We start from the raw sequence: 103,688 nt of genomic DNA on the forward strand, positions 1-103,688 counted from the left end.
TGAACGGTGATATGCTCTCATCCAGAAAACATGGTCAGATTTCTACTGCATTTGCAAAGTCAGAAGATTCTCTCATGCCTAACTTGCAGGGTGAAGATACTGAATCTTGTTATGTAATATAGGCAAAGATGCACCCAAGCGTCTATGAAGAACGTCTCTGTGTTTCTGTTAATATCTCTCACACTAACACTCTGCCGTGATAGCCATTGAAAGAGATGGCCACTCAGCTCGTACATATTACATTAGTGAGCAGTTGCCTCTGGAGGCCTGTCCAGTTATTCTGGGTGAGCTCTTCTGGCGCCATGTGATGCTGATTGGAAATGAAGAGGGCGTCGCTGGCTACTAGGCAACTGCGACGCAGCGCAAGTCAGCAACAAGCCAAGATAAGATCTCAATCTCACCTAATATCAATCAGTCTTGTCTTTGTTATGCAAATATGGAAATTGCATTTGCACGTAATAATCAGTGAGCCTTCTCCGTCTCGCTGAAGGATGGTTTCTTGAATCAGACATCAAAGCAGATTGGTGCATTCAGCTGCCAAAGAAAATGAATTTTTCTTCTTTTATCAGTCACTCAATCTTTTCAACACGATGACTTGGGAAAACACTCAAACTCCTAATGGCCACACACTGACTCACGCCGAATCTGAGTGAGACAACAATGACAACAACACAAAGCAATGGAGGAAAACAAAAGATGTTCCAGCGCAGTTTTATCGAGAAGGTGGTGGCGGTGGTAGTTGGTGGGAGTAGGAGGGGTATCTCTCAGTGTGAGGATGTGACTGAGAGGCGGAGAGTGTGGGCATTTTTTTTTCTCACGTTTTTTTCCCACCACAGGCCCAGAAGTGACAGCTGAGACAAGACACGGTGTCTCTCCTTCCCCCACTGTGTGCACGCACAGGCACAGCGATGGGCAAATGTCAGTCAACGACATCAGCCTTTTGTTTTTAGCTTAAAGAGAAACATCTGTATCTTCAGCATCTCTCTTTTGTCTTTTAATCAGTGTAATCTCCTCTCTGTCCCTTGCTTTGTATCAAATATTCATTAAATAGTTTTTTGTTCTCAGTTACTCCTCTATCTTTGTCTCGGCTGTTTCTATTTCTCACTTATAACTTGACAGCATTCACTAACAAGACCTGTAAGTACTTTCAGACTCTATTTTTACAGCACCCTGCAGTTAGGGTGACGGTAAATGGTTTCACAGAGAGAGGGGGATTGTTAACTCTGTGTAGTTTGTTGACATGCTGCAGGTGGTGGCCTGTTGAATGTCCAGCTGAGCCGGGAATGTGGAGGCCCTTTGGGCGCAAGGCAGCCAGAGTCAACTGTGCAGCCGGCAAGGAGAGGGGTCGCCTATAGCGCTAATACCAGGAGTATTGGCTTATTAAAAGTATGACAAAATTTCCAGGTCAGTTGTTTAAATCATTAAAGAACTGTAACAGATTTCAGAGCATCCAAGCGCAAAGCAAAAGACTGTATAGGTCTGTAGGTGAGGGTGCTCATGATGGGATGGGGTGGGTTGGGTTTGGAGTTCAGTGACAGGCTGAAGATCAGTGAAATGGCAGCAAGCTAAGCTGCACCATCTGACGAGCCTTTCTTGTCGGGCCCTGGGGGTCTCCTCTAGTGATTTACTGCTGTCCCTCTGACTGCCTGTGTCTATCTTTAGCTGCGCTGACTTTTATGAGCGCGCTGAAGTGAAGACGTGGTGTTGTCAGAGCTGGCTCCAAATGTTTAGGCCGACTTTACATTATGTCCCTCCTCAGGTTGTGTAAAGCTGGTTTAGTGTGCCGGGAACCCTGCAGAGATAGGCATGTGCCCGAGGAATTCGGGGGCGCAATAGTTTTTTTTTCTCCTTTGGACTTCTGCAGTGTGCTACTGTCTATCAGCCCCCAGACGCAACTTCACACTGACTCAGTTGTTTCACTTTAGTACAAAGAGCTTGTACTTTACTTGAGTCACACCTTAGTTCTCTTCTCCTTTGTGAACCAGAAGAACATACTTTGTACTCCTCTGCTCTATTTATTTGATAGGTAATGTAGTGTATGAAATATGATGCATCGTCATATATGAAACTATATTGACAGCACATAAAAATTCAATTCTTAGATTAGTTCAAAGTAATGATATTGATAAGTGTTTTTTCGTTTACATAAAGAATCTTAAACCTGTCACGGTCCACAAATTGAGTTGTTGCTGCTTTTTCAAATCTGTAATTCCAGTTAAGATGTGGGTTATTGTTAATAATAATCTAATGATACAACATATAACAGCGTGACACCCACAGGAGACATTTGTATGCGTGTTCCTTTGTTTGATACTTTGATTTTTTTTTTCTGATATTACATATTTGAGTGTCTTTTTTTTTGCAGTGTGGTAATATCTTTTAAACCACCACACCTTTGCTACCTATATATGCTACACACACTACTCTAAACTTAATGCAGGGAGTTATTTAGAGCTAATGATGCAATGTCCTGGTAATAAGAGGCCATGTCTGCTTTTAAGTTCAGGTCAGGCCAGGTCGGGCTTGGATTAATAAATATTCTGAAAATACACCCGGTCTGCTCATAGAGCTTTGAAGTGATTCAGGAACGTCTTTGGAGCAGGGTGGAGCTATAGGAGCAGACAAAACCTTTTATCTCACTCAGGAGGCATGGTATTTCTCAAATGCTGCCATTGGTCACAAAGCGTGCACGCCTCCCGTTCACTCATAACTCACACACACACACTGATTTGGGACAGTTTAAACTTTGAGTGTTCAGTTGTGATTTACCTATAGTTCTTAGTTTTAAAGCTGTTTTGAAAGCTTCATCTTGTAATGATGCTGCTCTGCAGTCCTCTCCAGCTCACACACACACACACTGCCTTTGTCTGCACGGATGAGGTAATATTATTAAGCAATGTGGGAGATTTTAACCATTTGACCTGTTTTGACAATCTTTTATAAACTGGACTGTTTGACGTGTTGTGATGAAGCTCCTTTGGTCTGAAGATTCACAAACTCTAAGAACCTCCCAGAAGAAATTCAACCAGCAAATACAAAGACTTCAATGCAGAAACATAATAAAATTGAAATTTCCCCTGTGGTCAGATGTTTTAAGGTTTCTTTATATGGTTTACTGTATGATCTTATTAGTTCATATTTGTTTTGTTTGAATGTACTCTGTGTTTATTTCTAGTCTCTGAAGCCCTTTTCAATTTTCAGTTAAATGAAGTTTGTTATGTCTATTATTCAGCCGATTGACAAGGAAACTGGATAAGATCAACACTAAACCTCCTGACACTCAGCTTTTAGTGAACATTTGTCCTGCCTCGGCCTCTTGTAGCTATTTTCTCCTCTTCTTAAGAAACCTCCTAAGTTACATAAAACTTTAATCTAAAGTACATAAAACATCTCTCCCATTTCATGACAGTTATTCACCTGAGGCAAAGTAAGGAGTAAGGTGCCTTGTAAAAACTTCACAAGAATCTCATTTTTAAGAGGAATTTCTAACACAGAAAAAAAAAAATCAATGCAAATTATTGTTCAGAAATTCCAAGGTACTTTGAGCACCAATAAATAACTTTTGCTTTTGAATTGACCAGTTTATTGATCATGAACCTCTGCCAATCTGTCAATTTAAAAGGTGACATTTTACAATCGGCAGTAACAGCTCAAGAGTACACTGTACAAATTACATAACCACAAAAAACTAAAACTATATAAAACAAAACAAAAAAGATATTATCTACAGTTCAATTTTTGTTGAAGCAGACCAGATTTATTCATGTGTGATGGTTAAAGAACTCAACAGTTAATCTGAGTAATGAACCATCTTTGTGTGGTTTTTTACAAGCAATAATAAATAATATAAATCTACTTTAACTGTATTCCTTATTACTTCAATTTAGATATTGTGTGTCCTTTACGGACAAGCTACAACTAGTGATTAACCAATATGATGAGCACTGTCCTGTTTTTACCTAATCAGGGACAGGGTTTTTAATAAGAATGTCTAAACAAACAAAAAAATAAATAAATAAATCTGCAAATACGCACTAAAATAATGTTTGATATATCAAGATGTCATCAGACTTATAAGGTTTAATTTACATTCTGTGTAATAAGCCCAGTAAAACTTAACTAAATCAAAATCTTGAATAGTGTGTGTAGTTAATCCACCTACCACAAACCGGCCACAAACTACGAATGACTTTGTTTCCATTGACAGAGGTCTTAGTTTGGAAACTGCTGTGCTTTTTTTTCAGCCAAGCATATTTCATCTCAGTGAAGTACAACACATTTATCAGTGAGATGACAGTTCAAAATGTACTTGACCGAAAAGCTGAGAAGCATTAGATAGCCGAGAAAACATGTTGAGGCTTTTACCAGGAGAATCAGCTCACTGTATATGTGAAAGATTTCTCCCCTGACCCATACAGAAGAAAATAGCCCAAAGCCTGACATATAGCCTCCATATGGTATGGTTTACACTGGGGGAGGAACGTGCTCTCTCCAACTAGCCTCCATTAAATGCATTCCTTGCAAACAGCCACGATGACGGCACGCTAGTAAGGCCCAGCTCTCCAGTTATGTGACTCATTACTCAGGTGTGTTTACAGCTTATTACGCAAGAAGAAGACGAAGAAGAAGAAGAGGCTCCCCTGGAGAAAAGATACCAACGCTTTGTAAGAGATTTGGAGCTCCCGAAGAAAAAGAAGAGTCCCAGCAACTCATAGCGGTTATTCACTGCATATGTGTCGCAGGTGATGACCTTTTCAAACAGACGCACTTAGACTTACACAAACATGAGATGGAGCGAGGGGTAGAGACAGTGTCATGACGCCTGAGGTAAGCTGGAGTTGTCAGCAGGGTCATTTCACTTTGCACAGAACCATCAATTACATCCCACCTCTCTACCACTGTATTAGTTTGTTGCTTTAGTGCGGCGGCTGCACGGTCAGCTGGAGGGGGAAAATGGCTATTTGTTGTCATACAGCTGGAGAGGTGAGAGGGATTCTCCACAGCTTATGTAACGTGTCTCTTTTTCGTTCAATACAGGCAGGCCTTTGTCTATCCCTACAGATGACTATCCATGATGTGATGAGTGCTGCAGGTTTATTTTTTTGTATAAATGCAGCACCAGAATCTGAATCTACTAGATAAACAAGCTCCGATGACCCAGAGGACCTGACTAAATACTGAATATCTATGTGTACACCACAAATTACAGAGTTTGTCAGTAAGATGGATAAACAAAGCCAGATAACAATGGTACTTTACTTGCGTTGTGGAGGTTAACCCACCACATGAACACAACTACATGCATATCTGACCTCCGGACCATCACATGCCACAGCGTGGTTCACATAAACACACGCAGGAAACAAAAAAGTAAGCAGTCAATTCTTCTGTGATGACAACATCCCAGTCGTTTTGTTGCTGTTAAATGAGAGTACAGAGTCAGACAGGCGGGAAGAGGCTCGAAAAGAGACACCTCCGTTACACCTTCGAATTACTGGAGGAGCAGAAGATAATGTATTTTCTACTGAGTGAGCACAGAGAGCCACAGACTCCATTTCTCCACAAAAATGAGCTCATATCTGTGTCCTGTCTTTGCCTGTTACCACATGTCCACTCCATTTCTCCTCAATGCAAACGCTTTCAGAGCTATTTACTTATCATGATTAGAAAGAGATAAACAGACGGATACAAAGCCAAGGTTTTTCTTTTCCACTTTTGCTCATGTCACTTCATTTTAAATCACTAAAAACAAAAGATGTTGAGTCGTTTCGCTTGCTTAAATAGACATGAAATATCTATTGTGTGTGAGAAATGAATGTTTCATTTCACAAATTGTTATTCTCAGTTGACATTTTGCGGATAAAAGATGCAGCTCTGAGACAAAGCTCCTCTGCCACAAGGTTAATGACCGACTTAGTGGCCCTGAACGTTCAATGCAAACAACTAAGAAAACATGAGTAAACAAAGAAAATGTCTTTTTTTTCTGCCCGCAAACATTACAGAGAAAAAACCATTAGAGAAGAGTGCAATAAGTACGGACATGAGAAAACAGCAGAAGATAAAGGATACAGGCTAGTTTACACTCATAAATGGATTACATGGACCAACCAGGCACAGAGGTCAGTCCCCAAGGGCCCAAGAGTCACAAACTAACAACAAAGACACACAAAACAGTTAGAGATGGAAAATTACAACAAGAAGGCACCAAATAACCCTAAAGAGATATAAAATGGCAAGCTGGAGACACAAAACTACAGTAAATCAAGACTTTGTTGTTTTGTGTCTCTTTCAGTCTGAGGGGGTCTCGCCCCTTTGAAATTCAATGATTTCAAAAAAATATTGTTGTGTCACCTACAATAAAATCGGACTAATGCTGTGACAGAAACTAAAATAACCTTAAAATAGTAATTGTATTCATTTACAGCATGTTTTTGTAACATGCCACTTCCTGTAATGTCAAATTGAGGATGATGTTTACTTCCTTTGCTTGTGGTGGGGCAGTGTTTTGAGCCCTGGGAGCCACCGTACGTGTTACCGTCATTAACCATGTGACTAACCCGGCACACCTGGAAGATGACAGGAATGTGGACTTCCATTCAGTGACCCCTGACCTTCTGTTAACCTTAGAGACACATTTCTTTCAGCTCGAACACCAGACCCAGCACTTACTCTCACACTCCCTGCCATGTCCTGTTAGGATCACATGAGCCGGGTTCTTGTTAAAAAGCAGCGCTTAGAGATGAAACAATCAGGCATTTGATTGATAAAGCCATGGAGTGGATGGTTTTATTCATTGATTGACTATTTAAATCATTTATCAAGCAAAGAAAAAACCCAAATTGCCTCATTTGAGCTACTCAAATGTGAGGATTTGATGGATCCTTTTTTATATTTTATATCTTTACTAGACCAGAAAATCATCGGGTCTTGGGCTGTTGCTCTTACAAAGCAAACAATTTAAATAAGTCAGCTTGAACTCAGGGACATTTTTCAGACTTAAATAGATTAAATGATTCAACATCTCATTACCTTGCTGAGAATTAAGCGAAAAGTTGTTTTTTTTTACCGCATGGATCAGTGGAAACAAACTGTAAATGCAATAGACTTGGAGTTTTAGCGCCTTTCAAGACGATTTAGTTAACTTCTCCTCAGGAAAATATCCACCTCTACCAAATACTTCACTATGTTCATGTCGCTCACTTCATCTGTCTGTCTGCAGGTACAGTAGTATGCAGCTGGCCCATTCGGCTGTAAATTGCCTGGCGGGGCTGGAAACAACTCTTGATGACAGTCATGAGAGTGAGCCAGAAAACAGGAAAGTTGTATAAACGAAACAGTAAATTTAGAGATAAAACGCTTCTCAGAGCTGAGGAGTAAACACAGAGTCGGTGATAATTCCCTGTGGATTTGTTACTGTGAGTGTCCACTTTCTCATTCAATAATAGCATTTAAGACATTTGTAAACGCTCTTATTACCGCTAACCTACCGCAAGTCCAGCTGCCTGAGCATCTTTACAGATGGATTAATTGATAGTAATCAATGATAAAAATGATCATTATTTGCAGACCTTGCGACATTAACAAAAAAAAGGCGAAATACACTTTATCCTTACCTATCTGATTTTGACGGTGCTAATGCAGGAAGGCAGGAAGGAAGTATCATTATTGCGTTTGCTAAGTCAATTTCCTGAGCACTGGTTCTATCCATCTCCAGTGTGAGTCGAGTGATCAATCTGCAGCTCTGGACGTGATATCATGTTACAATGTGAGACTACATCGATGAGATATGAAGTCGGCGTATGATGTTGCTGCTTAAGTGCATATTTGCTGAAGTTTTTTTAAATTTTTTTATGGGACCAGAGAGGCACAGAAATAGATTGCTCTGGGTTGGAGCATCTCTCCTGTCCTCCTTCAGTGATGTCTCTCTCCTTCTTTCACCTTCTCCCAGTGCTCATCGCACCTCTCCTGGGACTGCAGGCCCATGCAGGCAGGCGGCCAGCTGGTGGTGTCTCACAGGGACTGGCAGCAGAGACACCGAGAGCACAGTCAGATGTAGTATCAAAGACGTCCGGGGCTTTAGGGAGACGGTTCTCTTGGGACACAGCAACATATCCTTCCTACCAATGCACTTACAGTAATCCCCCTCTTAGGTTTCCATACAGGCTGCTGGCATGACCATGTTTGTGTCTGCAGGGATTTTAGCTTTGTGGATGGTTACATAAATCTTTGTATGCAAGAGTGTGCGTGGGTGATAATGATGTGCAAGCATATGTCTGGGTATACCCAAGATACCTCTCTCTATTTCTTGTGCGCGTGTATGTGTGTGTATGTGTGTGTGTGTGAGTGTATTACAGGAAAACAGTGACTAATGTCTGCCCTCTTCTCTTCCGTAAGCCGATCTGTCCCCGAGGCAAATAAGAGGGCACCGGCTTTTCTGTGCCCAGAGACGTTTAAAAAACACTGCAAAGGCAAAAAGCACATGGAGCCTTTATTACAGCGCAACCAGATTCAGCAATCACAAACTCAGTGACGCCCATGAACAGCCACTCTTGTGTGCAGTCAGAGCATCTATCTCTGGGTGCCGGAAGGTTAACTTGCTGTCCATTACCTAACCCACAACATCCAAGGGAGATGACCCATGCAGCGCTCAGACAACACGAGCTCAAACTGGTAGTGCAGCATAACTCGCTCTGTGTAAACATGGAAATAGTCGAGTGTGGAGGCAAAGCAGATACACATTTTAAGCAAATGATGCTGATATAGCCATGGCGATAATGACGTAACGGTGTGTGTAGGTACAGGCGCTGATAGTGGATATTGATTTTGGCAAGAGCACAAGATCAAAGACACCTTATTGATGATATTCTGCTGCTTTTTTGTATAAACACATGAATGCCCTTTTCTTGAATGGGATATATCTGTAGTGCTTTTCCACTGCAGCCATATTCTCCGTGGATATGGATAGGGTCACAGAAGGTGACACTTAATTGACCACTGTTATAATGGGCACAGTGTCTGCTGCATACATAATTAATCAATCACTGTTTTCCAACGCTGATAACAGCACAAATCACCCTTGTCTTTGAATGCTGGTTGCACTCACTGCACAGAGAGTTGGCAGCAAGCAGCTAACAGGAAGATCATATGTGTGATCCATGACGAGAGCCGTCGCAACCTACACCTGATGGCGCTCGGTGTAATTATCAAACCATGCAGGTGACGGGGGTTATCACAAGCCACACATGGGTGACGAAGGTTTAAGAGCAGGTCCAAGATGCACTTGGAGAGCTGCGGATTTAAAAAAAGAAAAGAGAAAAAAGAAAGACAGACAGAAATGGAAATAATTTCAGCATTCATCTCCCGCCCCAACAAGGAGAGGTTGGATAATAAGAATTAAGGCGAGTATTAGACAAGGGTGAGATATGTTGAACTACACCAGCAAAGGGAAGATCTGTTCACTCTATTTTTAACCCAGAATGTTAATGAAACATCCCCCCAGCGCCCATGAGCTCCGCTTTTTCTCTCAATGAATTCATTGAGTTGAAACAGATTTAGGCAGCAGAATGAAAAATGGTGCATAGAGATGACTGGCTGGGTTTGCAGATTAATATTGCAGCGAGAGAAGTGATGATCTATTGCTGAAAGTCTCTTCAGGCTGCACAAGCGCACTGAGGATGAAAGTGATGAGCAATGTTGCCAGAGTATGTAATTACTGATTACTCTAATCAGTAAGAGATAACAGCCTGGATCTGTTGAGTAATTGACTTTAATTTTACCTCAGCGTTGGATGCATAATATCAGGCTCTGTTTATGATTTGGTTCATTCACTTTTTGCACTTTCACTTCAATTTTTGATTTAAGCTTAGATTTAGCATTTTTAATTTCATTGTAAGACCTATTTTGCCCAATAAAAAGTGCCTGAATTTGATTTCTCACATCATTTTTGCTGTGTGTGTGTGTGTGTTTTTGTAAATTAACTTTGCTTAAATGTGTGAGTTTGTATAAGTTTGCATCACATTAGAATAAATCACCATAGTGAAAACCTTCAAGGACATTTTTCCTTACAGGATGGTCACTTCACTTTCATTTCACTATGATCTGTGCTTACAACATATAACGTGACTATTGCCAACAAGCTAGCGCCCTGTCCTGTTCTGTGAAGCAGGGAAAATTGATTTTTTTTTTTTTTTTTTTTTGCAGTAGCTTCGGTCGGGGAGGTGATCTGGGTGTTTAACGTTGCACTTTTGTCGCTCCAAGAGGGGCCAAGAGGGCTGCGCAGATAGACGGTAAACAAATATTTGACAGCAGCAGCAGCAGGACTGGGTTTCCTCTGTGGTGTGTCTGCAGGGTGAGAGGCGGTGAACTGCAGGAGTTGTCTCGGCTCTTTAGTGCCCAGTTTGACGGCCTGCCTGCGTCCTCGGAGAGGAAGAGCTGCTGTAATTGGTTTCTCAATGAAGGATCATCAGCAGCTCCCCGGAGGCTTGGTGGACTGTAGCGTAGCGCCGCTCCATCAATCGTCTGCTGCCCGGCTTTAAACACCGCTTTGCTCTTTTCTTCTGAAATAAACAAGTGGACAGTGAAAGGGGGGGTTCTCGGAGCATCATCATCACCATCCTGTGCGCGTATTTAGAAGGGGCTTGCCGGTATTTGTGATCGTTTTCGCAACCTGTGCGAGTGCTGCTGGGAGTTACTAATCGCTTTTTGTCCACATCGCGCAGGGGGAATCGCGGCAAAGTTTAACGCAGATTTCGACATGAGTGACCTGGAGGACGACTTTGCCAAGATCCTGCTGCTAAAGGAGGAGCGGATACGGGACTTGGAGAGGCGGCTGGCGGACAGAGAGGACGAGATTCAAGAACTGAAGAGAAAATTACACAAATGTCAGTCTGTTCTGCCCAGCGCTCAACTTATTGGACCGAGGACCCGCAGGGCGCAGGGCATCTCCGCGGAGCCTCAGACGCAGGACCTGTCAAGGCAGCCGTTTCGAAGATATGCCAAGTCCGACTGGTAAGACTGTTTGTTGCTTTACTGTGGGAGCTTTGTGTCCCATCTTTAAAATGTCTGTCGTGAGTGTTTTCCTCTTCACTAACATGAATCAAAAAATGTTTGCAATGAAAGATACGGATCGATATGTCCCACACAACTCTCTGCACTTATGGCTGAAAATAAATGTGCAAGTGCTGATTGCCCACTACCTGCTACTTACAATCACACTTCTTGTACTAGTTTTGTGTCCTCTCTCCACACAGCTTTCTGTCTGTTTTCTACCTTTTCTCTTCCCTCTTTTTTTTTCTAAATGAAAGATGGAGATGTTTGCCATGAATGGACGAGCACTTTCATTCTTGGGGGGCGATGACGCAGCTCAAAGGCGAGCTTCAGAAAAGAGCTCCTAATTGATCAGATCCATCATGGCAGTCCCTGAGGACACAGACAGGAGGAAGTGCGATGCATTATTGGCTTTTAGTAGCTGGACGCTGAGGACCCGAAGTGCATGTCTGACGATATTTAATACTCCATTAGAAAACGCTTTGTTTGACCATATGCTTCCCTCATCACCTTTGGGTGCCCGTTTTAGTTCACAGTAGCCCCTGGCTGAGCTGATTTGGAGGGTTTCACGTGAGGCCTGTGCTTGATTGGTTATCAGCTGTGAGTTTCACTTTGCGTCAGTCCAGTCAGCTTGATTTAGCTGTGAGCAAAAACAATGTCTCCATCTTTTTAATTTATTTTCTTCTCCATTTCTATTAACATAATCTCATCAGCATAAATTACTTGTTATATTGACACACACACACGCACACACACACACAGAAACACAACACACACACACTTCATTTGCATTAATAAATTGCAGACAGGACAGGTCCTTATTTGCACTCATTAACCGATGCTCAATGTGCCTTCAAACAAACACACTGAAGTCCACGGAGTCGTGAGCCAAGAAGAATGAAATGGAAAGACTTGAGGAGATAATGAGATGGAGGTGACCCATGTTCACAGAGAACGGATGACCAACAAGAAAGCCTACATTCAAGGCTAAAATAATCAAGTAGTCTATACCAATTGTCTATCATCTGACCTTACCATAGGCCCAGGGTGCGTTCTGGAAAGCATGGTCGAATTATGTTCAGCCTTTACTCAGCTGATGAGGCACAAAAAGTGCTTGAATAGCCCTTCAGTGGACACATAGGCTGATTGCATGTGGCCATACACTCTGCACAGTGAAATGGAAGTAAAGCTGTATGTGCTTGCAAAAACAACAACAACAACGAAAGCACCGGTGATGACAGGATTTCTACCAGGTGTCTGGAGGAGACCTGCGCCGCCGTGCCCGCTGCTGCTGCTGCTGCTGCTGCGCCTCAGCGCCGGGGTCGGAGACGCTGTGACCCCCTCCTCCCCATTAGAGTCAGGACGTGGCACCAGCCGGCGGCCCAGCCCCGCTCATCGGATTACCGCAGCATGGAGCAACGGATCCTGTTTCTATTGATCTGCATAGGAAAAGGGCTGAACTGGATGGTTGGAGAGGTGAAATTTAAAGCTCAGAGGTGCTTTGAAGGACAGTGGGAGGGCCTTTTGATGATGGGAGGATGTGGATGCAACAATGGACTGTGGAGAGAGTCTGACATCTCCAGGCACCTGCAGTTTCATGAAGGAAAGTTGCTGCAAAAACTCTGTGCCCTTCACCCTCCCCTTGAAGAAGATGCTAAAAAGTGACTTCTAATTAGAGGCTGCCCTGCTTTCACTTGGTGTTTGAATTCACACAGTAGCAGTGGAAAAGTGTTTCTTTTTTATGTTAATGACTGGTGTGTTGAACAGGTGTTCCACACAACTGTTACATCCCCATAAAGTCTCACAGTATGAGCAGTATGCTGCAGTTTGTGCAAAGCTGTGCAAATCAGTCATTGCAAATCCTACAACTCACTGTTAATTAAACAAGCCATTTCCTTAACACACACACACACACACGGACACACACTGATGGATATTACACAACAGTATGGGTCGTGTTAGACATGTTTTTGGCCTAAGGCAGAGATATGCCACCTTCTCGTTATTTGCCTGAGTTGATCCTACAATCCACCACAAGAGGGCAGCTGTGATCTTTTCTTAGCCCAAGTGTCTCACTCTGGGATTGTTCACGTGGGTTTGTGTGTAAGTAGAAAAGATGCTTCTTCTTCTTTCTTTCTTTTTTTTATTTTATTTTTACTGCCACACCAAAAACACCAATCTGTCAGGTGTAGAAATCTTCCTGACCTTGCCTGTGATCCACCGCCCCATGCTCTCCAACACCACCGCCCCCTCTCCCCAGCACAGTCATTTGCTGTTTTAGCCTCAGTAACTCCTCAACCTATTAGATTGGCAGTTTATCCCCCTCTGAATTTGTGCAGAGCTCATGAGGCCAAATGCTGCTCGCTGAGCTTCAAATGACTCAATAATGTGGACAGCCACCAAAATTAGATGAGGAGAGTGGAGTGGAGGTGCTGTGGAGACTGCAGAGCCTCAGGAGCTTTGGCATTTAACCCCCTCTGCTGCCTCTGTTTGACAATCTGGAAGATCATCGTTTGTTTGCCTTTGGCACCTTTACTTGCTGTTTTTTTTTTTTTTTGTCAAAATGAATAGTTTCTGCACAGGGGTTTGGTAACCTGGCCACACTTTGGCAAGTACTGTATGCTAGTTCAAATATAGCAATGAAGCACATTTGCACTTTTGTCCATGTTGACAAAAATACACAAGAAGTCAAACGCAACAGGAGCAGCAGAAGCCTCATTTCCTTCCAGATAACAAACCTGGCGTTTGTTTATTTTTGCATCGTGGTTCATTAAGCTTCCGTCACCTTCCACTTCCATTAAGGCACCGGTGCTCATCCATTCGTAACCCAGTAGCCCCAGGACGAGTTACAGAGGAATGACGAGCAGTGACTCTCTCGCTGAGTCCATTATTCATGTGAGACGAGCGTGTAGCACTCACTGGTGGTGGCAGGCAGGCTGCACCGTGCCACAAATTCCTGTAGGCGCCCTTCTCGCCATGCGCTCTCGCCGGGTCGCAGCCTGACGCACTCGGGGAGGACGGTCCTCCGCTGTCACACAGGCGAGGGAGGGAGAGAGGGAGGGAGAGAGGGAGAGAGAGAGAGAGAGAGAGAGAGAGAGAGAGAGAGAGGGCAAACTTTGCGTGATTGTGGCTGAGGCGCTTTAAGGGCTCACCTTGGAAATCGCGGAAACCACCGAACATACCTTCGCTCAAATTCCCAACATCCGCTGGCGACGGAGAGCGGCGTGGAGTTCCCCCCCCCCCTCAGTGGAGATAGGGGCTGCATCCTCTGAAGCTGTTCATGCCGGATAAAGTTTATGAGCAGCGTGGCAGAGGAAGAGAGGACACAGACGCGACTGCATACCTTTCGGTAAACTTATCGGGAAGTCGCCCCGTCGCCACACGTTTTGAAATGGGCACCTTGCGCGACCTCCAGTACGCGCTGCAGGAGAAGATCGAGGAGCTGAGGCAGAGGGACGCGCTCATCGACGAGCTGGAACTGGAGCTCGACCAGAAAGACGAGCTGATACAGAGACTGCAGACCGAGCTGGACAAATACCGCTCCGTTATCAAACCGGCGACCCAGCAGGTCCACAAGCAGAACGAGCTGAACGAGCAGCAGAGGACGAAGAGGCAGGCGATCTCCGCCGAGCCCACCGCCTTCGACATCCAAGACCTCAGCCATGTCACCCTACCTTTCTACCCCAAAAGCCCACAGTAGGTGTCCAAATGATGACCTCGCCATATTCACTTTCCATAACGATGATGTAATTTTTTTTTCATTAACTGTTGCACTCCAGTAACAAGTTCATTCACCTTTTGTCACCTTTTCTGATTCCTGTGCGTAATTTTACGTGTGGCGCAGCAGGTAGAGGACCTGTAGCACATAAGGATGCGATGCTGCTCCTCTAAACACACGCACACAGCTACGCACACAACTACACACCCACACACCCACACATGCTGGGGAAGGTGATATGCTGCCTTCAACCTGGGAAAGACTGAATATCAATAAGCTTGATGATCAGGCTGACTGACATGAGAGAGAAATCAAAATTCATCCAGTGAAGGGGAATTATAGGTTTAGAGAGCTGGTGGCTGCAGCTCTGTGTAATGTACCAGTGCCTGTTTTATACAAGCTGTGATTCTGCGACAGGCAGTCTCATAGGCTCTCTGTGTGTGTTTACCTTATGATTTTTCAAGAGCTGCCCCCTCTCTTCCTCTCTCTCTCTCTCCCTCTCTCTTCAAAGTCTCAAACAAACACCGTTCTCCTGCTCAACTTGCTCTCCAACATGAGGTCTGCTTCTCACGATGAAACTGGCACTGAACTCGCTCTCCTTTCTGAAACAACCCAGCTGTCTGTTGGGTTTGAACTCAAAGGTTGTGATATTATGAATCAATACACTTACCCCCCAGCTGGTGGACAGAGAGAATTTATCTGTCCTTCATTTCATCAATACATTTTCAAAACTAAATCTGAAATGAGAAGCAGTGCCCCTGAAATTACTTATCATCGGCAGAACCAGTGTATTTAACTTAAAATTGCTGATGCGTTATCTACCTTTAAAATCCATTAGAGTATTAATTGTACCATCGCTTTTCTCAAGGCAGTGCTCAATGCTCGAGGGGGGGAAGCACCCATCAGTCTTTACTGATCAGATGTGTCAGATATGAAAGTCATTACTCTGCTGACATGCAAAACAAACAAAGCTCCAAGGATTTCATCAAAGAAGAGTCAAAACTGAAGAGGGTTTTATTTATCTGAGCAGGAGCAGGTCATTACTCTTTGTTATACCTGTCAGCTCTGTGTGCTGGAATAAAACACAGAAAAGCAGACTCTTTCCTTGTGCGCTTTTTTTTTTTTTTTCCGGTTTCAGTTGTAAATAAATGTGAAATCTCGTTTTTCGCTGGCTTGGAATTGCAGATGAGGAAAACACAACCGAGCAACCGTTAAATTATGATAATCATCCTCATTCTAAACCTTTCACTGTATACGTGTTCTTTTCCATTAGGAGATTTCCCATAGAGGCTTTTTACCTTGACGAGGGAAATGTAAATTATTCTTCTTCAAAAAAGAAAAACTGGTGGGTTCTGCATTTTGTCATGTAGTTTGACATTTTATCCAACCAAGCATCTGATTTATCCGCCACTGAAGAGTCTCAGTGTGATCTTTAGTCAGTTATGAGGGGAAATGGGTAGTTTGAGATTTGACAGTGGTTTTCAATGGCTGCATGACTTCTGGCGATAATCCCCACTGGGGAATGAAAGGAAATTTCACGATGGAACTAAAAAATATACTTTTTTTCACACCGAGAGGTCGTTTAAACTACTTTTAAAGCCTCTCAACTCGAGCTTTAATGTTCCCGCGGAGCGTCTGCCACACCGGTTCACACTCTCCATCTGAGAGAATGACATTTTGTTCAGTGCTTCTATTTTAATGAGCTCATGTGCATAGAAAACATTATGATGGAAAAGCAAACAGACATTTGGATGCAAATGACTTGAGCGTGTTTGGACACTGTTCTCTTATTAGTTCAACATAATTATCATTATTCAATTTGTTTGGACATGAAAACAAAGTTATTTTTGATTTAGTGAGACCTTTACTGACTTAGTATTTATAATTTGTCACTCCGGAGAGAATAGAGAGGTTTACTTTTTTATAAAATACGTAAGTGCTCTCGTTGGATAAAAACTGGTCCATTACATTTTCATTTTGTTTTGCTTATTGAAGTGTGGAGATAATGCCTCTTGGGTTTGGCTAAATGTTTATATTTTCTTCTCGTTCTCCCCCCACTTTATCTTCTTTACAAGGCCCATATAGCGTTCCTTACTCATTCCCCATCCATCCCTCTCCCTCTGGCTGCCTCGTTTTTTTTTTCTGTTAGCCTCTCCCACTTTTCTGCCACCCCTTTCTTTTTTCCTCCTAAACGAGCATATTTTCTCCTTTTAAGGAAGACTGGACTTGCTCAGCCCCAAACATCACTGGTGGATGAAGGCAAATATATCATCCTCACAAAAGGGAGGAAGGCAGATGTTTTTATAGCGGTCTGGTTAGAAGACGTTGCTCAATGTTGCCATCTGAGGCTCGAGTCGGGGGGTCCCGGGCGAGGGTTGAAAAGGCCAGAAATCTCCCGGGTGTAAATGTAACAGAAACAGGGTCAATGAGGCACATTTCCACAGGAAGGGTCAGCTTTGGGAACATAATGGATTTTCAGCTTGTTCCTGTTTGTTTACGACGGATGTTTATTTACATCATTTAGTCACTTAGAGACAAAACCAAAAAGAAAAGACACACAACAAAAAGGAGTCTGCCAGATCTGCGTAAAGAAAATGAAACATTATTTTGAAGTATTGCTAATTAACCAATGATCATGACGATCATCACGCACACACGCGCACATATACTCAAACTGACTCTAATTATAGTAGTTAAGATGAAATCCAAATGATTTCCTCCTGCTGAAACAGGGAGAGGGGTTTGGGAAACACAGAGCTCATCTGAACATAGATGAAAGGGTGGGAATTTAAAAAGAGGCACAACACTTAAATCTTCCCCTTCTCAAGAAAATATATGATCTGGATCAAATCCAACTTAAAGTCCTTTATCTGTTAGTTACCCTTCTGTGTTGCTTGTGTTTTCTCATATCTGTAAATAGTCGAACAAAGGAAAAGCTCTCTTAAATACGTTCTTCTAAGGCAAGTCCACAAATGACAGGGGGGTCTGGAACAATGACCCTACCTTATGAAATCAATCTAAGTGGGCTTATTCATGGCCTTTCCTGTCAGAAAATGTAATAAAGTGGGATCTCACTTGAGAATTGTAAGAGAGACGGTTGAGACAATACAATATTTTGTTCTACTTGACTGCACATTGTCTATTAGCTATGCTAAGTAATCAGTGTTTTTAAACAGATAGTGATGTTGATAGTTGATGTTCAAGTATTTTATGTTCTCATTTATATCCACCAGTGTCGCTGCCGTCAGATATGCACAGGCCTTGAAGCCCCTAATTGAAAATTCGTCAGACTCTGGAATGCAACACACACATTATGAGAACCACGTTATTGAGATCTTAACATACTATTTGAAACTCGAGGCAAAACTAATCATTCAGTAAAATTGACATGGTTGAAATCTGTAGATGCTGGCCGGTGGTTAAAATTTGTGTTTATGTGCCACACAGTGATAGCTGCTATTCAGGGGAGATTGGCATTTTTTCACAGTTGTGGTAGTTTTTCATCTGAAGGAGCAACAAAGTTTTTTTTTTTGTGATATTAAAGTGATGAAGTGTGTCAATATTTAACAGAGAGACATTCATGTGTCCATAGAAGATTGCAGTGAAGCCTTGAAGAGCATAAAACATTACCTCACACACACACACACTCACACACACACACACACACACACACACACACACACACACACACACACACACACACACACACATGAATGTTCAGAGGAGTTTGTAGAGCTTGGAGTAAAAAGACATCCAGAGGGCTCAGTGCGTAAATTAAAAAAAAACAAAACAAAACAAAACATTATCACTGCTGGTGCTGTCGTCATAGGAGACATTTGTGTCAGACTTTCCTGCGGGTTGGGAGCAGGACTGAAACGCCTGTGTGTGTAGTGGGAGCACTGGTTCATGAAATGCCATTGTGGTTATTTGCCCTTTTAGCTATAAGCTCCTCAGGTGATCAGCGTCAACAATGCTCCTAGAAATCGGCCTCTGAAAAGGGCAGCAAGCGCAAAAAGGCAAGAAGCAGTTTACCAGTGCCTTTGAGTCCTGCTAGCACAGAACAGAGAGCGAGTACTTCCTGTGTCTACTTCCTTTTTTATGAATAAGGGTATAAAAGCTTCCCTTCTCAGCAGGAGGGGACTCCTTGTTGGATTAACCCTGATCCATATTATTAACCTCATTCATCCAACTGACACTCTGTCTCAAAATCAGCCACACAACACTCAGCACAGCAATTCAAGACTCTGGTGATGACATGCTTCAATGAATGAGTGATCTTGACTCACTGCACACACAGGATCCGGTCTGCCTCAAGATTTCTCCCCCATCTCCTGACACAGCATTGTGTCAGAGCATCAGCCTGACGCGCGCGTTGACAGTCTCAGACTTCATTGCTTCTGGCCCGCGTTCACCTGTTGTCAAAACATGGACAACTTACATGAACAAACGTCTCTCCTCCATCTGTGGTACATCATACAACACTGTTGCATGTGTACTTGTTGTTTTTCATGATCATTTTAAACACAATGTGCACTTCCATAATGTCTGTTATATGTTTTTATTTGCCATAGCTGCTTTTCTTTGTAGCCCACCTGCGCGCAGAGCTGCAGCTTGATATCTGCACATTCGTTTTTCAGCTAATTAAATTCACTCCCTGGCGTAAATAGTCATTGCAGGAAATACTTACCTGCAGAACGTCCTAATGACTCGACTCTGAAGGCCAGTTAGGCTTTCAGAGGTGCATCCCCGAATGGAAATCATCTGTTTCCGTTAGACATAGACTTCGTCTTTTATTGACTTGTTCTAGCATTGGGAGTAAAAATAAAATTCTTCACCTTGATGTATTTGAAATAAGGATAGATATGTTTTTTTGAAAAGCTGCTTTGCGCTTCTTTGAATAAGACTTTTATTGCCATAGAAATAAGCAACATCTCTGAAGGTGAACTGGTCAAAATCCTTCACTAGATATTACAGTTAACGCTGGCTCTAATGTCTAATGTTCTTCTCCCTCATTATGTTTTTTCTGCATCAAAGCAACACCAATGGCACACAAGTTTGTTAAAACAATGCTCTCATTTTATATCACCTCATCTCCAGGTCCAAGGATCTGATCAAGGAAGCCATCTTGGACAATGACTTCATGAAGAACCTGGAGCTGTCGCAGATCCAAGAGATTGTGGACTGCATGTACCCTGTGGAGTATGGAAAGGATAGCTGCATCATTAAGGAGGGCGATGTGGGCTCCCTGGTCTATGTCATGGAAGGTAACATCACACATGCACAGAGGTTAAATATTTATCCAGCAAAAGCCCAAATCAATTCAAATGAAAACCTTGGGCAGTGAAAGTGGGCAAGAAATAGTCGAAAAAGAAGTAAATAATGACTCTTTTTAAAAGATTTAACTGAATCTGCAGGGCTGTGTCTGGAGACCTTTAAAACCTTGTCATAACAATGATGAAAAAGAAATGAAAGTGCATTACTGTTGTTGTTGAGTTTCTGCAGGGCAAAGAACTTAAAGTCAAAACTGCAACAATTTGTGATGTTTTAACGTTTACTTCTTCCCACTGATTTTATTATGTCTAAGCCTGCGTGCCGCCTGCGCCCTTCATGTGTCATTGTGTTTAGCAGTGTGGTTCCAGCATTTGTGTGAGAGCGTATAAAGTGTGAGAGCTCCGTTGAAAGCAGCAACAGCACAACGTCCACTCTGGTGCTGATGGGATTTGCGAAAAAGGCATATTTACAACATGGTTTGTGACAAGTGATAGTGGAGTGAAATGTCCAGGGGGCCATCATCCCTGACACAGAGACACATAGATCTGACTTAGAGCAAAATGGTCTCACACAGTGCCAGCACAGTATAATTGATCATTATATAGAGGTGAATATGACCATCCACAGACATTAATGTGGATTAAAACGCAGAATTTTAGAATGTATAAATTACGATTATGTTTTGCTTTTTCTCTACAACTGATATAATTTGCCTTTAAAAATGTTTTAAAACCATAACAACAAAACAATACAGAGACTGAGAGGCAATATTCTTTAAATCTATTGGTTGGTATATACTACACTGATAGTGGCATTTCAAAGGATAATATTTTAAAAGGAAGATTAATGATATTGTTAGTCCTATTGTTTCACTGTGGCCGCCTACTTTGATTACTGGCAAGACATTTCCTTGATGTCTCATTCAGCCAATATTATTGAGAACAGATCTGTGGCAGAGTGCATTTAAAACAACAAAGCAGCAATATTATCAAACTAAGTGACACTTTTTTTTTAGTTTAATTGAATCACAAATCTCCCCTGTGTTCGGCGTTCTTGAAGCAGGTAGGATTTGTCACATCTGAGAGGACTCTGGGGACAGGCTGTGTGTCTTTTGGGATGCCAACAGAATCTGATCTTCATTGAGTCACCAGGTCTGAAATCAAAAACATTTCATAGCCCGCCTGAGAATCGTGACTTCAAAGGTTACTGTATCAGGGAAATGACTCAGTGTAATCATATAAAGTATGATATAAACAAAAGAATGGCTGTATTGCTTGATCAATAAAAATGTTGTTGGGCTGAACTTTAAAGCTGCGGTAGCTACACGGCTCTAGGGATGACAATGCCAGGTCCATAAATTTGTGTACAGAGCCCTAATGGTGCCCACAGGTATAATATAACTTTAGGATGAAATACCCGCTGAACTAATTCCCATTGGGCTCAGTTTTACCAATTAGTAAAGGTTGGCATGCTAATATACAAAGCTGATATGCTGCTTGGCTGTAGACTCTTCTCATATGTGTGAATCCCCCACAGTTATTACCCCGATCCAACGGTGAAATGCTACTCGGTTGTATAATAATACAGCAGTCACAGGGCCATTTCTCTGCAGATGTAAGCAGATTTTGCCGGTAATACCTCTGTTCCTTTTTTTATATATATACCCAAGTGGGATTTCAGTGAAGCACTTTCACCTGTGATGGATTTTACAGCTTGGTGTTAGTACTTTTATTTAAGTAAGGGATCTTACTCCTTCTGTCGACACTATTCACATCCCTATTGCAAGAAGGACATCACTTGTCACTCTTATCTGCACAGTGCAGAGAGAAGTCTGATATGCAAAGAGGCTTACATGTAACTGGCATAATGCAAATGAAATGCAAAATGCAACCGTGGATGGTACAACAGTGACCTGAGGTGAAATTTGGAAATTTGGAAAGGTGTTGCAATGCCGTGACAGAACCAGGGATGTATTTGTTTATTGTGTGAATGTAAGGCCTTTGGATGAAAAAAGAAAAAAAGGAACAGCTGAGGCAATGGACTCGAATTTTTTGGTCTTTTACTGTCAACCTGTACTTTAGGTAGTGAGTAGATTTGAACCTCCCCCTGCGACAAAGGCTGTGAGAAGATGATTGTCCCAGAGGTGACTCGTCATGCCAGGTCACAAATGAGCAGGCATCACAATGACATGATGAATAGGTTCCTCTTGACTGCAATAAAAGAAAGGAAACGAAAGATACAAATCTGTAAGAGAAATAATTGTTGAGGGGCTTTGTGATTTCCTCTCTGACAGTGATAGAGGAAGGAATTGCAGTGCAACTGGAAACGTGGCTTCAATTTAGCAGTGGTCATATGTCACTAATATCAAATCTTTTGTTAATTATTCGCCATTTTCCAATCCTTAGGGTAGGATTAATATATTTATCTTCAATTAAAATCATCAAAAGCTTTTCTATTTCACGCTCTGTTTCTCTCTCATGTCCCAGCTTGTTCCTTGGCCCGTAATTTTCACCCTAACCGTCCCTGGCCTTGACTTGTTTTGCATAAAAAACAAATTTCAAAACCTTTGGTCCAAGGGGCAGTGACCATGTGCCAAGGTCTGTGGAAACGCATCACAGTTCACCTTTTTTTTTTAACCGCTCTGACAGGCGCTCTGACTTTACTGTGGCATGTGAAAACACGCGGCCTCATTAGCTCAACATTGTACATCATTTTCCTAGCAAATGACATGTTCACAGCTCGGGCACTAGTGTCATTTTTTATTGATGCGCTGCTGGCTAACCATTAACATGTTGCCATGGGGCTGAAATCCTTTGTCATGCAACATGTAAAGCACAAGTATAAACTGCAGCAATAATATTAGTAACAATAATAATGGGGATGATAATAATAATAACAGTGGCAACATAATGGTGCATTACATTATTGCTCTCGCTTCAAACGTTTTTGGGTTTTTTTTGATGATGAGAGCATAGTCCGATATCGCAGAGAATATCAGCCTCCCCCTTTTTTTTTTAACAACCTCAGCGTAGTTAGCCTTTGTTGCTGATGCACCTGATAATTAAAGATCAGACAAAACAGGAGCAGTAGAGAAGAGAATGGATCCTGGCACTGGCTCGCTGCTCTGATGAGGCCGCCTGCTTGGCCGTAGCTACCATAATGAGTGTTTGTTGTGTTTTGGTCGCACCAGGCTGTAACTGACATCGGGCCTCTTTTAAATATTGATTGCAGCTGAGACAAAAGCTCTCATCTCCATGGAGATGAGATTGATTTTGATTGGCTGCGTCCGTACGCGAGATCCGCACAGGTGGTTAATGATGATAATAGCTAGTGTAATCATCACATCCAGTTATTATGAAGTATTTCACTGACACGACAAAAAAAAACCTCTCAAATTCTTCCACAGTCATCGTTCGTAAAAGTGTGTATGCTAAGACAGGCTATATTATAAGTGTAAACAATGTCAGAAGTAAACTTGTTAAAGGTATCACACGCACATTCTCTAATCCTCTGCTTTGAGAACAGTGTTTAGATAAGTTCGGATGGCATAAACACACAGAGTACTGGGCTGAGGCCTGTGAAGAACACACTGGTTTAATCCAGTTTGGCAATGGAAATGGTGATCATTGCACCTGTCAGCTGGGGAATTTGAAAATTACTCACAGTAAATGCTTTTGTGTTGTTGACCAGAGTAAACCTGTATTTGTTCTTTTCTATAACAAACAGACCACAGTGAGACTGAGACAGAGACAGAGGGGACGATATGCAGCAAAGGGCCACAGGTCGGACTTGATTAGGCCTTAAGCCTTATTAATGGTACCTGCTCTGTGAGCCACCTGAGCGCCTGAGATTTGAAGTTTAACTTAATCTCACAAATGCATCATGGGAAGTGACTGAGCTGCCTAATCTGGATAGCTTTATGTCTGGTTTTCAAAATATTTATGTACATGCAATGCAGGCGACATTTTCATGATTGATTAATCTGCCTCTTCTATCCTCAATTAATGAATCATTTAGTCTAGAAATGCCCTTCACAGTTTCCTATAGTGATTTTTTCCCCCTATTTTTTGACATTTAGTTTTAGTAAAACAAATTGCCTCTTGGATTAAGTTCAATGATTTTGTGTTGTTAATTTGTACTTGTATTTTCTACTTCTGACTACAATTTGGACAAAGGCAATAAGCGTATCTGAGCAGGTTTCTTCAGTTTGATGAATTCATCAAGGCAACAGGCTGTATTAAGTCTCTGCTGCTCCCAACTCCGCATTTATATTTGATATTATATTCACTTAGATTCCCACTTTGTTTTGTATCTTTCACCTTGTATGAGAGAGAAATGTATTCAAAGGAAAAAAGAAAAACCTGGAAGGTGCCGGAAGACGTGACTCTGATTTTGAAATATCTATTGTTTTTCCTTTTATTATGTTTTAGGGAGATCTAGCCGTCTGGCTTCGCTGTATATTTTATTAGTTTTACAGTCACCGTTATAGAATTTTTTTTTATATGTCCTCACTTTACACAAGTGCACAGCGAGGACATAAAAAAGGGGAGAGGAAAGTGAGGAGACACTGGCAATGTTACAGTTTGAGTATGAGTTACAGTAAAACCTCAGAACCAGCACATTGATGGCTTCTTTGACAGGCTACCCTTCGACGCAACCATTGATGCATTGTAGACCAGCTTATTCAGGTGGAAGTGTTCAGGGGATTTGAGAATACACACAGGATTTGACGTTTTCTCTTCATAAATTGGATAGAGTTCCAATTATTTTATTTGACCTGCTGTAAAGCAACGGCAAACATAATATTCTGACAGATTTCTCCACAAAGACTTGTGTTTAAGTTTGGCTTAAATGGTATCCGTCAATGTCTGAATATGACAGAAATAAACAAAATAGTGTTTTGAGGCTTATGCTGAACCACTTCCTGACAGTTATTCTCCTTTTCTCGCTGTTTCACTGAGATATACCTCTGAATAACAATGAATACCAATGTTAACCCACTGTGGCTCAATACTCGCTTCTTTCTTTCTTTAATCTGATGGTTTTTGACTCTTCATGATCCTACACAAGATGCTCGGTAGAAATAATTGCATGTGTAAGAATCAGACACTGATTTGTTTTCCCTTATCTCTAATCAAATATAAACAGCATTGGGAAATGAGAGGTACGGGGTTCTATTTACATTTCATTTCACTGCATATTTTACGTTGTGATAATCCCCTTAAGTCTCTACTAGCATCTTATCACCACTCTGTCACCTTGTAGTCTACTTTACAGGCTACGTCATCAACACCTGACATAAAAATATATCCTCAGAGCTTTACAGCATTCTCTTTCTTTGTTGTAATACTTTTTGGATAACTGTCATCCATCTGTGTATGAAATGAATCAGCTCTTCAAACTAACAATCATTGTAACTAACACTCACTGTCGCTACTTGTCAAGTGGCTACTTCATGTCAGGTTTTAATAACTCCGACTATCAGCTGGCCATTCCTTGAGCTGCCTAATTATCTCTAGAAGACCAAATAAATGAATATCTCTCTTTGACACTCTGACAGCTGTTACGGTTTGTAGGACTCATCCTCTCACTGTGGTATAGGCGTATTCTGCAGGGAGCTGCTCTCTGTGCTCAATGACCAATGAGGCAGAGTGAAAGAATATGGGCTCCTCTCTCATCCTGAGCAGAGCTTAGAGATGGAATCAACAGGGGAAACTGAGTGTGACTCGGTGTCCTGTAGAAGAGTAACAAAAACCACAAGAAAAATCAGTGGAGAAACAGGACTGTGCTGCCATTCATAGGGCACAAAGAGTCACTAACTGGTTTTTAGGAATATGAAGATGAAGAAAATCACATGCTCTGATCTCTGTTCAAAACACCCAATGAAGGAGTATTTGTTCATAGCTGTTCATCTCTCCATTAGCTGTTCTGGCAGCACATGGATTTCTGGCCCAACACCTTCCTGAAACACTTCATGTTGGATTTTTTATTTAATATTTCACTGGTGTGTAGGTGTGAATGTGAGGACATAATTGGGTAAAGCAAATACGATGCACTATCTTGTGTTGCCATTGATTCTACGATTACTTCTCCTTCCTAGTTAATCACTGCACCTACTGCAGCTATAGTTGTTAAACTATTGGGTGATTGTTGTAATTATTGTGATATATTTGCATATTAATAAGGTGATATGAAAATAAGGACTGAATTGGGCTGCAGAAACATGAGCATACAAACCCACTGGACTGCATTGTTGCCTGGCAACTTAACTAATGCAGACCTAAAGCTGTTGCTGCTGTTGCTGTCAAAGTAGCATCTTGTTGGAGGGGGGGGTAGGAGACTCAGCAAAGTAAAAATGTTGACAATCACAAATTTAGGTTTGATGGGCGTAGGAGGCTAGAGCATGTAGCAGACATCCGACACAATAACCGCAGCTCATTATATCGTGACAGCACCGTAGCAGATAGTTGTAGGTTAATAATGGACCCTAACCCGCTCTCCTCGTCTGCTGAAAAGACATCTCTGAGAACTCAATTTCAACTACTTGCACTTAAATCAAATTAAATATCAACTCTGAGTGTGTGAACGTGTGTCTGTGTGTATCACTTATGTGACATGGCATACATTATTATTACCACTACACTGACTCCCATATAGCTGTCCCTCCTCAAGGCCGTCTCCTATGATGATTCTAATGAGGCTCTCAGTGGAGGATTATTAAGGTGTCATGTGAAGAAAAACTGAGGGCAGTGTAATTGAAATGACATTTAAATACCCGCAGTAGTTATCTCACACATGTCAAAAGAACGTGTTGGGCTGAGGTGGCAGCCCCTGTATCTGTCCAACTTACATGTGGTCACCATGAGTGACAAAGTTGCACGTTATTAAATGAAATATGTGTATAATGTCATTCTTCTTTGCTGAAAGGTCAAAGAGAGAGAGAGATATCAATTAACTTTAACCTTTGGAAATCCATATACCTCCACTGAGCTCAGTTCTTTACATTCACTTGACTGACGACATTGTTGATGTGGTATTCAGACATGGGAAATCAATTATTGTGAAAGAGCGCAGGCATAAAAATATGTTCAACTTCCTGGCATCGCGCTCTTTGATTTCTAATTTAAAGCTGAGACTGTAACAATGAATTAACCAGATGCAAATCTTTAATAGATCAGCGCTACATGAAGAATGATGTTTTTTATTTATTTAGAAGAGGCGGTGAAAAGAGAGGAAAATATGGGCAAAGTAAAAGCAGGAAATAGTTTTCCAGGCGCTATAGGTGGGTAGCCTATTGATTCTCAAGATGGTGGTGTGGGTAAACATCCAGCTGCATTTGCTAACACACAATAGCTTAATAATCTGAAATACATCTATCAGGAAGAATATAACTTCAGCTAATGTGCCATTTATGTGCAAATGGTTTGTACGCGTGTGCTGCAGTCTAATAATCCCACCTATACTGAGCAGTGCAGCGTCTGCTCTGAACTCCAATTGGAAATACTCTTCTCTGGCAAGTGTCTTTTCTCATTTGCCCCTGCTACCTCCAAGTTGTTCCCTTTGTCACTGTCTCTCCTTTTCATTCTCCCACTCTCACACCCACACCAGTGCAAGTTATCAATTCAAAGTGCCCAAATATGAGAACAGAGCCACGCACCTTTTTCCTCCATCACTCACTCACTCGCATTTTTTGACTTTGACCCCAATATCTCCTCTTGTCACCATCTTTCTTCACCTGTCCATCATCTCTTGTCTGTCTCTTCTGTCTCAAGCCACTTTCTTAGTTTTCACTTATCTCCCCTCCTTTTCATTTTGTTTCTCTTTATGTCCGCTGCCTTTCTTTCCTTTCCCTGTCTTTTCCCTCTCTGTGATAAATGTGAGCTGGCCCTTTTGTTTTTTTTTCTCCCCCCCCCCAATGATATCTAGAATAAGAACTGAGCCCTTTCACTCCACAGAGACCCGTGAAGACACCTCAGAGTAAGAATTAATGAGTAATTTGTGAGTGATCCCTGAGCCTTAATCTCCTCTGTGGTTAACTCTGCTTTTGAGAGTTCCTCATCTGGAAAGCTGTGTGTGTGTGTAAGGAGGAGGGGGTGGTAGAGACAGACAAAATAAGCACTCACATGCATCCTATAAGCTGAATATTATGCTAATGTTTGAAATTCTATTCTTTGCTTTGACTCGCGTATGAATCGCACAGTTATATATGCTTACTGCTGTGCAATTGTCTGTGAATTTGTGTGTGCGTGGGTGTGTGAAGGGAGGTGAGGAGGTGATGGTCACAGACTTGGAGTAATGCTGAGAGGCTGCTGTGACTGGATAAGCTCTGTGTTTGCCGAGGTTCAGACTGAGGATACAAGATAGGGCATGGGTAATCTGCTCTGCTACAGTAACGGACAAATCCCTTCACCTCTAGGCACAGCACTGTAGACACACACACAGACAGACACACACACACACACACACACACATGCAGTGTAAGTACATGCGGAATTGCTGAAAAAATAATGAAAACTTTGCACACACCAGCTCTAACCAACACTGATACCTGGGGACAGTGTGACCATGTCCAGCTCTGACCCTTGATCATTGGTCTCGGCTTTTATGGTTAATTGACAGACTTTTAACAAACGTGAATATGCTACACTGGAAAGGTCCGTTTCATCAGCCATTGTCACTGGAGTCAAGTCAAGGTTTACAGGACTTTTGAGATAAGGGTTTCTTTGAAATGATTCTTCTCTCACTGAGGAGTTTTTTTCTTTCATTGACTCTCCTGAGTTAAAATTCATCTCTTTGATCTCTTTTTGAACTTTGATTGGCTCTGAAATATCAGAGCATAGGAATTCTCATATTTCGTTTGCGCAATGTACAAGTCACGAATCACTACTATTAAATGACTTTGTGTGTGTAAAGACAAACTGCCTTGTTTTAAACTTGATAACAAAGCTCTTTGGACATTATCCGAATGATTTCTAAGACGTTTCAATGAGACCCGACAGTTAAACAATTCTCGGCACATCAAGCAGCACATAATCCTTAAGCAATATGGAAAGTTGGACATGTGAGATTTTTATCACACTGAAAGTACAGAAAATGGCTCTGTGGGTCTATCAACCCGCCATTTTGGTCCAGATGGAAATATCTCAACAATGACTGACTGGATATATTGCTGTGTGAAGTATGGCACAGGTCTCCCTGGAAACCTAATGTGATCCCGTAACGTTTCATCTAGTACCACAAGCACGTCTTAGACTGCACAGAGGTCCTGATTGATATTCATAATGGCCTGAGGATGTAACCTAATGACTTTGGTGTTCCCCAAAATTTTTCCTCTAGCATCGTGGACAATTGGATGGATGACCATGAAATTTGTTAGTGACATTCAGAATGAATAGTCAAAAACTTTGGTGATATTAGCACGCTGGGATTTAGTTCATTATACCCACAGTGCAGAGTACAGCCTCGCAGAGCTGCTGGCATGACTGCACATTCACTTACATGTATATGTTTGGGTAATTATCTGTGTCCCTTACACTTTTAAGGGAGACAGAGTGAATCCAAATCTCCATCCTGTCTGTGGCGACTGACATTACAGTAGAAGCTGTGGAAATGAGACAGGCCCATTATTGTGGTACTTAAGATGCCATATTAATCTATATTCTGATGTTGAAACTGTCTAATTAAGTCTGGTCGGTATGAAAGGAAAGCTACAGTATGTGCGCATAACATGGACGTTAGCTCCTAATTACAATGGAGTGATTTGTTCTGTGAATACAAAATGATAATTTTCACTGCCCCCTGCCCGGGCTATCGATCACCTTGTCAACACAGGAGCCATAATCGGAGTTTGATGACTGGGAGAGTAGCAGAGACTAAAGTTCTATTATAATGTTTTAATGAAAGCAGAGATAGGAGAGTGGGGGCTCCAGACGTGGGAATTTAACTGTCCCATCTCACCTCACATGTCCTTTTTACTCCCACTGAAAGAAAGTAGCCTTCACTGAGGGGCTGTCTCCAAGGTATAATGATGTAAAAAGGATGAAACCGGCTGGTGTCCTTATCCCATTGACGACACAATGATTAACGTCTTTAGGTCGCACAATCCACTTGCAACTGCAGTGTAATTCTTCCCCTGTGCTTGATGACAGGAATACCTAAGCAAGGTACAGGTGCCTTGGTTAAAGATGGTTAAGTGCTCTCATCGCTAATCATATGATGTTCTACATTTCTCCCTATAGCATCAGGTGTCCTTCCTCATCTCCCTGCATCTTTCTCCCCTGCTGTCTCTCCACTCCTCTCTTCAGCTCTGCCTTCCTCCATATCGTACTCTATTCCTTTCCCTCTGCCTGATTTGTTTCTTCTTCCTATCATATCCCTGTGGTAGAAATGGAAAACATTTAAGAAGACAGTTTGACGGCAACTTGTTTGCACTCGGATTCAACCCACAGAGCAGTGCATATATACAAAACTGACATTTCCTGTCAATTTCAAGGGGACGGCAGCAATGTTTCTGACAGGACACAAAATATTAAAGTGAACTTATAACTATTGAAATTTGTGCCCCACTTGTGGATCAGCAGATTTTTTTGACTCAACCTTCAATCTACTTCTGCGCACCACCTCGCATGGCAAAGATCTGTATCAGATGTTGAAGGGTTTTTACAACTTCTTACAGCATCAACATTCGTGGATTTCAGCTCCACATTACATGAACAGCGCACTCTGTATTCAATCTTCAGCTGTGAGAATCCCGAAGCTGCAGACTGCAGTTTGTCCACAGAAAGCCGATCACTGTCAAAAAGCATAGTTTGTGGTGATGCTGTGGCGTCTGTGGAGCAGGGCTATTGAAGAAAGTGCCTTTGTGTTTGGCTCTCTATCGTCTGCTTTGAATCCTCACTAACCTGTGCGATAACAAAAAGCACTTTCACACAGCCTCTGGTAGTGTTTATCAAGAGTTTTCACGATTAGTAAGCAGTTGATAAGAACGGCTTAATGATCAGCTTTGATCTTATGTAGGTTCAAAACCATTTTAGGCAAAGCTCTGCACAGGTATTACTACTCCATGAGGTTTTGTTGTCAAGTAACAAGAATAGTACTTCTGGTGGGTTGAAATGTTATCAAGTGAACCTCATTTACTGCGGTGGCAATACAATTTGTCTTATGCTAAAGAAAGCCCATGTGAAATATTTTCCCAGAAATTGGATTTTTGCAGTCTGGCTGTTAGTCGCTGCCAGCTGAGCTGAATTTGTTTGAACGTTTTTGAACTTTCCTCTGCAGCATCTCACAATCACACCTAACAGAACAATGTAGAATAAAAAAAATTGTGTTATATATAACTTTTCTGTGCCACAAGCTTTGAACAAATACATCAAATAAATCCAATTAATACAACATTACTTGTGGTATATTGGTGCTTACGATAGTCTATTCTAAGCCACATGCTTATTTTCTTTTAGCAAGGAGATGACGTGAGTAGCACGTCGGTAGCAGCAGCCTGTGGAGAATGGTAAAGGTTGATCTTATGAAGCTGTTAGCTGTTACAGCGGGGAGGCACCCTGCTGTTGCCCATTCAACATTCAGAGGACCAACACTGCTGAGTGACAGACACAGCAGTAACCGTTCGCCGTCTGAAAATGTATTAACATTTATATTCCACAAGTTAACACTTCTTTCGAACCCCACTGCTGATGCGCTCTGTCCCTGTTTCTGCAGTCAGCACAGCAGCCATGATCATCCTGCTGCTTGCATTCTTTCAGCCAGCTGTTGAGACGAACAGGGATTCCCTGAGACAACAACACCGTCGTGTATGTTATTTGCCAGGGTGCCAGGGTGAACTTAACACAAGTCTTTACTGAGCCACCCTCTCTGATTAATGACACAACAGTGCTTTTGCTCTCTCTCTCTCTCTCTCTCTCTCTCTCTCTGCCTCACTTTGTGTTTGTTCTTGCTGCTGGCTTCAGCTCACATCCTTATTTTCTTTAACTCTGAGGTTTATTTTGTTTTTAACCGGAGAGAAAAAAATGTATTACTGGAGCTTATACACCGCTGCAGAGCAACCGGTCCTCATTATTGAACATAGTCACAATTGTGTGATTTAGAGGAATTAGCAATTCTTAATAACTTTGATTATTTTAATTAGGGTCCACTTTTAATCAGCCTCAGACCCAAACACTGACTTGTTGCCATTTTTGAATTTATAATAACTACATGTGGAGAGGAGTGCAGCCTTAATCTTGAGATCTATTGGATTTATTTTTCATTTTGTTGTTGTTTGCTCACTGTGTTGATGCATGTGTCTCAATATTCATAACTGGACAGCTATGAATTCTTTTTTCCCTACTGAAAGTGTCTGGGTTTTTTAGATTCACACAGTGTGCTTTTGAAAACACAGTAAAAACGCTGCTTGGAGCTGATGTATTATCAAAGGCTACCATTTCCAGCCTATTGCAATCAAACGTGAATGAAATACAATTGCAGATATCGCTCAAACCACATCTTTAAAAATAACAAAGAGCGAGTGGGGATTTTTAAATTCAGGAATTTCAGGCCCTGTTGAATAGATGCCGCACTCAAAAGAGCTCTTAGCATCAGTCTTGTTTTCCCCTTGGATTTTTCTCCAAATAACCATTCAAACTATTACAAGGACTTTTATTTTCCTCACACACAAATAGTTGGCAAACCATAAGTCTCAAATGTCAGCCTGAGCCCGTAACACCTATTTTATTTTATTTTTTGGCCGGTGGGAGCAGTATGAAACGTCCTTCTTGATCTAGTATCAGTGTTTCTCCATCGCTCGAATGGATTGAGACAGCATTGGGAAATCTGACCCCTGAGCTGTGGCGGAAGAACAAGGCCGATCATGATGGGATAGCTGGTTGGTTGTTATCCTCTATGGGACTGGAACTCCCCCGCATCCTGTTTCTTGATGTCCACTGTGTTGCAGCTTGAAAAACATAAAAAGTATCAATGGGGGAGAGGCACACGGAAGAGTTAGACTGTGCCTGACCCCCTGAAATTCAGCTTTATTTATAGAAACAGTCTAATGACTTCAGTGTGAAAGACCTTGGGTGGAAGTTAACAGATGTCCTTGTAATAAAAAGCCTTGTGTTACATGTTGTTTGCAGTGGCACAAACAAGTCTGGTTTCAGATAGATTTCTTAATAGAAAAAATATAGTTTTGACAGATATCTTTCTAGATCACAGAGGATCATTTATATTCATTATTAGAGGGTTAGCATTCACATAACCACTTATCTGCAAAGTCCACAGCTCCAGTGTGAGATAAAGTCAAAGACAGCAGCTTTTTTTGTGGCATGCAGCCAGAGTCACATCTGATCTTGAACAAGAGCGATGTCTGCTCACTCAGAGGTCTGTACCGACGCCCTGCTATATGGAGCACACAACCGTGTACATTCAAATGATCAGCCATTAACACAGCTACACTGCCTCAAGCAGAGAAGACATGCTGTGATACATCACCAGTGCAAACCCTAATGGCAGTTAACATTATGCAAGCACTATTTTGGGCATTTTGAATTTTTCATTTCTTCTTCTTATCACAGTTTTTAATTTGCTTTTAGACAACAGTACACAGCTGTTGTTATGGCCCCCGTGAGATGTAAATGTGCTGCACTTGGATATCAGATCATCTGAGCAATGAGAGCGCGTGTATGCGCCTGTTGTGTTGTTATTTGAATGAGATTTGCATAGCACTTACATGTGAGAGGTGTATTCCAATTGAAATTAGAGCTGCTTTAATAAAGGACTGTGATGCAGCAGGACACAAAACAGGAAATGAGCTGGACCGTGTGTTGCATGCGTGTGTGTGTGTGTGTGTGTATGAATAACTGTGAACTTCTTAAGAAAGTTTCTAAAAAGTGGAATCCTAATAACTGAATGATGGATTAGTTCATTTCCAAGCAATTCCCTCACAGCTCGCCAACAGTGACTTGTCCAAAACAAGGACTATGTGCTACTACTCATCTTCTTCAGACTCAGAATATTAATGGACTGGCTGCTCACAGAAAAACTATTAGCATCGTTCACAGTCAAGCAAGTGTGGTCTGCTTTTATTTATGAGTTCTGCTGGCATTGCATCACAGGCTGCCCTTCTTTGCACGTAATCAAGGTTTGTGTCCTGAATCCTTTTGAATAACGCAGGAAGTGTCTGTATAGACACTGATAATAAAAAGTGTCAATCAAACTTTGCGCACTTTGGCTTTACTTGACTGGTACTGTTTGCTTATTTTGATCCATACATCACTGCACAGACTTGCTTTGTTTGCAGTGTCTCTCTCCTGAAACTAGTCATTATTAATTTCATCTGTGACACCAAGGTTTAATAGTTCATAATAACAGCTCAGGAGTTTGAGAGGTTGTGAGTCACATCATCATCAACAACATTTCACACTGTTTCCTGATTACCATAGTCTGGCACATATTCTTTGGCCTCTATTCTCAATGGCTATCTGGACTTTAGTCTTGCAGTAAATTGAACTCACAAATTATAGTTTTTATATACAGACTCTATGGGGCTTGACTGGCACTACAGGAATGTTTTCAGCTGCACTCAGCAAATGAAACATTTTAGAGCAGGGAAAAATCCTGAGGTATACAGAAACATATTCAAAGGTTCTGAAAAGCATTAAAAGGAAAATAAAAGCATGTTTGGTTCCAGTAAAAGAAAGAAAAGAAACACAAATTATAATAAGAGTGCCATAACAGCACTGTTTCATGTTTAAGTTTACATTAAAGTTTCAAATTAAAATCAAATTGTATCACACAGTTGGCTTTGTATGAAGTATTGTACATATTGGATTTTAATGAGACACCTGAAATAGATATTTACTGTAACAGATTTATTGTGCTTTTGTTGTTTAAGCAATCTGAGAACCATCTTATGAAGGCAGATAATATGAAAGAAGCACAGACACATAAAAGGCACCTCTCAAACATCTAAAAGCCACCTTTAGTATTTGTTTTTTGTTTTGTTTTGTTTTGTTTTAAATCTCCAGTTGTTTCTCCAGAAACAGGATGTTTCTGACATGAGAGAAAGGCTGTTGAACAGGAGTAATGAAAACAGCAGAAGAAGACTGCAAGATGGTGGCGTACTTAAAGAGATGAGAATTTTTTTTCCTGTGTACAATTTCATGGTGGGTGTTAATGGATGATGTGTTGTTTAAAGACGTTGCATCGTAGTTCGTGAAGGGTGGGAAAAAAACTGAAGTGGAGAGGAGACAATCCTGTCTTGTGAGGGTTTTTATTTATCAAAGAGGTGTTACTACCCTCTCTAACAAGATAAAAATATGTCCAACTGTTTCTTCCGTGGATGACGCCCTTATTATCTTGTGATATTTCAGTTGCCTGAGCTGACTTAAACAGCTTTCTTGAGGTCTGCTCTCTGTGAATCACAGTTTTCCACTTCTCACTGGATCCCCGGGTTTCCAGGAATGCATACATCCTTCAAAAATGAATATAGAGTAACTTGCCTAGAAATGCAATCACGCTTGTCTGAGCTGCACTTAAACAAAAGCACACAGGTGTCATTAAAACACACTCATGTATGGATCTTTTGTCCTTGTACAGATGGTGGTAATATCGTTGTAACTGACAGACATACTAGGAAACAGTGTCCTTCCACGTTATGATATAGATTAAAACAGAAAACAAACATCAATTTAATCTCAGTGTCAGTGTTAATAATAGATTACATTTGTGAGAATAATGCGAAAGCAATTTGGATTTATCAATGTGGCGGAGATATTGAGTGTCTTGAAGAGAGATTTAGTTTCCTGTGCTGTGCTCAAAGATCACAGTATTATGATGAAATGTGTGCTCAAGCTCTGTCTGACAAAATAAAAAAAAACTTCTTGACAGGATTTCAGACCAACAAAAAGGTGGGAACCATTTAAAGCAGCATGTTTCCTGCTTTACGGGGATTTTTTGGGCTCTTGTTTTTTGGGTAAAAGGGCCCTGTTATTAGGTTAAAAGAAGATACTTTTTCCTCAATGCCAAGATTGATATCTACTTTGGAAACGGATCTGGCCACACATCCTGTAAAAACAATACTGAAGAACACTCTTTGTGGATACCTGGTGACAGCCACATGTTTTCAAATACAGCAGATTGATTTCATAGTCCTATTTTTCAGGCATACCATACAGTGTCTGTAAGTTACAGAGTGATAAGCTTTAAGCCTATTTTTCTCATGTCGGTGCTGTGACATTGCCTTGGTAGGGCGCCAGTAGCCCTTCGAAAATCCACATTACACCATAATCTTATTTTTTTCTGGCCCAGTGAGTCAAGAGCAGTCCAGCAGGGCGCCTCCAAAAATAAAGCACAAGCCTTAAGACACCTATCACTGACTCCATTTCATCACTGAAACTTTGTATGCTACACATATTCAACAGTGCAGAAGAGTCGCACTTGAGTGATCAGGCAGGGAAATGAATGTGTAATTTGTATGGCATGATGCCTAACAGCGCACCTGTGTTTCTGTCCACGTTGCAGACGGGAAGGTGGAGGTGACGAAGGAGAGCCTGAAACTCTGCACCATGGGGCCGGGGAAGGTGTTTGGAGAGCTGGCTATTCTCTACAACTGCACCAGGACTGCCACTGTCAAGAGTGAGTTTCCACAGACACTTGGAGAGAAAAAAAAACAAAAAGTGCACGCATGAGACTGTGTTGAATGTCCACATGTTCCACCAGGTGACAGATGTCACCTGTTCACTATCACGCACACAAACAGTAAGTTATCTTTCCTACATTGACACATGGAGGGATCACACCGTCACTGTATGAATGGGTGCGTGGAGCACAGAGATAGCATTGTTACTCAGTCGCGATGAAACACTGCCTATCATCGGCCTGCGTTTTCACAACACTCAGAGTTAAGTGTGTTGCGAGACCCCTACTGAGCTGAATGTCAAGGTTTACTGCCTTTGCCTTTTCATGTGTCAAAGCTCCGGCAATGAGTGATGCACAGTGGGCGAGTAGGTGGTCTCTCAGACTGGCAATCTGAATAGTCAGCCTAATAGACGGAGGGGGGAGGAGGCTGAGGAGGGACAGGACAGATGGTGGGCCGTGCACATTTGAGAAAACTAGTGTGCTGTAAGAGCTTGTCTGGATGAAGAATATGTGTTTATGTCAGGCAGGAACTGGGAAATAGAAATGTGTGTTTGGGTGGAATAATAAATAGACAAAAGGTGGGATGAGATAAGGTCTGGTGTCTGAAGGAGCGCACATAAATGCAGTTCATTATAAAGTAAATCAATGTAGGTCGGCGTTGCAGTTGGCACTAAGGAGGAACATACTTTCATAATTCAGTGTAATCACCGCTGACCTGGTAAATAATTCTACACTGTGTGAGCTTTTTCAGCTTTTTCCGCTTGTGGTGGAAATCTGTGACCCAGGGTGTGAATGAATGAATGAATGAATGAATGAATGCATGAAGGGCAGCGGGACTGCAGGGCCTGAAGTCGAGGGCAAGAAGGTGTGAGCTGGAAGTGTGGGGGGAAACAGGGTGGACTGTGGTCGCGGGGAGGTTGCACGGCCCTTGCTGACCCCTTTCATGTCCCATGATACCCCCACCACCGAGGAGCCAACCTGACAGAACTCCCAGCTCCCGTTGCTATGGCAACAAGTGCTCACAGGGAGATGAGCCAACTCTTTTCCCCTTCCCACTGGCGACAGAGTGTCTGTCTCTTTCTTTTGTATATTCTTTTGCCTGCCACCGGCCCCATACTTCCCGCCACAGTTTTTTTTATTACTATTAGTCAATGCTTCGCTGGTGATGTGGCTGCTCTATAAAAACTCCGCATGGAACAAATGATGTAATTGTCTACATGGACAGAAGTATGTTTGCAGACTAACGGGGTCACTGGCACTGTTTCTCCACTTGTCTTTGTTTTAACGTGCTCTACACAAGAATGTCCCGGGAAATTCAGCGGGCGCGTTGGCTCCAATGGTGTGCATGAGCCTTCAGCTTCCAATAAGCCACTTTAATTTGATCTGTGCATGGAACCTTTCTCCTTAGTGTAATTTCAATTTACATTGCTTCGTCTCCTAAGTTACATGCATGAGTAATTACATCCTGGCAGAATTTAGATGATGAGCCCGGTAATGCAAACTCATCCGTAAAACGGTGCACAACATCAGCCACTACCCTTAGTCTGCAAAGCTACCTCAAGAATATAATGACATTATTGCTAACAATGATAATGAAGAGATTATTGGAGTCTGTCACCTATTAAGAAAACTCACAGAAACAATTAGGAGCCAATTATGTGCAACAACTCATTTAGAGAAAACGTGTGCAGTTATGATTATAATGATTATGAACACAGTCAAACCAATCAGGAGTAACTGGTGGCTTTGTTGTTAGCAAGCCAATACCATTGTTTCTGTTTCTAGAACTGTGGAGTCGCATGCAATATTTAGTTACACTGCAGTCAAACAAGAGAAATGTTTCAAATTTAACTTTAAGTCGGGGTGAAATAAACAAAAAATAATTAGTTGCAGTGAGAGTAAAATTAACTTGAAATCTTTCAGTTCCTAAACCACATCGATTCATTTGGTACCAACTAGACCTGCATGATATCAGCGAAATGTCCAATATGTGATAACAATGTTCAATATCACGACAACGATATGACTTAAGCAAATATTCAAGTGTGCATATTAACCATACAGTTCCTGTGTCTTTCTGAAAATGACCCAATACGCTGTAGTACATACACCAGGCCTGTAGTGGCGCTGTAACACTGCCACACAAATACACCAAAAACAGAGAAGACGAGTGGAAGCTTGCATTTGAAGTCGTGTCAATACAAATATGCCGATCGATGTCACGTGGACACGTTTCAGGCGCTGTATCCAAGGGACTCGACGAAGTCCGCCATTGTTGTTGTTACGTTACATTACGTGTAGCGGTGTAGCTCAGGTTATAGGTATGAGGTGTATGAGTGTGAAGGCATGGCGCCTGTAAATAAAATGTACACATTGCGTTTAAGGCAACCTTTTGCGATGTGTTAATCGTGCATCGCGATGACGATGAGAATAAGATGAATCGATCAGCCCTGGTGCCAACCATCCCCAATGCATTCCACAGAGTTTTAGGTTTTTCAGTGCCTCTCCTTTCTTTCAGCCATCAGGCATTTAGTCTCTCTCCATGTCAAAGCACAATGAAAATCACAGGCTTACAACTGGCTTGATTTTGGCAATAAATCAAAAGGAGAACATGACTGTGCCAACAATGAAAGGCATAGTGGCAGTGGCAGACATAATGTTCACAATGATATATTATCTATCACACACACAAGTTGTCTGAATTGAAAGCAGTGGCTGTCTGGAAAGAAGGAAAGACACGATTTGGAAAGTGGTTTGCAGTAATGGAATGAAGTTGTATCTGTGATTTATAGTGAAAAGTCTAAAATAGGCAAAAATCACTGCTTCACTGCGGCCGGTTCAGTTAAAGCTACAGCTGGCCATTTGACGAAAGTGAAAGTAAAGTCTGTGACTTTGTCGGAAATTTCAAGAGGATACACCATCAGGTCCATCTATGAACCTCTTCCAAGCCCCCCCCCCCCCAACACACATACACCACACACCACCACCACACACACGAAGTAGCCAAAGCACACACTCAAGAGCCGTACCATATCCATAGCAACCGGTGACTCCAAAACGATCTCACGTCTCTCAGCATGAAACACACAGTGAAGTGAGCTCACTGTAACAACAACAGTCTTCTTATTACTTGTTTCTGCTGTGTAAACGCTCGATGTCCACGGTGGCACCGACAGTTTCACATTTTTTGGCTGCTCCAGCATTGCAATAGCGACGCTCGGGGGTGGGGGTGGGGGGGGGTCATGATTGGCTGCTCCTCCAGCTCCTTCTACCTGACAGGAGGAAAATCTTCGGTCCCGGTGGATTTGGGCAAATACGATTAAGTAGTTGGATTTGGTCCTAAATGACCCATTTCATGTCCTACTATCGGAATATAGTGACAGTTCCAGCAAATATGACTGAATATTGGTACCAACTGAAGCTTCAACATGACAATTTGCCAAGGAAGGCCCACTGAAACAAATAAATAACACGCTAAATCAATAAATCAGGCTACATTCTACATTTATAATAATAAAGTCAACTCCATCGGGCCACTTCATACAGAAAGTTGTTTTGAATGGGCATTGGGCATGTTCAATAGTTTGTCTAATTACACACTTTTTATAGCTGTACTGCAGGGATTAGACAAAATTTCAAGATCTCCCTTATAATACAAGGATTAGTTGAATTAATTCCTGTGTTTGCATAATTACAAATTCCTCGAGGAACTGACGAGGTTCTTCGTTTTCTATCATCCCACCCTTCTTTTCATTCTGTGTGATTGCATGTGTTAACACTTGCACTCTACCAAAAGAAAAAGATCCCTCTGAACTATCTATTTGCTCTCCTGCCCAAACATAAGCTTTGCCAGAAGCACTTACTCCAAGGCTCTGTAGTACCCACAACCAGCTCCACCAGTCAATATGCTATATTAAGTTTAAGGATAAAGACACTTAAGTGTAGATTTATTGCTTCAATTTGTTGAGGTTTGGCTCCTCCAGTCTTGGCAAATGGGGTGGGATTTTGCATGGAGTATGAAAAAAAAAGTATTTGCCATGAAATCCAGATCACAACACTTTCACACAACAACAATTGAGAAGATGCTGGCTGAAAAAAAGGAGAGACACAAAAGAGAGAGGTGATAAATACAGGACAGCAGTGACAGCGAAATGAGGGAACCACCTCGAGGGAAGCACAATAAAATTGTTTTTTTTTGTTTTTTTGTCTGCAGACAGACAAGAGAGAGGGACTGCTAAAAATATTATTTTATAGATTCAGGACCCAATTGAGCACAGTGTGGCATACAGGCTGCAGCACTGGACAATAGCGAGCATCACTGCACTATATTACAACAGCAGGAGAGAGATTGTTTGAAACAATACTGCCGTTGTGGCTTGGTCCAATTCTGGAAATGCCCACAAGCAATGGAATCCCAGTAAATAAATGAAAACTTCAAATAATGGTGAATGTTCATTCACAAACAAGGTTCAAACTAACACTTTCGTGATCAATTAATCTGTCAATTCATTTAATCATTTGGTATATAAATGTTGGAAACAAACAACAAAACTAAACTAAAAAGCAGCAAATCCTTACTCGGAGAAGTGATGACTCAGCACAAACTAGCATTTTGGTGTGAAGAAAGTCTTAAGCAATTAACTGGTAATCAAAATAGTTACTAGTTATTTTGCTGTCAATGGATTCAAGATCAATACCAATGTTCTTTACTCTGTAGGCTTAAAGGCTATTCTCAACAGTCAGGCTACATTTACACGGAAACGTGTTGCATTCTCACTTTTTATTTCACATTTAGACAAGCGTTTTTGAGGTGGAAATCTGGGTGCATACGGTGACACAAAAGTCTGTGGAATTCAATGTATGCACGCCAGGCGCCTAGGTGGCAGTGTGCCACACCACCACCAAGTCCGCAGACCTGTGTACAACCCAGACTTTTGCGTTTTCACCCTTTACATGGGGACGCAACGGCGGAGTGTTTTAAGATTTCCACTCTGGAGGGTGGTTTCACTTTTTTGCGTTTTCAAGCTCCCAAAACGCTGTCGCCGTCTAAACGAAAGGCACATCCGTTTAAATATTTTGCCGTTTTCATCCGCGAGCTTTGTCATGTAAACAGGGCCTCAGATGACATTTACAAATTAAGTAATGAACATATTGATCCCCTTTGAAAAAGAATCTTAACTCGAGATCCAGTTCTGAGCGTTCATAGACAAGTATCTCAGTCATTCAAAGGCCAACAGATGTGAAAAAAGAGAAGCCTGAGTTAAGATTTTTTTTATTTGTTAAACTCATTAAGCAATGACCTTTCATATTCAAATATAGATGTTTTTTTCTTATTAGCAAAATTAAATTAAACTTTAGAAAATAAAGTTTAATAAACATGATACGCACACACAAAAGCATGTTGTTAAACAAGCATCGGGAATCCTGACATTGTTTTGGACCACTCATCTCTTGTGAGGTCACTGCCAGTCACTACTAACATAATCAGTGGACTGATTATCTGTAAGCTCCATCTTAATGATAGCGGTGGAAAAGCAGTCTCAGACGTCATCGCAGGAGCTCAGCTGCTCTTAGTGCGGCTCATATCTAATGCACACAAATGCTTTGGCATATTACTAGATCATAATACTTTTCGAATAATAGCAATGTCATAAATCATTTTGAGAAGTACCAGGTCACACAGAGCATTCAGAGGGAGATCCAGGTGAGGAGCCGGGCAGAGTGCATTTGAAAGGAAATCCCATTTAGTTCCTATTTTAGTTGTAACAATCAAGCATATTATCAGCTGTTGGGCAGCAGCAAATACACAGGCACACACAAACACACACACATTTCATACAGTATCTGAGTGAGTCTATGTAACTTGCTCTCTCACATACAGATTGATTTTTGTATTGTGCTGTCAGATTGAACAGGCATTTATTTCCATCACGATCAATGTCCAATTGTCCATACGTACATGGGATCACCATTTTTTTAAAACTAGCCTGTGTTCCTTTTTACTCTTCTCTGCACATTTTAGATGTTGATTTCAGCTGTTTAATGACAATGAGTGTGCAGGCATTGGGAACAACAACCATGGCTAAGACATGGTAGCATTAAATTGACTGGAAACTAAATGACAGGGGATTAAAAACTAAAGAGCTGTTGCCTGGAAAGTGAAAGAAGAATTGGTTTTCCATATCTTGTAGAGAGCTAAAAGCTTCATTTAATGCTGGCAGGGGTCATTCTGTGACAGCACAAATGGGCTGAAGATGATACATTTGAAATTGGCAGTAATTAACCACTGGAATTTAAAATGGCAATAGAAGAATGTGTGTTTCATTATACTGTACTGGTACCTGTGTTTTTAAAATATAATGCAGTTTTCCTCATCCAATTGTGTATCCCAGCAGATCTTTGGAAGATTGTGGAGTTGATTAATTTGTAATGTTAATATGATATCCATATACAGTATTTATATTCAGAACAGGATAGACATGAAAATCATAGTTGCAGAGAAGTCAAAGATAAAAAGCTACCGGAAAAGTAACAAAATCCACATAAATAATATTAAGATATTTTTAAATAATCTTAAATATGTTTAAAATCCATTCTATTCTATTCTAGTATAACATACTGTGTCTGTGAAGGAGTATTTTCATCTGTCAAGGTTCTGGAGCTACATCTGCCTAAAAACATGGCCATCTAATGCATAAATGCATTAGATGCATATTGATTGAGTCTATACATTTACATTACATATTGCACATCAGTTATCCATCTCTGAGTGACACTTCCTTTCTCTAATGATCTCATTATTTGATATTTATACATAATCTCTCTCAGCAAACGGGGACTTGACATACAAAGGAGAACAGAAGTTTCAATTAAATTGATAGAGGGTTTTTCATTTCCCATTGATGGCAGCCATCCAAGCCATGACTGAATCATGCTTTGAGATTACTGCCGTTTTGGGTGACCCAATAGTTGAGAGAAGCAACACACAAGCATTGAGCAGCAAATGACTGGTTTGATTCCAGGATGGAGCATTTAGTGCATGTGATTCCCCTATCCTCTTTTCCCAAGTCTCCTGTCTGACTTCGCGCTGCCTACCAAAAAAAAGCCTAAAAATGATTTAAAAAAGGTTAATGACTTATGGCCTAGCACCATGCACCAATGAGTCATGAATTTAGAGCTCTGAACACATTACTGTCAGGATTTTAGGGTCTGCTTACTTCTCTATGGCAATTGTTTTTCCATGACATATGGCTGAATTCAGTTCTCGGTTAAAATAATGAATGAACTTTCTGAATAGGTCAGCACAGGCTTTCATAAGTCTTACTATAATGATATGCTCTAACCGGCATTTTGACAGGTGCAATTTATGAGGAACTATCTTTTGTGTGCTGCTGCTTTGTTGTTATTTATTTTGTATAATAGTTGTATGATGTTTGTATTTGTTATGTATCTGTGAAGCACTTTGTGAGTCTTCTCTGTGAGAAGTGCTATATAAATACAATTTAACTTTACTTACTTTTACTTCAACATGTTCTATAGGTGAATGATGACATCTAGCAGAGTAGCAGAACACACACACCATTAAAACAGCACTTGATGTCATGGTACCACAGAGAAAAGAAAGAAAAAAGCCAAAGCAGCAGCGTTGTTCTGGAGACTTCTAAGAATGGCCCCTTTGTAACAGAGTAATAGCTCAACTGTATGAAAAAAACCTTCCTTCCGCTTCGAGTGAACAAACACTTGTCTTTCTAATCAGTCTGAGCGAGAAAAATGTGCATGTGATTGTGTGTAAATGTGTGAGTGTGAGTGTGTAGTCCACCACATCTGCTCAGTGTCAGGAATCACCCTATTCCCAGTGAGCGAATCTTGTTTAGGCAGTAAGAGATAAGTTACAGGTTCAGCTCCTTGGAGAACCAGGTACCAAGTTAAACATCACGACCAGTGCAGAAGACAGAGAATTGTGGCTTTAGGTTGTGTTTAAATAATAAAACATGTTGCTTGTAAGACTGTCACTGTGCCCTCTAAGTCTCTTACTCTTGGGTCCACTTTGTGTGTGGGTGTGTGAGAGAGAGTAAATGTCTCAGATCTCTTCCATAATTACTTCCCTGACTGTTTCCCTGACATATCTGCTTCAACTTTTGCGTCACGAAGAAAAGCCCCTACAAAACATTAACATTTTTTAACATCACGTCTATGATAATAGAAAGTGAGATCACCTCTAGCTGATTCTAAGACATCAGTACTTTGTCTTGACCTCTACCCACTCAAGTGAACTGCTCTCATGTGGGATCTGCTGTTGAATACCACACATCAGCTATTTGCCGTGAGAGCAGAGAAAAACAGAAGTATGTTTTATGTTTTTATAGCGAATACAGACCATCAGAGCAGCCTGACACCCTGAAAGTCGTCATTAGTGCATTAAGGGTACTTTCATTGCATTTTAAATGTCAGTTTCCTAAGACAAACAGCTATGCATCCTACACTAGGCTAAAATTTGCATGTTAATGTAGGAAATGTGATGAAGTGAGCAAGTAACACGTAAACAGTTATGTTAGCCACATTTTGCAAACTGCATTATCTTGCTGATGATATAATATAAGCATAAGCATTTGTCTGCAGTGACGTTTAACAGCTGTTTGCGCCTCTCCTGCTCTGGTCCCCCGAAGAGGATTTATAAGCTGGATATAGCGCTACTTTGTTCTCTTTAGTCAGCTAAACAGGTTTTCTAGAATGAGCCATTAATGCAGTCACATGCTGCTATTGTTCCTGCTGCCTGGGGCACAGCACCATTATCTACTATCTGTATCTATCATCTCAAATTTCAAGATAAAATTAAGGTTAAAAACATCTGTGGTGGCACAGGCAGAGTGAGTAAGTATTTCTGAGAGCAAACATGTTGGTGACAATCTATGCCTCACATGCTGTCAAAAATTTTAGACTTGAGTCACAGACATCAGCCGGCCTCAAAATAAATGTCTAATTTTGAAGAAGAAAAAAAAGTAGAGCACTTACAACCTTTGTATCAGGTTCGATAGAACTGTCGTTTTAGCTCAACCACCATTTGTTTATACTGACTACTATAACACGTTTGTAATAGTTGATGCTTTTCCATTGCTTATTTACGTTAAATCAATAGATTGAACTCAATGAGATATTTCTTTAGGATACCTTCAGGAACTCTGCCTGTATCTACAGTATAGAGTTATGGCTGTATATGCTGTACATTGAGTATAGAATATGGAATTTTAAGTATGGTAGTGGCAGACCGTCTTAATATTAAGACTCTGTATTTGAGGTGTGAAAGAAGAGCCCGATTTCTTAATGAATTGTTGCGTGAATGGACTGATGACTTCAGAAATGTACACTGTGACTGAGTATTACAAGTCTATGATGTATTGTAGAGATTTTATTTTAGAGAAACAATTAATATGATTCATTCAGGGTGGTTGCATATGGACCTGAGCACCACCATTACGCAACTCTGTGAGGAACTGGATATAAGGGCTCTTAGAATCAGAGACAGTATTGAGTGCACTCTTAAAAAAGGAAAACAGAGCCACAATGTATCATAGTGCTGCGTTTTTCCATTCTTCAGATACCCACAATAATTGTGATGCAACCAAGTGCTGGGAAATGAAAAACTGACGAGGCAGACATACAAATGAATGGAAGGAAGAATGTACGAATCCGCGAAATGCTTAATGTACTATACGGTTTATGTAGGCATGCCACATTGGAATGCACAGCCACAATTCGACAAGCAGTGAAACCGAGATAACACAAATATCTAAAATTGTGCTGCACAAAACTAAAATTGTGCTGCACAAAACTACCCAAAATTACAAATGATGTTCACAAAGAAGGAGCTAGAAAAAAAAAGGCATCTCGTTTGTCGTGACTGACGGGGGATGAGATGCAAATGAGACATCATTGTGAACATGAATTTTCATGTCCGTAATGATGACTAGATATTCTGTTGTAAAAGTTAAGGCACCATTAATCTCCCTTCAACACAGCATGCTGCCGTGTTCAACAGTTCAAGGGAACTACATTTCCCCTGGATGAAGGAATTCATCCGATAACCAAAGAAAATGCAGACAGAGAGATAGAAAGAAGACTTGCTTTGGCAGACAGAATTCCAGTGGGACTGAGTGGAGGGAAATCTTCTCTGTTTCCAAGGCTGCCATGGTAACACTGTTGCCAGAGTGCAGCAAGAAAACGTGATGGTAAAATGGTGATGGTGGCAGGGTAGTCCTCAGCCAGCTGTTTTCTGTCACGGTTGTTGTGTTCATCACTGCATCCCGATTCCGGTGTCTTCAACTTGACAGAGGGGTTTATTTTAGTTGGATAAAGGCATTTGACTTACTATTGGCTTTTGTGTGTTTGTGCAGTTGTTAATGGTTGTCCCAGAGAGTGTATGTGCGTATGTGTACTGTCTGTGTGTATATGTTTGGGCTGAGGGCCCCTGCTGCTGCTGCTGTCCTGATTCTCAGTTGGAGCGCAGGTGTGAGCCTGGAGGAAAAGGCTCTTCTGGGGCTCTACAAGGCTGGAAAGGTTAAAACACCCAGAGAGAGGCAACCTCAGTCAGTAGCAATACACAGGCAGTCAGTAAGAAAACAGCCCCGCAGGTGCAGCTATTATCAAGTGCTTTTCTTGGACATTTTTTCGTGCTAGTATGTATGAACATAACCGAGGCAAATCCTGCACAGAAGGATTATATTTGTACCTTTCCACCTGTTTTGCATTATTAAGTGTAGATTTGCATTGGTTGCCTTCTGTGACACAATGCCAGGGACACATTTGCTTTACAAAAATGTTATTTGCTTGTTGTACAAGAGTATCCGTGGGAGGAAAATAGCTCACGAGATTTGGAAGTGCTGCTTTTCTTAGCTGCATTTTCTCATGGTCTAGTTACACTTAGTTTGTGCAATTTAGGCAGATTGAAAAAAAAAAAAGGTAATGAAAAAATGCTTCCAAAAAGTATTCAGGATAGATTAAAAGTTCACTTGCTCAAATCCCCACCAATATGCACTCTAGTCACATGTTCAGCTGGTATGAATATAACAGTTTGTTCAAGTGTAACAATGTCAGTATCTATCTGTGAGGCTGATGTCTCTACAAGCTCTTCCCGTGATAATGACAGTTAAGTCGAATTGAATTGAACTTTCCAATAAAAGATGCACTGAAATGTCTGACGTGCTGTTGTAGCTTAACCGGATCTCTAGCTACTAAAGTGCAGAAGTTATTCATCCCTTTGGCAATTTTGGCAGTCACGAAACCACTTCAGGTGCATTACTACCACCCTCTAAAATGGAGAAGGGCCAAGCCGGATTTGCGTTCAGCCTTGGAAAAATGGATCGCAATCAGATTTGTTATATGTGGAAAGTGACTTAAATCTCATCTGGCTTTTATCTGGATATGAGACGACTGAAAAGGACAGACATAATAGGCACAGAAAATACATCATATAATACTACTAAGAATAGAAAAGATAATTTCAAGTGGCTTGAGAGGGATATAAACGGAAACCGAAAAACTCAAACCTGTAGTAAGATTGTGGACTGGTATTATGAACTTGAGAAGAAGTTTCTCACACAGAGAATGTAGCTGCAAGAATCAATGCTGATAAATATGAAACACACTTGTTAAAGATTTAAATATGGAATACAGTTTGACTCTCCCAGAGCAAAGATCAGATACGTGTGGTCCAGCCATGTAGCCATTTGCAGCCAGACTGCTGGATTCACTGATGTTGAAACAATCTGAGAGACAAGGTGGGACTGACCTTTCATCCAAGAGCGACTGATCGTTGTTTCTTAGCTGGATAGTGAAAACACATCCTTGCATTAAATGCAAAGGAAATGGTTAGAACAGACAATACATTTTATGTCCCTATATAATTAGATCATTTTACATTTGTGGAAGATAATATAACCAAGCGCCTACTCAAACAGCTTATACTTAAATTCTTGCCTACAATATTTCTGGTCTGCCTGACTTTTTCAACATTGTCCTGCCGACTGCTGCTGACCGTAGAGGCAGTGCTTTGGTGGCCTTGATGTATGCTACCATAGAAATATAAAGAAAGCAACTGACTGAGAGGCAGTGAAATGTCTATTGAATTTCTATTTGCTGACTCTCACCCCTTAAAAACCACTGAAAGCTTGATGTCATACCCCATTGAAGTTGGTGATAATGAATAAACTATGATATTTTCCATCATTTATAATGTATATTTTAAAGACTCTGCTCTGTGTACAATTAAGTTGAAGAGAGAGGACAGTCTTTTAAGTTTTAAAAATTATATAACATAAACTACTTTCTTAACCTCAATTTACGCTTATACAGTAAACTTAGGGTTAGGGTAATGAGTTTAACACATGGAAACTGTAAATTCACAGAAGTCTGTCATCGGTCTAATTAGTTTTGTTTCTCATGCCAGGAGGGCGCTTAACATGCTACCAATGTTGTTTAGCCAATATAGAGGAACATTTTTTTTTTTTTTTTAATGTTTTTAAGACTTGTGGAAATTAAATACATTTAATCTCAGGGAAGCTTGCTGGTTTGATTAATGTTTGTGTGGTTATTCTACTCCGGCTATAATGAACAGCTTCTCCAAGGCTTTCACAGAAAGTGAGCTGAATCTAGGTCTCCTGCAGAGTTAAGAGGCCTCTTGTCAGAATAATGGCTGTTTCTTTAGGAAAAAGGAAAAGAAAAAGAATGGCATACACACATAACGCATTGATGACTAGGTGCACACATGCTGGCGTCACTCACACACAGAAACAGGTATTCATCACATTCTGGCAAAGCAGAAAAGGGAATTATCACCCTGGCTTCACTCTGTATTTTTTGGTGCAGAGATGTGATGTTTCCTCTCTGTGGGTTACAGAACATCACCGTTGACTGACAGAGGGACTCATGAAATCCAACAATGACACAACAAGTCATTTCCTCTTTTTGTCAAGAGTGGAAAACAGAAAACACTCTTGTTGGTGGGTAATTCATCCGGTGCGATATCATCTTAAGATATTAAATGACAAAAACTGACTGACAATGTGTCACACACAGTTCCACATTGTTCTCAGGATACTCAGCATCCTGCCTCATCAATTAATTGATATTTCAAAGTGGGGTTTGACAAGTCCACAGAACAGTTATATAGAGAAATGTTCGACATGATACGACCTGGACCGAGGCCTAAAAATAACCCACTTGTTGATGAACAGCAAACACACCTCATTTCCTCCATTTGATTTTCTACAGCCGGGCAGCCTGAAATTTATCAGGTTATTCAAACTGATTTCCTCTGTGGCAAATAGTTTCTGGTTGATTGTCCATAATGACGAGGACAACAAACAATTAAAATTTATCTCACAAACCGGTGAGAATACAATTTATGCTGAAAAGGTAATTTTTTTTATTGGTGTTGTTCAGATGCAGCAGGCACTGAAAGGCAGAGATGTTTTCCTTATCCCCTTTTCAGAGGAGCAGTAATCCTTAACATTGACGTCATCACCTGAGGTAGCAGCACTTGCATCATGACACCATGAAATGTAATTTGTGCAGAAAAAAAGAGATGACTTCTTTTAAATGAATAATGTTCTCAACTGAAGCCTGGTAAAATTGATAATGATGATTAAAGACTTTAAAAAGAAAAACATTTTCAACAAGATTTGCTCTTTTCTTGTTCTTGTTCCATTCATTAACTCCTTCTCAGAGGGATCTTTAACTTTGCTTCCCTGTTTCAGGTGAAACATGTATCACTAGAGACATCACGTTTTATGAAATGGTTTCATTAAAATTCAACACTATGAATCTGACTGGAATTATTGCAGCGGCAGTCTACCCTCTTTACTCCATGCATCAACATAAGGAGGACTAGAAAGACTGATGAGTGAAATAAAAATATTTCACAATGTAGATATTACCATTATAGCCATTTTATGAATTTATACCCACAATTAAATTACCATCCCAGCAATATATAATAATTGCTCTTTCTCACATACATTGGAACATTAAGATTACTCTCTATTCACCCATAGAACAAAGGTGCTTAAGATTAGATGGCTCTCATATACCACTATTGTACGGTACCGGCCTGTGACTATATTCTGTCCTTTATTCACTGGCCTGAAAATGTGGAGTTCAGTCAAAATAAAGGTATTTATGAGGAGGTATTACAATCCCCCTCTGATCTTGTGTTTTATGTATTCATTTATTGGTGCCAGAAGCATGGCTCAGGGGTGGCAGTGTCAGTCTGTGCAACACTTTGGTCAATGCAGGTTTTCTGAGGATGGATTCTAGCTGATCCACTGACACTTACTCTTGCACAACCAGGAGCTTGACATTTGTGGGTCAATGTGAAATGGATAACCCTAAATTATGCTACAGAGGATTCATACTAATGACACAGTGATCATCTGGCTTTCTTTATAGTTCAGGTTTCACTTACTATGTGAAGTATGAAGCATGATGTGAGATTTATGTTCTAACAGAGCTGTTCATCAGCCATTAGACTTGTTTCTTCGGTGGATTTTAAGTTTTTTAAATAGTTTCTAGTACTGTAATGGGAAATGGTGTTTTTTGTGACAATTGAACCCATGGGGACTGTCCAGTACATCCTGTCATGAGAAGCTATCACTTGAAGGATGAATAATGTCATTAGATAGTGCGATGAGGTCCACTGAATTTTACTTTTCAACAGTTAAGATTGGTATCTATAAAATGACAGGGTCCTGCTTAAGGTGTCAACGTCTTCCAGCTGGAAATAGTCAATGTTTACCATTTTACTTGAGATAGAATAGCAGAACCAACTCTGCAACCACAGAGTTAATTTCACATGAACCACTCTCCTTCAGGATAATGAATACTAAAGAGACTTTAGTCTTCTTAAGGCTTACATGGTTATGATGACCTTCCAAACAAGATCAGCTGAATAAAAGGTTTGGAGTTAGGTTTGTAAATGTTGCATACAGGGATGAGTTGTAAATTGCATTTTTTTCTTGGGACTCAGAGACAGAAAAAGCTAAAAGCACGCTTTTAGAAATATTCATAGTCGGCCTCTGAGAGGAAATTTCTGATCAAAATGTAACCAGAGTAATCCGTCTGTGTTAAATTTATGCATTCAAATATTGACTGCCACATGTCTGTTTGTCTTTTCTTAGGACAGACAAAGATAGTTCTCAAATAAAACTATTTTTTACCACCCAGTAACACCAATTAAATATGTTCTTCTCTAAATACGGGTTATTATGGGTTAGCTTGGGTGAGCATGGTGAGTGGATGGCAGGTGGGATGACGTTCAGTTCAATATTTTTCAAGCAGCTGCTACCACAAGTCCACGGACGCTTGTCTCTTTCATGGTGTGACTATTGGCAGAACTGGCATGTGGAGATTCCATCTGATTAAGTCAGCTAGTGCTGCCATGGGATTCATTGAAATGTGAGAGCTGTCATAGGAGTACATACTATTACTTTAAATAGACATATTTCACTGCCAAGCATGATCCAGCATAACTGCTTTCCTACACTGTGTTATGTTAATTTGAACTTTAGATAATAATAATTATCATTATTTAGCACATAATTATAAAAGAGAATTCAAATGTTTTCCTTTTTCTCTAGGCTGTGTGACACTACTCTGCTGTAAATGACCTGTCCTGGTTTCTCACACTCTAAAGAGCTCATCCAGACGTAATCAGTCTTGGCTGATGTTATTAATGACTTAGGGGGAAACGAGATTACGCTCTTCTACCCCGCAGCCCTGACGACATTGCTCTTTTACCGTTTTCCAAAATAAGACTTGTAGGAAACCCTCAAAGGAGTAGAGTTTACGTGATTATGTGATTTTAAGTGTGCGTATGTGACCGTGTGTCTCAGAGTCAGTGAGTAGGGAATAGTTGATTTTCTCATTTTCTTACACATTACAGGGCGGGAAAGAGCTGAGGCGAAAATGTTAATGGCACAAATTAAGTTGCAGGGGAAGGCGACACAGAGGTTTGGCAGGGGAAACTTTTCTGTAACAATGAAATGCCCAATACCAATTCAAATGCCCTCAAACCCAAACATCCAAACATTACAACAATATTTCACTGGGGAAATTCTTAAGGTTGGTGTTCAGGCTAATTAGGTTGGAGTTGCCACTCCTTCTCTCAGAGCTGTATAACCCCAGGATAATCATCTACGAGTGCTAAAATGATAATTCGCAATTGATTTGATTAATATTTCCAAGGTTTTCTCACTTTTTTTCCTGCTTTCAATGATCTGATTACCAGCATGCTAACACAGAAGTGGGAAGGGGAGGCTTTGCCGTGAATAATGCACAGTATTGTGTCAGAATACATATCATCATCTGTCATGATCTTATTATGACAGGGTTTTCTTCCTCCAGAGAATGTACCTTCTGGCACAGCAGTGGGCAGATAATAAATGCAGATCACCCTGCATCTTTATATAGATGAATGTGGAGAGAGAGATGGGCAGAGCTTATTTTATAATGCATCTTCTGTGAAATACCGAGAAGTACATTAAACCATGTTAATACAATGTAACCAACAAAATATATTTCTTGACATCAAGTTTCCTTGCCCACTTCATTGCTCAGGACTCTGGTGTAATCTTTAAGTACCACTTTCATGTGGCCCAGTGGTGCCATTGGAAAGGAATGTGGATTTTCCACTAGGCAAATGGCAGATGCTTTATAGTTCAGCTGAATTATCATGGGCCATGCATAGGCTGTTCCCAGTCGTTTCAAACCCCCAGTGTTTCCTCTACATTCATTTGGAGTGGCAGGCCGCCATTCCTAAATCCTAGCTGCCACTCCTTCAAAATTATTTTCTTTTCTTTTTATTGTCGCAAATAGACCACCGCCGCATGTCTCCACCTTCCTGCACTGGGTCGGGTACTTGCGAGTACTAAGCTAAACTACAGATAACTATCTTGCTTACTTTTTGGGGGGTGGGGGTTAATATGATGTTAATTACTCGCGAGAGCATGGCCTTGAAAGTGACATCATGTCAAGCACTCAGGCACGAGGTCAGAGATTCAGAGGAGTGTCGTCTTGGAAAATAGGGCAGCGACTTACTGGAGAAAAGGTAGACTTATTAGCTTAAGATAACTCTTTTTTTTAGATGTTAAAACGATGCAAAGCAGGGTTTCCACTACCAGTTACCATTACACCCCTTTCCACTACACAAGTTACAGCTCTACTTGACTGGGTTTAGGTCCTTTTCCATCACAGCTGAGTCCTTCACAGTTCATCCTTAGCGGGGGCGGGGTCAACATATCATGGCGTCTACAACTGCATCGTCGCCCTCTCTTTTTTTCTCTCCTCTCATCAGCTCCAAGCTCACTTGCAACTTGTTAACTCAAAGAATAACAACAGTCTCAGTACATATCAGTGAGTGCTACTGCTGTGTTTTTAAACTTAGCGGGTTTGATTCTTGTCGGACGCTCAAGTGCTAGTGGAGCAAAAAAAAAAAAAAAAAAAACCCCAAGTAGAACTGTGTCGAGCCATGTCACGCTAGTGGTAAAGGACCATAAAGTGTCTCAATCCGCTCTGTTTATGATCAAGATTGCTGTCATGGTGAGACAAGTTTTGATGTTTCCAAATCCCACACTCATTGTTTGTAAGCTGTCATGACCAGATGTACAGAGAAAAGAAATGTTTCCCATCTCATCATATATTTATATAATTTAATGAGAAAAACATTAGATTACAAGAACAAACATACATGGAGCATTTACATAATGCCCCAGGCTGAAATTCAGTTAGAGTTGAATTATGACTGATCCAAATGAATGAGTGGTTCCTTCCACTGTGCTGCACCCTGCATCTTGTTGGCGACACACATCTCTATATCTGTTACCGTTTTCCTCGGGCTTAAACACAGAACCTCTGTTTTGGGATCTAGCATCCCAAGGCAGCTGGTTGGCCAGTTCTGCCAGTATTGACAATCAACACTATTGATCTGTTGTTGCATATAATTGGGATAAAAGGAAGGGGGAGGGATTGCAATCACTGCATCAAGGAGAGGGACTGAGAGAAGGACCTCGATCAAATAATGATGATAATGTGCTTGGCTGTGGGCAGCTTGGCTTTATAGCCATTCTTTACTCTGAGGTGGGACTACATTCAATTTATAGACAAGATTTCAGGGACGAAGAAAAGCTGCATGTTAAACAGCAGTCGGCAGGGTGCATATTAAGCATGATTTTAATTTGCAGAGTAAAAATAGAAATATAAAGTGTCATTGTAGGCACTTAACATGCACATGAACAGCAATTGTGAAATGAACTATCAATGTGACATTTGAGAACAATAAATAAATATTTATTGCAAGATTTGATGGTCACATTTCCAACATCTATAAAAGAAGCTGTTTAATCACATTTACTCCCCAAATCAACACATTCTAGTGAATCCTGTTTTGTGCTAATGCTAAACTTATGTGTTGCACTAAAGCCAATCTTCAAGATCTTCATGCAAAAGTAACACTGAAATAATTAAGTGCTTTTGCCATGTACTGCACACAGTATGGCGTGCGTTACATGTAGTGGGCATGATAGCAGCTGTTAAAATATGATACAATAATAAGATACAGTCTGAAGCAACTGGCCTTCATATGCTCAATACCAATTTTCCCAGAGGTAGGACTTACTGTTGGGCTTGTGTTATAACATTTCATTGCACAAGTGTTCATTTATTTTCTACCTCCCATATATTCAGTATACATGTTTCATAGTTCCTTGGGGCTTGCTGAAGCCCCAATGGTCATCCCACTGTAACAACAAACTGCCCAATCCCTCAAAACCTATTACAGGCTTCATCCTCCAGCACTGCCTGAGGTGTTACGTGCATCCACACAGCTGTGAACCTCATAGATGGCAACCCATGAGCATTAACTTAAGACATTAATCAGTGACCTCACTACAGGATAACTAGCTCCCCGGGTCTCACTGCAATTTAGTCAAGCCTCCAAATAATACGTTTACCTACTGCAATGTGCTGCGGGCTCCCTCCATATCTTATTTCCCAATGCCCCATACTCCCACTTTCTGCCAATACACTCCATTGCACCCTGCACGGTGGGCAATGACATCTAACCTCCCACTCTTGGTGCCTCAGGGTCAAATTAGACGGCTGCTCTAATAGTTTCTCTCTGGAACCATCTCCCTCCATATTCAATGTTTCTTGGATGAACAAAATGTGTAATATTGTGAGTTTGGACGCCAGCATCAACTGTGTGAACAGTTTTAGTTTTATATTTTTACTTAGCTGTCGGATGACTGCTTAATGTTTATCTGTGGTACACACAGCATGACAGGATGTCTGTTTATATCCAAGAAGACATACACTTGTGTATACATATGTGCAATCTGTATGCATATCTGTGTATATCTAATATCTGTGCATGTACATCTGTGTATCTAGATGTCTGTATATGTACATTTATATGTTACGTAGTGTGCTTCAGGGTTCCTGCTCCAACTTAGTGTCTAATCGTAAAAACAGTGTCAGGCTGTGTAATGAGGGCATTCCCCCTGTGGTTTGGCCCTATTTTAAACTGCTGCCAAACTCTTGGTCTGCACAAGGAAGGATTTGTGGTGTCTACAGGGAGTGTGTTCAGTGTTCACTCACTCGTGTGTGCATATGCAAAAGTACACACCTAAGAGTACACAAGCACATGTGTGAGTGTATGTATGTTCAAGCAGCCATATTTAAAGCAATAGTATGTACCAGATTATCACTAACAACATTTCAAATCCAGCAAAAGCTAGTCACTATCCCAAATCTCTCTTTAAAACTATTGAACGTGTACAGCCCAGACTCACATCCATTTGCAAAAATATCCTGACTCATACAAAATGGAAGTCTATTTACACGTGAGTTTAGAAACAAAAGTTTGTGTGCTATGAGTATCAGACATTGGGCATCACTTTTATTTATCTGACATACACTTCTAAGGGATGTGTATTAAACTGCAGACTCAGGACAGTCATCCTCCTGAAGTGACATACAAATTCCTTCAACTCCCAGGGGTGCTATTACATAGTTGAACCTCCACGAAACCCGACTTTAGAGGTATCAACAGTGAGAAAAAGTAATTGCTCTGCGATCAACACCACACCACACATGTAACAGAAAAACTTGATATCGAAGTGCTTCACTACAGGAAAGAAAAAGAATGACAAGCCCTAGCAACAGACAGAGGTACTCAGACAAAATACCAAGACTCTTATCTGATTTTTTCTTCTTCTAATATTACAGCATATCCCTGTGGCCACGGGGCTCCTGAGATATCTCCAGATTTGTTTTGGGGTCAGACATAGATTTTCTCTGTCTTCTCTCTTATTACTCCTCACAGTCTACTGTGGATCTGCACAATTGAAGCACTGTAGATAATGATACGGCATTTGGGAGAAATGACTGATATATTACGAAGCAATTATCATACACTGCTATGACCAAAGTGAAGCACAGAAGTCTAAGTAATTTTAAAATGTGGCTCAGATAGACTGAATATGTAGTTTTAATATGTTTTTAAAGTGTGTGCCACAACAAACTCATGTCTTCTGTGATGTGGGTTTGAATGGGAAAATACAAAAACATTGGGGGTGGGGGGTTATAGGTCTATTGTTCTAATAAAAATTCCACATGGCCAGGCCTCCAACAGAGTCAGCTCTTCACAACAAAAGTGACTACAGAGGACCTCAAAAATGCCCTGCCGATGCTTCAAACACAGAAAATGACAAGACCCAGGCCTCCATCAATCAACATCAGGGCATATAAATGAAAAAAATGAAAGCATTTTTACACCATTTCTCCTCTTTGAAGGGCGGGGTACAAAAACTTCTGCAAGAGAATTGTACATTATTCAACAGCTGTCAAGGAAGTGTAGCATCAGAACAATGCATACTAGGCATCTCTTCCACTCACTAAATAGCGTGTCATCGATCTACAATAAGGAAATCCCCAACAAAGTGTTTGCCTAGAGAAATATACTACAGGGGACACTGCTGTTCTCAAAAGACAAAGTATGGCCTGTCTTATACCCGTCCATGAGCACTTAGATGCTTTGACAAAATAAACATTTAAACAAAAAACTCTGCCCAGCGACGTTTTAAACTCCATCCACCACATGTGCAGTCAGTATTTCTGTTTGGAGTTAGTGCCTCAGGGAGAGCACATTGCAATCACTGGACGTGCAATTAATTTCAAATTGTTCTGGGAAATTGTACAGAAAATCACCAGGGGAACTGGTTTTGATTTTAACATAATTTCCATCACACAGTTTGATCATTGCTCTTAACATAAAGCAATCAGTAACTAAAGGGGTTTTAAATACTAAGAAAGACATTGGCCTAATCAAGTCTTTACTGTGACCTTAAACCAATTAAAATGCGGCAGCATGACTTGAAGCAAGCCATCCATGCACTGCTGAGTCAAGAGAAAATTGGCCAAAATACCAACTCCCTCTCAGGCCTGATCAGCAGCTAAAAACATTTGGATGCCAGTTATTGCTGCTAAACAAATAACCAAAGCTAAAGGTTCACAGATTTCTCCATGCATAAACAGAGATTTAATTTTCTTAAATTCACTTGCACATGACATGATTCTTCTCGCCTTTTAAATTGAATAGTAGATTCTTTTAAGTGCACGATATTCATATTGTGCATACACAAAGCATAAAGCTGTTGGCGGGCAGGCATGTGCTGTTTTATTAATTTGATTGTCTTTCATGACACCGCTTATGTGTCTTCTTCGTTCCAGCTCTAACGAATGTGAAGCTGTGGGCCATTGACCGGCAATGTTTTCAGACGATCATGATGAGGACGGGTCTCATCAAGCACACGGAGTACATGGAATTTCTGAAAAGGTGAGAAACCAGGCTCAAGTGTCTCAGGATGACTCAAAAGTGATATGAATAGGACTTTGATCAGAAATGCAATGAATTTATTAACTAAATGAATTCAGGAGAATGTGTCTGAGCTGTTTCTCAGAAGGTTCCTTTAATTTTTTGCCAATAAATTACATAACTCAAAATGAATTTCTCATGCCTCAACTGTTCATCCTGCTAGAAAAGTATTGTACACCTTCGTCATATGGCCATTTGTCTTCAACATCCCTCTCTGTTTCAGAGAGACAGTAGGCCTTTACATTTTCTCTGTAAAGAAAGAAACCTATTATCAGATTCTTTTGTGGGCTTATACTGTATGTTGTATAGGATAAAAGACAGGCAGCAGAAGACACGGGGAGAGCACAGATGCAATTACAGTATAAATACATTCCTTTTTCCAAACCATTTTGTCTGCATCAAGATGTTCATCACCTGTAACAACGGCGCTGCAAAAAAAAAAACCCGCGATCACGATGTGCTCTCCAGTCGGTTCACCTGCAGCTCCACAGACGAGCTGTCAGAGAAGCCTGCTGTTCCTCTCTCTTCAGCCTGGTGTTTGCCTGCACTTTACACTAGACGATCTAACCGCCATCTGAGCGTGATCAGCTGAGGCAGAGCACAATGGATGTGGCGCTGATCAGCTGTTGCAGCAAGTGTGTGTGTGTTTTATAACGGCAAACAAAAACAAAAACCTTGTTGATCGCTCCCGCAACCGTTTTTCAATCTTATCGGTCAACGGTTAATAATAATCAGTTAACAAGCGTCAGTTATCGGTCAGAAACAAAATTCGAAACGTGCATCCCTAATATCAAATGATTTGATATAAAATTTAAAAAAAAAAAAAAAAAACTTTCCTAACCACTTTTTCTTGACTTCAGTAGAAAATGCCATGAGGACAAGATCATTAAAATAATTTTGGGTAATTTATCATCATTAATCAGGGCTGCCATATGGATACTTTCAAGTCATTTCACTCAGTTAGGAACCTTATCAAAAAAGACTCTTCAACTTCAGCCCTCAAATGCCACTCCATTATCGCTTGAGTTTGGAAGATATAATAGGGAGGGCTCCTATCTTCTCACTTACTTACACACATGCACTCTACAGTTTTTCTGTGTGTGCTTAAATTTCCCAGATCATGAAAGCACACTGTGCCTATGTTTATTTCTGGTGAACAAAACTCCAGAAATCACTGACCGTGATCAGGCTCTGTTACCATTTGACTAATGGTAGCTTAAAGGCAGGGGGTGGATACAGTACACAGGAAACCAGGTTTTCACTTGACATTTCCAACAAAAGTTCATACAAAGTAGGTGAAATGTCAGGACTATCCAAAACGACCTATTTCTCTCTTTGAGTGGTTCCTGATGCGCAACATTTACAGTGAAGGTATTGTATGAATGCATTTGGGAACGACCTAGTAAAGGTTAGTTAAAGCAGAAGTAAGCGATCCGGTCGTTTTGGCTAATGCTGCGTTCCAGGTAGGCTTTTGAAACTGTAAATTACAGCTTCATGTCACAACTTACGATTTTGTAGCGTTCCAGGCAACCCACTCGTGTTTTTCCGACCTGTTTTACCTGTGAAAGTGCACTATAACGGCCACTCGTAACTTCCGACCCGTGAACTCGTACCAGATCGAACTGGTACGAGTCGGAAAAACACGAGTTACGGGCTGCCTTGAACGCACCATAACAGTCTTCGTCCCTACGTCACCACATTCACGCGCATCCCTTGGCTGCACACACAGCCCTGCATGCCGTTCTCTCTCCTCATTGGATAAAAACTGTAGGATACGAGAAAAGTTTTCTCCTCGGCTTAGAGCAGAGCAGAGGGACTGACAGACCCGTGTTTCGGTCCAAACACTCTATGTAAGTGATTGCTGTTGGAAGATATAACTATTTAAGACTTATATTAACACAAATATATTGCTTACTTCTGCTTTAAATATCACCAAAATGGTGACAACCCATCATCTACTTCCCAGATAGTTGCTTTCAGCACTTCCTCTGGATTGAAGTCTTATTGCAGCGGTACAGTATAACCTGTAAACTCTCTGTAGAGAGAGTGAGCTGTAAAGCAGTAAAGCAGCAGTGTGTGAACAGAACACACATTCTTCTCTGCAGCAGCACAGTGACGTCTACCGCCACGCTCATGCAACACAAGAATTTTGTTCCCAGTGTTATAAGATAAAGTCACTACCTGATCTGAGCAGCACGTGAACAACGGCTGAATTAGTGAAAGTTGCTAAAAGGAGCAGGGGGCTATATGAGACATGAGAGTTGACTGCACCGTATCCCCATGCCAACGGCCTCAGTACTGTTACGGTCAAGACATTTTACTCAGGATAGTCAAATGTCTATGTGAAATTATTCTACAGAAGACAAATTGGAGTTGACTGCTCAACAAAAGTGCAAAGAAAGCAAGTTAAAATGTCCCTGAATAAACATGCTAATGCGTTCAATTTTTAAAGTGTTAATGATAAAACTATTACTGCACCTTGAAACCAGTGCATGCATACAGTTTGTAGCCGCCCTGAGAAAAAAAAAAAAAACAGTTGAAAAACAATCTGATACCTAACCGGAGTCAGTCACAATGAAACCAATTCTGCTCTTGCTGTATCCGCTGTACCGTTTCAGCAGACTGTAAGACATATGTGACCCAAAATAGATTTCAGACGAGATAAAAACACTATTAATCTGACTTTCCTGACTGATGCTATTTTTGTGGCAGCTTTGACTAAAAAAAGACTTGTTATCTATTTCCTGAGTGTATGTGAATACAGTGCATGGCAGCTCTTGCCTCTCAGCAGCTCTTGCATAACAGTCCAACAGATAAGTAAATATTTAATAGATGTACGTTTGGGCCCACTGTGTGTTTAGTTTAAATAAAAGGGTATCTAGGGAGGGAATCAGAGATTTATAGCAACATTTGTTCATCGCAGTATGTAGATAATTATATTGCAGTTTTGTTTCCCAGAAGCAGATCTAATAAAAGACCTGTTGTTTAAGTGAACAAACCCATATTGATCCCTGTGAGTCTTCAACCCACTCTTTAACTGCTGTGAAATTATATACAGTATTTGCTCTCAATAGTTGTGGAGGAGGAACACTAATGAAAAACTGACAAGAGAAATCCCATATATGGGAAGTAAGAATTCCTGTGGAGATTTTTCTTTTATTATTATCACCTCCTCCAAGCATGTATTTCTAATTAGTTAAACCACAATGCTCCATGAAGTGTAAATTCAAGGGCAATGTCAAATCATTTGACAGATCCCAAAATTGCTATGTATTGCCATTTTTAAAAACAGGACTTTGATATATAAACTCACTCTTCATATCAAAGTCTAGCATATAAACACACAACTAGTCACTGGAACTTGTTTTTCTAAGATCGCCATAGAAACTGCTCAGTTATCTTGTGCGTTACTCAGGGCCGCACAGTGCAATGACTGTAATGATGTTAGAATTATTTAAATAATTAGTGGAACTGCGCTTCCCCATTGGCCTTGTATAATTAATTAATTTTCTGTAATGCAATCAAGCGGTTGCATTGGAAATTTACCAGAGCAGAGGCTTTTTATTTGTTTCGCTGCTCAAGGGTTGAAACTCCATATGTTTCATGTAGAGTAGGGTCATCCGTTGACTGTGTAGGTGGTGAGCTAGTGCCTCTTGAGGAAGCAACAACACAAAGGGCCTGCATTGGGCGCTGAGCAAGGGAGAGGGAGATGAAGAAACAGAGAGAGAGAGAGAGAGAGAAGGAGAGCGAGAGAGACAGAGAGAGAGAGAGCGAGAGAGATCATCGAGGGAGATAAGACCTTTGTTCACCAACGCGGGTTATTTTCTCTCCTCCTTGATAAACACTGGGCCAGTTTTATTTAGTAAGCTTGATAACATGCAGATAGCGTTCACTGAGGCTGCTGGGAAGCAAACAGAACAAACAGAGCCTCATACTGGTGTATTCAACCTCAGGATCTGGTGCCCTGCTGTGTAACCAGACACGTTGCCCAGTTCGTGCTGCAATATTTATACACATACTGTAATACAGCATAGAAGGCCAAGTGCCATACCATAATATTGATTTTGTGTGTTTCTGTGCAGCCTGTATTTATGTTTAAGATCACAGGTCAACTCTGATTCTGGTCAGCTGCTGACCAATAAGCTGCTGGTTACACTGCTCACTACTTTTTTTTAATCTGGCAAACACAGAAGATAGAATATGTATGAACCTATCTATCCATTTATCAAAAAGTGCTTTCTCTTCTTTCTCCCGCAGCGTCCCCACATTCCATGGCCTGCAGGAAGATATTCTGAGCAAGCTTGCCGATGTCCTTGAGGAGGTAAGAGCCTTGTTCCAAAGCCTGTGACATCTGCAGCCTACTCCACACATCCTAATAGATTGCCAGATTGCCATTCCTCACAATCACTTTCTTTTACTCAAAAGAACATAAGAGCAGGGAGCCAGAGAGGCATATTCAGTGGGGTTTGGCGCGTATTCCAGACATTTTGTAGAGTGTAGGCAGTTGTAGTGTGCACAGCTGGGATTTAAGAGGAATAGTTGCTCTTTAGTTTGTGCTCAGTGTAGGGATGTTGAATGAAATGGCCCACCTAGTAAGAGCTGTTACATCTATGAACCTGCTCAAGAATTCAGTATATCGCTTCAAGGAACTATTTCAGCTTTCAGTTTATTTAATGTTGTGAGGTGACATCAATTTTGACTTAAATGTCAGCATAGTAACCTACTTTCCTTGGCTTGCGCTCTTTTTTTTTACTGGAAGTTTTCATTCTTGTGAATCTTTCCTGCCATTTTCCCTGTGAAAAATAAATAACCTTACGTTACTGGAGTTATCTTTCAAATTAAGTTATTTTCAAGTTTTATTCTGATAATTTGGTAATTCTGTTAGATTGATGGCAAGGTCTGCACTGCATTACCTCATAACAATAACATAAATCTACAAAATATTAGTGCAGAATATTATGATGGATTACAAAACTAAAGTTTCAAGAGTCTGTCAATTGATCTTCATTCACTATGTAAACAAATGAAACAAAATTGCTGCCTGGAAAGCACAATTCAAAAACCCCAAACTCCAGACAACACGTTGTAATGGTTATAAATCACGTTGAATTTGTATTAATATAGTGACATGCAATATCATTAGTATGTTCTTTAAACTCCAGTTCGCCTGAATGTTGTCCTCACATTTTGACAGTCTGCAGTTTGAGATGTGTCTCAACGTCACATTTTCTACCCATCTGCTCCCTACTTCGTTTGATGTTTTCTCCAGCATGACTCAGTTATGCAAACATATTCTCATTTTGACTTTTGATGTTTGCTCCTAACACTGAGGCATTCGTATGTTGAACTTCTATCTAATATTGTCTTGACTCTTTTTTGACTTTTTTTGTGTGTAATTTCTATAATTAGTCACTTAAGTAAGTATTTCCAAACAGCTCTTCCTCAGTCATTTGTATAATTAGACTATAGATTATAAAATGAAGAAACTGTGGTAAGCTTTCTGTGGTTATTTTCTACCTTGTGAGCAACAGTGACAACGCAGAAACAAATTTAGACTACATACCAGCATTGTCCAACATCTTAGCAGAGCAGGTCCTTCAAATCATATCCATCCTGATGTTTATATGGGCAGAGTCGTATTTCACGGATCTCCGGAATGGGAAAGGGATTTTGTCTTGAGAGACTTAAACCAAGACGGACATCACCTAAAAACACACACACTAATCGATTGAACTGGCACAGTATTCAACACATCTTGCATTCCTTGTTGCAAATGCAAATTCATATTTGTGTAAACCTGTCAAAACAATGATTAGCCTAGCTACCTCATGTATCAATATTCTCAGAAAAACGGCAAATAAAAATTGCTGGCTCGCGTCTGAAACGGTTTTTACTTGTAACGTTAGCTAACGTCGTTAAACCAGCGTTTATTTTGGGCCAACCTACGTCATTTTTGAAATAGTTAGCTAACAGTGCCCACTGCCCACTGAATGTTTAATTGATCATAGCCTACCGGTATGTATGTTACTCTGTGTTCATGAAAGTTTTGAGCTAACGTAACGTTATCATTCGCTCACCTGCTCACGTCAAAACATTACGTCCCCCGTCTAAATACTGAACACAATTGCCACTACCGTACCGCCGGTACGGTACCGGTGGTGAACGCCGTGTTAGCTAACTTGCTAGGGTCTTTTTGCTAGGCCAAGAACGGACTTGAAGAACACGGGTCTGGTCGTTCTGGGGAGAAAGAACTCACGAGCACACAGAACGCGCTGTTGTCAGTTTGACACGATGCTTTCAATGCTGCAACTGCAACGGTCGCAGCGCGCGCACAGGTAAACTCCGTGTGCGTGATTGTTGAGTTCTAGGTCTGTAGGATTTTTTAAAGGCTAATCTCTCCACACACCAGTCGGCAATAAACGCAACGCATAGCAATACAGGTATGTGGTCATTTAGTAGAGTAGGCTAACAGGGGCCAAAATGACAGTTTTTCTTTTTTCTTACGGATATTTCAACAGTGGTGGAGTCATATAGTGTGTCTGTATTAGGCTACACACTTCTAGGCAGTAATTGCCCCTGAAATTGAAGGTCTATTCAGAATCTTAAAAAAAAAAAAAAAAAAAAGCCAAAGAACTTAAATGTCCATTCTGCCGACCAAAAGAGAATGAGAGGGGAAAAAAACGTACACCATAGGCTAATTGAAATAGCCTAGGTCTAACACAAATGTAAATTAATAATGGGCTAACTGTTTTGATGTGTTTAAATCCCTCAAACAAATAGAATGGCCTGACTCAATGAATGATTGTTTCAAATATGGCTACCTTAAAAAAAAGAACTGTCAAGTCACCTGGAGCAATCTGGAGTTAGGCTATATATTATGTCACACATTAGACCGTATAGGGCGGCTCCGGCTAATGTTTGAAAGAAGCTCACAAAAAAAAGGCAAAACTAAAAAAAAAACCTTTATTGTTCTGCTAGTCTGAAACCAAAGTAGGGCTCTTTGGGAAGGCAGTGTATCATTTTGTTTATAGGTGATGAAAGGAAGGCCAGAAGGAAAAGTACACCCTGTGTTAACATTAAAACCTGGTGGAGGCTCTATCATGCTGTGGGGCTGTGCTGTTGCATCTGGTACTGGAGACAGTGAATGTATCAAAGCAATGATAAAACCAGAGGATTAGGCACTTAGAACTTCACATGTTATCCAGTGTCAGAAAACTAGGTCTGAGGCAAATGTATTGGGTCTTTGAACAGGTCACCTCCTGACAGAACATATTCAGTGGTACTAAAGGCTGGTTGAAAGGGAAAAGATAGACTGTTTCAGACTTTGTACAGTAGGCTATGTGCCCTGACCTAAGTCCCATTGAAAATGAAGGAGCAGACCAGTCGAGAGTTTAAACACAAAGCAGTGAAAGAATGACAGGAACTACTCAGATGCTAAAATGAAAGAAGAAATGTTTATTAAAAGTTGCCATTGTTGGCACTGGCTCTGCAACCAAACATTAGTGAAAGGTCCCTCTCTGAATATATTCTTAATTAGGAACTTGAAATTACTGAACAGTAAAATCATGGGCCCCAATACTTTTGACCAACACTTAATAGGCTGTGATATTGAAGGGCAGGAGAGCCAAGAAAAGAAAATCTATGCACAACTTCATTACAGAGAGGCGAGGCTTGTTGAAACACAATTTGGGAATGGAAGGGAATAGAAGTGCATAAAAAGTAGTTTTACTTATTCTTGAATTACAGAAGACACTTTTCAGATCGGCTCATTCCTCATCGAAAACAAGCCTATGATGCTGATTGATGATGCTCCTGTAGTGACCCAAACAACCATCACGTAGGTGTGATCAAATCCTCTTTAACCACAGGTCATTCGAAAGCTGCAAACTATTTTGCAAGTAATTAAACTAATGATAGACTAATCATTTAGGTTGGTTGGGTTGCATGACTTTCTGCACATGCAGCCTATGTACCCTGATGTGACTGCTTTGTCATCCGAAGGGAGATTTAGTTGTGTTAGTTTGGTTGTTGATTTGACTTATATATTGAGCAATAAACTACATAGATAAAGGAAATAGCAAGACTGAAGATAGTGCCAACATTATTCACACCTTTCTGTTCTGTGATTCTTTGCTGCCGTGTCAGGCAATGGTTAAATCCATCACACTGTCCTAAGGTTTGTCCTCTACAATAATCACTCATTTTAGTCTGTGATTGATTTTTGATTAGTTAAATCTATCTAGTTTTTCTCTCTGTCCTCAAAGACATGCTTGAGAAGTATGGCTGTGTTATAAATAAATAAACCTGAATTAAACATAACTGCGGTGTAAAAAGAAAATAGAAGCTCTTCTTTTGAGTGACATACAGCAACCATGAATCATAAACACACCGCTCAGTGTGAAGTAAGATGTAAGCCACCTTTCCTTGGTGAAATGGTGCAAGAATAAAAGCCTGGCAAATGTCAGCCTTGGTGTTGAATCTGCTTATGATCCAATAGGAAATCCTGAGTCCTGTCTTATGTCTAGACTTGTGGCCCTAGGTGCAGCATATTGTGCATGAAAATCCCACCTGAATTTGTTATATGAAAAACAAAAACTGAAACATATTAACCTGTGGTCTTTAAGTTTGACAGTGACTACTTGGTCTTATTGTGCTATGGCTCCGTGGAACCTGTAGGCTACTTATCCATCACTTAAGGGTATTTTCGCCGCACAATGTGAATGTAAGTTTGAGTGGGTTATTCAATCCATGTCTTTTTTGTCAGACTGGCAAATAGATTAAGGTGTAGCCTATCCATTGAATGCTGGGATAGACTCCAGCACCTCCAACCCAGAACAGGATTACTGGGTACCGTAAGTGGATTGATGGATGAATATCCTGTATTAATTCTACTCTTGGAAACGGAGCTTCAGCAGTAGCATTCATTTTCTTTACCTGCTTATTCATGTTCAAGGTCGCAGAGCATATCCAAGCAAGAAGTGGGTGGAAGGCATAGAAACACCTTGAACAGCTTGCCAGTCTGTGGTATTAACAAGGAAAAAAAATCTAATTGTGATTTATCTCACTGCACCAAATTCAGCCACACTTCATCTGAAGGGTGCAAAGTGTCTGTCTTCTAATGTGAGGAAAATATGGCTAACTCTTGTCTCCTCCTCTCCTCTCCTCTCCTCTCCTCTCCTCTCCTCTCCTCTCCTCTCCTCTCCTCTCCTCTCCTCTCCTCTCCTCTCCTCTCCTCTCCTCTCTGACAGACTCATTATGAGGATGGAGAGTACATCATCAGACAGGGGGCCAGAGGAGACACCTTCTTCATCATCAGTAAAGGAAAGGTAAGAACAGCGCCTCTAGCCTACCACCAAAATAATCATCATTGACATATCTATGCAGGGCATCATGCCATGCGGCAAAAGTCACCTATCTTTGAAGCAAAGTGGAAGTATTTTTGGTTGGACATGGGCTGTCATCAGTCATCTGGCAAGGCGGAAGCACCGCCTCTTTCATCATCTCTTGCGGCAGCGTCGAGAAAGGAGAATGGAGTCACTTTCATTTCACCTTTCTGTCATCAACGCTGGCTTTCACACTGAGCACAGATGAGATGTTGTCCTGGACAGCGTCAGCACTGTAGGAGGGCTTCTATGTGCCTGCATTGTTAACATGTTCTGATGCCTCAATGCTGGCCACTCTTCCTTTTCATCTTCTCCCTGGTCATGTTCATCTTAAGAAGCAGTTTCCTGTTTCTCCTTTTACATTCCCCTCTGGTCCGTTTTACACTTGTTCCTTCACTTCCTCTCTCACCTTCACTGACGAATGTGTTTCCTTAGAGCTTCACTCTCTTAAATTCGTAAATGGTAAGACTTAAACATGGCTTACTTACTCTAACATAACCAAGACAGAAAAATGACATCACCACATTTAAATTTGAGTGAACCAAATTCACAGCATTTTCCATTAGTACCCACGTCCAGGATGTAAGTGTCATTGTAATAAGGATGAAGATACACTGTGTTCTGTGTCTTTTTCTACTCCTCCATGACCCCAAATGGATGCAACCCACTTCGCAAGGATGGCACAACAATGTCACACACAAATCATCTGGACACAAACATAAACACACACACATAAGCTCCTGACCTTATCAGAGTTTCCTGCCTGGTTATTTCCACATCTCTAAGTTTGTTTCTGTCTAGATGGCAGACAGTGAACACACACACACACACCATGTTGCCATTTCAAGGTTCTCAGTCCCTTTACTTCATGTCTTTGTTTTTTGTCTGTTATTGTCCCACGTGATCATAATATTGTCAGCCAGGTGCAGACACCGTGTGCTGGATATGCTGCTGAAACACCTGTGCAGAACTGACTAATGGATGAAGGCAAGGTTCTTTAATTAGTCAAAACAGCCGTCTCCATTCACTTCCTCTAAAGTACTCAAGTGCCATTCGCTGTGACTCGTGGAGCCTAGCGGCACAGCGCTGCGCCATCACTCACATGTCACCTGGCTAATGAAGTGGTCACCAGTGCCTTTCAGAACCTGCACAGCGATGGCAGTCACCTGGTTGTAACAGACTGCCCATGCGTGAGATGTCTGTCACACCAGCACTTCCTCTGTGTCTGTAATCATTAACCTGTTGCCTTGCGTGACCATTTACATGTTAAATCCTTTACATTTTGGGGAACGGAGCGCCAATGAGATGAAATCCTGTGCCCTCTACACACAACAAATCTTCATTGTTATGCGTCACCTCCTCCATCTTCACTTCTGTCCCATCTTCTTCCCTGTTACACTCCTCTACTAAACCTTTCCATTTTTTCCGCCAGGTTAATGTGACCAGGGAAGATTCACCCAATGGAGAGCCTGTCTACCTGCGCAGCCTTGGAAAAGGTGACTGGTTTGGAGAGAAAGCACTCCAAGGGTAAGGTGGTCCCTAATAACACTGCCTCTTCCAATTTAAATCTTCTGTTCTCCCACTGGTTGGGTCTGCCATCACCTCCTTTCTCTCCCATACACCCAATATGTCTTTAGCATCCTGCCTCTTATGCTTAACATGCATCTTCTCTTCATAATTTGCCCTCCATCAGCCTCTCGCTCTTATCTGCCCCTATTTTTTCTCAACACTCACGTCTCCTCAGCCGTGATAATGTGCTAAATGCTGGGTACACAATACACAACTTCAGGCCTGATTTACTGTGGCTGAACTGACACATTTGTCTGATCCGACATAAAACTGTGAAATAAAAAAGCTTGTTAAATTTGAGCAGATCAGAAAGAAAGAGTCTAAACTGTCATAGAAATCTTTTTTTCCTGCTTCGCAAAATATGTTGAGATGAAAAGGTTTGAGCAGAAAAGTTTAAATAATTGGTTACATAATAGTATCCTTAGCTGGTTCTATATCAGCACAAGCAGCATCTGCACATGCAGATGTTTGACCTCCAGTGTTTCTTGAAGAAAACAAATGAGAGCAAAAAAAACACTTCTTCCGACATGTTCATTTTTCTCCTAATTAAAAGAAAAAAATTGTTTGTTTGCTCGAGCGACAGTCAGAGATTCCTCTCATCACACCAAGTGACAACTCATCTGTGCCGTAATTAGCACACAGCCATGTCGCACAGACGAGAAACCACAGAGAGGAGAAGTCGTTTTATTGTGACTGGACTTTTGTCTTTGAGAGTCATGCAGTGTGCCTGCAGCTGAAGACTCATTTCATTTTGACAATGGTATCAATGAGATATTTGTTTCTTCTCTTTAGTTTCTGTCTCTGTTGCCAGAGTATGATGATATCAAGGACACATCCATGCTGTCCTTGACTGAAATAATGACTTTTCATGCTAGCAGTATATTTTCTGTGTCAACACTGGTGTGAAATATTTGAGCATAGTTGCTGTCCAAAGTGATAAACCTGTGATAAGCAGATGTAAGCCAAGCATCCACAGTCCCCAGCATTTCAAACATCTATACTATGTAAGGCTGTGCCAGGAATATGTTTTCTGGCTGTGATGATGTACTGAGGCCAGTTTGAACTAACCAAGCTATACACACTGCAGAGATCAAGTGATTCACAGCCTCCGCTACTGCAGATGCTTTCAGTGAAAGAACACTTGAGAGTAATAAAAACATTTTATATGGATTCTGCCATTGCCCTGATGTGGTATTTTTAACCTGCTGTTTGTTCTGCCTGTTCTCTTCCATGGACAATGTATTATTAAAACAGAGAGGGGATGGAGATGGAAAATAGTCAGAGGAGTGTTATGTCTGAGACTGGTCAGGTAGAAATAGATAACATACCGTTTGCACTCATGCGCATACATTTGGGAGCATATGCACATGCATAGCCTGGAGTGCCAATGTGAAAAAAATGGAGATGTCGCCATCTTGTGGTCGCTGATAGTTCAAACCACCTCACATCAGCTCTCAGGCTCTCAACAATCATCACGCCTCACGCGCAAATTATAAACACATCAAAACACAAAGAAACCCAGCCCTTCAAACAAAGCAGCATCCTGTGAGAAAAATGAATGACAGCTTATTTGTTGTCAAAACACTATAAATCATTAGTTTTATCTGCACAAGGAGCACTCTGGATATAAAAAGGGGGTGATCAGTCGACAGCTGGAATTGCACAGATGGTTGGGCTTTCCCCATATGTTGAAGCTAATGACAAGGGGGTATAAAAGATGACAGAGCATTAAAATGCATGCGGGACATGTGAGGCACAGGGAGCTTGATCTCTCGGCAGTAGGTTGTTCCAGAAAGAAATTTGATCCTTTTACACTAATGAGAAAACTTGCTGTTTGACGAATGAGAGGGTGACACAAAGTAATAATTTATAATGGATTGAACAGCTGTGCTGCCTTTGTGCTGAACTGTTTCTTGGATTTCGTGGAAGCTCTGTTGAAATTACCTCAACCGCAACACTGGTTATGATGTTGAACTTGATAGGACACATATATCCTGTCTGTGTAAATCACACATCCTTAAATATGCATGTACTGTACATCGATACATTTGTACTTTTTTCTTCAATCAGATTTCAAGCGTGCAGGTTTCAGAAGCTCTTCAAAGCATCTTCGACAGCATCTCGTGCTCTGTTTAATCAAGAGAACCGTATCTTTTGTAGATCCCGCTGTGACAAAGTGTTTTCCCCTCCTCAGCATCTGTCAGGCATTGTTGTTATCTGCTGTTAAGAACAGCTTTTGTCTTGGAGTGTCTTGAGCGAGAGATGTCTGTTCAGCTCCACCTTTGATGGTCAAGCATGTCTCGCAAATTTAAATGATTGAGATGCTGACCATCTTGGAACAAGGCTTTTGATCAGAGAGCCCTTCTGCAGGGCCGTCTTTCTAATTAGAAGTTAACTGCGTGTGTCCTTGCTCATGAAACTCAATAGCCCCTTCTCAAAGGCTACTCTGTGTATGTGTAGACATCGCCTTTGATCATTGAGAAGAACATATTTACAAATCAAAGTCTGTTCTCCTGCCAGCCATAATGATTTGTTAGTGCTTGTGTGAGTACTGGTCTGTGATATGTGTGTGTATAAGAAGTATCAGATTACATGTTTTCCCTAAAGGCTTTGTGTATGTATAGCCCTGAATGGACACTTGAGTATTATGCCTCATCCCAGTGGGTGGATGTTCCAGAAAAAGGTGGAGCCTGGGTTCGACAAACAATGTTTTGACATAGCCAACAACATAGCCGATGTCACATTCTTCCTGTCATGGTGAAGTGTGAACTCTGAATCCAGATCCATCAGTAGCACAGACACAAGAAGGAGTTGAGAGATTGTTTCACAAAAAGTGTGATGTGGCACAGAAATGTGATTGGTGTCAGTGTCAGATCAACAAAAGTCCTGTCATAAATCATTGTGAGAGGCTGTTGTGCAGGCGTGGTATGTGTGGGTGAGAAAATGAAATGAAGTACAGGTGACAGACGTCAAGACTACACTGCACAGTTTTTGTCCTGTATGATTCAGGATTTACAACTCTGGAAAGTTAACACAACACCATGAGTTTCTTCTGTTTTGACAGTGACATTTGTGACATATATTGGACAGATCACACTTGAACCAGTGAGCTCAAGGGGACAAACTATTATGATCATGAGCTTGGTGACTATGATTTTATTTCTGGGGCCTCCATGAGGGTCACAGTTGTGGTTTTGAGTGAATTATCTCAACAATTATAGACTGGATTTCCATGAAATTCAGTACACAAATTCATAAGCCCCCTGAGATAAATTGTAATAACATAATTACCAAAACACCAGGCATCACCAAAAGTTGTGTTTGACTTAACACCTGCTCCGTCTGCACAGTGATAGAAACCAACAAAGCCTTAGAATGTCACTTATTTCCCTTCACTCCATAACTTAAGTCGTTAACAGCTCATCTTCCACGAGTCACAGCTTTACCTAACACCATTAACCTATTAAATACAAATTTATATGTAGACTTTATGCAGCTACAGCTCTCTTTTCACACCACCACAGCCTGAAAATCAACTACCAAAGATTTTTGCCGCTTGAGCAGTATTTTGCAAAAGTGAATCCCATGCTGCCTGTTTTATTTTGGAAACACGCACAATTGTTGTGATGTGAAAAGAGACCGCTCTGTCAGAGTTTCCCACAGGCCAAAAATGTATTTTAGGTGTTGGGAGCCAAGGGGCTGGCGGGATGGGGGTTGGGGACTGAAAACAGCATTGAGTATTAAGAGTCAGCTGTAGCTAGAATTCAGGAAATAACCAACAATTTCACAAGTATGTGCCTTTCTGGCAGTCTGATCTGTCAACTGTGAGAAACACAAACACTACAAAAGGTTTTGTTTTGTGGCAAGCCATTAAAATAATTTACTTGGCATAATCATGTGCTCGTGGCAAGCTCAGACATCTTACATTTACAGGGTAAGCTCTCCACTTTATCTTCTTCTTACTGTCCATGTTTGGTCATTTTAACAGCATAGTTTTTAATTACAATAATGTTCACAGCCAACACTTAAATCTTGGAAGCTGGAACTTGAAAAAAAAGAGAATACACCAGTAAGAAAGTGCACTTGAAGCAGTCTTAGTTTCCATGAGATGGCATCTGAAGAAATCTATATGGAAAAAAGTACGCAATGCAAAGTGGTCACACTTTGTTGTTACAAAGAAAACACATGATTTGTTGTATATGGAGGGAGAAACTGCACAAACTTTGGCCCAGTGATTTACTTAAGTGCTTTAAATCATTGTGTATCCCACAGCCACCCCCTTATTCTTGCCCCAGTCCTGACCCCGGCTTCACTTCCCTCACTCCAGGCCCTAGTTACTGCCCCGCTCTCAGCCTCCAAGCCAACGCGTTATTTTCATAACCCTCTTCCCAGGACATCAGATCACTGTCCAATTACCAGGTTCATTTCAACCATCTACTGGAAATCAACACCACAGGCTTCCTCCTGTGTAAGTCCAAAGGACATTCCAGACACAGCATGCAGCTGCTTTTAGTGTGTCTGCGCTTGTGCGTGTGTGCATGTTCATGTGTCTGTTTTTTCCAGTGCATTTCTTGTTGCGCCGCAATTAACAAGTGCAGAGCCATCTCTGGCTTAGTGGATGACTTTGGCTCAGCAGTGCGCAGATGAATCATTCTGACGGATATTGTTTAGTGATTGTGTTTCACATGGAACATCCCATGTATCAAAAGGCAATGGCGCACAAGGCTGTGTTCCTCAGCTGCAGTCGAGCAGTGGGGGACAGGTGTAACAAACTGCTCTCTAATATGAAACCCGGAGGTCTCTTGAGGATGATTCACACTTATGTAACCACTATTTCAGTATAGCCCAAAGTGTTGTGTTGTTTTGTATCACCATGGTTAGTAAATGTCATAAACACTGCACACTTCCTTTTATGAGACAAATTAACTCATGTAACAGATTGTGGGTGTCGCTGTAGCTCGTTATCACTGAGGAGAAAACTGATGGGTGTGGATGTGCAGCCTATAATCTGTTAAACATTATGTTAAAGTTAGCATAAAAGTTATTTAAAGTTGTTTTAAACCCTGGTATTATTGACTAATAAATCATTATTGTGGGATATATATGTATACTGTATATACATAACCTTTTTTTTTTTTAAAGTTACTGAGGCAAGAAAATGTGTAGAAGTGTGACAGATAGCTTTTGTAAAGTGACGCTACAGCTGGCAGATTGTCACTGGCAAATTCACAGCTGGCACTTTATAAGTATTTGTGCCTCAAAAGCCCTTAACAGTGCAAGATGATTCCCTACTCAGCTTCTGAATATTTAAATAATCATCATCTTAAACCAATAATATAATCGCACTGAACCTATTTAGTTCTCTCTTCTCTTCTCTTCTCTTCTCTTCTCTTCTCTTCTCTTCTCTTCTCTTCTCTTCTCTTCTCTTCTCTTCTCTTCTCTTCATACTTTTCAATGAATTAAATCAGTCTCCCTCTTAAGTGATGATTTGCCTCAAGCTAAGTCATACCCTTTAACAGACATGTGTGATGAACCATTGAGAACTCATTCCCGCTGAGTGTCACTCTTCAAGACTCTCGTTCCCCACACTAATTATCACACAATCAATATTAGCATCCATGGTGTAACACTATTGTCTTCATCCAAACTGGGACACTTGTTGTTCTTTCACCCATTCCACCCACCTGGTTCATCAATGCTATAAAATGTTCTGATGTAAACAGTACTGAATGCTGTTGTGGGCAAACACAAGAACAGGTGGAGCATCGTTAGCCAAGGTATTGTGCGAAGATCACTCATGCAGGTCATAGGAGCTTATTAGAGGTGAATGAAATACTCTATGTTATTCAAGCCAGAGGGCCAGCGAGTCATCTGTTAATATATCCCATTCCACTGACACTAACACTGCCTCCCTCGCTCTTCCCCTCTGTGTAGTCCTCACCTTTCAAAATGTGTTGTTCAGCCACCAGCTATGGCCTTTACTCAAAGGGGTCAGCAGAAAGACTGAGGCAGAGTGGGTATGTGCGTGAGTGTGTTCACGGGGAGCTGGGGGTTGCGCATGTGTGTATTTGGAAGAAGGAAGGCAGAGGGAGTTGACATACTGTAGCATGAGGAGGATTTGTCACCTCAGCTCATTGAAATAGGTTGCCATATGTCTAAGTTCAGATCAGACACAGAGTGATTGTCAGCAGAATCTTTTCAAATCTACAGCAGAGCCTGTTTAGCTTTTGATATGTTCTTCATTGTGATCTTTTTTCCTCTTTCTTTTTAAAGATGGGGCATGAAATAATCTTCTTACGGGGAATCCCTCAACGACTTTCCTGTCTTCTTGTAATATTGTAGTTTGCGTCTTGATTGGAGAACACTACACTTGTATTGGAGAGCTATATACAAGCACTACAGTCGTGTCTTTTGTTGGAGGGCTGCCCTGGGCGCTGTGCTGGTTCAGAGTTAGAGCTTATTGCCGTGGGACTCTGAGAGGAGAAAAAGTTTTAACAGTTGAAGGATGGATTCTTGGGATACAGACTCAGAGGATTTGTGCAACTGGGGAGACTCCTCTGAAGAAGCATCATCGTCAGAGGAGGATGAACTTGATGTCAAATATAAAGAGTAATGCCAGTCATGCAGTGCTGTGTGTTGCCTGTTGAGAGAGTGATGTTTTTATTGTGTAAAGCAAATGGAGTTGAATAAGACATTACTGCCTGAGTTACTGTGCAAGTATTTTGACTGATGCCATTTTGTCATTTTCGGCTCTGGTGTAGAATTTGAATTAAATAATGATGTGAATTGATTAATTGGCTGCATACTGTACCAAATGTGCCTATTTTGCCAACGTCTGTGTGCTCTTTTTTTTCCAGGGAGGACATCAGGACAGCGAACGTCATTTCAGCAGAGGCGGTCACCTGTTTAGTCATCGATAGAGAGTGAGTATCAATAAATTTAATCCCCACAGAACATTTTGATTGTTTTATATTGCCTATAATTTTTTTTATTCTGTCGCATGAAAAGAAATACACTGGTTCTGTGTTACATGAGCTGAATGAATAATTGCATATCTGTCTCATGAGCAACTGTGCAAAACTTGTCCACAAATTAAACTTTGCTCATTACGGTCAGACAAGGATTATTTGTTTCTGATGAACACGGCTCACATTTAATTTTCAATTTTCAAAAAAATAAAAAATATAAATCTAAGGTCTCATGAAAAACAATCTGTCACAATGCTTTTAATCTCTTCTATCTTAAATTAATGTCTTGTAATGAGTCAGTTTATTGACTCCATGTGACATTCCAATTTACTGTTTATCTCTGAAGTATAATTGTCATTAATGGCAGCAATAGCCATCAATCAGCACGGGTTAGTCTTGCTTTAAACTGCTTCAGTTTGATCTGGCTTCTATGGTCAGGACTCGACTGATTCTCATGTACATTTTTTCCAGACACAGGCACAAAGAAATTGACCAGATTTGGACATGCTTTGTTAACTGACGTCAAGAGGGCAGGTGTTAAATGTGTCCTAAGCCCAACTTCAGCGAAGAATTTAGATTTTTTACCAGATTTGCACAGGAATGACTAACATGGGCTGTCTTTTCAGTCAAGGAGCAAAACCACATTTTTCAGCTTCACGGTCTACTTTCCCGGCTTCAACATTTCCTTTTCTTTAAAAGTAATATTGTGTCTTTTGATTTTATCATCTTCGGTTTATGGTAGGATCATATCTAGATCCAAAGATGTTTATGTTAGTTCAGTATCTGCATTTTTGTCTTCACATTCATTTATATGCTGAGCATAGCATAGGGAAGAGAGGGTGTCACTTTACCCAGGGTGTCCCTCTGGCCTCAGGGAGCACAGCAAGCATGAATGGCCATCCTCAGAGCTAGCAGAGGGTATAGTGAGTGAGTCATCCAGCACAGGTGATTACCGCTGCCAGTCACTTTGCCTGTCGTTTGTAGCTGCAAGCAGCAAAAGCTCACAGCCCACAAAACTAGCTCATTTTGTGCCTGTATGCTACACTGCCAATTTGGGTTCGTTCGTCTGTGTGAATCTTCATGTGTTTTCTGAGTGCCCTGTGCATGTGTAATGCATTAAACGGAAACATTAGCGCTGAAAGGGCGAGGTAAGGTAAGGCAAGCTTGGGATAATTGCAGGAGCTACAGAGAAAAAGGAGGAGATAGAGACTATGGGGTAGAGGCACGGAACAAAAGGAAGCAGCAGGGAGTCGCAGGCACAGTGCAATAGAAACAGTTAGAAACCCAACATTTAAAGAGAGGCTCAGCTCAGAAACAGTCCCAGCTCGCAGGCATTATGGTCTCAACAGGAGAAAACACCAGATGTACTGCATCTTCTGCTGACAGCTTGATGAGCCTAGCGTGACAACTGTCTCGGTTAGTTGTTCTTCCAGGATTGGTTGGAGTCATTTACATAGGCAGCCGTACTTCGGCGAGAAATGAGCCAGAGCTTACTTGTTATTTTTCATGTACCAGATCTCCCCATGAGTGTTGGAGGCTGTGGAAGTTGCAAGCTGATGGAGGCATAGAAACACAAGGCAGTAATATCAATGATTCAATTTGGTTGTTTTAACTCAGATTTTAATTTCAGGACCAAACATATAACAGAACATTGATCTATTTAATATTAATTAGTTAAATTGAATTAAGTAAAACTAATAATAATTTTCTTTTTAATTTAATTGATATTTGATTCATTTTAATGCATTCCCTTGGCTTAATTAATTTAAGTACACTGAATGACCTCTGTGTATGATAATGTGTAACAAATAAATTTGCCTTGCCTTACTTAAGTAAATTTCTATTCAATTTATAACATTTGTTTTAATGAAATAAAGTATATTCAATTTAATTTAGTTCATTTAATTGAATTCAGTGAGCCAAGTCGCAATCTCGACATTTATTACGCTTAATACCTTTTTAATATGAGCCTGGACAGACAAGGCTGACAACAGCAACTTGGTTTCTGGAGGCGCACAAATACGAGCTGGTAGTTCTAGTTAGAGGCCTGTCTCTAAAAGCAGACAGATGAATATTTAATAGTGACTGGCAGCGAATTTTACGACAGTCTGGTCAAATATTATACCAGCTTCTTAGACAGATCGCCTGAATTTTACAAACTGCGTTATTCCCTCAAACCATGAGCTATTCATTCACTTACTGAGTGTCAAGAATATGTCTTATTATCCCCTGGATTGAACCAGCTACATGCTGCAAAACATTTCAATTGTGGGCTGTTTTAACATTCACTGTCTTTGTTGCAGTTCATTCAAGCACCTGATTGGAGGTTTGGAGGATGTGTCCAATAAAGGCCATGAAGATGCTGATGCCAAAGCCAAGTAAGACTCACTGAACTATGTTGCATTATAACATACTCAAATTCATCTTATTGCTTTGTCTCTCTCTTGTTTCTTATTTCAATCGGTTAACTTTACAAATTATTTTTCACTTAAAATGAGTCAATTTAAAACATTGCACCATATTCATGACTGCACACTTGCCTGAATGTTTAATACAGAAACGTGCTCCAAGCCAGCTGTTAATGCATTGTGCCTTCAGCTCTGTTACATAACTACATGATACCCAGCTGACAGGCCAGAAAGCAGAGGCTATGACCTCCACCTCTATTTCTGGAGGAATTAATATGTACTCTATTTATTGTCGCTATGGAAACAAGAGAATAGCACTGTAGGAGGCACAGGACACCTTGGCAGCGAGGCGGGCATCTTTGGGTTCAGACAGCCACGTATTGGCATAATGTGATACCTCGCTCGCTTCGTGCCACGTTGTAAGTCAAGGTGAGGAGAAACAAGAACCTGGTAATGACAGATTACAGAGAGCGACAGAGCAGGAACAGCTTATCACCACATTGAGAGAGAAAGAGGGAGAGAGTTGATGTAGATAGACGCAAGGAGTGAGGAGAGACGGTGAGAGACAAGGCGGGTGACGAAGCAGACTAGACTTCTACGCCGTGCGTTGGATTTCGAGATGACTGCTGAGTGTCAGTCATGTTTGCAAGTCAGTGGCATTTGGTGAGCAAAGACCAGAACATAACACTGGTTAATGTGTTGGATAGAGGCACTGAGGAAACTCAGATGGGGATTATGGGGGGGGTTGGGGGTGTTGGGGTCAGCGGCTTGTGCCTGGCATCCAGTCTTGGCCAGATGCCCCTTATGGCTCACGAGCAGTGATGAGTGCTCTGCCAATAGATGTGTGTGATAGACAGAGACCTCCTATTCCTCCCATGTCTAGGTCTATAGAGCAGCTAATTTAAGATCTAAGATTGTTTTCTTGCAAATAAACAACAAATGATCATTTGTGACCTTGCCATCCACCCTGTTCTCTACAGAACCTGACATAAAATAGAGCCACTCTCTCCCTCTGCTTCCTTAAATCCGCCACATCAAAGCCATTTTCACACTGATTAAGGTAGCTGCTTCTTGCCGTATGCTCTTTCTGTGTGTGTGTGTGTGTGTGTGTGTGTGTGTGTGTGTGTGTGTGTGTGTGTCGTCTTTCGCTGGCCCTCCCCGCCCAGCAGAGCACATTTATGTCTTGGTGAGGAAAACCTGAGTCAGGATCCCACGGTGATGGAAACTATCTCTAATTGGTCACAGTGGATAAGCTCTGTGCAGAAGCGCTGTAGCTATACCGCAAACTACAGCTGCTCTCTGAGAGGTTGACAGGTCTTTTCTTCAAAGACCCCCTCCCTCGTATGTGCTATATGTATGTGCACATTGTTTTTGATCAAGCCGCTGCTTCTCTCTGCAGGAGGAACAGCGCTCTGCACAAAGTAGAGCGAATACATCCGTCTCTGTTCTATTGTTTCCATTGTATCCCTGCACGCATAATACCTGTTCTGCCTATGAGCTACAGTTCCAACCTAAAAATGCAACATCCCTTTGCATCCATATCACCTCTCTCTCTCCCCCCATGTCATATGCCATCTTGACTGCTGACTCTCTTATGCCTCCAAATGCCTCAAATCTAAGTTTATGAAACCTCCAGATGTCCTCTATTTAGTATAAATACATTTCCATTTACTGCTAAATGTGGCCCATCCAGCAACAAAACTCTTATGAATATGTGAGCCAGTATGACTCAGCATTTCTCAGCACCCAAGTCTAGCTCAATAGGCAGAAATTACTGGTAAATAAAAGTGTCATTTAACGGGAGTCAGCGTCAAGGTCGGAGACGGCTCTTTTCTCCTCCTTCCTCTCCCTTGAGTCTGGCGAGACCAAGAAGAACTGGAGTGAAGGAAATGAGGATAATAGCACTCACACACTCTCTCTCACACACACACACGCTACGACACAGGGGGATTGCATCATTTTATATGATCTCATCCGTTTACTGATACATCTTATCACCCACTGGGGTGCTACTTGACCCACAGCGGAGCACTTGCAGTGTTGTGCTAGTAATGGATTTACCACGTAACAGTTCTAACTAACATGCTATTTTAGCCCCGTATGAGTGCCCGCAAAATACTAACAAACTCTTTGAGTTTGCTTACAGCGTTGGATGCAGATGACCTCTGTGTTAGTTTTCATTCAAGGTCAGGGTTCAGACATCTATTTAAGGTGGATGTATGGCATCAGTCCCACTGGGTCTGCTCACCAGTATCATATTCCTATTTCAAACATCTAAGGTTTCAGCAGAGGACACACAGACGAGTGCTGCTTTCTGCCTATTTGAGAAAAAGTAATCTATTAAAGCATTTGTGTTGCAGCTGCAGTAAGTTTCTCCGCTAATCACTGATTCCTGGAGAGCCTACTGTGTATGTCCTTGGTTAAGACAGAACTGTCCATTACAGTTCAATTAAAACTTCAACCTTCTGGTTTCAGGGTTGTCTTCTTCTGTTGTCTTAAACTCTCATTCATCTGTTGCTCAGAACTGCGGCATGAGGGTTGTTTCTTTTTTTAAATTAAATTCTTATTACAAGAGCGTCATTTCAATGGTTCAAAATTGGGCAGCTTGTTAGTCAGCTTACCTACATCGATACAGGTAATGGAGCAACACTGCCATCTGCTGGGCAAACACCGCTGCTACTATTAAACCTCTTTGAGGTCCTTCACTATGTAAAACGATCCTCTGATCCCTTTAAATCTTTTTGAATTTACGAGACCTCCTTCATAAATAGGACCCAAACACATGTCCACACGTTTGCGCGTGTTTGTCTGTGTATGCCTGTGTGTGTGTGTACACTCATAAATCCATGTAATGTGGATGCATTGGTCACCTTGACCTTATTAATATAATCCTGTCTTAAACACAGTAATTTGTGTCCTCTCGATTACTTCTTTCATCCTTTTCTTGAGCAGAGTGTTTTCTGGGCTGGCTTCCAGATGAAGGGAGGGGAGAAAAAGATGAAAGGATCACCTGAGAGTCTCACATGATAGTAATAGTGCCTATACACACACATACACACGCAAATAAACAGTGACTGCCCCGGTAACCTCATGTGTTTCCGAGAAACACAAGCTTTGTAACCTGCCACCACGTGTAACCACAATGCCCACTGGCACTCAGCCGCGGGGAAGAGGCTTTATTGTTCTAGCTTGCAGTTTAACTATTGTACATAGTGGATCTAACAGGGTGAAAGTCCCTTTCCATGTAAGCTTGGCATGAAGTATGACACCTCACTTCCTATTTTATTCATCAGGTTCACATCCGGAACATGCCAAGTAAAACAAATAATTGATTAACTTACTTTCATGTAAATAAACTTAATCCCTCTGGCTCCGTGAAGTAGGAAAAAAGTCTTTCCTAAACTAGACAAAGTATTTTCGCTAAATGTCTGTTATTGGCAGCTGTACCTGTTTTTGTGTGTGAGAGGGAAAAGGCCTGACAATGATAGTGAGTTCCGAGTGACCCAGAAAAACCTGTCCAGACTCCGATCCTGTCCTAAACCCACTGATCCAGAGACTGAGCTGATGAAACTCTGTCTGGATCAAACAATAACCAGAGAAGACACGGGGCATCGGGGGGGATAAGGGGGGCGGACACGTGGAAACTGCCAGCGTGTGCAGGTCAGAAATGGCACGCTGGAGTGGTCGGTTGCAGTGCCAAGTCATGTCTTCAGAACCGAAGCTATCTGAGTACGGAGCAGTTCATGCGCCGCCAGACACGGCGTCTTTGTCCTTGCCTATCAAGAATGGGGACAGGCTGGGGACAGTTGGTCTGAGGTCAAAGTGTTTTACCGGAGGTTGAAAAAACAAACACATCCTGCTCACGTGTTTATATTTACACACTCTACATCCTCAGTAACATCCTTGATAGATTAGTATGAGTTGAATCCTCTAAGATTTGCAAACAAATGAGCTCAAGGAGAGACAGATACTTTGTCTCAGGTTGTTGGAAGTGGATTATCTCTTCTTTCACCCTCCCTCTCATCTCTAATCCAGTCCCCCATTCTGTTTTTTTCCCCCTGCTTTTTCTGGCACAACAGGTATGAAGCGGAGAATGCGTTTTTCTTCAATCTCAACCTAGCTGACTTCAATATCATTGACACACTGGGAGTTGGTGGCTTTGGACGCGTTGAGCTGGTAGGAGGCCCTGCACTGTGAAAACGATCAAATGATAACATCTTTGTAATTGCTTACCAGGTGAATGTGAAGGCTGAACTGAATTCCTCCCTCTCTGTCTCTCTCTTTACAGGTTCAGCTCAAGAGTGACGAGAACAAAACCTTCGCCATGAAGATCTTGAAGAAGCGGCACATTGTTGACACGAGACAGCAAGAGCACATTCGCTCAGAGAAACTCATCATGCAGGAGGCCCACTCTGACTTCATTGTTAGGTACACCCCCTCACCCGCTTCACTGAAAGGCAATATAAATAAATCTACTATACATGTCATAAGGACTGGTACTTTATTACCTCAGAGCCTGAAGGACCTGGACTTGATTTTCTCTGTGGAGCTTGAAGGTTCTCCGTCATGTTAAATAGGTTTCCTCCCACATACACGTCAAGTATATTTCATTGTACCGTATAGTAAGTGTATAGTGAATATGAGTGGGAGTGATTGTGTGTGAACCTGTTTTTCTCCTCTCCTCTCTCTGTTATGCTCCAGCTTCTTGTGACCCTGAAAGAGAATAAAGAGGCACAAAGAAATCACATACATTTTTTTGTGTGTTTATACAGTAGTAGAAGATTATGTAACACTATATAGAGCATAAGGTGAAAGTTCACTTACACTTTAAAATCCATTAGTTCAACAGTTACAATCAAATAAATAAAAGAAAAATATTTTCATTTTGGACACTCTATTTTCATAATTCCACTTCTCCATGCATTCATCAGATATTTTTGCATTGACAGCTGATTTGAGATAACACTTGTGTGTTTTCAGACTCTACAGAACCTTCAAGGACAGCAAGTACCTCTACATGTTGATGGAGGCGTGTTTAGGAGGAGAGTTGTGGACCATTCTTCGAGACCGGTAAGCTCTGTTTGAGGCCAGCTATAACTGAACTCTGTCATAGTTATGTTTCTGCTACTGACACAAAGAGTGATGAACAGAGTGTTAAAAGTTCAGCCGTAACCTTGAAAACTTAAGGATTGTATACACAACATTGCCAGTACTATTCACATCATAATTTTAACAAAATTCCACACATTGCTCAACATGAATAACAAGTTAAACGTGTGTGGTTTAAATATTTTTAATTGTGTGAGAGACTAAACCATGTGGTTGGTCTTAGGAGCAAGTTCATTGTTGGACTACTGTAGTTTTCTGCAGTGGGGACCTGTCTGCAGTGAGTACTCACTTTACTCACAGTTGACCTCTGTTGTCACTCTGTGTTTCCAGGGGTTCGTTTGAAGACTCAACCACCAGGTTTTACACAGCATGTGTGGTCGAGGCCTTCGCCTACCTGCATTCCAAAGGAATCATCTACAGGGACCTCAAACCAGAGAACCTTATATTGGACCACAGGGGCTATGCCAAACTGGTAAGAGATCAATATGGAGCAAGTGCTGCTCCAGCACTTTATTTCTCTCAGTGAATTCAAAACTCAAAACAGAATGAAATGGAATTTGAACACTTGCTTCATGTTGACTGTAAATAAAAGTGTAATTATCATCTATTATATAACTGCAACTGAAGTTCTGTTTTTTTAATGTATCTCTTCTCATGGATAACTTCATTTGTAGCTTTTGGCGGAACAGCAACTAGCTGCTCAACTCCTTCTATTCTAGTAGAAAAGTTTAAAATATACCAATTTGATATGTAAGAAATTTGAATTGTTATTCAATTCAACGAACTGACAGAAAGAAAAATGTCTTTATATATATGATAATATACCAATTTAATATGTAAGAAATTTGAATTGTTATTCAACTCAACAAACTGACAGAAAGAAAAATGTCTTTCTCTCTTTCAGGTGGACTTTGGCTTTGCCAAGAAGATTGGGTTTGGGAAGAAGACGTGGACCTTCTGTGGGACGCCGGAGTATGTAGCACCAGAGATCATTCTGAACAAGGGCCATGACATCTCAGCTGACTACTGGTCTCTAGGAATCCTCATGTTTGAGCTTCTAACTGGCAGGTACACACAAGTCTGGGCATGTCCATGAAACCTAATTGATCATGTAGTGTATTCCCTGTTTATTCAGACGTGGACAGAATCGTTGGCACCCTTCCGTTAAAGAAAGAAAAACCCACAGTGGTCACTGAAATAACTTTCAGTGCAGGGTACAATGAAATCTCAAGACTCTCAAGGCATTCAGGAGTGAAATGTGTTGCTCAGTGTCAGAAAGCTTGGTCTCAGTCACAAATCATGGATCCTCCAACAGGATAATGACCCAAAACACACAGCTAAAACCACTCAAGAATGGCCTCAAACAGAAAATTCTGAAGTGTCCTTCTGTGAGCCCTGATCTAAATCCAATTGAACAGTGACTGATTGCCTCAAAAGGTTGTGTAACAAAATACTAAGTTAAGGGTACCATGATTTTTGTCCAGGTCAGTTTCATTAGTTAGTTTTTTTTTAATATTTCAAAAATAATTCAAAAGCAATGTCCGATTTTAATCCGCTGTCAGTTTCACATGACCGTGACAGTGACCACTGTGGGTTTTTCTCTCTTTAACAGAAGGGTACCAACAATTTGTCCATGTCTGTATATGCACAGCAAATACAACCATTTAACAGCACTTATGTTAAAGGGATAGTTCACCCAAAATTCAAATTTCACTCATTATCTACTCACCCACATGTCAACTAAGAGCTGTGAGAATTTTCAGAGTCCTCCGTTCCTTCTCTGAGTTACGGGGGGGTCCGTGCAGCAGTATTTGTCCATATAATGGTTGTCAATGGATACCAACTTTCTTCGTCCAAAAAGACACACCAAAAAACATCCAAATACCTCCATACTGCTCGTCTGTAATGTCCCTCGTGTATTGAAGCCCCGACATGAGAAATTGTTCTGAAAAAAATTAAATAAGTCTATATTTTAAGCTTGTTTGTAGCGGAAGCTCCCAGTGTCTCGGTTCACTGCTCTTCCTGTGTCAGTGCAAATCTCGCGTGATTTGCACTGACCGGCGGAACAATTTCTCATGTCGGGGCTTCAATACAAGAGGGACATTACAGACAAGCAGTATGGAAGTATTTGGATGTTTTTTGGTGTGTCTTTTTGGACGAAGAAAGACAACCATTATATGGACAAATACTGCTGCACGGACCCCCCCGTAACTCAGAGAAGGCACGGAGGACTCTGAAACTTGAAATTTGAATTTTGGGTGAACTATCCCTTTAACTCTCCTTAGAATAAAATCATCCTCAGTGAAATCATCCTCATCCTCACTCTGTTTACTTCTGTTATGTAGCCCTCCATTCTCTGGCCCTGATCCCATGAAAACCTACAACATCATCCTGAGAGGCATTGACATGATCGAATTTCCAAAGAAAATTACCAAAAATGCTGCCAACCTAATCAAAAAGCTATGCAGGTAAGTGTTGTTGCTGCTAGTAGTTTAACTAAGAGTAATTCATTTAAGTGGTCAGTGTGCTGAATAATCATGTTGCTGTTCTACCACAGGGATAATCCTTCTGAAAGACTGGGAAACTTGAAAAATGGTGTCAAAGACATCCAAAAGCACAAGTAAGAATGAGAAAGAAAGAAATATTATTATTTTGTCTTCATGGTAAATTTGTGCAGTAAAACATAATTATCAACTGGGCTTAATGTTGTGTTTTTTCTTTTAGATGGTTTGAGGGCTTTAACTGGGAGGGCTTGAAGAAGGGGACACTGACGCCTCCTATTATCCCTAATGTAAGTGTACACAGCTTATAGCCTCACTTGTTATGCTGTCCTTACAGTTACTCTTTTGTAGTTAATGTGTTACCCACAATTCATATGTTGGATCAATTGCGTGCTATTTATATGAATTTTTCTGTCTTTCTACCAGGTCACATCAGCAGTCGACACAAGTAACTTCGACAGCTTCCCAGAAGACAACGAGGACCCACCTCCTGACGACAACTCCGGCTGGGACGTTGATTTTTGAAGTCCTCCGCTCCCCTTAAAAACCAAAAGGAACTCATCTTTTGTTGGCTTGGAGGCCATCTTGAAGACATGGCTGCGTTGTTAAAGAACTGCATTAAAAATGAAAGAGAGGTTATGGAGAAGAAGATAAACACATGGATGGCAACCCCTCTGGGTCACCGATATGCCTTTATTTCACTGTGGCTCTGGATCAAGCATTTATAATGAGACTGCCGTAGCACTTCTTCAGTGTTGTCTTACACTCAGCTCTAAAGGCACAGACAAAGAAAGTGCAGGGATACACACACACACACACAGATGCACAGACACACACACATACAAACAAACACACACACACATGATCACAATACAACAGAGGCTGATAATGGAGCCAGGTTTTCCCCGTTAACAGGGAAAGATGTTTAGTTGGTGAATGAGTGTTTGATAGTCCGTCTAAGTTTTGGTTCCAGGATAAATAACAGTGTGAAAAGTGTGGTGATGGACTGCTGAGAAAGAGAAGAGGCTGATGACTGATTTTTTTTTTTTTTTCCCGTTTGTTTCTCTGCAAAATTTGGTGAAATCTGTGCTGGACTTTGGGAGGTTATAATGTGTTACTGCAGTTGTTTCCTAGTTTTTGACATGCAGCTTCTTGTTGCAAGTTGGGATACTTTTCAGAGATCTACACACTCCAGTTTACAAGTAAACCTGGAGTCAAGTGCTCAAGACTAACCTGAATGTCACTGATTTCCTTCCCATCTATCATCCATATGGCATACAGTTTGTACGGTACAATAGTATTTGAATTATCAAGATACATTTTCACAAATGAACATAACCGGGCTGAAATCAAATACTTAGTACACATTACATCAGATAAACCTACCTTGAAAAGCACAAACACTGTGCATTCAGTCGAAAGAGACGTGACTCTTCAAGTGCCCTGCTTAAATTTTAATGAATCACACACCGACACACATAAAATGTCAGCTTGAGTTCCCATGAAGCAATCTGTCATTATGCACTTGAGACCATTAACTGAGAAAATCAGCAGTTCTAGGTAATTTTAAGCTTCACTAGATGAAGTAAAACTCTTTGTTTGTTCTTTGGTATGCTTTTAAACACACATATGAACGCTTCTCTACTTCTTAATTTTCTCTTTTCCTTTTTTAAGCACCCAAATGCCTCTTCACATTCAATCAAACAGGACATCCTCTGTTTGCTCCTGTATAGTTCTGATATTACTGTGAACATGGTTTCAATGTCTTTGGTGCTGTTATTGATAAATTATGATAAGCGATGGTGAGATGACAGTACTGGTTATTGTTTTTGTATAGTGATTTTTTTTGTGCTTTGTTTCTTTGTAACGTACTTGACTTCCTTTAGAAATTGGAGACTTGTGTCAATTTGTAAACTTGAGTGAAAATTTGTTTAATATCATGGACACCATGTTACATTGTGCCCAGTGGTATTTTTCAAGGTGTTTTAATAGGTTAAACCGTGTTAAGTTTATCCATATAAATTAACCATCCTCTTCTTTGGAGGCAAACTTCACCACATCTACATTATCTTAAGACTTCCTAGACGTATACATTGTCTTACTAAAAAAAAACAAAAAAAAACACTCTCCTTGAGACAGACGGCAAAAGCAGATTAAAAAAAGCAGATTATATTTTGTGAAGCTCACAGCTTTGACCACTAGCTCCATGATCTCTCACCCAGCTCATCACCTAAAAAGCATAATGACATAAAATCAGAAGAAATGTAAGTGCCTTAAGTCAATGGCATACAAAATTAACATCGCAAGTCCTTTTTGATGCTGCATGAACACATATACACCTCAAAAAACATACGTGTCCTCTTCTTAGATGGCTGCTTCTCATCCTTTGTTATATCTAATAAATACATTAATCACCTTGGAAAGAGAATTTCTAGTCATTTGATGGCGGACATAAGTGCGTATGAAATAAATCTCCTGCTTTACCCCTTTTCGTTTTTCTCACTGCAACATTTATTTACAGTGAAATGATAGAAATCCATCATAACTGATGTTGCTGCAATGACATGCTCTTCCCTGTGATCTTATGAAGTCAACCACAGCTGGTCTGAGATGAGGTGAGGAGTAAATCACAGCTCAGAGGGACTATCTATCCTCTGTTTAAGACGACAAAGTCCACGAGTCTGAGCCTTTAGGGATAGCAGGAATGATTTGCAGCTTTTCATTAATGTGAAAAAATAACCCAACACTCTTATTTGCCAATGTTGACAGTGCTTGGCTGTATGATAATATTGTTCATAAATGCATCATCATCATCATCATCATCCTTTTTCATTTCATGCTATGGTTTGTTTCAAAAAAGCTGATCAGCACAACTCACACTTCATCCCTGAAAGCCAAACAGACATTTACATTTAAATTACGCACATCAACGACGTTGATGGATAGCTACACACGAAAAAGAAATTTAGTTCTGTAGACATACCATAAATATTTCACTGTATCACAAAGCCTTATGTACGTCATCACTTTACAAACTACTGGTATGAGTCTATTACTGACCGCCTTCTGCAATGTTACCTGATATTTGCCTTGTGTTCTGTTGTTTATTCTGCTGTACATTAATTTTGCAAAGTACCATGTGTAAGATTTTTAAAATTATAGAGTAAAAACAATACTTTTGAGTGGTGTTTGTCTTAGTTATTGATTGAAAGCTTCTGCAATGGAGATGCTTTTTTTTTTTTTCTTACAGTTCGCTTTCACCGCCACAAGAGGGAGCTGCAGGTAAAACAGATATCTCGACAAAACCTGCCTCATCCTGATGTGAACTGGCTCAGGGTCGCCTGAAATCTAATAATCAGTCCCACAGTTAATGTCATCCACTTAGTCCTAAGTGCAGATGATTCAGCTTCTCTGGTCTCAGTGTTATTCACACAACAAATCTGTTTGGGGGGGACAGCCAGGGGAATTGGCTTCAGTCATAACAACAGGGTGACACTTCTGGGAGATCAAAGGGGATCAAAGTGCATCAAAGGAGCTCACCTTGCCAGCACTGACATTTAGTAAAGTGGAGATAAAAGAGTTACTTCAAAAGATATACAGCAATTCAAACACGCAAAGTGCTACAGTGTGTTTGTCAGGTGTCTATGGCGCATCTCACTCATGCACACACACCCATCCTCACACTCAGACCCGGGCTACACATGGCCAGCAGATGACGTCCAAGTGCCAAGAGATATCCTATCGTGCACATCAGCACCTGTGAGCATTTCTGAGCACACCGATCAGACTGGACTTTGTCACAAGATGCAAAAGGACAAGTTTATTAAGCCCCAGTCTATAGTTTCTTCTTTTCTTGGAGATATTCAAATGCTCCTGTCACAAAAACAGAATAATCTTCCCCTCAAAATGCTGCTTCACTTATTTTAATGATTGTCAGGGAACATCGTGCTACGGGGGGAAGATCAGATCACAGCAACATTTTTGAAACAAGTCTATGGGGAAAGAGGTGGAAATGATCTGGCTTGCTTGGCAGATTTAGGTCACAATGAACACTCTTCAGGTTTAATCTGAACATTTTTCAAGATGAATCTCCCCTTAATGGGACATTTCTTGTAGTGGAGGATCCCAAAGGGGGTCAGGGAGCAGGACGGATCAGAGTTGCCTTTAATCTCAAAGTGCCAGTCAACCCTGAAAGGCCTCGCCACGGAAGTCCATTAATTCGGTAAACTTTTCACACCCCTTAATGGTCTGCATATCCTACACATTGATGTCCGCCACTGGTGTAATCAAGCACACTTTGGAGGATAATTGCCCCCTTTGCAATCAGAAGGATCAAATGAAGTAGTTAATCGACGCAAGTAACTTCAATCACTTGTCATCACACAGCCAAAGGGCAGTTAGGCTACTTGAATGTCAAAGAAACTATAACCAAACCGCTTTTATAGAGAGGGCTAACGGAGTTTATGAAGAAAGAAACGCACTAAATCCCACATTGTGAGGAACATTGGTGAGTTTTTACTACAGCTATAAAGCAAAGTCACCTCACAAATAAAACATGTGTTGCAATATTTTAAGGCAATAGCAATTGTTCTTTTAGAATAATTAGGCTACATGCAGCTATAACAGTCTGAAAGTCATTAAAATAAAATATAGACTATTAATAAACGTGAACTGTTGGCACCGGTAGGCTACTTTTGGGAAAACAAAGTATAATACTGGACTAAGTGCTCTATAAAATAAGAAAATTACTTTTTAACAATTTGGTCTCGTGATCATTTTTTGTTTGAAAACAAAAATATCATAATACTGCTACTTCTGTTTGTCATGTTTGTTTTCCCTTAAGTGTTGAGACAGACTCGAAGCATCGTAGAATAAATACTTATTTTGAGATAAACTAAATTAAAAAAGGGAGCTTTTCTTTTCATTTTCATTTAAAAAAAAAATCAAAATATTATTTGATACCAAGCAGATTAAGAAGCTACGTCCTGTCTGGGGATATAGTTTATTTCCAGTGTGCGTCACTAGGTGATGGGCATTCAGACAGACTTTGCAGGTCATTATCATTACACAAACATTGTGAAACGCAGCCCTGTGCAGGGAGAATAGAAGGCCATTTCCGTACAGTGGGGCTCTCTTTGAAATTCCACCCTCCGCTTTTGTTGTGCACAGCGAGGGGCGGGAAGACAAACAGGTCCACATGTATAAAGAGATCATCCCAGGACTGAGAGGCAGGAGACTTTCCAAGCATCGTGTCGAAGCGCTTTGGAAACTTTGGGATTCAGGATTCAAGGCCACTTTGGACTTTGCCACAGAAAGGGATCTTTTTTTTCTCGTGTGTTTGCAGCACAACAGAGTTTAAGGGGAGAATGATGCAGTTATCAGCGCAGCGCTTCTTGGCTGTGTATCTCACGCTGTTTGGATACCTTGGGGACGTTTACGCGGGGACAGTCTTGATGAACTCCAACGCCATCAAAAACTTGCCCGGAGCTTCTGCTGGCAAAGGCACAAATACTGTCAGTCCGAGTCCGCGCACCTCACCCTCCGGTAGCGTGGGGCAAAAATTACCGGCAGACACCTTGCAGGTAATTAACTTTCCCGTGCGTAAAAGTCAAATCTGCGCTGCACGCACACAGAGCTGCGTAAATGTAACTTTTATGGGTAATATCTCAACATTTTAATGACACGCTGCCTTTGTTTTTTTATCGTATTATAGCAGTTGGGTGTTTGCACGGATGATGAAGACTGTGGAGGTGATGAATTCTGCAACGACGCCCGAGGCGCCTGTCTGCCCTGCCGTAAGAGCCGGAAACGTTGCGCACGGGACTCCATGTGTTGCGCAGGAAACCGCTGCAGTAATGGTAAGCGGATGCATCCCAGAAATAATACTAACAATTTGAAATGATTGCTGATAGTCCCAATGCTCGGGAGAGTTTGCTTGTAATGGCGTAGCTTAGTTTGTATGTTTACTGATAACCATTAATGGGAATAGACTAGACTGCATGACCTGATGCCTGCACAGAGCCTAAGTTTTTTCCCCCTTTTTGCCCATTTTTAGGTGTTTGCCAGGCAAATGATATCGATGGTACAGATGCATCCATCATCACTGGCTTGCAAAAGCACAACAACACCATGGAGCATCAAGCCAAGAAGCCCCCCACTGCCCACGGCCATCAGCCTCATACTGTGAAAGGTGAGTGTCCTGCAAAGAATCAGCTTCAAACTAACACCCCAAGACACTTTCATTGAGGTCTCTGTGTCAGGCAGCATGGTTTCATCACTGTCTTCTTTCTTTCTATCTCCAGGCCAGGAGGGGGATACTTGCTTGAGATCTGCAGACTGTTCAGAGGGCCTGTGCTGCGCCAGACACTTCTGGTCTCGTATCTGCAAGCCCGTGCTGACAGAGGGTCAGGTGTGTACACGCCACCGCAGGAAAGGCACACATGGCTTGGAGCTCTTCCAGCGCTGCGACTGCGGTGACGGCCTGGCCTGCCGACCAGAGAAAGGCGAGCGAGACCACAGTGTCAGCAGGACTGCAGCCCGGAACCTACACACCTGTCAGAGACGCTGACATAAACGTGGACACACACAGAAAAATCCACACACAGACACACACCAAGCAAACCCACACATCAGTGAGACACTGAAAAACACTTCTCAACCTTGCATACACCAGAGATGCTGACACACAGACATAGACACCTAACACCTAAGACATTCTTTCCTGCCAAAGCTGCTGACTCAAACACAGCACCCGGAAGGATAGACATGACCCCTGGAAAAGTGATACACCCAGAGGGATGCAACAGTGCAAGGCGGACTGATCCAATTCCCCATCAAGAGATGAGGAATCGGAAGTTAGGAAGTGACATTTCAGAAATCTTTGGAACATCGATTCATGTCGTCGGTAATGGCAGAACTGATTTGTTTCTCTTTTTATGGAACTTCAAGCCTCAGTTATTACAGTAAATTACTGTATTGTAAATATTATCCTGGAGGTGGCACTTAATTGAGCTATTGAATTCTGTCAACACCAGTATTATAAAGACATGGTGCTGCATGCATTGTAAATGTGTTATATATATTGTTTTATAAGAAAATGTTATATATAGAAAAGTTGAATATATTTGTTTTATTAAACATCATGTGATAACCTTACTTCTTCTTTCTGCCCCTCATTTTTTGGCAGTAGTAGCAGTTTGTCACTGCTCTACAAAAACTGAACTGAAAGAGATGTTACTGGAGAAAATTGTTTCAGTGAGGACGTGTAGAATATAATCTCTCCTGCAGCAGTTCAGAGTCTCTGCAATCTAGTCCAAATATTCACTTAAAAGTTGGTACGGATGGGGGAGAAAAAAAAAAATCTGGCAAAAAAACAAGCATCCCCTTCTGGAAAGCAAGAGTTATTTGAACAATCACTCAGCAGTGTTTAACTCAGAGCCCAATCAGTGGTTGAGGCAGAGTGGATGGTTGAAATGTTTGGCCCAGATACGCTTCTCAAAGCCATTACGCACAATTGCTGAAATATGTGCCGTCACACACTCACAAGAAAACACACTTACGACAAACATACTACTTTTATGAGTCATTACTAGTGCCCCAACAGGCCACATCCTGCTATGGAGGCAGAGGATGGTCCATCAGGGCGATGCCAGACCAACATTAAAAACAGGACAGGATGCTGCTGTATCAAATGATAACTGCAAGGAGGTAATAACAAAGTATGTGTGTCCCGGTGAGTGTTTGCCACCTAACTCTTTGGTGTTGCTGGCTACTTTCTAATTATAACTCCATGCCTTCATGTGCAGCAGAGCAGATAGCTAGCTATCCAAGCTAAAGCCTCTAATTACTTCATCTTACTCAATCTACACCAGCGCTCATGAAATGAGGTGCACCGCAGGACTTCAGAGTTTTTGTGATGCAACTCAAAAAAAAATAAAAGGATCTTGGTTCCCAAGTCCGTACAGTTGCGCAGCACGTCCCATTTCCCGGCTGTTGTGCAATGGATGTGCTCTAATGTGTAGGTTATGAATACACCCAAATACACCTTGGTGTCTGTAATTAGACCTCTTTAGATTAGAAGATGGAGAGGAAATTACTGTACTTTCTGCCTGATTCTTGTGTCAGATCAAAAGATGCGTGAAACTCTCTTGATATCTGACCAGGCTAGATAACCTCTTTATCTGTTTACATCCATTAATTTGAAGTTTGTCTGCGGAAGATGAGGTATCCAAGTGGCACTGAGGATCAGCTGCCAAGAACCTATGAAATACAATTCAGTTTTTAACAGCAGCTGTTTACATGTAATACATATTATATTATATAAAGATGTAACACTGTCAGGAGCCATTCTGCTCGCAAACAGAGTAAAATACTTATAATAACAGTATGATACTTCACAGTTTTGCCTAAACCATCCCTGACAGTACTTGCACAGTGAACAACGGGGCTTTTTTTGTAATACTGCATTTTTACATTGTGGTACATTTTGAGTGGTTGCGCCACCACTGTTTAGAATAGATGAATTGTCAAGGAGGCAGACAGACAGACAGACAGAGAGACATACTCCATTTAAACAATTTAGTGTCCATTCTTCGGAGTAATTAAGAATAATGGGAGAAATGTCAGCAGTACAGTAGACCATGCCGGCTCAGCCAAGTCATGTTTGTGGGGGTCCTGGAATCTGTGTGTGTGTGTGTGTGTGTGTGAGTCTGTCATCATTACAACAACCACAGACTTACACAGGCCACAGGCATGTGCCCTAACTCAAGGAGGGCCAGGGTGAGCGTATGTGTGTGTGCATGTGTGTGTGTGTGTGTGTGTGTGTGTGTGTGTGTGTGTGTGTGTGAACTCCAGAGAAACAATAGCAACAACAGCAACATCCACGACAACAGACATACACACACATACACACGCTTGCCCCCACATGCCACCGAACAGCTATTACGCATATACAAACACACTTACACATGTCCACACATGTCCACACTCACAGCCACACACCCTTATAAGGGTGAACCTTGGGGTGTGAGAGGTTTTGGAGTGACACCACACTCGCCCACACAATGGCATCCTAACCAGCAACATTTAGTGTTGTCATACCGCAAGAATGAATCAGCATTTCCATCCAACATGCGTTTTCATGCTACTGTACACGTTCAAAAACTGGAAAAATGTAACTACAACAAACTTTGTATCCCAGCAGAGAGCATGCAAGCTACGATTTATGGCAATGCTGAATTACATTTGTAAAGTCTGTTTCCATTCTATGCATTCAACCAATATTTTATTTGCAAAATCCAAACTTAAAACAAACCAGACTCTGATCTGACATTTATTGAGTGTATTATGTAAACACTTAACGAGCAATAAAACCCAAAGCATATTTGTTTATTCTATTGTTGTGAAATTTGCTATCTTTCTTCCCAATCTCTGAGTTACAATAAAGCTTTTCTCTGCTTGAGTACCTGGCATATCTGCCATTGTTATTCTAAAAGCGCTGCCAAACACCTTTGACAGGCATCCCTGAATTAACAAACCCATGAGTGAACCATCAGAGATGAAAGGGTAAAGAAATGAGGCAGTGTACACAGAGGCAATGCATGTTATTTTGTCAGATGAAAGAGATGGCATACTTCTTGAATGAGCATTCGGATCAAAACCAAGCTCTTATGTAAACAAAATTTCACAGGGAGGTGTCAGACTTCTGGGTGCTGGCAACAATCACTTCATAGACGAGAAGCACAATGCTCACTATTCATCTTTGTGAGATGACAATCTGCCTGATTGAGCAATAAGGGGAAATCTATCTGTCCTTGGGAAATAATAATTAAACAAAGGAGAACTCATAGAGGACAATGCGTTGAGTGTGTGAGTGCAGGTGGAGAACAGGTTTACTCAAATGATTTAACTTCTCAATGATGTAAACACAACAGGGGAAACAAGGGTTTTCACAGAGTGAGGCGATGACGTATTGCACTTTGATTGGGTTTCATGTTATGCTCCAGGTAATTCACCAGTGACATTTGTTTTCACCCACCTCCCGTGTATGTGTGTATTGTATTTCCCCTCTCTTTGCCTCTGTATTTGCACAGATTTGAGCCTAATTTTAAAGGCAGAAGCTTTCCTTCCAGGGGTGAGATAAGAAGATCAACATCACTAATGTATGAGTGCTGCTAAGCTGGAGTCAGGATGTCTTTAGCTTATCGTAGAGGCTGAGGGGATACAGCAAGCGTGCGTCTGGGGACACTTATGTGTTGTTAGTATTTTATCATAAAGAATATTTCACCCATTTGTTCAACATTTTGTGCATTGTCTCCAGCCACAATGTAGGTCACCCTGTACAGCTAGTGAGAACAGATTTTGTTGTGCTACACCCAGTTACCACGCCTGCAAGTTGTACAGCAAGGCCTTAAACCACAAATTGTTGAACAAACAAGAAAACAATGTGTTGATTCAGGTAGGTTTATTTTTGGCAGGACTGCACAATAATTTTGGAATGCCACTGGATGATCAACAGACAAACTGATCATATTTCCACTACTGGTCAGTCAGATGCCACGTTACGGAGTTTCGGGTTAACAGGTTCTATTAGGGCAGTGTTTACAGCCGGTACTGTTGCTAGTTTAGAGCCTTGTTGAGACTTTTTGCCAAAGACCACTGACTTGGTTAAACTGAGCATATAGCTGGACTGTGCGTGCATACACAAGGGCGCAGCGTATGTGTCTTTTTACGGGCATTTTACTGGGCTGCTCTGGTTTCCTGGCTGCTTGGGAGCACCGGGGAAGTGGAGGAGCACTTCCGGTACACTGAGTCTTGCCTGTATTACAGCAAATAAACCGCTTCCATTACATCAACATGGATCATTTTGACTTAAGGAGGTGGAGGAATGACTAAACATCTAACGAACCAAACAGGGAGAGCAGGAAAGATGGAGGGAGGAAGATACGCCAAATCTGAGGAGCATGAACAGAAACCAGAAATGTGCAAACATGCAATGAAGCGATTTCAACGTGGCAACAACTTAAAACGAGGCCTTGGAGCAAAATACAACTGTAACAAGTTATACATATCAAACTAAGGGAGGCAACAAATAAGAGTCTGTTTCATTTTTGCATTGAGGTAAATAAGGCTGGATGAAGAAATATATTCTGTCACTGCTAACTTTCTCTCAGAGTGATCATTTTACAAGTAAATATAGCTGAAACCACAGCACAGTCTTTGTCTTTAATTTATGTGTGTGGTGATTTTGTCATACGTCATCAGAGTTATAAAATCAGGATTTGACCTTAGCAATACGCTTGGTTCTGACCTAGTCTTGCTCACTTTACAAAGAGTTAGCCAAGCTTCTTGTCCCTGCCGTAAATCTTTATGCATGTTTAATGCATTATGAGTTTGACGAAAAAATAAATGCCGCTGTAATATCTGCTCGTTAAATATGAAGCAACAGTCAGAAGCTGATAGGGTTAGTATAGCACAAAGGCTGGTTTTGTCTTGGGAAACACAATTGTCTCAGAGAGTGAGTGTCTTTCCCAAAAATGCTAAACTGGGGTTTTAAAATATCCACATCACTCTTGTGAAACATCTCCCCTTAATCTGTGTGTGGGTCTTTCCCAGTGAGGACCATGAGGCCCAGCCTGTCTTTCACTGCTATTCCAGAGACAGTGCTGTGACACTGGGTTCACTCGCTGGGGGAGGCTCATGGATGACTGGTTTGATCCTTCCTGGTGTTCCTTCCATCTTTGGCTGACACCTCCTCTGTGATCTCAGGTCTCCCTCTGATGAAGTCATACCATGTTTGAGTCCCCATTTACCACATGAAGGAGACTCCGCTGCTCTGACTCCAGCTGTAAAAGGCCACACGGTTGGTAAGCGTGTTGGGCTAAAACAGAAACAAGTGGTTGCATTATGTTAAGCAAGCTGCCTGTTACAGTAACGCTGAATGAAAGAGATACCTGACCACAATACCCTGTGTTTTGCTATGCTCTGCTGCCTTCTGGTCTCATGCAGTCATGTTTATTTTCCTTTTGCCGCTGGCCTCTTTCTGCAAAGCCAGAGGTGGCATGGCTCGGGAACCATGTAGGCACTTCACTTCATCCTCTGCCACCTGCACCCTTCAGGTGGATTCTCTCACTCTCTCCAGTCCCACCATGTGCATCATACCCCAGTGCTTACACAGCTGCGACCAATTCAGTGCAAACAAACAATCTGCCCATTGTTTATACAAATAATATCCAATATGCGATGTCTGCCCACTCAGCCAGACAAGCAGGGAGTGAACAAATGCACCAGGAGGGGGGCAGAGTTACAGCTGGGGATAAAAATGCCTACTCTTCATTATGGTTGGTCCAGAAGCTTGCTGCTGGCGGCCTGGGTCTGGGGCTAGGACAAGGGCCAAGGCCAGAGCTGGCTGAGCTCCTGGCTGCTATGTAAAGTCTGCTTCAGCCACAACCACATTGCGCAAAGCTGCTTCACACATATAATTTACTCATTATTCACGAAGTTTTCGAACAAGTCAAAAAAATATATTGCAGAGTGAGAGAGTTGGTGGAAAACTAACACGGACTGAGTCGCTATTCAGTAAAAAATAAAGTTCTATCCAGTTATATAACATTGAAAGATGGCAGGCTTATGGAGTCACAGTCAATTAGCACAGCTGATTGAATAGAGGTGACCACAGAAACCTTATACTTTGAAAAATAACTTATAGTACTGAGGAGAGACAGTTTAACCAATGATTGGCAAACCCCAATATGAGCGTACGCCATGAGTAGGCATTGGTGGTGGTGGTGACCATGCCTAATCCAGTATGCTCACAGCAGACAGACTACTTTTTATGAGCAGCAGGAAATAGGTGTCTCTGAGCCCTTTATTCATTTTTATAAAACATCCACAACAGGAGATGAGTCTGTCTGCCTCAGACACGGATAAATATCTCTGTGCTTAAGCTAGAGCATCAAAAGCACCGATTGTTGTGTAATGGCATACCTTCACTCAACAGGGAAGCATCCTACCAGACAATGGCACAGTAATGGCCCCAGTGCTTCAACCATTGTCACTTTAACAGTCATCAGGCCTTATTCAGAGGTTTTTTTTTTCATGCCCCCCGCCCCACCTCCCACCCATCACCCTCTCATCCAGTCCATCTCTTCTCCTTCATCATCAAACTCTTTAATGTCCTTGCTTGTTTTTCCTCCTTCCATAAACACTGTCCTTAACCCCACCAAAGAAAAAATGGCCGGCGCACAATCTCATGTGTGACTTTGCGAAGGTGGAGTCTTTGGTAATAGAATGAAAAAGGAGGAGGCCGGGGCTTTGATCTCCCTTGGGGGCAAATGGATTGGATTGTCTTGCCCCTGCTGGTGGGGCTAAGCTGGGGACAGTGTGAGTAGCAGGGGGTCATATCAAAGGTAGTTATCTTCAGAGGGTTCTTCTCAGTGGCACATTAGTACACTATCTAAATGTTGATTTGTTCACACCAACATCTGAGGAGCCCTAAATGAGCTGACAAAAGGAAACACCCAGTGAATGTAAATGAGCAGAGTGGTCAAGTTCACTTCTCTCCACAGGACGTGTACTCAGCTCTTCACCTCCTCACTGCTAATGTTTACAAGTAAACCTGCCCCAAGTTGACAAGTTAAAAAGTCTTAATGTTAATTCCAAACGGCAAGGTTTCCACAAATTACAGCCTGACTCAAACCTAGTTTATTTCCTTAAATATTGCCTCGTTCTTCCACTCACAGGACCAACCCTTAATGGTGCCGTATGCTCATCGTCTATGTTGTGGGAAAGGAAATGATTGGGAACACCCTATAGCTGCAGCAAACAGCCATGTTGAGGTTGCAGCCTGTGTGTGTGTTCTTCCTTTGTGGGTGGGAAACATCATATTACTGTCACTCTCACAGCTGACATTAAGAGAAAGATATAAATCACACACACACACGGACACACTCCGGCACCCACTGTCAGCCACAGCCAGAAACAAAGAATTAAGTTCATTGTGCATGTCATCTTTAACCCTAATTTGATAAACCGTGGACATTGAAAGGATCCGTTCACAAACACTCCTGCTCGTACAAACCACAACCTACACATGCATCTGCTGAAGAGATCCACTGTTACATTTAACATCATCCTAAAGCCACAGGACTCACACAGTAAAATAAGAAAGAGAAGGGTTTGAGGGGAAAAAAGGAACAATTCAAAAGTTTCTTTACAGTTCAGTAACTCAAGATTTAATCATAATGTGGATGCCACAAGGTCTCAAGCTTCAGTGCAGCTGCTGTTCTGAACCAGAGGAATACAGAAGTCAGAGGATATATTTCCATATTTATTATTTCAAAGGCTGCCAGGCTTGTTAGAGCAAATTCTCAGCAATAACCATAAAAGAGGGAAAATTAGACTCCTTGCCTGGTGTCACAGTTTGCCATTCTCTGTGTGCATGGCCCAAATGTGGGATTGCAAATAAGCATTTCTATTTTTAGGGACTTTAAGACCAGTAGCACCCGTCTGGGTCATTCCATATCATTAGACACAGCTCCAGAGATGAACAAATTCTCCTGGCACTCAAATATAATTCTGGTCTTTAAGCCTATAGTACCATGAAATCAAAGCCAAGCCAAAAACCTCCCTCCATCCTTGGTCTTCTTTTTGTATCTCTCTGCTGAAATTTGGTTTGACACGTTGATTGAAAATGCCCACGTCTCTGGTTATCTTGCGCATCAAATGTCCAACGCAGCACATTCCCAAGGGGCTTGAATCGCACTCAGAAGCCTCAGTCTAACCCCCTGTTACTGAAATGTACATTTCAGCCCTTCTCTATACTCAGTCATTAACCATGCTAGCTGTTTCTTAGGCTCTTTCCCCCGTCTTTGGCTGCTGGTAAATATTTGCTAGATGGGCATTGCATTCCAAATTGGTACTCCAGTGTCTCCTTTGCATAATAGTTGTTGTGAAAGCATCTATTGTCTCATTTAAACTGACCACATAATGTATTTTGGTGATGTCGGCAAGGGTTGGCTTCTCTACAACCCTCATTAGCATTCCTTCCAGATAAAACAATGATCACTTGAATACGACTGAGCTAAGCTTGCAGGAAGTGATCTAAAGAGCTGATAGGAACCCATGATTACCAAGCAACTAACTCCAGTCCTCCATGCATAATGTTTTAATTCAACATCACCCCCCACCACCTCATTTTGTCCCATCACTAATCTTGTCTTAAGTTATCTTCAAACTACCGCTTTCCCCTGCGGCTACAGGCCTTATCATTTATTGATTATGTCTCTTAGATTAAAGGACCTGCTTTCATTTCCACAAGAATGTGCCGCACTCTTTGTGTCCATATGGAAGCGTTTGCCGGACAGATGGGTTGTTTTCCCCTCAAGACAAGGTCCCACTGGTCAGAGAGAGAGAGGGATTCACAGGGACTTAGTAAGTGATGGCGCTTTTGATATCCAATTGTTGCTGGCTTTGAAGTCCAACAACCAGGTGATCTGTGTTTGACTATTAATAAGACAGTGAGTGCAATGGAAACAGAGCGAGACAAAAACCAACAACATTAAATGAAACTGTGAAAAAAAGTTGTGACAACAGCACAGTGAAGCTGAAAATCTGAACATTAATCACCCACGCCAGTTTTACGACAAGTCATCTTAATTCCTCCAGACAATTCAGGGCTGTCAAATGGCTGCATAATACTACCCCAAACCCCCTCAAGCCTCCCAGACTTAATCCCATGTGCTGAGAAGCCGAACTGCCTGAATGTGGGTTACACACAAATGACGGACATTTTGTCTTGGGGTAATTACTAATATGCCACTGTTGTTGCCCAGGCTGCCTGTATCTGGGTTTTGGTTTAAATGTTGGGTTTACTCTCCCTGGGCTGTGTGGTTTGCAGCAGCTTAATCACAAAGCCACAAAAATCTCAGCCATTTTGATAGGAGCCAAACTGGGAAGGCTTCATATGTAACACTGTTTTTGCTAGTCCTACATATAGCAGCCTTTCTGCAGAGTCAGCTGGGCTAACTAAATTGAAATAGTACATGTTGACAAATTGAAAATGTGCAAATAAAATGAAAATAAACTGGAGGCAGTTATGGATTGTAAAAGGTTACGGATTGTAAATCTAATGAGCAAGAGCTGAGGTTTACTGAGGCAAGGATGGAAAGAAATTTTCTTTAAAAAGTCCATATTTGAATCCACATGGAGTGAAGATCTATTAAAAATGTGTTATTTTAAGGAGCTCAACAATGGTGACGCCAATGGTGTACTATGAAATAATGGTGTCATTTGGCATCATTATTGGGCAGTTTCCTTGTTCTCCTGCCTTGACAACCAAAGTCACTGACAACAACTGGAGCATCTGGAGACAGTTTCCAGATCATTTCCGGCTTTGGAATGTAAGATGAGTAAAAAACAACAACAACAAAACAACACAAAGCGTGGCCTAAAGATTAAAGAGAGTAAACTGATGAAAGATCTGGGAATGGACAAAACACAAGCTTCTGTGAGATAACGCAGATTGTCAGTGTGTGAACAAGCAGAGCTGCAGCTGGAGATAGCCTCTTCAGCAAGTGTTCTGATCACATACGATATTTTCCAGCACACAGGTGTTTACAGTGCTGTCCAAACAACCTTGTTTACAAAAACAACAGTGTGAAAAAGGGATCGAAAAAAAAAATGTTACAGGCAACAAGGCAATTAACGCCTGTGTACCATGTCGAGTGCCTCAGCTCACTACTAATGGTTTGGGGCTGAGTACCAAGCCTGCTTTTTATTGAGCGCTCTACTTGCGAGACGTCCAAAAGTTTGCCACAGGGGAGGTTTTGAAACGTTGGCTCGCTGGAGACACAGAGGCTTTTTTGTTGTGCTGTGCATGTAATTTACAATCAAACTTGCTACTGTTGACTCCCGCGGTGCAATCACATAAACTGACATTTTTCAACTTGGTGCACTTTGGATGTTGTGCAGGGCTGTGAGACGCTCAGCGGGGTGCCAAGAGTCTGGCCCTCCGAGCTGCAGTTTCCCGACAGAGGAGAAGAGCTGATTCATTTGTAAAAGCTAATTAGTGGCTTATGTATGATAAAGTTGAGGTGAATTTGGTTTATTTATAATTTGAAGTGCCTCAGGCTGCAGTCATGACAGGTGCTATTAGATTTTGAGTTATTAT

The 103,688-nt window shown here is 41.2% G+C and overlaps 2 protein-coding genes across 3 annotated transcripts; both read left to right on the forward strand.

The window, feature by feature from the left end:
- Nucleotides 1-10,753: 10,753 nt before the first annotated feature.
- Nucleotides 10,754-87,079, forward strand: LOC310997733 (cGMP-dependent protein kinase 1; the record flags this gene model as incomplete). Of its 2 annotated transcripts, none has more annotated exons than XM_083987524.1 (18): nucleotides 10,754-11,007; nucleotides 19,862-20,028; nucleotides 36,545-36,658; nucleotides 58,439-58,544; nucleotides 62,841-62,904; nucleotides 67,832-67,909; nucleotides 69,399-69,493; nucleotides 76,393-76,458; nucleotides 78,807-78,881; nucleotides 82,991-83,087; nucleotides 83,200-83,339; nucleotides 83,892-83,981; nucleotides 84,351-84,492; nucleotides 84,925-85,088; nucleotides 86,366-86,488; nucleotides 86,578-86,640; nucleotides 86,745-86,811; nucleotides 86,948-87,079. In XM_083987524.1, the coding sequence occupies 18 exons, from the start codon at nucleotides 10,754-10,756 to the stop codon at nucleotides 87,044-87,046; spliced, it is 2,004 nt and encodes a 667-aa protein (XP_083843650.1). In that variant the 3' UTR covers nucleotides 87,047-87,079. The 2 variants fall into 2 exon arrangements, with proteins under 2 accessions (XP_083843650.1, XP_083843649.1); XM_083987523.1 differs by lacking the exon at nucleotides 10,754-11,007 and adding an exon at nucleotides 14,423-14,742.
- A 4,808-nt stretch (nucleotides 87,080-91,887) lies between these two features.
- On the forward strand, nucleotides 91,888-93,089 carry dkk1b (dickkopf WNT signaling pathway inhibitor 1b; the record flags this gene model as incomplete). Its single annotated transcript, XM_083988301.1, has 4 exons — nucleotides 91,888-92,103; nucleotides 92,235-92,379; nucleotides 92,577-92,711; nucleotides 92,824-93,089. The coding sequence occupies 4 exons, from the start codon at nucleotides 91,888-91,890 to the stop codon at nucleotides 93,087-93,089; spliced, it is 762 nt and encodes a 253-aa protein (XP_083844427.1).
- Between the last annotated feature and the right edge of the window lie 10,599 nt (nucleotides 93,090-103,688).

Source organism: Trachurus trachurus (genome assembly GCF_905171665.1).
Source record: "Trachurus trachurus genome assembly, chromosome: 15".
Classification (NCBI taxonomy): domain Eukaryota; kingdom Metazoa; phylum Chordata; class Actinopteri; order Carangiformes; family Carangidae; genus Trachurus; species Trachurus trachurus.